General features: G+C 41.7%; 7 protein-coding genes and 3 long non-coding RNA genes across 14 annotated transcripts in view; 9 read left to right on the forward strand and 1 right to left on the reverse strand.

Moving 5' to 3' along the window:
- si:dkey-183c6.8 (protein O-GlcNAcase) overlaps positions 1 to 642 on the forward strand; it is a 16,494-nt gene extending 15,852 nt beyond the window's left edge. The window contains exon 17 of the mRNA XM_030338077.1: positions 1 to 642. This exon is cut by the window's left edge and continues 1,628 nt beyond it. The gene's annotated coding sequence lies outside the window, so the exon portion shown is untranslated.
- On the reverse strand, positions 279 to 14,195 carry si:dkey-183c6.7 (urea transporter 1). Its single transcript, XM_030338177.1, has 8 exons — positions 13,571 to 14,195; positions 13,100 to 13,289; positions 11,041 to 11,169; positions 8,852 to 9,041; positions 6,794 to 6,941; positions 2,117 to 2,251; positions 1,584 to 1,633; positions 279 to 1,300 (listed from the first exon to the last, which is right to left on the reverse strand). The coding sequence occupies exons 1-8, from the start codon at positions 13,743 to 13,745 to the stop codon at positions 1,115 to 1,117; spliced, it is 1,203 nt and encodes a 400-aa protein (XP_030194037.1). The 5' UTR covers positions 13,746 to 14,195; the 3' UTR covers positions 279 to 1,114.
- A 1,803-nt stretch (positions 14,196 to 15,998) lies between these two features.
- LOC115529478 (uncharacterized) lies at positions 15,999 to 36,145 on the forward strand. Of its 3 annotated transcripts, none has more exons than XM_030338241.1 (4): positions 15,999 to 16,326; positions 25,728 to 25,803; positions 26,376 to 26,429; positions 26,747 to 27,410. In XM_030338241.1, the coding sequence occupies exons 1-4, from the start codon at positions 16,160 to 16,162 to the stop codon at positions 27,011 to 27,013; spliced, it is 564 nt and encodes a 187-aa protein (XP_030194101.1). In that variant the 5' UTR covers positions 15,999 to 16,159; the 3' UTR covers positions 27,014 to 27,410. The 3 variants fall into 3 exon arrangements, with proteins under 3 accessions (XP_030194101.1, XP_030194102.1, XP_030194103.1); XM_030338242.1 differs by lacking the exons at positions 25,728 to 25,803; positions 26,376 to 26,429; positions 26,747 to 27,410 and adding exons at positions 33,733 to 33,799; positions 34,341 to 34,394; positions 35,556 to 36,145 and having other exon boundaries at positions 16,166 to 16,326; XM_030338243.1 differs by lacking the exon at positions 15,999 to 16,326 and adding an exon at positions 25,366 to 25,548.
- A 32,267-nt stretch (positions 36,146 to 68,412) lies between these two features.
- Positions 68,413 to 70,305, forward strand: LOC115529540 (uncharacterized). The gene is made up of 4 exons (XR_003973576.1): positions 68,413 to 68,492; positions 68,650 to 68,785; positions 69,304 to 69,357; positions 69,710 to 70,305. It is a non-coding gene; the product is annotated as an uncharacterized LOC115529540 (long non-coding RNA).
- Positions 70,306 to 72,371: 2,066 nt separating this feature from the next.
- Positions 72,372 to 74,437, forward strand: LOC115529532 (uncharacterized). The gene is made up of 4 exons (XR_003973567.1): positions 72,372 to 72,482; positions 72,646 to 72,724; positions 73,434 to 73,487; positions 73,782 to 74,437. It is a non-coding gene; the product is annotated as an uncharacterized LOC115529532 (long non-coding RNA).
- Positions 74,438 to 82,070: 7,633 nt separating this feature from the next.
- Positions 82,071 to 84,647, forward strand: LOC115529529 (uncharacterized). Its single transcript, XR_003973564.1, has 4 exons — positions 82,071 to 82,112; positions 82,746 to 82,812; positions 83,357 to 83,410; positions 84,580 to 84,647. It is a non-coding gene; the product is annotated as an uncharacterized LOC115529529 (long non-coding RNA).
- Positions 84,648 to 86,134: 1,487 nt separating this feature from the next.
- On the forward strand, positions 86,135 to 98,707 carry LOC115529501 (uncharacterized). 2 transcript variants are annotated; one of them, XM_030338275.1, is made up of 6 exons: positions 86,135 to 86,511; positions 91,973 to 92,112; positions 92,542 to 92,654; positions 97,443 to 97,518; positions 98,025 to 98,078; positions 98,418 to 98,707. In XM_030338275.1, exons 2-6 carry the CDS (start codon positions 91,984 to 91,986, stop codon positions 98,694 to 98,696), a joined length of 651 nt encoding a protein of 216 aa, XP_030194135.1. In that variant the 5' UTR covers positions 86,135 to 86,511; positions 91,973 to 91,983; the 3' UTR covers positions 98,697 to 98,707. The 2 variants fall into 2 exon arrangements, 1 of the variants encoding a protein (XP_030194135.1); XR_003973531.1 differs by lacking the exons at positions 91,973 to 92,112; positions 92,542 to 92,654; positions 97,443 to 97,518; positions 98,025 to 98,078; positions 98,418 to 98,707 and adding exons at positions 86,694 to 86,769; positions 87,350 to 87,403; positions 87,779 to 88,367 and having other exon boundaries at positions 86,288 to 86,511.
- Positions 98,708 to 107,476: 8,769 nt separating this feature from the next.
- Positions 107,477 to 111,173, forward strand: LOC115529494 (uncharacterized). Its single transcript, XM_030338264.1, has 5 exons — positions 107,477 to 107,809; positions 107,998 to 108,141; positions 109,249 to 109,302; positions 109,695 to 109,952; positions 110,143 to 111,173. The coding sequence occupies exons 2-5, from the start codon at positions 108,013 to 108,015 to the stop codon at positions 110,419 to 110,421; spliced, it is 720 nt and encodes a 239-aa protein (XP_030194124.1). The 5' UTR covers positions 107,477 to 107,809; positions 107,998 to 108,012; the 3' UTR covers positions 110,422 to 111,173.
- A 6,843-nt stretch (positions 111,174 to 118,016) lies between these two features.
- Positions 118,017 to 121,230, forward strand: LOC115529499 (uncharacterized). Of its 2 annotated transcripts, none has more exons than XM_030338272.1 (5): positions 118,017 to 118,184; positions 118,497 to 118,575; positions 119,670 to 119,723; positions 120,124 to 120,381; positions 120,571 to 121,230. In XM_030338272.1, the coding sequence occupies exons 2-5, from the start codon at positions 118,498 to 118,500 to the stop codon at positions 120,847 to 120,849; spliced, it is 669 nt and encodes a 222-aa protein (XP_030194132.1). In that variant the 5' UTR covers positions 118,017 to 118,184; position 118,497; the 3' UTR covers positions 120,850 to 121,230. The 2 variants fall into 2 exon arrangements, with proteins under 2 accessions (XP_030194132.1, XP_030194133.1); XM_030338273.1 differs by having other exon boundaries at positions 118,024 to 118,184; positions 118,466 to 118,575.
- A 9,470-nt stretch (positions 121,231 to 130,700) lies between these two features.
- On the forward strand, positions 130,701 to 134,601 carry LOC115529500 (uncharacterized). Its single transcript, XM_030338274.1, has 5 exons — positions 130,701 to 130,842; positions 131,150 to 131,228; positions 132,892 to 132,945; positions 133,494 to 133,751; positions 133,942 to 134,601. The coding sequence occupies exons 2-5, from the start codon at positions 131,151 to 131,153 to the stop codon at positions 134,218 to 134,220; spliced, it is 669 nt and encodes a 222-aa protein (XP_030194134.1). The 5' UTR covers positions 130,701 to 130,842; position 131,150; the 3' UTR covers positions 134,221 to 134,601.
- The last annotated feature ends 7,664 nt before the right edge of the window (positions 134,602 to 142,265 follow it).

Raw genomic sequence — 142,265 nt, forward strand, 5'->3', positions numbered from 1 at the left:
TGTTACAAAACCAGGATGTTTGTCCACCCATTGATATGTAGACAGTGATTATGGCAGTAGATTTGTTTTATAATTGAAGTAGTTATTTTAGGAATAGGGGAAATGTGCTAAAAAATGAAAACAAACAAAAATGACAGTAACAAAATGGGAAACAGAAAGCACTGTGAAAGAAGAAGTCACAGCAATATACATTTTATGTGAATATTCATAAGAAGACATGAATATTCATAAGAATATCCGAATATTGTGAAATGAAACAAGAAACGGAACTGAAGATGTCTGTGTTGTGTATCCAAAACGTTTAGAACAAACTAAACACATTGTAATAAATATTAATGACATGACATTACTATAAAATAATCTCACACACCCACGATCCATCCAAACAGACTCCATGACACCAGCTTGACCACTTTAAAGGATTTATGTTCAGAAAGATATCTTGTCAGTTTTCCCCCACACACACACACACTCTGCTTGACGTTATCGTGTGTTTTGAGTTGTGGTCGAGCTCTAGCTATAGAACGTTATGCAGGGTAGGTCAACTGAGGTGAGGCAATCGATGTACTGCTGGATTTAAGCTGTGTTTACATTTAAAATGTTGGGGAAACGTTTGACCATTAAAACATTTTATGGAACTGGTTTTATTTTGGGGTGATTCTTTTTCGCCTTTGTATGACCACATTGCACTGCTTTCATTTACAAATACAAAAACTATCTGGAAAAAGTCATTTGTAAATATGAATTGAATTTTAGTATCATTTTTCCGAACAATTATGGACGCTTAACAGTCAATTTAATATGTGTATGTTTCAGAGGGCATTGAAAATTTGAATCATATGATAATTAGATGGCAATATTATATTAGCATACTGCAAAGGGAATAGCTTAGACCGTGATAACAACTGACCCACAAACCCTTACTAATTTGTAAGTGTTTTCTGTATTTCCTGAGATAACTGCCAAGCTGAGGGCAAATTTTGGATTTTGTAGAAAAAAACCTCACTACTAACACTCAAATTGTCAAAGCAATTATATGATAGGGCTGTGTTGTATTTAGTCCATTCCAATGAGACACACACACACACATATGCAATGAGTGTGTGTCTGGAGTCTACACAACGGTGCTATCCGGGTCCAACGTGTTGCCGGCTTTCCATTGGCTGCGTGAGCTCAGGTTGTGTTCGGGGCTCCTGACCTGGCCAATGGGGATGCGGTAGGTGGCTAAGCCCCGGCCTGTGAGCAACAGCATCAGTGTGACTACCAGAGTCGCTGCCCAACTGCATGCTGGGAGACCAATCTGAGGCAGAACAACACGGGGGGAGGTACATTAACATTTACCAGTCGCTTTTATCCAAAGCGACTTACAAAAGGAAGGGAATTCCTTACAAAAGGAAGGGAACTTCCAAAGCAACAAGTTGATTTGGAAGAATGGGAAAATAAATGAATAATGATAATTTTTTAACATTTCCAATTAATAATAGAAAAAAGGCCTGAAATGTAATTTGAATCCTACTATTAGACAAAACAGCAGTTCGGGAAGGGTGGATATGGAGAGAAAGAGTTTCCCCGAGACTACGTACCGTCCCCAGGAGATTGCTGAAGGCGATGTCAACGTATGAACAGAGGAAGGCTGGGGAAAAGAGGTGGGAGACATGAGGTAAACAAACTCCCCCCCCCCCCACCAGCACTATGGCTGCAGGAGACGATGCAAAACACCCAGTGTGGTGTGAGTCACCAGGAGCAATTAATGAGCCCGTCTGTGTATCTCTGTGTATGGATGCGTGTCCGTGTGTGTGTGTGTGTGAGTGTGTGGGTGTGTTCTGTGTCCGTATCTATGGGTGTGTGTGTGTGTATGTGTCCGTATCCGTGTGCTTGTGTGTGTGTGTTTCTGTGCGTGTGTTTCCGTGTGTGTGTGTGTGTGTGTGTGTTTTTGTGTGTGTGTTCGTATCCTTGTGTGTGTGCATGCGTGTGTGTGTATGTATGTGTGTGTCCATGTGTGTGTGTGTCCGTATCTGTGTGTGTGTGTGTGTGTCCGTTTGTATGTATGTATTAATGTATGTGTATGTATATATGTATGCGTGTGTGTGTGTTTGCGTGCGTGGGTGTCTCTCACCAGTGGCAATGGCGAACAGGTGGCTCCTCCAGCTGAAAGTGAAGAAGAGGCCCCCCACACACATGCAGCCCAGGGCCCCGTTGAACCCAGAGAGACCGGAGTACAGGCTGCCATGACGCACCGCCACCGAGAGGCCTGGGACCACATACACGCACAGCGCTGAAGCAATAACACTGCAGTACTGCACTCGTCCAGTAGGGGGTGCCATAGACATGTTTGGTCACGGTTGGAATAGTCACTTCAATAAGGAGCAGCCATCTGTTAGAATAGTCTCTGAACTGGATTAACCCATAAGGAAATACACGTGATTAATATGCATTCCTACGAATTGCTTTTGGATTCTTCCAATTATTTGAGGTTCAATATAGTCTGTGAAGCAACAATTATACAATTATTCAGGGTTTATTTTGTTTAAAAATGTATAAATATTATTCAGACCAAATGTAAAGGCATAACGTAAATAAGTATTAACACTGCATAAATTATCATTACTTTAAGAATTCTTAAAACAATCAAGATAGTGACACACATGACAATGCATTATAATTGAAATATACGAGTAGAAAATGTACATTTGTTACGTTACATACACACACACAAACACACACACACATAAGCAGACGCACACACACACACACACACACACACACACACACACACACACACACACACACACACACACACACACACACACACACACACACACCCACACACACACACACACACACACACACACACACACACTACATTTCATTCCATTCCCTTAATGCACATTCTTGGGTTACAGCAGGGAACCCGACCCACAGTTTGAGAACCGCAGCAAATCAATAGTGAGGGCGACCGTGATGGGAACCCTGAGGCAGGTCTGGGTCTCGACCTTGACCCAGGGAGGACATGTGATCTCTGGGGAATGAGTGGAGGGTCTGAGATACAGAAACAAAGTCACATAACTTCAGGATTGGTGCCAGGCATTCCAAGTCCCTCCATTCACTGAGTATGGGCCGTGCAGCGGTGAATGGAGTATTTACGGTTCCAGGCACGTTGTCTACTGTTTCAAGTTCCCTCACAAACTTGTAAATGAATCAGTGAATTACAGGAAGGATTGTAATGGATCCTCGGTTTCCATGAGGCCGGTGACCAGGCAGAAAGCCAGAGCAGCCATGACTTCCTGTGTCTGGTACGTCATTATCCTCTAACTGCTCTTCTCTGTTTCACTGGCTCACCCCGTCTGCCTTCTCTCCCTTCTCCTCCACCAGGAGTGCAGAACACCTCCCTCTATTCTGCTCTTGGCCACTCCTATCCTCCTCCCCCTCTCCCCCTTCTCTCCTCTCCTCTTTCCTCTCCTTCCCTTTTCTGTCTGGGGTGTGGCTCATTCCTTGTTTCTTTATGCAAATAGAACCAGGACCGACACGTCTGTGGATCAGAACGGTGCAGCCGACCACTCCCTCTGCGTTCCCCTTCAGTCTGGGATGTGGTTAACATCGACAAAAAACGGATAAAACCACAGACAGTTGTTTACGGCCAACGAGCGTAATAATAATAAATCTGAATGAACAGGCAAAGAGCAGCAGATCACCGGGAGTTCGTCTGATGAGAAACATCCAGAAGGGATACTTTGTTCCCCTCCCCCTCTGGTGGATGTCTCTCCTCCCCTCGTCTCCCCATTCCCTCGCTCCCCTCCTTCCATCCTCCCCCTCTCCACCTCCTCTTCCTCTCCTCTTTCCCCCCATCTCCTGCCGCTCCATCCTCTCCATCTCCCCCACCCCCCCCCCCCCCACGCTGTCCTCTCCTCACCCTCTCTCCCCCCCACGCTGTCCTCTCCTCACCCTCTCTCCCCTCCCTGCGCTGTCCTCTCCTCACCCACTCTCATCTCTTTCCTCTCTCTCTCTCCATCTCCCCTCCTCTCCTCTAACTCCTCTCTCTCTCCTTCACCTCCTCCCTCCCTCTCGTCTCCTTGTCTCCTCCCCTCGTCTCCTCCCCCACCAGAGGAGTGTCATTACAGACTAATGGTATCACATCCCCAAGACTCAAGAGAGCACTAAGGATTTTACCGGACTAACCCTGTTTGTGTGTGTTTGTGTGTGCGTGCCTGTGTTGGTGTGTGTTTGTGTGTGCGTGCCTGTGTCGGTGTGTGTTTGTGTGTGCGTGCCTGTGTTGGTTTGTGTTTGTGTGTGCGTGCCTGTGTCGGTGTGTGTTTGTGTGTGCGTGCCTGTGTTGGTTTGTGTTTGTGTGTGCGTGCCTGTGTCGGTGTGTGTTTGTGTGTGTGCGTGCCTGTGTCGGTGTGTGTTTGTGTGTGTGCGTGCCTGTGTCGGTGTGTGTTTGTGTGTGCGTGCCTGTGTTGGTGTGTGTTTGTGCCTGTGAACATGCCTGAGAGTGTGAGTGTGTCTGAGCTCGTTGAGATAATTGTCACTGCACAGGATTTGGTATCCTAAGCTTTCCTCAACTGCAGAGATAAAGTGTTCCCGTGTGTGTGTGTGTGTGTGTGTGTGTGTGTGTGTGTGTATGTGTGTGTGTGTGCCTATGCATGCTTCATGCTGTGTGTGTGTGTGTGTGTGTGTGTGTGTGTGTGTGTGTGTGTGTGTGTGTGTGTGTGTGCCTATGCATGCTTCATGCTGTGTGTGTGTGTGGTGGGTGGGGTGAGTCAGTGAGTTAGCGGTGGGGGAGTGCATGTGTGTGCCTGTGTGTGTGGGTGTGTGTGTTTGTGCCTGTGTGTGTTTGCATTTCTGTGGGTGAGTGAGTGAGTGCATTTGTGTGCCTGCGTGTGCATGTGTGTGTGTCTCACACAAAGTGTGAGGCTGTCAACGCTAATAGGATTTGTCAGACAGCTCTCCCCATCCAAGCACAAGATGGCCTCTTAAGTTTCCCTCTTTGCCCTTCACTTTCACAAAATGAAAGCTGTTATCAACATTAGTGCTCTCTTGTGTGTCTGCATGTCCGTCCATACGTCTGCATGTCTTGCCATCTGACTGGACATCAAATATGGAGTGAACGGAGCCGAAACGTTTCTTAACATTCCCTACAGCCAAGGCATTAATACAGAGTCATTAAACTGACACACTTTTACCAGTCTGACGACAAATGGATGCACTATTGTTAAGTCACGGTAACAGTACAGTACAAGCTGACTGCTGATGTGAGTATGGCTGCCATCCAGTTCTGAGTCACCCATCGGCCTGGCTTGGCCAGTACAGCCTGTGCAGCATACACCGCACAAATGTACATCGCACTCCCCAATCGCCATGGTCATGAGTCAGGCCAGAGTCACCAGGGGGTCCACACTGGTCGAAGCCCGCTGCTCGAGTTTCGACCCCAGGGACCTGCAACTGAGGAGAGGTCCTTACAGCCCCCCCCCCCCCTCAGTTGCGGGTCGTTGGGTCGAAATTCGAGCTCTACCGGGAGCACCGCGTCCTCGCTAAGGAACGCCCTGCTCATTTAACGCGGAGCTTGAGTATCTTCATCTTAGTGGGTTTTCATCTTCGTCGGAGAGAAGGAAACGTTTTGCGGCGGGAATACGGCCTGCCCTCAGAAGAAGCATGTGACGGAGACGCAATCACCAGGGGGGGGGAGACGGAGCACGCGTTCTGTTGACGTTTCCCCGGCTCACATCTGCCTGCTGCGCTCCCTGCACACAGTCTCCGCCCACTTGCATCTCTTTGATGTCGGCACTTCCTCGCCTCCCTCACAATTCTTTCAAAGAACTCTTTGTGTGTGTGTGTCTGTGTGTGTGTGTGTGTGTGTGTGTGTCCGCGTGTGTGTTTATACAATCCATCATTTGTGCAGGTGTCTATCCATGTTTTGCAAGCATGTGTTTGTCCAGGTGCATGTGTTGGTGCACGTGATTGTGTGTGTGTGTGTGTGTGTGTGTGTGTGTGTGTGTGTGTGTGTGTGTGTGTGTAAGTGTGTGTGTGTGTCAAAGGATGTTTGTGTGTGTGTGAGAGAGTATGCGTGGAGTTTGTTGTCAATTTCTAGGAGCTTTCTAAATTCACTCCTACGCCTCTGCTTTTCCCCATCGTATGAGTCATAACAGCAACACACACACACACACACACACACACACACACACACACACACACACACACACACACACACACACACACACACACACACACACACACACACACACACGTCATCTATTAGCAGAATGCAATAGAGACTTGCTTTCTCTCCTTTCACTCAATCCATATTTAACTCATTGCAATCACCCTCTTCTTTTGTACTTTATAATCCCGCTTCTCACAAAATCCTCCCATACTCAAGTCAATATATTTATAGAGCACAGTTAAAAACAACCAAGTTGCTGGGTACAAAGTGTGCTGTTGCGTACAGAATACTTGGCTGAGCCCTGCAAGTACACCACGCTAAGCTACCACTAGCGAGCTAGTACTAGTGTGATGTTGGATACAGAGTACATGGCTGAGTCCTGCATGTGCGTAAACCACGCTAGGCTACTACTAGCGAGCTAGCACTAGCATGCTGTTGCATACAGAGTATTTGGCTGAGCCCTGCACGTCGACCACGCTAAGCTACCACTAGCGAGCTAGCACTAGCATGCTTTTGCATACAGAGTATTTGGCTGAGCCCTGCACGTCGACCACGCTAAGCTACCACTAGCGAGCTAGTCCTAGCGTGCTGGAGCATACAGAGTACTTGACGTGTGTCCCACTGGCTCAGACTGACCGGCGAGCGTCCCCGCTGCGGAGCCCAGGACGGCATGCAGGGCCTGGAGGGGGGAGTAGAGGAGAGTGGCCCCCAGGATGAGCAGGGAGGGCCCCAGGGAGTCGCAGGCGAAGATCTGCCCCACGCCCAGGAAGATTCCCTGGAGCAACTTAGGGTCAGACACGCACAAACGCAGACACATGCAAACACACACGCAAACGTAGACGCACATGCACACGTGCACACAGACACACACGCATGCGCACACACACAGACACACATACATAGACACACACACAAAAAAAGAGACAAAAAAACACAAACAAGTAAAAAAAAAACACTTTGTAATAGTCACAACCCAGAACAACGTCGTGGCAAAATACAACACAAACAAACATTTGTGACGATGCAGCAGGGAGTGAGGGGAGTCGAGGGAATAAGTGGGCATAGCAAGCACCGGTGCACATTATTCCTTTGTGATAGTACGGTGTCAGGAAAGGACAGCGTCGCGGGTGGCCGAAGTAGAGCGCCTAGAAGTGTCTGCAGCCCCGCTGCGTACCAAAGAAGCAAGAAATACGACACCAACAAACCTGCTAAACTCATATCCTCAGAGAAAGGTCACGATCAGCGTCGATATTCATTATTGATACATAACAACCTGAATAATAATTGATTGAGCCTTCGTGAAAGCATTAACCAGGGAAGGCGAGAGTGCACTATCACTATACCAGTCAGGTGTTTCCATGACGACATGAGGAGCGCAGCGACCTGGCGCAGATATTCACGAGTCACACGGGGCCTATCTTATGAAATATGTGTCTGGGTGTGTGTGAGATAGGTGAAGGCGCCGCGGCGTGAACACGATTAACACATGACGTTACCGTGCCGGGGAAGTGGCAGGGCAGCCCGTGAGCTCTCCGCAACAGAGTGAAGACATGACATATAAATAGGCCACACGTCACCCTTCGTCTCCGGAGGGAGGGAGAGGGGGAGAGAGGAAGAGGGGGAGAGGGGGGGGGAGAGAGAGGGAGAGGGGGGAAGAGATGTGTGTTGGCCTGTTAATGGGCCACTCTGTGTTGCTCGGGAGGGTTAGGCTAGACTAAAGGCTGCCAAGCACTGGCCCAACCGTTGGCCATCTGAAACGTTTGGGGAGAAGAGTTCGGGAACAAATCTGTTCAGTGGGTTCAGCGGTGTCGGAGGCATTTGGAACCGCGCAGACGGTGTCTGGTCCGATTCAACATGCAATGTCTGAGAGTATTGGCGGTCTGAGGATTTGAGCCATCGTGCCAGCACACTGACCATGGACATATTATAGAATGGACACCGGATTCCAAAATGGCGCCCATTCATTCCTATGTAAATGCTCAATGGCGCAGGGCAACATCAAGGAGAGATATGCGTCCGCATCATGGGTGCCTAGTCACGCCCTAGTTCATGACTTACCGGACGCAGACATATTCTTGTTTTTTAGCATTGTTAGCATTGTAGCATCATAAGCGAGAGGTCTGAGCGATCGCATTCACATTGTTTACCGACCATGGAAGTACAAGTTAACTTCAGAAATATGAAAGATTGCTCTATATAACATATAATACCAACAACATAGTAAATGTTTGTAGGCCTAGAAAACAATACATTTCAATGTTATTGCTTAAGAAACAGATTCCATCCAACTATTTACGAAAAATACTATCATTAATTTATATACAAATAAATAGTTACCTATCGATCAGCAACGAGGTTGGAGTTAGCCTGTTCCTACCAGACCATCGTACTTCATTTCATTTTTGCAGAAGTGAAATGAAAATTGAGCGGAAGTAGGTAGGTGGGCGGTGCCAGGCTAGAAGCATCTGTCTGCGTCACACAAATACCCGGCGCATTTACTGACGCACATGACGTTTAGAAATGTTCATCGTAGTGTCCGAATTCTCGTTTGTTCGTTCCCTATATAGTGCACTATATCATGAACACTATATAGGGAATAGTGAGTGAGTGTATAGTGAACGATTTCGAACACAGCTAGTGTTCCCGGGGGCTTGACGCTGATTCGCTCCCACTCAGGAAACCAGTCTTCCTCACCTGCGCTGTGTTGAGCTCTGTGGCGTTGGCCTGCAGCGCCCCCACTGGCAGGGAAGGGTAGTGCGGGAAGTAAGGGTTGTCCGGCCTGGTAACCAGCAGGTAGAGGACGATGACGATGTTGAACGGGAACACGGCCACGGGCAGGTCCCAGCGGTCCAACACCGGGGACAGACCGCTGTACAGGAAGGTGCTACAAGGACAGACGGACCAATAACAGCAGTGGTATCAGAGCTAAAAATGCAAGACCTCCTATTTCCAGTTACCCTCCTCCCTCTCCCTGATCTCTCTGAAGCCCTTCCAAGCATGTTTCCGATTGGCCACGAGGAAGAACTCCTAGAAGGGGATTTCTCTGATTCTAGAATAGGAATTATCTGATTCTAGACTAGGATTGATCTAGATTGACTAGAACAGTACAGAAACAGGGAATTTTACTTTTGTCAATCAAGGGTTTAAACAGAACTACTTGTATAATATAACATTTCCAACCCAAAAAGATCTTGCATATCTCAGCTCTAATTAAGGAGAAAGGAAGAGGGGGGCTAGGAGGGTTACGGTAGGAGAATAAGAAGCAGGGGAGAGTGTGTGTGTGTGTGTGTGTGTGTGTGTGTGTGTGTGCGTGTGTGTGTGTGTGTGCGTGCGTATCTAACACTTTTTCACAATTAAGTGAATGTGAGTGGGAGTAAATACAAATAATCAAACTGCTCCAGGTGCTACACTTTCAGAAAACACAATAGAAGATATAAAATGTTATTCTTGTCTTAATTGTTTATGGTTGAGGCCGCAGTCTCAAGGGATGAGTCTTCAGCCTGCGGTGAGAGATGCGTATACATTCAGCCGTCCTGACGTCAGTGGGGAGCTCGCCCCACCACGGTGGAGCCAGGAGAGACGAAACCTGCTCCTCCATCACTACTACACCCTGGTAGTGAGGGAGCAGCAGGCCGTTTGAGGGTGGAGCGTAGAGGACGGATGGAGTGTCCTGGATGAAGGACGGGTCAGAGCCGTACGCAGCATGAACCAGGGACCTCAGTACAAGCCTCAAGTGATTGGAACTGCCTTCCTCTTGATCTCCAACAAAGCACCAGCTATCTATCATTTAAAACCAAATTTAAGAGATGGATTAAAAACAATCAAAACTGCAAAACTATGTCCTTCTTTGTACTGTACTTCTTATTTTATTTTTCAGGTCTCTCTTCTCTCTCTCCCGTTTTTTTTGCTTCCCATCTTCTTGCATTCTTTCTTATTAATGCAAAGTGATGATGTGTTGGCCTGCCAAGGGACTACAGATTAAAATATAGATTTTTTGTCCCTCCATTGTCCCTTCTAAACAAAAAAAAAAAAAAATCTGATGGGATCAGCCATTTCTAGCCAGTGTGTGTCAGTTAGCGTGTGTTTTGAAACGACCAGCAGCTCCACTGTGATGTCGATGACACACACCCTTATCGCCTTATCGCTCGAGTCAATCATAACCGCAATAATAACCCTTCATTGTGTTTCATCTGTCCAACCTGTTTTGGTGGAGTCGACCATGCTGGGGCACGGGGGTTCAGAACGAACTTTAGCATTGTTTGGATGGTTTGATTGGCAGGCTAAAAATAGTTGATTGTAGGATAAGGTAGACAATGGACAATGGTTCTCCCTTCTGCCCGAGAACAACGTGGGGTAGAAAACGTGTGCGGATTTTGGTGAAGGGTGACGTACAGTCCTTTAAGGAGGTGGTAGGAAGGAGCTCTGTTGATCAAACCCGCGTCAGATAAAGACACAAAAGGTGAAATTAGGTTGAAGATGAATAATAATCCCTATTATAAACACACGTAATTCCACTCAGCAGACACCAGAGTTAGTAATGCCTTTATTCTCAGGCATGGCTTCGACTCCGGGACACTGCTGGGAAAACAAGTGACCAGTCAGAGGAAGACAGCAGGGAGGGAGAGAGAAGTACAAGAGCAACAGAAGGCAAAGAGCTTATGTGTTTGTGTGTATGTGTCTGTGTGTGTGTGTCTGATTCTGTGCGTGCGTTTCTCTATGCGTTTGTGTGTGCGTGCGTGTGTCTCTATGCGTGTGTGTTTGTTTGTGTGTGCATGCGTGCGTACCTGTCTCTGTGCATGTGTGTGTGTGTGTTTCCGTGCGTGTGTGTATCTATGCGTGTGTGTTTATTTGTGTGTGTGTCTGTGTTTGTGTGTGTGTCTCACCATGCTGCTGCTCCCAGGCACGCAGGCAGGAGCAGCCACCAGTACCAGTCCCCGGCCGAACTGAACACGCCCATCAACAGGGACACCAGCATGCCGTTATAACCATGGAGACCAGCGGTCACCTCCGCGCTACACACACACACACACACACACACACACACACACACACACACACACACACACACACACACACACACACACACCAGATAAAGACACACAAAATTAGGAAATTAAGAAATACAATTTTTTTAAAGCCTTGCATTATCCATCCCCTGGAAATGTAAACGCACAGCTGCACCAACCCAACCTCACGGAAATACGTGACACCGTCACGTCACGTCAGTTAATCTATTCATTCGTGATCTGGGACACGTAATTTAATTTTTTTCGTGCCAAAAGCACGAATTTCAAACTCATTCGAAAAAGAAGAGATGAAGCAGATACCTTTTTTTCCGTTACGGTACCGCCTACAGAGCAGCGCACCTGCATAAAATATATCTGTGAATTGTCACAATTTCCCAGAATCAAATGTGAAAGTAGAAACGGGTGGCCAAAAGCTGTCATATTGTTAGAAATTTGTGCTTTCGGCACGAAAAAATTGAAATTACGTGTCCCAGATCACGAATGAATAGATTAAATGACGTGACAGTGTCACGTATTTCCGTGAGACTGGGTTGGCTGCACGCAAGCGTTTTTTAACACAAGCACGCACACTAGTCCAGCCATGCATGGCTGACAAGTTAAACAAACATTAGAGCGTTCGGTGACCCATCACTTTGTCTATGGAATCACATCTGCATATCGTAAATGGTCATTTCGAGATTTTAGATACAAGTCTGATCGAATGATGAGCCTCTGCCGAGAGTGAATCATGTACATCGTGAGCTGGTGTGTGAGGCGCCGTCCACTGGGACAGTTTGTAGGAACCGTGAAAGAAAGCAAAGAGAGCAACTATCGATCTGGAGACCTGTGGGTGTGGTTGATGGCTGGTTTAAGCAGCATCACCTGGCACGAGTCAGACTGATGGTGAGGCAGTACGCCTGTTTTGCAATGCACACAGGTTATATGGCAGCATGGATCCACTGCTCTGTGTGGCATAGTTCTCCAAACTCCGCAAAACCAACGGTTTAAACCCCACTCACCCAGAGTCCTGGGTGTTTGAGGAGACCAGAGCCACCTAGGTGGTGTGTAGCAGGGACACTGCTGAAAGATCTGTCTCTGTGTCATTTTTCTGGGGCAGGAAAAGGTTTGGCTGCCTAAAATATATCAGACTCTCAAATATCAGGCCAAATGCCACCAGGATATTTTTGTTGTTCACTTCACACTGTGAATGTCTTACAAAAACTGGTTTCAAAAATACAAAGTGTAAAGGTAGTTTCATACTGTGGGTCTCTTGCGAGCCGAAGGACCAGCCTGGGTATTGGGGTCGGTTTCTTACACGTTCATTGTAACAGAACTACTGAGAGAGGGCTACCATGACAGAAACAGACACACTTAGATCACAGACACATATAGGCATAAGAAAACAACACGTATATCTGTCACCCCGAACTCAAATCAACCGCTTTCAACCATTCCAATATATGTTTACGACGCAACTGAACTTTGTAGCGTGGAGGCTAGCGTAGGTTCAACCTCTCTGGGAGCGTTAATGATCGTCCGTATGCACAATCATTCCTTCTTTGACCTCGGAGGAGAATTGGTAGTTACGCTTTTACGTGAAGTTAAACAGTCTAAGCCAAGACCAACAAACTGGTCTATCTTCTGCTCAAACGCCAGACTTTGTCACTCTGTCCTCTTGACCTATTGGCGGTGTGGAGGGGGGGGGGTTGCAAGGACACATGGCAGGCCATGTGGTTTCCTATGAATTGGTTCCTAAACTGCTGGTCCAATGCATGGCCGACCCATTTCAACTTTCGGCATGAAAATGAACAAAAACGATTTCCTAGGGTTGCTTGATTCCTCATAATTTGTCGCATGTGATTCAGAGATTCAATGCCTTATTTTAAGCTTTTTATGAAAGAAATGTCATCTGTGTGTGTGTGTTCGGCGTGCTCACCCGTCTTGTCCTATGAGGACAGCTGTGAGCATGGAGGCCAGCACACCCACAGCTCCCAGGAGGCCCTGCCAGGGGGAAGCCCAGAGGAGCGCGGCCAGGATGAGAGCTCCGCTCAGCGGGTTGTTGGCCAGGATGACCCTGGACACCCCCCGCAGGAACCACACCACCAGCTGCAGGGCAAACGGCCACTCTGACCAAAAAATACACAAACTGAGAACCACAGATCTACGTGGTTCACTCAAAAGTAACACAAGATATGCAGGAAAACTGTCGGTAACCAAGTCCCTTTTTCTTATCATACTTTTATTTTGGACTGACAACACACTGCGACTCCTACAGAGCTTTCAATGACAAGGTCAACACACAACCCGCCAAACACCAAAGAAACACAAACAATATCGTTAGACTGTTCAAGAGAGAGAGAACACCTCAGGGAGGGTCAACGCTACGCTACAGCTGGGGGGTCCACACCTCGTACGTACGTGTCCAGGCCCACCATGTCCCCGCTGCAGTCCAGCAGACGCCACAGCGCGTGGGGCCGCAGACCGGCCCGCGGGCCCCCGGCCTGGCCCTTCTCCCCCTGGCCCTCAGTCCACAGCACGGTGCACTGGGTGCCCCCTTCTCCGGCCCCGTGGTCCCCCTTCATTGAGTCCGGTACTAGTCCCCCCCCCTTTCACTGGTTCTCTGGTCCCACTGCGATGGTCTCGTCGTCCCAGTTCACTGCTCCGATAGTCCCCTCCTTCATGGAGCTGCTGCCGTCGGCTTCGACTGACCCCCCCCCCCCCCCCCCCAGAAACAGCCGGGTCCAACGTCTCAGTTCGGTCCCCTCCTCTCATTGATGATGCTACTCCAGGTTCTTTGTTTGTTTTTTGACTTTAACTAACGTCCTTCTCTCTCTCTGTATTTACCTTCTGTCCGTCCCCTTCCCTCTACTCCATTCTGTTTCCGGCCTTCCCGTTACTCTCAGCGTGGAGAGAGAGAGAGGGAATGACTTATGAACCGGAAGACCCGGTAATGTATTCACTCAGCGCCACGGTAACGGAACAAAGTCCAACATTATTTGGTGAGGGGAGAGGAGAGGAGGGGGGAAGAGAGAGGAGAGGAGTTGGGAGGAGAGAGGAGAGGAGAGGAAAAGAGAAGAGAAGAGAAGAGAAGAGAAGAGAGGAGAGGAGAGGAGAGGAGGGGAGGAGAGAAATGAGAGGAGGGTAGATGTGGGGGGGGGGAGAGAGAGGGTAAAGGAGATAAAAGGTAGACGATTAAAGGGCCACTCAGAGGACCTGGTAGGTCCTGCTGTTCACTCCCATCTGTGTTTGATGTTTTTTTACATTGCCTCTCTCGACCTCTGTCTACGTCATGGCTCAAGCATGATCAACAGCTTTGGTTGAACGCTCTCTGCGCCTCCGGCTGGGCGTTAGGGTTCCTTGGGGTTTGTCGATCCGGTCCGTCAGGAGGTACAAAGAAGGAATTTAATGTTTCGTTTTTGAGATGAAGTGTTCACCAGTGAGAATGGGTATGTGCCCAGAACAAAGGGCTGGGCTAGGACAACACCTGCTCTTCTACACACCTGCCAACCTTGTGTCAATCAAAACTCTTTTGCAGTTTCAAGCAGGTTGATTGGAATTCTCCCTCACGGACATCCAAGCATCTTGTCCAACTAACTTGACAAAGCAGTTGTATAACATATGACTTCTCCTCCACCTCTCAGGCTAGCCTCATGAAGGAGATCAAACCTTTGGTATGGGAGGCCAATCCTCTGAAGGTGGGTCAAGTCTCACACGGTGCTGTAAGACCTACGACACAACTCGGGCACGGTCAGACTCAGTTGAACAATAAACAGTGACATTAGTCAGACTTAAAATGAAGAAGCTAAAATTATGATTATTATAATTTCATTTATTCAGGTCACATAAAACAATTGACCCTTTTACTCTACTTCACATCAGTTTATCTCACATTAATGTCTGGCTCGCGGAACATTATCCCTTGCATGGTGCAAAAATAACTGATACCAAAAAACAACACAAACTGTAACACTTTGGAAATCAAAGAATATTTTACAATTTTATAAAAAAAAAATATGACAATGTATTCAATCAGCGCCACGGTAGCGGAACAAAGTCCAACATTATTTGGTGAGGGGAGAGGAGAGGAGAGGAGAGGAGAGGGGAGGGGAGGGGAGAAATGAGAGGAGGGGAGATGGGGGGGGAGAGAGGGTAAAGGATAAAGGTGGACGATTAAAGGGCCACACATGGGGCTTTCACACCAAAGAAACCAAGAGCCAGTTCCGGGCTAGTGCTAGGGCCAGTTCCAAACAGGTTCCAGCCTTGTTCCAGTTATGAACCAGTTGGTTTCACACCGGCCCGAGCCAGACATGGAGCCGGCGAGAGCAACGTCATGACGTCACTGCAAATGTCTCCACTTTCCCAGCAACCCTTGCGCCTTGCCGGAACTGTACAATAAGACGAAAAACCCTCGCGCCAATTTCAAAAACAACAACAATTTCGTCTTCACGTCAATCCGTGTATGGTTGTTTGAATATTCAGATTTAAAACAAAGTCAGAAAAAACAATTAACAGAGTTGTTTTTTGTTTTTCTGTTTCGGGTTTAAAAACCAACACACAAAACTCACAAACGCAAATAAAATGCCGTTTATAACCCCCGCCCCCTGCCCCCGGCGTAAAAGCAGTTCTAGTTCTAGCCCAGCTCAATGCTGGGGCTGGAGTTGAACCGTTTTTTTAGAGGCCGGAGCCGGTTCTCTGGCGGTGTGAAACCAAAACACTGGCCCTAGCTCCGAACTAGCCCGGAACGGGCTCCGATTTTGCGGCGGTGTGAAAGGCCCATCAGAGGCCCTGGTAGGTCCTGCTGTTCTCTCCCATCTGTGTTTGATGCTTTTTACAAACATTGCCTCTCTCGACCTCTCTCTACGTCATGGCTCAAGCATGCTCAACAGCTTTGGTTGAACGCTCTCTGCGCCTCCGGCTGGGCGTTAGGGTTCCTTGGGGTTTGTCGATCCGGTCCGTCAGGAAGTACACAGAAGGAATTTAATGTTATGTTTTTGTGATGAAGTGTTCACCAATGAGAATGGGCCCAGAAAAAAGGGCTCTACTACGACGACACCTACTCCCCTATACAGCTGCCAACCTTCTGGCAATCGAGACTTTATTGCAGTTCGAGCAGGTTGATTGTGTATTCTCTCTCACGGACATCCGAGCATCTCCAGCCAACAGGTGAGGACGGACTGACCCTGTATCTCATGGTTACCACTCGTACCATATTTTTTATATTATTCGTATCGTTGTTATTATTATTTATATTGATCTTTATATTTGAACCCCAACCGGACAGGGAAAACTACAATGTTATTCCTCTCTGTGCTAGGAAGAACTTATCTTTATCCTGGTCTGTTTAGGATGACCCGCTCTGTCTTGTCCATCCTGGTGATGTTTGTGTGTCTTGCACATACGATGGAGGACAGCCCACAGGTAAATATGTCAGGTCTTTTTCTACTCTACAAAGAGCTGCAGATCTTCTGGATGAAAAGCACTATAACGTCTACATTTCTTAACCGATAATATTAATGAGTCATTTTATTCATGTAATTATTATCTATGTGTAGATAAATGCCAAAGGGTATGCATAATGTGAATTCAAAACACCTCTGTGAAAAGGTTAGCAGCCCTTCCCAGTTCCAGAGCAATCAGCCCTATGTGTCCACAAAAGAATTCTGCAACATTGAAATAAAGCATTCCAGCGAAAAACACAAAAAATATATCAAAACATATTCTGACGTAGATGAAGAAAGCATAACGACATTGCAAGACGTGTAGCAAGGGGTCATTTACATATGTGTGCAATGCACATGAAAGGGATCTTGTTGTGGCTCTTTAATTTAATTATGTTTCCCCAAAATTATTTTCTATGCCTAAATACCACCTCTCTGTACCGCTGTTATGCTTCTTAAGGGGTCATAGCCGACTCATACCAGTTGGACCACTGGTTCATTCATTTCAAAAGGAAACAAATTCTTTTAAAACTGTAAATAGACAAAGCAGTTGTCTAACTTCTGACTTCTCCTCCACCTCTCAGGCTAACCTCATGAAGGGATTCGAAGCTTTGGAATTGGATGTAAATTCCCTGAAGGTGGGTCCCGACTCGCATAGGGCTGTACGATCTACGTCAAAGTCTGTGTCGGGAATTACACAGATTGAATTTAATGATGTTTGCCAGTGAGAATAGGGATGTGCCCAAAACGAAGAGCTAGGCTAAAACGACACCTGCTCCCCTATACACCTGCCAAACATCTGGCAATCAAAACTCTATTGCAGTTTCAAGCAGGTTGATTGGAATTCTCTCTCATGGACATCCAAGCATCTTGTCTAACTAATTTAAAAAAGCAGTTGTCTAACATATGACTTCTCCTCCACCTCTCAGGTTGGCCTCAAGAAGGAGATTCAAGATTTGCAATTGAACGCCGTGCATCCCTGGAAGGTTTGTCACTCCTTGCGCGGTGCTCTAAGACCTATGGCACAAATTAGTTAGGGTCAGACTCAGTTGAATAATAAACTGTGACTGGTCCGACTGAAAATGATCATTATTATTATGATTTAATTTATTCAGGTCACATAAAACAATTTACCCTTTTACTCTACTTCCCGTACATTTAACTCACATTAATGTCCCTTACATTGTGCAGAAATAACTGATACCAAAAAACAACAAAAACTGTAAAACTTTGGAAATCAAAAAATGTCTAAACATTAAATCTAAAATATGACATGGCAATACGCAGCACAATAAAGTAACATCATAGCTCATGCTGCTATAGAATACAAACTGTAAATCTAAATCTAACCTGTTGTTCTCTGCACTTACAGGAACGTTACAGGAACACTCTTAATGGACCAGCGGCTGATTGTTTGGGCTGCTTACGAGACGGACAGCATCTTTTACCTGATTCTAACTTTGGACTAAAAAAGGAATTGGGCCTGTTATCTAGAGACATCGAGCTCAGATGGGAGCTCATTGAGAAGAAAATCAAGGGAATCAAAGACTTAGTCCATGAAACCAACGTTATCAAAGATGAATTATAACACATCTAAAATTAGCATTAGTTAATGGAGTAATTTTGCATTATTATTCAGCATTAGCATAGGGGTCAGAGTGAGTGGGTTCATCATTGTTGATGCATCACTGCGTCAAAGTGTGTGACGCACAAAAGTTTTGGTCATGTCTAGGTATTATCTTATTTGATGGACTATTCCCTCTATACGGATCCACCTTTCTGTGTACTTTTTTTCTTGCCTTGTGAAAAAGTAAAGAAGAGAAGCTTTTATTTATTTGGCAACAGCCTTTGAATAACCAAATGCAGGTCTCTGAACACGCCCTAGCCTTAAAAGAACTGCAGATTCTACAAACAAAAACATGGGAACAAACAACAAGTGGAAATCTAGTTGAACGTTCATTGATGTGATTATTGTTACTATATTATGCTATTTACCCTTTTATAGCAAATACCAAGTATATATATATATATATTCATATATATATATATTAAGCTCTCACATTTTGGTGGAACGCATTCGATGTCCAAATTTGGACAAATGTAAACACAGGAACGTCTTTATGGGCCAATTGCTCTGTTAGTTAGCATTGCTGCGCTTTAAAACCGTACTCCTTAAAACTGAGGTTTTGGAGTTTAACACGCAGCTGCGCACGAGGTTGAACGTGATTGCTGTGTAACGACTCATACAGGATCAGCTGATTCCTAGCTGACTCAGTTTAAACTTCTTGGAAAATGGAAGTACTCTGATGTTTAGTATACCCCAGCAGATGCAGTCTTATGCAGATGCAGGTGGATGCATTTTGTGCTATAATTACAAACAAAAACGTAATGGGAATGTAAAGTGAACTTTAATATAATAAAACTATAATAAATAAAAACGCTAATAATGTTGACATATATTATGAAATAGTCTAGAATACTTTTTGTGGAAATCTGAGTCTGGAATCTGCCCTCACCTACGTCAATCAATTACTTGTCATTGTTTTCTCTTGGTGTATGTATGCAAACGTGATTACTTAATTAATTGAAGACGAACTAATAGGCCTATGCGCGTAATTAGGGTAATGTCACGCCTATAAATTCTCGGAGAAGGAGAGTTAGAATCATGTCGTTGAACATGTCGCGGATAGAGAACTACAACGAGGAGCAAAAATGATATTTGCTGCACTGCATTCGAGGTGTTGGGGACACGGTGGAAAATCCCCCAAAAAAATAAATCCTATTTGGGCACTTTAAGCAAATCTGGTGTAATGTGTATTAATAATAATTCATACAACTAATTATGTGTGTGTGTGTGTGTGTTGGTTATGATGGAGCCTTGTTTCATCCTGCAAACTGGTTTAGTCTCCTCTAAAACCACGTCAGTTTTGAGATTAGACTAACACGCCCGAAATACGCCCTCTAGTGTCTGATGTGAATTTCTCTTAAGGCACAGCAATTGAGATCAAGGTAAAACGCAGCTGCAGGTTAAACCACAAATACATATGACACAGCAATGGAGCTTAAGACGTCACGTGACTTCTTGAGTATAAAACCGTGTTAAACTCTAAAAAGTGGCTAAGCTAGCGACAGAGCAATTGCCCCTATAGGTTTAGGTGTGAACGCTCAATGCAAAACCAAAACAAACAAACTCTCTCAATAAAACAGCTAAAAACTGGTCTACCTCTGGAATTACTAGATCCGATGTTCAGAATTGAGTAACAAATAGCATTAAGGTTGCAGAATGCCACCAACTCAATTCCCCTCCCTTTCAAACGACTACGGTGGGCTGCACTGGACTTTATTCTGTAAGGTGCCAGTAGGTATCTCCGTTTTGTGTTTTGGATGATACACTTAGTCCTTGCTGCGACATTTTGTGTCTGGACATCTCTACAACATTCAGAGCTTGTTCTACATTCCGTCAGGCTTTCCCCCCATTTAAATTCACCCTCAGAGTAAATCTGAGGAACACACAGACACTTAGTTAGTCTCTACAGTGTGGTCTGCCTCGCACAATTTTCTCACAATCGTCACAACATATGTTCCAATGTTCAATACCAATAATAACATCAATTCATTACAAAAAATCCTAAGGATCCTATGAACTCTGATGTGAAAGGGTCAGACACGTATAGAAATGTGGGATCTTATATTTGTATTTCTGCAGGACCAGCAGAACCAACCGGCCTGTGTTCTAGTTTGCCACCAATCTTCTGTACTTTCTTATGTGGACAATCAAATCAGACAGTGCGTTTACATGACCCTCAAGAAAATTGAATTATTGGTTTAGTCCAACTATGAGTGGATTATTAAGATGCATGTATACACCTCAGTCACACTATAATCGAATCGAGTTGCTCATAGTCGAATTAAGACACCTACATTATTCGATTGTTAGTCGAATTAAGTGTGCATGTATCGGGTCGGATCACATGGATTCGGATTTTGCGTTCTGCGCATGCTCGAGACTTTTCCCGGGGGCCATGATCCGCAAGTATAAGGAGACGATAGTCATGTTGTTGTCGGCGTCGGAAAACGAGAGACGGCAATTTATTTAAAAAGGTGGCGAAGACGATGGAGGAAGCTGGTGTCGTGCAAATGTAGTTACCCCCTATAAGAAGTGTATCATCATCAACATGCATTCAGTACAAGCTATGCTTCTGTTATGAGAGTAGCGTATGTGTGTGCGCGAGAATGGCAGTGTGTGTGTGTGTGTGTGAGTTACTTCAGCGAGTGAGTGGACGAGCGAGGAGAGCGAGCGGTTGCGTGTGTCACTTTAGTGAATGAACGAGTCCGGTTGTGTCTGTGCAAACGACGTGTACTGTTAAGTTAGTGGAACTACGAATAAAGTACCCAGCCTGTCAATAATCGGTGGCCGCTTCATTCCGACCTATAAGCAGACCCACTGCCGGTCAAAGTGAAGGGTGTTACCCCCGAGAGAACATCGGCCCTGGAGGGAACGTCTCTCCTGTGCTCCTCGACTACGGTCTGGGAGCCGACAGCAGGAAAGGTGTAACACTTCAATTTCACCCAATGCTGAATTAAAAGTACATGCGCTTCTAAATGTTGGTCATCAACGAGGTTGTAAAGTAGTAACTTCGGGCACATCTGTCAAAATAAATGTTTTTTTACGATCTTTATTCAATCATTGCGCCGCGGCCGAACTGACGGGGATATTCTCTGATATTATGAATCGTAAAGACTACGTCAGGTTCTCCGACCCTCTGGTACTTCAGCAACAAGTAAATACTCATAGTGAGGGTTATCTCGGCCATGGTAGAGAAGGAATAGGGCTAAAGAAACTTTGGCTTTGACTCTCTGAAGTCCATATTGAAACGCGACATAGAGGAGAAAGGGATTGTTGCCGTATGCGGGAGAGCTGTCAGTTCACTTTGGGACCATTTCTCTGACGCTCCATTGTTCCGTCCCCTCGGTCGTATGCGGACTCCTCCGGATGGACTCCTCCCACTGGACTCCTCCGGCTGGACTCCTCCTGCTGCTCCGCCGCCGGAGGAGTCTGCACACGACCGTAAGGTCGGAACAATGTAGCGTCGGAGAAATGACATGGACCCGAAGTGAACCGACAGCTGTCTACTGAAAACATCTTTCTCGAATGCTGCGGCCGCCTGAGTTTGTTGTTGCTAGTGACGTAAAGAGGTCAACCGGTGGCTCTATTACCACTAGTTGAAATGGACACAGCGCCACCTATCGTACCGTGGAAAGAAATGCTTCGGTCAATGAATCGTTTTTCTCATCGCCATGTATACTCGAACAATTGCAGATGTCCGATTGAGGAACATAATCGAACTGTGGCCTTAATCTGATTAAGCTCTGCGTGTAAACGTACTGAATGAGGCCTACCTCTTGAGCCACAGCCGAAGATTTCATAGAATATATTCAGGAATGATCCTGGATCCATCCTAACCTTTGCTAAAAAATAGAAAGGAAAACTACCTGGGAGTAACAGCATAAGGGATTCAGTAGCAGTGGCAAAATGAAGATATCAAAGTTAGAGGGAAAGAGAGATGCACACACACACAAGGTTGCAGAATGCCACCAACTGAATTCCCCTCCCTTTCCAACAACTACGGTGACCTTCATTGGACTTTATTGTGTAAGGTGCCAGTAGGTATTTCAGTTTAGCGTGTTTTGGATGACCCACTCAGTCCATACTGAGACGTATTGTGTCTGTACGTCTCTCCAGCATTCAGAGCTTGTTCAGCTGCATTCTGTCTGCCTTTTATTTTGGATCTCCCGACTCCCATTTAATAACACCCTCAGAGTAAATCTGAGGAACACACAGACACTTAGGTAGTCTAGTAGGTCCCGTTTAGTAGAATTTCATAGAATATAATCGGGAAAGATCCAAGATCCATCCTCACATGTGCTAAAAATAGAAAATAGGAGAACTACCTCGGAAGAACAGCATAAGGGATAGGTGGCAAAATGAAGATATCAAAGTTAGAGGGAACAAAAGAAGGATGTGCACACACACACAGTCACACACACACACACACACACGTCCTGTGTGCACAGTGGTAATGTAATGTACTGACGGACTGGTTGGGTGAGGCACACATCTCCCAACGCCATGGTCTCCATGTGTCCCAGAAAGAGGGGTTTTTGGACGACTAAAGTATGCAATGTTGTTGTAGACAATTGGATTCAGTTGCAGGGAAGAGTTTGCTGTGTAGTGTTGATCCATCGATCCATCTATCCATGCATTATCTATACATAGAAACATAAACCTATATACAAACACAAACAGACACAGACTCACACACAGACGCAAACAAGCAATCCATGCAAACTTGCTTGAATGTCATCACCCAGCATGCGTTGATAGAAAAAGCAAAGCGCCAGATTCAAATTATATCGTCAGCGTTCCAAGACGAATGCAAAAATGCTGCCAGCTGGCACGAGATTGCCGACGGAACCAATGCAGGACGTTGCTTCTTGACCTGCTCTGACATGGCATGTTTTGCATCAGATGCCCTGACAATTTCACTGCCATTTGAATATTTTGTAGAGATCTGTAATCTGTCTTGATATCTGATGTCTAGTTCTGTTAATGCCATCTATGGTCCAGTCAGATGAACGTTTTCCTCCCTTAGGTTATGTTATTCCTTTCCCTGTATAAGCAAAGCAGAAAGGGTCAGAAATTGTATAGTAATGTGGAATCATATGTTTGAATGTCTGCAGGACCAGCAGAACCAACCGGCCTGTGTTCTAGTTTGCCACCAGTCTTCTGCACTTTCTTATATGAACAATCAAATCAAACAGTGAAACCTACCTCCTGAGTCACAGCCAAAGATTTCATAGAATATAAGATATCAAAGTTAGCGGGAAAGAGAGATGGACACACACACACACACACACACACACACACACACACACACACACACACACACACACACACACACACACACACACACACACACACACACACACACACACACACACACACACACCATACTTGTTGTGGAAGTACCAGAGACATCAGACGCAGTTTTTATGATTCATAATGTCATCCGAGGCGCACATAGCTTTTGGCCGTGATATGAGATATAATACTATATAAATACCCGTATATAATATTATTATTATTATATTATATAGATAAAGAGCTCCAGGAGTCCGCAAACGGCAACAATCCCTTCTCCTCCATGCTATGGTTCATTCTGACAGCTCATTGGTCAATGGACAGCAGCTCATTTGCATTAAAGCAACAGACACCATAAACAGCGCATTCTGAAGGGACTGAAACAGAGGGGAATAGCGGCAGGCGATTTTTTTTCCCTAAAAGCTATTTCCAGCAAACATGTTTTCTGGAACTCAAATATTATGTTTACTTGTTGGGAAAACACCATACTATGTCGCCTTTAAGTATTTGACTCTTTATTTTCCCATACTTAATCCGCTTTGAGGAAGGTTTTCTGTGGCCCATCATCACAGTTGAAGGTATTTTGTATATCCATGAAACATGAATTTTGATATGGATGCACATAAAAACAAACAAAAGCATAGCTCTCATTTTGTAGCATTAGGCTCAATTCATGCCCATACAGATTTCCCTGTCCAGCACTTTATGAGGGACTTTACAGTGTGGTGTGCCATGAACAATTTTCTCACTAAAGTATTGCGTAGACTTCAATAGAATGAACCCATGCCCTTCTCCAGCTAGAACTACTCATGTTGATATCGCTGCGTTGTCTCTGTCTAGAGAGACAACGCCCCCCCCCCTACCCCCCACCACGGAGCTTCTACTCGCACTTTCATTCAAATGAAACCGCCAATGGGTGTAGGGTCCGAGAGGGTAAATTGGGGTGCTAGCTCAAGCCGGATATTTTACCTCGGGCAGTGTAAACGAGCAGACTATGCGGAAAAAGCCGCGCATAAGACGGGCATATTTGCCAGTGTAAAAACATCTTTTGAGGCAGATCTGTTTTATAATTTAATCGGTGGACGGAATCTTTGTCTTTGCTTATAAAGCAGATGTGTACAATGGTGCTACACTCAATCTTTTACTGCATATGCATCACCAGATAATGCATCAAACCAAGTTAAAGTCAGGCGTGCATCATACGTTATTTAATTTAGTGGGGGGTCTGGATAGTGTCCCCACCAAAGCTCAGACCAAACCTACGCCCTTGGTTCAATACCAATCATTACATCAATTCATCCTAAGGATCCTATGAACTCTGCTGTGAAAGGTGTCAGACATTTATAGAAATTGGGATCTTATATTTCATTGTCTGCAGGACCAGCAGAACCTACCGGCCTTTGTTCTAGTTTGCCACCAATCTTCTGTACTTTCTTAAGTCGACAATCAAATCAGACAATGAAACCTACCTCCTGAGTCAAAGCCGAAGATTTCATAGAACATAAGATAACAAAGTTAGGGGGAAAGATAGGTGGATTCTCACACACACACACACACACACACACACACACACACACACACACACACACACACACACACACACACACACACACACACACACACACACACACACACACACACACACACACACACACACACGTCCTGTGTGCACAGTGGTAATGTATTGTACCGGACAGAGACTGTTGATCCATTGAGCCATCTTACTATCCATATATTAACTATTATCCATACTTAACATAGAAACATAAACCCAAGTACAGACACACACAGACGCAGACTGACACAGAGACGCACACAAATAACGTCGGAAATTAAACAAAAGGAATTGAATGGTGTGCGTTCACCAGTGAGAATGGGGATGTGCCCAAAACAAAGGGCTGGGCTACGACAACACATACTCCTCTACACACCTGCCAACCTTCTGGCCATCGAGACTTTATTGCAGTTCAAGCAGGTTGATTGTGAATTCTCTCTCACGAACATCCGAGCATCTCCAGCCAACAGGTGAGGACGGATACTGACCCTGTTTCTGATGGTTATCCCTTACCATATTTTTAATATTATTTGTATCGTTATTATTATTTATATTCATCTTTAGAATGGAACACCCACTTGACAGGGTCAACTTCATTGGCATTCCTTTCCATGTCAGGAAGAACTTATCTTTCTTCTGGTCTCTTTAGGATGACCCGCGCTGTCTTGTCCATCCTGGTGATCTTTGTGTGTCTTGCACCGATGCTGGAGGTCAACAGCACACAGGTAAATGTGTCTGGTCTTTTTCTACTCTACAAAGAGCTGCAGTTTTTCTGCACTTTAACGTTTACATTTCTCATCCGATAATAATGAGTAATTTTATTCATGTTATTATGATTTACGTGTGGTTAAATGCAGAAGTACATACAATAATAAGATTTAATTTGATTTTAAAATAACTCTGAAAAGGTTATCATCCCTGCCCAGTTCCAGAGCAATCAGCCCGATAAGTCTGCAAAATAATTCTCAACATTGAAATAAAGCATTGCAGCCAGAAAAACAAAAAGTATGCCAAAATATATTCTGACGTAGACGTAGAAGAAAGCATAACGACACTGCAAGACATGTAGCAAGGTGTCCCTTAACAAATGCATGCAATGCTCATGAAAGGGATCTTTTTATGCACCTTTAATTTAATAATTTAATTAGATTTAATTTAATTATTTCCCATGCATCATTTCCACCTCTTAGAGCTGCTGTTATGCTTCTTAAGGGGTCAGACCAGTTGGACGACTGGTCAAGGGAACAAATGTCTTTAAAACTGCTAATAGACTAACTTATGACTTCTCAACTCTCAGGATGACTTCAAGATGTTTATTGAAGATGTCGAATTGTACATCAATTCCTTGAAGGTGGGTCACATCTCGCATGGTGCTGTCAAAACTACGGCACAAATTGGTCACGGTCAGACTCAGTTCACTTAAAATGAAGAAGCTAAAATTATGATCATATGATTTAATTTATTAAGGTCACATGAAAACATTATCTCTTACATGGTGCAGAAATAGCTGATAACAAAAAACAACACAAACTGTAAAACTTGAAGTAAAGAAATATCTAAACAATGCACAAAAAATATGACACTGCAATATGGAGCACAATAAGGTAACAACATAGCTTATGCCGCTATAAAATACAAACTTCCACCTGTTGTTCTCTGCACTTCCAGGAAGAAGATTTGGAGATGATTGCCAACATCCTCATAGACAAGCAAATTCGTATAACGGACAATATATTGAACCACATACAAGACATTGGGCCTGAGCTTGCGGAAGTCAAGAAGCTACTTGAAGCAATGATGGAGATTATCCCTGAACTAGAAGCTAAATGGCTCAAGTCCCCTGAAGACTATAAGCTTTTTAGGGAGTACATCCACAAGGCAATCAAGGGACTCAAAGTCTTCCATGAAACCATGGTGATCAAAGATGAATTATAATCACACCTTCTTAACCTTAGCATTAGTTGATGAATAAAGCAGCGAGGTTTCTCGCTGCTTTATTTTTTGTTTTTGTGGTTGTATCATTAGCATAGGGCTTAGTGCGAGTGTGTTCTTATTCACTGATGCGTCACACAGGATGATGGAGGCTGGAACCTGTTGGCCCGTGTCAGAAAGTGTCAGTCAGGGTCAGATAGTTTAGGTTTCTGACTGCTTTATTTGTTGTTTTTGTGGTTGTATTAAGTTTAAAGTGAGTGCACACTTGTACAAATGACATGATGTTTTTGGTTTGGGTCTTCCTTTTCACAATACCTGTTCCGTCTGTGTTTGTATACAGATCTTGTAAACTCTCCTTAATTACTGGTTAATGTGCTTATAAAAAAATGTTTTTGTCTTATCTTGGTATTGTTATTTGTTTGGACTATTTATTATTTTCTTGCTTGTGAAAAAGTATAGAAGAGAAGCTGATATTTATTTGGCAACAGGCTTTGAATAACCGAATGCAGGTCTCTGTGAACACGCCCTAGCCTTAAAAGAACTACAGATTCCTTTATAAACACAAGAAACAAAAGCATGGGAACAAAACAACAAGATAAAATCTAGTTGAACGTTCATTGATGTGATTATTAGTATATTATGCTATATAACATTTTATAGCAAATAGCAAGTATGTATATATATTAAGCTCTCGCATTTTGGTTGAGCGCATTCGATTTCCCAATTTGGACAAATGTAAACACAAGAATGTCTTCTTAGGTTTAGGTGTGGACGCTCAATGCTCAAAAGCAAAACAAACAAAAGCTCTCAATCATTAAAAGCTGTTCTGTATTGTCACGATATTGAATTACTATGTGCTGAAGGTCTGTTGTGCAGAATTAATGAACAACTAGCGGTAAGGTTGCAGAATGCCACCAACTGAATTCCCCTCCCTTTCCAACAACTACGGTGACCTTCATTGGACTTTATTGTGTAAGGTGCCAGTAGGTATTTCAGTTTAGCGTGTTTTGGATGACCCACTCAGTCCATACTGAGACGTATTGTGTCTGTACGTCTCTACAGCATTCAGAGCTTGTTCAGCTGCATTCTGTCAGGCTTTTATTTTGGATCTCCCGACTCCCATTTAATAACACCCTCAGAGTAAATCTGAGGAACACACAGACACTTAGGTAGTCTAGTAGGTCCCGTTTAGTAGAATTTCATAGAATATAATCGGGAAAGATCCAAGATCCATCCTCACATGTGCTAAAAATAGAAAATAGGAGAACTACCTCGGAAGAACAGCATAAGGGATAGGTGGCAAAATGAAGATATCAAAGTTAGAGGGAACAAAAGAAGGATGTGCACACACACACAGTCACACACACACACACACACACGTCCTGTGTGCACAGTGGTAATGTAATGTACTGACGGACTGGTTGGGTGAGGCACACATCTCCCAACGCCATGGTCTCCATGTGTCCCAGAAAGAGGGGTTTTTGGACGGCTAAAGTATGCAATGTCGTTGAAGACAATTGGATTCAGTTGCAGGGAAGAGTTTGCTGTGTAGTGTTGATCCATCGATCCATCTATCCATGCATTATCTATACATAGAAACATAAACCTATATACAAACACAAACAGACACAGACTCACACACAGACGCAAACAAGCAATCCATGCAAACTTGCTTGAATGTCATCACCCAGCATGCGTTGATAGAAAAAGCAAAGCGCCAGATTCAAATTATATCGTCAGCGTTCCAAGACGAATGCAAAAATGCTGCCAGCTGGCACGAGATTGCCGACGGAATCAATGCAGGACGTTGCTTCTTGACCTGCTCTGACATGGCATGTTTTGCATCAGATGCCCTGACAATTTCACAGCCATTTGAATATTTTGTAGAGATCTGTAATCTGTCTTGAGATATCTGATGTGATTCCTTTCCCTGTACAAGCAAAGCAGAAAGGGTCAGAAATTGTGTAGAAATGTGGAATCATATGTTTGATTGTCTGCAGGACCAGCAGAACCAACCGGCCTGTGTTCTAGTTTGCCACAAGTCTTCAGTACTTTCTTATGTGGACAATCAAATCAGACAATGAAACCTACCTCCTGAGTCACAGCCAAAGCTTTCATAGAATATAAGATATCAAAGTAAGAGGGAAAGAGAGGTGGATTCACACACACACACACACACACACACACACACACACACACACACACACACACACACACACACACACACACACACACACACACACACACACACACACACACACACACACACACACACACGTCCTGTGTGCACAGTGGTAATGTATTGTACCGGACAGAGACTGCTTGGGTGAGGCACACATCTCCCAACGCAATGGTCTCCATGTTTCCCAGAAAGAGGTGTTTTTAGACGACTAGGATGCAAGTATGCAACGTTATTGAAGACAATTGGATTCAGTTGCTGCAAAGAGTTTGCAGTGTAGTGTGGATCCATCTTACTATCCATATATTATCTATTATCTATGCTTAAGATAGAAACATAAACCCAAGTACAGACACACACAGACGCAGACTCACACACAAATAACGTCAGATATCAAACAGAAGGAATTGAACGGTGTGCGTTCACCAGTGAGAATGGGGATGTGCCCAAAACAAAGGGCTGGGCTTAGATGACACCTACTCCTCTACACACCTGCCAACCTTCTGGCCATCGAGACTTTATTGCAGTTCGAGCAGGTTGATTGTGAATTCTCTCTCCCGGACATCCGAGCATCTCCAGCTAACAGGTGAGGACGGGCTGACCCTGTGTCTGTTGGTTACCACTCGTACCATATTTTTTATATTATTCTTATCGTTGTGTTTATTTATATTCATCTTTAGAATTGAACACCCACTTGACAGGGTCAACTACATTGGCCTTCCATTCCATGTCAGGAAGAACTTATCTTTCTTCTGGTCTCTTTAGGATGACCCGCGCTGTCTTGTCCATCCTGGTGATGTTTGTGTGTCTTGCACCGATGCTGGAGGTCAACAGCACACAGGTAAATGTGTCTGGTCTTTTTCTACTCAACAAAGAGCTGCAGTTTTTCTGGATATAAAGCACTATAACGTTAACATATCTCAACCGATAATAATGAGTCATTCATTTTATTCATGTTATACTGATTTACGTGTTGTTAAATGCAGAAGTATATACAATAATACGATTTTATTTGATTTTAAAGCAACTCTGTGAAAAGGGTAATCATCCCTGCCCAGTCCCAGAGCAATCAGCCCGATATGTCTGCAAAATAATTCTCAACATTAAAATCAAAAAATATGCCAAAACATATTCTGACGTAGATGAAGAAAGCATAACGACACTGCAAGACATGTAGCAAGGGGTCGTTTAACAAATGCATGCAATGCGCATTGAGGGATCTTTTTATGTACCTTTAATTTAATTAGATTTAATTTAATTATTTCCCATGCATCAATTCGACTTCTTTGGGCCGCTGTTATGCTTCTTTAGGGGTCACAGCCGACTCATACCAGTTGGACACTCGTCAAGTGAATAAATGTCTTTAAAACTGCAAATAGACTAACTTATGACTTCTCAACTCTCAGGATGACTACAAGAAGGCGATTGAAGCTGTCGAATTGTCCATCAATTCCTTGAAGGTGGGTCACATCTCGCACGCTGCTGTCAGAACTACGGCACAAATTGGTCACGGTCAGACTCAGTTCACTTCAAATGAAGAAGCTAAAATTATGATTATTATGATTTAATTTATTAAGGTCACATAAAACAATTTACCCTTGTACTCTACTTCCCGTCAGTTTATCTCACCTTAACGTCCGGATCGCTTAACATTATCTCTAACATGGTGCAGAAATAACATAACAGAAAACAACATAAACTGTAAAACTTGAAGTAAAAAAATATCTAAACAATAAATACAAAATATGACATGGCAATATGCAGCACAATAAAGTAACAACATACCTTACGCTTTTATAAAATACAAACTGTAACCTGTTCTCTGCACTTCCAGGAACAATTCAAATTTAAGATGGACGCCGAAGCTGACCAATTAACAGAGCATATTCGTATAGTGGACGGTATGTTGGACGTCCTACAAAATACTGGGCCTGAGTATTCGGCAGCCAAGAAGCAATTTGAGACATCGAAGAAGATTCTGGCTAAAGTACAAGCTCAATTGCCCCTGAACAATGAAAACATTGAGCGCCTTTTGGAGTCCATCCGGGAGCTATTCAAAGGCCCCGATGAAACCAAGGTGAACAAAGATGAATTATAATCACACCTTATTAACATTAGCATTAGTTGATGCGTTGGTAAACATTATTATACGGCATTAGCATTGGGGTTAGTGTGAGTGTGTTCTTATTCGCTGATGCGTTACTGCGTCACACACAGGATGATGGAGGCTGGAACCTGTTGGCCCGTGTCAGAAAGTGTCAGTCAGGGTCAGATAGTTTAGGTTTCTGACTGCTTTATTTGTTGTTTTTGTGGTTGTATTAAGTTTAACTGAGTGCACATTTGTACAAGTGACATGATGTTTTTGGTTTGGGTCTTCCTTTTCACAATACCTGTTCCGTCTGTGTTTGTATACAGATCTTGTAAACTCTCCTTAATTACTGGTTAATATACTTATAAATAAATGTTTTTGTCTTATCTTGGTATTGTTAAATTGTTTGGACTATTTATTATTTTATTGCCTTGTGAAAAAGTATAGAAGAGAAGCTGATATTTATTTGGCAACAGGCTTTGAATAACCGAATGCAGGTCTCTATGAACACGCCCTAGCCTTAAAAGAACTGCAGATTCCTTTACAAACACAAGAAACAGAAGCATGGGAACAAAACAACAAGTGGAAATCTAGTTGAACGTTCATTGATGTGATTATTGTTAGTATATTATTCTATTTAAAATTTTATAGCAAATAGCAAGTATATATATATATTAAGCTCCCGCATTTTGGTGGATCGCATTCCATGTCCCAATTTGGACAAATGTAAACACAAGAATGTCTTCTTAGGTTTAGGTGTGGACGCTCAATGCTCAAAAGCAAAACAAACAAAAGCTCTCAATCATTAAAAGCTGGTCTGTATGGTCTGGATATGGCATTACTATGTGCTGAAGGTCTGGTGTGCAGAATTAAGTAACAGCTAGCGGTAAGGTTGGAGAATGCCACCAACTGAACTCCCCTCCCTTTCCAACAACTACGGTGACCTTCATTGGACTGTATTGTGTAAGGTACCAGTAGGTATTTCAGTTTAGCGTGTTTTGGATGACCCACTCAGTCCGTACTGAGACGTATTGTGTCTGTACGTCTCACACACCCTGCGTGCCCAGTGGTAATGTATTGTACCCGACAGAGACTGGTTGGGTGAGACACACCCATCTCCCATCTCCCAACGCCATGGTCTCCATGTGTCTCAGAAAGAGGTGTTTGTAGATGACTAAAGTATGCAACGTTGTTGTAGACAATTGGATTCAGCTGCTGTGAAGAATTTGCAGTGTAGTGTTGATCCATCGATCCATATTTCCATCCATATATTATCTATACTTAACATAGAAACGTAAACCCGTAAAAGTACAGACACACACAGACTCACACAAATAACACATTTCATAGCATTAGGCCCAATTCATGCCCATGCAGATAGTGTGTGTGTGTGTGTGTGTGTGTGTGTGTGTGTGTGTTGCTCAAAGCGTATTTTTATGAATGTTTTCAATGTTTCCATATTTTTACCATGTTTGGCATTCAATTTTAGATATTCCCATGTTCAGAAAGGGACTATAGTATATTAATAAATATAAAGATGACATGTTACTTTTAACAACAGCTTTGGTTAACCGCTCCACCGGCTCCACCTGCACCAGGGAGTGCTGGGAAGCACCCCAGTCCGTCAGTGGACTACAAAGAATGAATGAGATGGTGATGTGCCCTCTGTGTGAACAGAGGGCTGGGCTAAACAAGAGCTACTCCTCTAACCCTAACCCACACTGACAACCTTCTGGCCATCAAGACTTTACTGCCGTTTCAAGCAGGTCGATTGTGAATTCTCTCTCACGGACATCCAAGCATCTCCAGCCAACAGGTGAGGACGGAATCTGACCCTGTGTCTCTAGTGATGGTTACCACGGGTACCGGACATTCCTTTAAACTGAAGTATTTTTTTTGGGGGTCAGAGTTAGGGTCTTATCTTCGTTATTAACATTAAGTATTTGTTATTATTGTTATTATTATTTCAACCTAGTCTCACGGAAATACGTGGCACTGTCACGTCACATCATTTAATCTATTCATTCGTGATCTGGGACACGTAATTTCAATTTTTTCGTGCCAAAAGCACAAATTTCAAACTCATTCGAAAAAGAAAAGATGAAGCAGCTACCTTTTTCCGCCGCGGTTTGCGTACAGAGCAGCGCACCTGCATAAGATGTATCCTTGAAATGTCACAATTTCTCAAGAATCAAAGGTGAAAGTAGAAACAGGTGGCCAAAAGCTGTCATATTGTAAGAAATGTGTGCTTTTTGGCACAAAAAAAATGAAATTACGTATCCCAGATCACGAATGTTTAGATAGATGACGTGACAGTGTCACGTATTTCCGTGAGACTGGGTTGATTATTTGCATACATTTATATATTTTAACACCCATCAGACAGTGAAATAGTACTACTATGACATTCCTGTCTGAGCCACAAATAACTTCTTGTTGTTCTGTGATCTTTAGAATGACCCGCGCTGTCTTATCCATCCTGGTGATGTTTGTGTGTCTTGCACATACGCGGGAGACACTGGTAAATATATATGATCTTTTTCTACACTGCGAGCTGCAGTTCTTCTGGATAAAGAGGATACAAAGCACTACACAGTAACGTTTACATTTCTAAACCAATTTCAATGACTCGTGTTCAATACAAAAGTAAAACCAATACAATGATTTTAATTTGATTTTAAAATGACTTGGTGAAGAGGTTTGCAGCCCCGCCTAGCTGAAGAGCAATCAGACCCATCATTTTATTTTTACTTTTAATCTTTTTCTTTTCAGCTTCCAATGTATGAAGAATAAAAAAATCACAATTTCTTTATTCCAATGTTAATCTTGCTCCCTATTCCTCGCAGAAATACATCATTAAAAAAAAAAATCGGACTCGAAAACACAAAGGATTTGCCAAAAAATTCTGACTAAGATGTGGGGGTCGTTTAACAAATGTTGGCAATGCGCATGACAATAATTTTAAGGGGTCATAGCCGACTTATACCAGTTGGACGACTGGTCAAGGGAACAAATGTCTTTAAAACTGCAAATAGACTAACTTATGACTTCTCAACTCTTAGGATGACTTCAAGATGGTGATTGAAGATGTCGAATTGTACATCAATTCCTTGAAGGTGAGTCACGTCTCGCACAGTGCTGTCAGAACTACGGCACAAATTGGTCACGGTCAGACTCAGTTCACTTAAAGGGACACTGTGTAATATTTTAAGTAATTTATTACCTCAAATCAACGTATTCATTCATAAATAAGTCCTCATTGGTGTAAAATTATCTCTGCCAAAAATCTCACTTATCCTCCTGAGCGAAGGATAATTAATCTGTAGTTACATAAGACGGGTAAGCTTCATGGAGGCTTCCATGTTCTTCCGGTCTATGAACTGCCGAGAGGGACAAAAAGCACTATGTGGTACAGGAAATACATCATTAGCTTACACTAATGATTCAATGCAGTTTGAAATTTGTTTAAAATAACAAACCTCATCATCACTCGATTGACTCGATGAGGTAGTATTGGATGTCATGAAACAGCTTCTTGGCACATACTGCCCACCGTAGTTTTTGAACAAACGAGCACTATTAGTTTGAATGCAATATACAATTGTACCACTAGATGGGAGTGATTTTTACACAGTGTCCCTTTAAAGGTTGGGCATGGGATTTGCGAAACGCCAGGAGATTTTGAAAACACACAACTCAAATGGTCCTACCCCCTCTCCTTCAACGCTAACTCTGACTCCACCCATTCCAAGTACATGGACGCGCAATCATGCACGAGCGAACAAGAGAGCGAGCCATTAGCTAGTTAGCTAACTCCAGTAGCTACCGCAGGATAACAACAAACAGAAGCTTGCTCTGGGTCACGAGCTTTGAGTACGTGCACGAAGGGGTCGCGCGGGGAGTGCAGTACGACCTTTTGATTGACGTACTTACTGTCCAGTGCCACTCGGCGGGTCTGGAAATCATTGGTTGGAGTTTTTCGAGCCCTGCCCGTTCCACAGATGATTGACTTGTTTATTTTTCTTGTCAGTACTTCTAACTCAGTGGCTGTAAGTGGGTTATGATAAGGATTTCAAGTAATTTTGCAAAATTGGCCAAAAAAGAGAATTCCATACCCAACCTTTAAAATGAAGAAGCTAAAATTATGATTATTATGATTTAATTTATTAAGGTCACATAAAACAATTTACCCTTTTACATCAGTTTATCTCACATTAATTTCCGGCTCGCCAAATATTATCTCAACCTGTTCCACCTGTTGTTCTCTGCACTTCCAGGAAGAAGATTTTGAGATGGTTGCTAACAGCTTCATAGACCAGTATATGCGTATAACGGACAATGTATTCAACAACCTACAATTCATTGGGCCTGAGTTTGCGGTAGCCAATAAGATATTTGAGGCATTGAAGGAGATTATCCCTGAACTAAAAGCTAAATGGCTCAAGTCCCCTGAAGACTATAAGCTTTTTTGGGAGTACATCCAGAAGGCAATCGACGGAATCAAAGTCTTGCATGAAATCATGGTGATCAAAGATGAATTATAATCACACCTTCTTAACCTTAGCATTAGTTAATGCAGTACTGAGCATTATTATATAGCATTAGCATAGGGGTTAGAGTGAGTTGGTTCATCATCGTCACTGCGTCACACACAGGATGATGGAGGCTGGAACCTGTTGGCCCGTGTCAGAAAGTGTCAGTCAGGGTTAGATAGTTTAGGTTCCTGGCTGCTTTATTTGTTGTTTTTGTGGTTGTATCAAGGTTTAACTGAGTGAACATCTGTACAAATGCCATGATGTTTTAGGTTTTGGGTCTTTCTTTTCACAATATCTGTACTGTCTGCCTTTGTACAAGATATTGTAAACTCTCCTTAATTACAGGTTGCATTTAAAAGGTTAGTTCAAACATTAGTAAAAATAAATGTTTTTGTTACATCTTGGTATTCATATTTGATTGGACTATTTCCCTCTAAACTCATCTATCTTTCTGTGTTGTTGATTTTTCTTGCCTTGTGAAAAAGTATAGAAGAGAAGCTGTTATTTATTTGGCAACAGACTTTGAATAACCAAATGCAGTGCCCTATACCACGAAGCTCGCTGAACATACCCAGGCTTTCTTGGGAAAACCTGGCTCGACAGAGCCGCAACTCGCAATCAGAGTTAAATGGTACCACGAAGCTCACTTTAGATTCAATTAGTTGAACCAGGTTTTCCGCTTTAGGTTCAGTGCGCGTTCACGTGAAAGGGGCGTTTTTTGCGTCATTTTTCTCACCTTTACGATAGATCAAGCAGTCTATATGCGTAAAAGTGAAAATATTCTGCATATTGTCTGTAAAATAACTATGCCAAATGCAGAATTGTTCGCCATTAATCCAAATAGAATGATGATGATTTAAAAATGCATAAGCAACGTCCATCCTGCCTTATTCTATCATTTAGGGAATTCACTTTAAATACACCCTATTTAAGAAATGTATGGCATGTTTTCGACCGCTGAGAGGTAGCGGCTCTAGCGTAATGGATTGGTATAAGACCCGAACGCCAGCGACCGGGGTTCAATTTCGCCGGTCTATCATCATGCATTTTACCCCCATAGATGTGGTGCCAGCAGGGCCTTGAAAATATGGGTTCAAGTTCAAAATAAGCACAAAAATATAATTCCATAAGCTTTAGTGAATAAGTATTCCATATGCATGAGAAATAGGACTTTTTAAGATTCACATAAATTTGCATCACTTGGGAGTCTAACCCCCCGCGCAGAAATTCAAGACTGACGCGCTACCTCCACTCTAGCACTCTGTCACGGAGACACAATGCGCAACAGTAATCAATGTCTACATAAGGTCCAAAAGGACGAGCAAATAACGAACACCCTCTGATGAGAATCTGTATCTCTCATGAAGAACCCCAATTTCGTTGTTTGCACAATGACAATAAAGTCTGAAATCTGAATATCGTCAGACAATGCCAAGGGATCGGTTCTGTCCCGTAAAACCCTCTGTCTCCGGAGAGACGCCTGTGCGAGAAGTGCGCCGGGGTCCACGGGAACACCCACAAATGGTGACGCCATTGTCAGAGGAGGGGCTAGGAAGCTGCGCACGCCGATTTAAGTAGCCGATCTCCGGCTAGACTAAGCCGAAAAACTGCTCCCGACCAGGTTTGGTTGCGAGCATAAGTCACCATGGTGATATAGCGACGCTAAAAGAGATCGACTTTCGTGGTACAACTAACCCAGGCTTGGAGCTCAACATACCTCGCTAACCCTCTAAGCGAGCTTCGTGGTACAGGGCCCAGGTCTCTGTGAACACTTCCTGGTCTGCAGATTCCTGTACAAACACAACAAACCCTTAAAGCAAAGAACATGGAAACAAAAGTGGAAATCTAGTTGAACGTTCAGTGCTATGATTATTGTTACTATATTATGCTATTTGCCATTATATAAGCATATACTGTAAGCGCCTCGTATTTTGGTGGAGCGCATTCGATGTCCCAATTTGGACAAATGTAGACAAATTAACGTCCTTGAAGGTTTAGATGTGGATGCTCAATGCTTTGCAAAACCAAATCAAACAAACGCTCTCAATAATAAAAAACTGGTCTGTATATGGTCTCGATATGGAAATAATTTGTGCTGAAGGACTGATGTTCAGAATTTTGCACTAAATAGCGAACCGGTTGCAGAATGCCACCAGCTGAACCCCCCTCTCTTTCCAAAAAACGACGGTGGCCTGCACGGGACACACACAGGCACACATCTCATTTCCCAACGCCATGGTCTCCATGTGTCCCAGAAAGAGGTGTTTAGACTACTAAAGTATGCAACGTTATTGTAGACGATTGGATTCAGTTGCTGCGAAGAGTTTGCAGTGTAGTGTTGATCCATCGATCCATCTCTCTATCCATATATTATCTATTATCTATACTTAACATTGAAACATAAACCCAAATACAGACACACACAGACGCAAACTCACACACAGACTAACACAAATAACACATTTCATAGCATTAGGCTCAATTCATGCCCGTGCAGATTTCCCTGTCCAGCACTTTGAGTCGTGAAGGTCAAATCATATGAAGTAGTTTGTCTTTGTGTGTGTGTTAGCGTGTGTGTGTATGCGTGTGTGTGTTGCTGAATGCGTAGTATTATATATGTTTTCAATGTTTCCACATTTTTACCATGTTTGGCATTCAATTTGAGATGTTCCCAGGTTCAGGAAGAGACTATAGTATATTATTAAATATAAAGGTGACATGTTACTCAACAACAGCTTTGGTTAACCGCTCCACCGGCTCCACCTGCACCAGGGAGCGCTGGGAAGCACCCCAGTCCGTCAGTGGACTACACAGAATGAAAGAGATGGTGATGTGCCCTCGGTGTGAACAGAGGGCTGGGCTAAACAACAGCTACTCCTCTAACCCTAACCCACACTGACAACCTTCTGGCCATCAAGACTTTATTTTCTCTTATCCTTTAAACTTAAGTATCACAGAAAGGCTCAATACAATTTCTTTTTTGGGGTTAGGGTTAGGGTCTTTGGGTCTCTTTAATATTTTTCTTATCTTCGTTATTAATATTAAATATTTTTCATCATTGTCATTTTTATTTATATAATTTTTTATATTTTAACACCCTTCAGACAGGGAAATAGTACAATGGTATTCCTGTCCGTGCCAGCAAGAACTTCTTGTTCTCCTGGTCTCTTTAGGATGACCCGCACTGTCTTATCCATCCTGGTGGTGTTTTATTTACACATCCAAATGTAAATAAAAAATGACATGGCAACACGCAGCACAATAAAGTAACAACTTTATTTATTTATTTATTTTTTTCTGCTATAAAATACAAACTGTAACCTGTTGTTCTCGGCGTTTCCAGGACCACTACAATACTGAGAAGCCCTCGCTGAAAGAATCAGAGAGCACGATCATGTAAAGGACGCTACATCGGCCATAGTAGAACAATACAGTGGGCCAGAGTTTGCAGAAATCAAGAAGAAACTTGAGACACTGAAGGAGTCGAACTCTGAACTAAAAGAAACATTACTCCTGTTCACTGAAGTCACTGACAACAAGTCGGAGTTCATCCAGAGGGCAATCGAGGGAAATCAAAGACTAAGATGAAACCGAGGTGATCAAAAATGAATTATAATCACGACTTATTAACATTAGCATTAGTTGATGCATTAGTGAGCATTATTGTGGCATTAGCACAAGAGAGTTCTTCATCGCTGATGCGTCACACACAGGATGATGAGGCTGGAACCTGTTGGCCCATGTCAGAAAGTGTCAGTCAAGGTCAGGTAGTTTAGGTTTCTGGCTGCTTTATTTGTTGTTTTTGTGGTTATATTCAGGATTAACTGAGTGAACATCTGTACAAATGTCATGATGTTTTGGGTTTTGGGTCTTTCTTTTCACAATATCTGTTCTGTCTGCGTTTTTATAATGTAAACTCTCCTTAATTACTGGTAAATATGCAGGTGTGGACGCTCAATGCTTTGCAAAACCATAACAAACAAAAGCTCTCAATCATTAAAAACCGGACTGCCTCTATATGGAATTACTTTCTGCTGAAGGTCTTGTGTGCAGTACTTAGTAACTTAGTAACGACAAGCGGTAAGCAGGCCCATTGTAACACTATAAGTCGACCCCCCCCCCCCCCCCCCCGTATATATAATGTACCTGCAAACATTCTTGCAATCAAGACTTTATTGCAGTTCAAGCAAGTTGATTGTGATTTCTCTCTCACGAACATCCGAGCATCTCCAGCCAACAGGTGAGGACGGACTGACCCTGTGTCTCATGGTTACCTGTTGTACCATATTTTTAATATCATTCTTATCGTTATTATTAAATATTTTTGTTAGAGCTGTCAAGCGATTAAAATATTTAATCGTGATTAATCGCATTAATGTCATAGTTAACTCACGATCAATCGCAAATTATTTTTCTATGCTAAATATCCCTTGATTTTTTTGTCCCAGAATTCTTCTCATTTTAATTATCTTATCAGCATGGTGAAGTGCATCGGCTTGCCTTGTGCAAATGATTTTTTATTGATAACAACATTGGCATATACTGATCAAAACAGGACGATACAAAAAAAGAGCCTATAGTGCAATTAAACGACTGCTTTGAACAAATGTCATTTGAACATAGCAGTCAGGCTACTGCTTCTATAATTTGAGCCAAAGAAAAAAAAAAAAAAGTTTTTTTATTTTGTTTAAATAAAAGAATTGCGTTAATCGCGCGATAATTTTTTTGACGCTGTTAAAATTGGTTTGCGTTAACGTCGTTAATAACGCGTTTAACTGACAGCTCTAATTTTTGTTATTATTATTCATATTAATCTTTATATTTGAACACCCACCGGACAGGGAAAACTACAATGGCATTCCTCTCCGGGCTCGGAAGAACATCTTGTTCTCCTGGTCTCTTTAGGATGACCCGCGCTGCCTTGTCCATCCTGGTGATGTTTGTGTGTCTTGCACCGATGCTGGAGGTCAACAGCACAACGGTAAATATGTCTGGTCTTTTTCTACTCTACGAAGAGCTGCAGTTTTTCTGGATAAAAAGCACCATAACGTTAACATTTCTCAACCGATAATGACTCATTTTATCGATGTTATTATGATTTACGTGTGGTTAAATGCAATGGTATATATAATAATACCATTTAATTTGATTTTAAAACAACTCTGAGAAAAGGTTATCAGCCCTGCCCAGTTCCAGAGCAATCAGCCCGATAACTCCACAAAATAGTTCTGCAACATTGAATGAAGCATTCCAGCCAAAAACACAAAAAAATAAACATTCTGAAGTCGATGAAGAAAGCATAACGACACTGCAAGACATGTAGCAAGGGGCCGTTTAACAAATGCATGCAATGCGCATGAAAGGGATCGTTTTTATGCACCTTTTATTTAATTATATTTAATTTAATTATTTCCCATGCCTGAATTCCACCTCTTTGGGCCGCTTTTATGCTTCTAAAGGGGTCATTGCCGACTCATACCAGTTGGACCACTGGTCAAGGGAACAAATCTCTTTAAAACTGCAAATAGTCTAACTTACTGTACGACTTCTCAACTCTCAGGATGACCACAAGAATGCGATTGAAGCTGTCGAATTGTCCATCAATTCCTTGAAGGTGGGTCACATCTCGCACGGTACTGTCAGAACTACGGCACAAATTGGTCACGTTCAGACTCAGTTCACTTAAAATGAAGAAGCTAAAATTAGGATAATTATGATTTAATTTGTTCAGGTCACATAAAACCATTTATCCTTTTACTCTACTTCACGTCAGTTTATCTCACATTAACGTCTGGATCGCTGAACATTATCTCTTACATGGTGCAGAAATAACGTAACAGAAAACAACATAAACTGTAAAATTTGAAGTAAAAAAATATCTAAACAATAAATAAAAAATATGACATGGCAATATGCAGCACAATAAAGTAACAACATACCTTACGCTTTTATAAAATACAAACTGTAACCTGTTCTCTGCACTTCCAGGAACACTTCAAATTTCAGATTGACGCCGAAGCTGACAAATTAACAGAGCAAATTCGTGTAATGGACGGTATGTTGGACGTCCTACAAAATGCTGGGCCTGAGTATTCGGCAGTCAAGAAGCTATTTAAGGCATCGAAGGAGACAAGCTCTGAACTAAAAGCTAAATGGCTCCTGAACAATGAAAACAGTGAGCTCCTTTGGGAGTCCATCCGGGAGCTATTCAAAGTCCTACATGAAACCGAGGTGAACAAAGATGAATTATAATCACACCTTATCAACATTAGCATTAGTTGATGCGTTGGTAAACATTATAATCCGGCATTAGCATTGGGGTTAGTGTGAGTGTGTTCTTCATCGCTGATGCGTCACTGCGTCACACACAGGATGATGGAGGCTGGAACCTGTTGGCCCGTGGCAGAAAGTGTCAGTCAGGGTCAGATAGTTTTGGTTTCTGACTGCTTTATTTGTGGTTTTTGTGGTGGGATTAAGTTTAACTAAGTGCACATTTGGTCTACCTTTTCACAATACCTATTCTGTCTGCGTTTGTATACAGATCTTGTAAACTCTCCTTAGTTACTGGTTAATATACTTATAAATAAATGTTTTTGTCTTATCTTGGTATTGCTATTTGTTTGGACTATTTATTATTTTCTTGCCTTGTGAAAAAGTATAGAAGAGAATCTGTTATTTATTTGGCAAAAGGCTTTGAATAACCAAATGCCCTAGCCTTAAAAGAACTGCAGATTCCTTTACAAACACAAGAAACAAAAGCATGGGAACAAAACAACGAGTGGAAATCTTGTTGAACGTTCACTGATGTGATTATTGTTAGTATATTATGCTATTTAACATTTTATAGCAAATATATATGTTCCCGGATCCCAGATCCCGGATGTTGACAGTCGCAGTTCAGCAAAAGAGGCGTAGAAGAAGAAGGGGCCGGATGTTGACAGTAATGGTTGTGGAACTGTGCAGTGCCGTATGACGAATGTATTAAATATGCAAATTTGATCGGACCGGACTGGAAAGTATAACCCGACAGAGTGGCAGGTGAAGTGACACAATTCACAATTGTTAATTTCCATCCCTGATACACACACGCACGCACACGCGCGCGCACACGCTCACACACACACACACACACGCAAAGACAAACCACTTCATATGATGTGACCTTCACGACTCATAAAGTGCTGGACAGGAAAATCTGCATGGGCATGAATTGAGCCTATTAATACTATGAAATGTGTTATCTTTGTGAGTCTGTGTGTGCCTGTACTTGGGTTTATGTTTCTATGTTAAATATAGATAATATATGGATAGAAATATGGATCGATTGATGAACACACTGCAAGCTCTTCAGAGCAGCTGATTCCAATTGTCTACAACAACGTTGGATAGCAGTCTTAAAACACCTCTTTCTGGGGCATTTGGAGACCATGGCGTTGGGAGATGGGAGATGGGTGTGCCTCACCCAACCAGTCTCTGTCGGGTACAATACATAACCACTGTGCATACAGGACGTGAGTGTGTGACACACACACACACACGCACACACACACACACACACACACACACACACACACACACACACACACACACACACACACACACACACACACACACACACACACACACACACACACACACACACGCACACACACACACACACACACACACACACACACACACACACACACACACACACACACACACGTCCTGTGTGCACAGTGGAAATGTATTGTACCGGACAGAGACTGGTTGGTTGAGGCATCTCACAACATTCACGCAATGGTCTACATCAGTCATACTCAAGTAGCGGCCCGCGGGCCTTTTGTGGCCCGCGGGGTGTCTATTAATGGCCCTCGAGCTGTTTTGAAAAGTTTTTTTAATTATTAAAAAAAAAAAAAAAAAAAAAAAAAATCGTGCTGGGCGCTCTTATTTTGAAACCGCGCGCCGCGATCTCAATACGAGGCTGGGGGTTGCAACGATAAACAGATAGCACTCTAGCCCACAGACCGCTCCAGCCCTCCCAAACTCGAGGCAGACAGTCCATCTCAGCAGCAGTCAAGGCCGATTTAGGGTCGTTTTAGACGCAGAGACGTAAGCACGTAATTTACACAAGGGACTTGTTTTAGACAAGTTTTGATTTATGGTTCCTTTAAGGTTCCTTAAGGATTGCGCGTGTTGCAAGGGGATTCTCCGCCAGAACAGTAGGGGGAGCAACGAACGAATCTGTGGGCATGGAAGTGGAAATCGCTGGCTTGTTTATATTTATAATTATCATAATTCGTTCTTGTGTTTTCTTCTTCTCCTTCTTCAAAATTCTTCATTTGCTTCTGTCACAGCCTTTTAAAAATGGCACTATTATGCTGTAAAACCGGAAATGTGAGACTCCTGAAAGGATGTGGTTAGCTGGCCAATCACAGTCTTTGCGAGCTGCGTAGGGCCGTAGTGTTTTAGTCGCATAGTCAGGAATTTTGGCCGACGCACTTAAGCACGTAAGGGGGGATATTTTACCGCGCAAGGGGGGGTTATGTATCTTACGTGCTTACGCGTTACGTCTAAAACGGAGCATATATCGGCCTCAGTCACACGTATACAGACCGGCCCCTTGAGTCACTGAAAAAAAAAATTGTGGCCCCTCATCATTTCTACTTGAGTACCCCTGGTCTACATGGTGTCCCAGAAAGAGGTTTTTTTAGACGACTAGTATGCAAGTATGAAGGTGAGTCCAGTCTCACACGGTGCTGTAAGACACAACTCGGGCACGGTCAGACTCAGTTGAACAATAAACAGTGATATTGGTCAGACTTAAAATGAAGAAGCTAAAATTATGATTATTATGATTTAATTTATTCAGGTCACATAAAACTATTTACTCCTTTTACTCTACTTCACATCAGTTTCTCACCTTAATGTCTGGCTCGCTGAACATTATCCCTTGCATGGTGCAAAAATAACTGACACCAAAAAACAACACAAACTGTAACACTTTGGAAATCAAAGAATATTTTACAATTTTATAAAAAATATGACATGGTAATATGCAGCAAAATAAAGTAACTATTGTAATCGCAGCTTACGCCGCGATAAAATACAAACTGTATCCTGATGTTCTCTGCCCTTCCAGGAACCTTTCAGGAACGCTATTATGTCACACTGCGGAGGCCACTGCTGCTGCTGCGCTATTATGTCACACATAATGTCCGCTGCTGCTACTGCGAACTGCAACAATTGTCGGATTATCTCTGAGTCTATCTTTGTACTAAAATTCAAAATTGCCCTGCCACTTATAGAATTTGAGCTCAGATGGGAGCAAAATAAATAAATCAAATATATCAAAGACTTAGTCCATGAAATTGAGGTGACACAAAATTAATTATAAGCCCACCTTATTAACATTAGCATTAGTTAATGCAGCAATGAGCATTATTATATAGCATTAGCATAGGGGTTAGAGTGAGTTGGTTCATCATCGTCACTGCGTCACACAGGATGATGGAGGCTGGAACCTGTTGGCCCGTGTCAGAAAGTGTCAGTTCGGGGTCAGATAGTTCAGGTTTCTGGCTGCTTTATTCGTTTCATTGTGGCTGTATTCAGATTTAACTGAGTGCACATCTGTACAAATGTCATGTTTTTTTTGGTTTAAGTCTTTCTTTTCACAATATCTGTTCTGTCTGCATTTGTAGAGATCTTGTAAACTCTCCTTAATTACATGTTGCATTTAAAAGGTTTGTTAAAACATTTTCATAAATAAATGATTTTGTCATATCTTGGTATTCTTATTTGATTGAACTATTTCCCTCTCAACTCTCAACCATAAAAAAAGAAAAAAAGAAAGGTGATTACCTTTCATAGAAGAGAAACCATTATTTATTTGACAACAGACTTCGACAAACCAAATGTGTAACGGGGAGGTTAGGCAGAACCCAAGTGCACAGACAGAAGGCAGTTGTAGAACAGTTTCAAGGATTTATTCTGGTACAGGATCGGGCAGGCAGAGAGCAGACAGTAAGTCACCGACAGATGGGCAGGGAATCGTCGGTGGGTCAGCAGGCGAGGAGACACCGCGACTCCTCCAGCGCTTTGAATGACAAGGTCAACCCACAACCCGCCAAACACCAAAGAAACACCAACAAATAGACAATAGGGTCAACGCTTTGTTCAACGTAACGGAAACGCTTTGTTCAACGTAACGGAACAAAGTCCAACATTATTTGGTGAGGGGAGAGGAGGAGAGGGGAGAGGAGAGGAGAGGACAGGAGAGGAGACGAGACGAGACGAGAGGAGAGGAGAGGAGAGGAGAGGACAGTACAGGACAGGGGAGGGGAGGGGAGAGGGGAGGGGAGAGGGGAGGGTAAAGGAGAGTAAAGGTAGACGATTAAAGGGCCACTCAGAGGCCCTGGTAGGTCCTGCTGTTCTCTCCCATCTGTGTTTGATGCTTTTTACATTGCCTCTCTCGTCCTCTCTCCATATCATGGCTCAAACATGATCAACAGCTTTGGTTGAACGCTCTCTCCGCCTCCAGCTGGGTGTTAGGGTTCCTTGGGGTTTGACGATCCGGTCCGTCAGGAAGTACACAGAAGGAATTTAATGTTTCGTTTTTGTAATGAAGTGTTCACCAGTGAGTGGGCCCAGAACAAAGGGCTGGGCTACGATGACACCTACTCCCCCCTACACACCTGCCAACCTTCTGGCAATCGAGACTTTATTGCCGTTTCAAGCAGGTCGATTGTGAATTCTCTCTCGCGGACATCCGAGCTGCTCCAGCCAACAGGTGAGGACGGATACTGACCCTGCATCTGAAGGTTCCCACTCGTACCATATTTTTTTACATTATTAGGGGTCCTCCGAAAAAAGTAGTAACCCTTTTTTTTTCATTAGAATGTTTATTAGGGCTTCTGCGAAAAACGTAGGAACCCCATTTTATTCGTTACCTATTATTTATTTTTTTAAACCAACTTTTTTGCTCCAAAAGTTTAAATTGGCTGGCTTATAGAACCCGTAAAATTAGTAAGGGAATCAAAAGATGGGCCAGAATAATATATAGGTGGAGCTATAACAAGGCCTTACAGCATTTCAATAGGCTGCCATTACCACTAGGAAGGTTCAACATGAATGAAACTTGTTATACATGCACCATTTTTCATCATAAAAAAAATTCAAATCACAACCCATGCGGTCATCCCATTTGGATATTGTGCAATGACCACAATTTGACCAAAGGCCAACACTCAAACTGATTTGTTGCCAGGGATGGTAAAAGCTGTAAACTCGGCACACATGTACCAGGCGACTGTGGGACTATATGGTGTAGAATTCATACAAATAAGGCAAAAGAAGGCAGATATATACATTTTAAAGGCAAATACATGCATATGTTAACAGCTTGTTGCAAGTTGTCCTCTCTGAACAACGCAGTCTGGGCCTTTAGGTGGTACACATGTCATTTCGCAACCGTCTGTTTGACAGTGGGTTTTGACACAGTATGCTTTAGAAACATGGTTGGTGATTGTTTTGATATGTTATATTCCAGTAAACCAGTTTTTAAGGCATACCAATGCCATACATACATACCGATCAAGCTCGACATACTTTCAAGTACGGAAGACTTCTACTCCTCAAAATAAAGTCTATCTGCCCTTGGTAGTCCACATGTCCATGTAGTGTAGTGGTATTGCGTCGGACTCATGACCATGGGGTCACTGGTTAAAGTCCAACCTCAACAAACCATTCTGTGAGGCGAGGCATGACATCAAATTATGTTTACCATAATGTATTCATAAGGCCACCACCATACTCGTCAAACAGTAGGTCCCCGTTATGGTTGCTTGCAACCATATTCCTTATTGTTATTATTGATATATATTTTTAATTATTGCTATTATTATTTATATAACGACAACTGCATTGGCATTCCTTTCCATGCCAAGAAGAACTTATCTTTCTCCTGGTCTCTTTAGGATGACGCGAACAATCTTGTCCATCCTGGTGATTTCTGTGTGTCTTGCACATACGCTGGCCTCCAGACCTCAATTACTGGTAAATATGTCTGGTCTTTTTCTACTCTGCAAAGAGCTGCAGTTCTTCTGGATAAAAAGCACTCCAACGTTTACATTTCTCAACCGATAATACTGAGTCATTTTATTGATGTTTTATGATTTACGTGTGGTTAAATGCAAAAGTATATACAATATTATTTTTTCATTTGATTGTAAACCAACTCTGTAAAAATGTTATCAGCCCCGTCCACTTGAAGAGCAATTAGCCCGATAAGTCGACAAAAAAAATCTGGATCATGAAATAATATATATTAAGAATTAATGTAGAACAAGGGGTTGTAGAACAAGGGGTTGTTTAACATATGTGTGCAATGCGCATGAAAGTGATCACATTTTTTCCCCAAAATTATTTTCCCGTCCTCACTTCCACTTCTTTGGGCCGCTGTTGTGCTTCTTAAGGGTCGACTCATACCAGTTGGACCACTTGGTCAAGGGAACAAATGTCTTCAAAAACAAATCAGTAGTTTAACCTATGACTTCTCCACCTCTCAGGCTGACCAGAAGGGGAATCAAGCTTTGGTATTGTACCGTCCCCCTAAGGTTTGTCACGTCTCGCACGGTGCTGTCAGACCTACGGCACAAATTAGTCACGGTCAGACACAGTTGAATAATAAACTGCGACATTGGTCAGACTCAAAACGAAGAAGCTAAAATGATGATTATTATGATTTAATTTATTCAGATCAAATAAAACAATTTACCCTTTTATTCTACTTCACGTCAGTTTATCTCACATTCATTTCCGGCTCGCTGAACATTATCCCTTACATGGTGCAGAAATTACTGATACCAAAAAACAACACAAACTGCAAAACTTTGGGAATCAAAAAATATCTAAACATAAAATAAAAAATATGAAATGGCACAAAGCAGCAAAATAAAGTAACAACATAACTTGTGCTGCTATGAAATACAAACTGTATCCTGTTGTTCTCTGTGCTTCCAGGAACCTGGAGAGACTTGTGGGGACTATGAGGAGTCTACATTTCTACTAAAAATCTATGTGCCCCTGTTATTACATTTTGAGTACAGATGGGGGCACAAAAAAGGGAATCAAAGACTTAGTCCATGAAACCAAGGGGATCAAAAATGCAGTAATGAGCATTATTATATGTCATTAGCGTAGGGGTTAGAGTGAGTGGGTTCATCATCGCTGATGCATCACTGCGTCACAGTGTGTCAGTCGGGGTCAGATGCTTTTGGTTTCCGACCTTTTTTTATTAGTTTCTTTGTGGTTGTATTCAGGTTAGGGTCTTTACAGGTTGCATTATACAGGTTGCATTATAAACAAATGTTTTTGTCATATCTTGGTATTCTTGTTATTTGATTGGACTATTTCCCTCTAAACTCAACCACCCTTCTGTGATGTCTTTTTTTCTTGCCTTGTGAAAAAGTATAGAAGAGAAGCTGATATTAATTTGTCAACAGGCTTTGAATAACCAAATGCAGGTCTCTGTGCACACGCCCTGGCCTCAAAATAAGTGCAGATTCCTGTACGAACACAACAAACAAAACATAGGAACAAAACAACAAGTTGAAATCTAGTTGAACATTCACTGATGATTATTGTTACTATATTATGCTATTTACAATTTTATAGCAAATACCAAGTATATATATATATATTCATATACATATACATTAAGCTCTCGCATTTTGGTGGAGCGCATTCGATGTCCCAATTTGGACAAATGTAAACACAAGAACGTCTTTAAAGGTTTAGGTGTGGACGCTCAATGATTTGCAAAGCCAAAACAAACAGAGGCTCTCAATTATTTGAAATCTGTAAAATTGTTTGTAAATGGTCTCGATATGGAATGTCTTCGTGCTGAAGGGCTGGTGTTCAGAATTGAGCAACAACTAGCAGTAAGGTTGGAGAATGCCACCAACTGAACTCCCCTCCCTTTCCAACAACTACGGTGGCCTGCACTGGACTTTATTGTGTAAGGTGCCAGTAGGTATTTCTGTTTAGTGTGTTTTGGATGACCCACTCAGTCCGTACTGAGACGTATTGTGTCTGTACATCTCTACAGCATTCAGAGCTTGTTCAGTTGCATTCTGTCTGGCCTTTTCCCCCCCATTTAATATCACCCTCAGAATTAATCTAAGGAACACACAGACACTTATGTTGTCTCTACAGTGTGGTCTGCACAGGTTTCAATGTTCAATCAATAATTACATAAAAATAATTATATGGATCCTATCAACTCGGCTGTGAAAGGGTCAGAAATGTTTAGAAATGCGGGATCTTATCTTTGATTGTCTGCAGGACCAGCAGAACCAACCGGCCTGTGTACTAGTTTGCCACCAATCATCTGTACATACTTATGTGGACAATCAAATCAGACAATGAAACCTACACACACGTCCTGTGTGCACAGTGGTAATGTAATGTACTGACAGAGACTGGTTGGGTGAGGCACACATCTCCCAACGCCATGGTCTCCATGTGACCCAGAAAGAGGTGTTGTAGACGACTAAAGTATGCAATGTTGTTGTAGACGATTGGATTCAGTTGATGTTAAGAGTTTGCAGTGTAGTGTTGATCCCATTTATCCATCTTTCTATCCATACATTATCTATTATCTATACTTAACATACAAAACATAAACCCAAGTACAGACACACACAGACGCAGACTCACACAGACGCACACAAACGACCCATGCAAACTTGCTTGAATGTCATCACCCAGCATGCGTTGATTGAAAAAGTAAAGCGCCAGATTCAAATTATACCGTCAGCGTTCCAAAATGAATGCAAAAATGTTGCAAGCAGGCCCGAGAACGCAGACTGAAACAATGCAGGACGTTGTTTCGTGACCTGCCCTGACATGGCATGTTTTGCATCAAATGCCCTGATAATTTACTTACTTGAATTAGTTACTTGAATATATTGTAGAGATCTGTAACGTGTTTTGAGATATCTAATGTCGTTTCCTATAATGCCATCTATAGTCCAGTGAGATTAACGTTTTCCTCCACTGGATTATGTTATTCCATTCCCTGTAAGAGTAAAGCAGTTATATTTACTCTTGCTATTATATTTGTAAGGAAGTGAACATCATCATCATCATTTTTTCCCGCTCGGCACATTTCATGGCCTTGGGGCGCTTCTGCTGGAGAGTTGGAAGCCTCTGTTCCAGCATCAGCAGGATGTCTGGATTCGACATCGCATCGCGACATCAGTCAGGGTTAGTTGCTTTGTCAAAGACACCTCGACACTCTGCTTGGTGAAGCCGGGGATCGAACCAACAACCTTCAGGTTACCAGCCAACCCGCTCTACCACCTGAGCTACTGCCGCCCCAACTCCCCTCACACATTTCTGGATTCCCAGATGAGATTAACACCATTCCTAGCTTTCTTTAAAGGGGACATATTATGAAAACAACACTTTTCCTGGGATTTGGGGTGTTGTTTTGGGTCTCTGGTGCTCCCACACGCATACAAACTATGAAATAAATCTGTACATGATTTTTTGAGTGAGATATGCATTTCTGAAAGTACCCCACCTACAGTTGCCAAACGAGCGAGTCAGTTTTGGCGCCCCCTCCTCCGTAGGAAGGGGGCACAGTTGAGTTACCTCCCACTTCCCCACCCCCCTCCAATCAGAGCATAGCTAAGATTTTGTGGACCAGCGGACGAGCAGCTCCGGCAGGGGGAACTCGGCGGCAGCTCAGCTCTGGGAGTACAATCCCTTTCTCATACTTAATCCGCTTTGAGGAAGGTTTTCTGTGGCCAATCCTCACAGTAGGGCTGCTCGATTATGGGAAAAATCATAATCACGATTATTTTGGTCAATATTGATATCACGATTATTCAAACGATTATTTTTGAGTTTGAAACATGCATTTATTTACACAATCAATTATGACATAGAAACACGTGTAAGTATCCAAAATAAAACCTTTTTCGTGTGTAAGTGTACTCTTTGCCACAACATTCTGAATCTAACATTTGATTTTTATAAAACATTTCATGAATACAATATATTCAGCCAAATGCACTGACGAATGACTCGACTGAAATAATACATTCCCTATTTAATGTCTAGAGAACAACGTTCCCAGCATTTCTCCATAGCAAAGTTAAAAGTCACAAAGCCATAACAAACACATGGCTAATAAAAATCATATTGTTGTTAAACAGAAATACATATACAAGATGTACTTGGCAGTTCTGCCTTAAAGAACTCTAAGTTAAAGTCTGCTATAGGAGCTTGTTATCGTTCATCAAACTGTAACGTTACTGAAACTTTAATATTCCACACGGTAGGTCTACTCCAACATGTCTGTCAACAGTCAATGCTGCTGATCTGGCATGTCCCGCCTCCTGCCAACGGCATACTTCCTGATGCAGCACGCCTGTTAGATTGTACTCCCTCTCGCCGCGTTGAATGCTTTCGCATGCGCGTCTCTTTCATAAACTTTCATAAACTCTCTAGGCCTACTGTAAAACGGAAAATGTCAAATTAATCGTTTCAACTCGATTATACGAGTTTGGAGATCGTTTGACCCCAAAATCGATATCGCGATCGAAATTCAAATTAATTGCACAGCCCTACCTCACAGTTGAGCGTATTTTGTATGAGGGAATCGCATCCATGAAACATGAATTTTGATATGGATGCACATAAAAACAAACAAAAGCATAACTCTCATTTTGTAGCATGAGGCTAAATTCATGCCCATACAGTTTTCCCAGTTTCCCAGCACTTTATGAAGGATCTCTACAGTTTGGTGTGCCTTGAACAATTTCCTCACAATAGTCACTACACATATACCAATTATGATACCAATTCATAACAAAAAAGCCTAAGGATCCTATGAACTCTCTTCAGTAAGGGTCAGAAATATTTTGAAATGTGGGATCTTATATTTGATTGTCTGCAGGACCAGCAGAACCAACCGGCCTGTGATCTATTTTGCCACCAGTCATCTGTGCATACATATGTGGACAATCAAATCAAACAATGAGACCTACCTCCTGAGTCCCAGCCGAAGATTTTATAGAATATATTCGGGAAGGATCCAGAACTTCCTGTTTTATTTTGTAGTTCCCTTTTCCCCCTCGTTTCAGGCACTTGACTTCCTCCACTGTGATTGCCTCCCCGGTTCCTGATTCGTCTCACCTGTGTTCCCCTCCCTCATGTATAAATAGCCCTTGTATCCCTTCGTCTAATGTCAAATACCCCTGGGTATTGTCAAGCCTCAGTATTTGATAGTTTTTTGTACCCAGATACTTGCAGATACTGCTGCATTTAATTGTGTTTTGTATCCTCCTTAGCGAGCACCTTTTGTCATAGTTTTGTATCCTCCATGAGAGCGTTTTTTGTAAAATTTTCTAGTAAAGTGTTTTTAGTTTAAACATACTGCCGTCTTTTGAGTTCCCTGAGTCAAGGCGTGACAGACAACAGACATCAAAGTTAGAGGGAAAGAAAGATGGATACACACAAACACACACACACACACACGTCCTGTGTGCACAGTGGTAATGTAATGTACTGACAGAGACTGGTTGGTTTAGGCAAACATCTCCCAACGCCATCGTCTCCATACGTCCCAGAAAGAGGTGTTTTTAGAACGGCTAAAGTATGCAACGTTGTTGTAGACAATTGGATTCAATTGCTTTAAAGAGTTTGCAGTGTTGTGTTGATCAATTGATCCATCTTTCTATCCACATATTATCTATTTTCTATACTTAACATTGAAACATAAACCCACACACAGACAACCCATGCAAACTTGCTGCTTCCAGCAGGCCCGAGAACGCAGACTGAAACAATTCATGACCTGCCCTGACATGTCATGTTCTGCATCAGATGCCTTGATAATTTTACTGCCATTTGAATATATTGTAGAGTTCTGTATCCAGTTTGGAGATATCTGATATCTTTTTCTGTTAATGCTGTCTATGGTCCAGTCAGATGAACGTTATGTTATTCCATTCCCTGTATAATCAGAGCAGTTCCATTTACTTTTGCTATTTTATTTGTAAGGAAGCGTGCACACATTTCTGGATTCCCAGATGAGATTGGCACCATTCCTATCTTTCTTTAAGTATTTGACTCATTAGTTTCCCATATTTAATCCACTTTGAGGAAGGTTTTCTGTGGCCAAACCTCACAGTTGAAGGTTCAACCGTTTTCCAAGACCAGTTGTTTAACCTCAACATCCATGTGACGCCAACGGCTGTTGCTAAATAAGTGGCTACGATTGTTCTTAATTTTGTATGTTGGAATCGCATCCATGAACCATGAATTGCGATATAGTTGCACATAAAAACAAACAAAAGCATAATTCTCATTTTATAGCATTAGGCTCAATTCATGCCCATACAAATTTCCCTGTCCAGCACTTTATGAGGGATCTCTACAGTGTGGTGTGCCTTGAACAATTTTCTCACTAAAGTATTGCGTAGACTTCAATAGAATGAACCCATGCCCTTCTCCAGCTAGAACTACTCATGTTGATATCGCTGCGTTGTCTCTGTCTAGAGAGACAAGGCCCCCCCCCTACCCCCCACCGCGGAGCGTCTACTCACACTTTCATTCAAATGAAACCGCCAATGTGTGTAGGGTCCGGGAGGGAAAATTGGGGTGCTAGCTCAAGCTGGCAATTTACCTCGGGCAGTGTAAACGCGCAGACTATGCAGAAATAGGCGCGCATAAGACGGGCATATTTGCTAGTGTAAAAACGACTTTTGAGACAGATCTGTTTTACAATTTAATAGGTGAACGGAATCTTTGTCTTTGCTTACAAAGCAGATGTGTACAATGGTGCTACACTCAATCTTTTACTGCATATGCATCACCAGATAATGCATCAAACAAAGTTAAAGTCAGGCGTGCATCATACGTTATTTCATTTAGTGGGGGGGTCTGGGTAGTGTCCCCACCAAAGCTCAGACCAAACCTACGCACTTGGTTCAATACAAATCATTACATCAATTCATAATAAAAAATCCTAAGGATCCTATGAACTCTGCTGTGAAAGGGTCAGAAATGTATAGAAATTGGGATCTTATATTTGATTGATTGCAGGAGCAGCAGAACCACCCGGCCTGTGTTCTAGTTTGCCACCAATCTTCTGTACTTTCTTATGTGGACAATCAAATCAGACAATGAAACCTACCTCCTGAGTCAAAGCCGAAGATTTCATAGAATATAAGATGACAAAGTGAGGGGGAAAGATAGGTGCACACGCACACACACACACACACACACACACACACACACACACACACACACACACACACACACACACACACACACACACACACACACACACGTCCTGTGTGCACAGTGGTAATGTATTGTACCGGACAGAGACTGGTTGGGTGAGGCACACATCTCCCAACGCCATGGTCTCCATGTGTCCCAGAAAGAGGGGTTTTTGGACGGCTAAAGTATGCAATGTCGTTGAAGACAATTGGATTCAGTTGCAGCGAAGAGTTTAACGTGTAGTGTTGATCCATCGATCCATCTTTCTATCCATACATAGAAACATAAACCTATGTACAAACACAAACAGACACAGACTCACACACAGACGCAAACAAGCAATCCATGCAAACTTCCTTGAATGTCATCACCCAGCATGCGTTGATAGAAAAAGCAAAGCGCCGGATTCAAATTATATCGTCAGCGTTCCAAAACGTATGCAAAAATGCTGCCAGCTGGCACGAGATTGCCAATGGAACCAATGCAGGACGTTGTTTCTTGACCTGCTCTGACATGGCATGTTTTGCATCAGATGCCCTGACAATTTCCCTGCCATTTGAATATTTTGTAGAGATCTGTAATCTGTCTTGACATCTAATGTCTAGTTCTGTTAATGCAATCTCTGGTCCAGTCAGATTAACGTTTTCCTCCCTTAGGTTATGTTATTCCTTTCCCTGTATAAGCAAAGCAGAAAGGGTCAGAAATTGTATAGTAATGTGGAATCATGTTTGATTGCCTGCAGGACCAGCAGAACCAACCAGCCTGTGTTCTAGTTTGCCACCAGTCTTCTGCACTTTCTTATGTGAACAATCAAATCAAACAGTGAAACCTACCTCACAGCCAAAGATTTCATAGAATATAAGATATCAAAGTTAGCGGGAAAGAGAGATGGATACACACACACACACACACACACACACACACACACACACACACACACACACACACACACACACACACACACACACACACACACACACACACACACACACACACACACACACACACACACGCGCGTCCTGTGTGCACAGTGGTAATGTATTGTACCGGACAGAGACTGGTTGGGTGAGGCACACATCTCCCAACGCAATTGGATTCAGTTGCTGCGAAGAGATTGCAGTGTAGTGTTGATCCATCGATCCATCTTACTATCCATATATTATCGATTATCTATGCTTAACATAGAAACATAAAGCCAAGTACAGACGCAGACTCACACAAATAACGTCGGAAATTAAACAGAAGGAATTGAATGGTGTGCGTTCACCAGTGAGAATGGGGATGTGCCCAAAACAAAGGGCTGGGCTACGACAACACCTACTCCTCTACACACCTGCCAACCTTCTGGCCATCTTGACTTTATTGCAGTTCAAGCAGGTTGATTGTGAATTCTCTCTCACGAACATCCGAGCATCTCCAGCCAACAGGTGAGGACGGACACTGACCCCATGTCTCATGGTTACCACTCGTACCATATTTTTTTATATTATTCATTATTATTATTATTAGTATTATAATTGTATATTTTTGATTATTGTTATTAGTATTTATATTAATCTTTATATTTGAACACCCACCGGACAGGAAAACTACAATGGCATTCCTCTCCGGGCTCGGAAGAACTTCTTGTTCTCCTGGTCTCTTTAGGATGATCCGCGCTGTCTTGTCCATCCTGGTGATGTTAGTGTGTCTTGCGCATACGCTTCAGGTCAACACACAGGTAAATATGTCTGGTCTTTTTCTACTCAACAAAGAGCTGCAGTTTTTCTGGATATAAAGCACTATAACATTTACATTTCTCAAGCGATAATAATGACTCATTTTATTGATGCTATTATGATTTACGTGTTGTTAAATGCACAAGTATATATAATAGCATTTAATTTGATTTTAAAACAACTGAGAAAAGGTTATCAGTCCTGCCCAGTTCCAGAGCGATCAGCCCGATAACTCCAAAAAATAATTCTGCAACATTGAAATAAAGCATTCCAGCCCAAAACACAAAAAATAAACATATACTAATGCATGCAATGCGCATGAAGGGATCTTTTTTTGTACCTTTAATTTAATTAGATTTAATTTAATTATTTCCCATGCCGGAATTCCACTTCTTTGAGCCGCTGTTATGCTTCTTAAGGGGTCATAGCCGACTCATACTAGTTGGACGACTTGTCAAGGGAAGAAATATCTTTAAAACTGCAAATAGTCTAACTTACTGTATGACTTCTCAACTCTCAGGATGACTACAAGAAGGCGATTGAAGCTTTCGAATTGTCCATGAATTCCTTGAAGGTGGGTCACGTCACGCACGGTGCTGTCAGAACTACGGCACAAATTGGTCACGGTCAGACTAAGTTCACTTAAAATGAAGAATATAAAGTTATGATTATTATGATTTAATCTATTCAGGTCACATAAAACTATTTACCCTTTTATTCTAATTGATGTCAGTTTATCTCACCTTAATGTCCGGCTCACCGAACATTATCTCTTTCATGGTGCAGAAATAACTGATCACAAAAAACAACAAACTGTAAAACTTGAAGTAGAAAAATATGACATGGCAATATGCAGCACAATAAAGTAACAACATACTTTACGCTTTTATAAAATACAAACTGTAACCTGTTCTCTGCATTTCCAGGAACACCACAAATTGAAGAAGGCCGCCCAAGCTGGCGAATTAACAGATCAAAATCGTGCAATGGACGCAATGTTGGACATCCTACAACATACTGGGCCTGAGTTTTCGGCAGCCAAGAAGTATTTTGAGGCATTGAAGGAGCCTGACTCTGAAATAAAAGCTAAATTGCTCTGGATCAATGAAAACAATGAGCTCCTTTGGGAGTCCTTCGAGGAGGAACTCAAGCGAACTAAAGACCTCCTTGAAACCAAGGTGAACAAAGATGAATTATAATCACACCTTATTAACATTAGCATTAGTTGATGCGTTGGTAAACATTATTATACGGCATTAGCATAGGGATAAGTGTGAGTGGGTCCTTCGTGCATCACTGCGTCAAACACAGGATGATGGAGGCTTGAACCTGTTGGCCCGTGTCAGAAAGTGTCAGTCAGGGTCAGATAGTTTAGGTTTCTGACTGCTTTATTTTTTGTTTTTGTGGTTGTATCAAGGTTTAACTGAGTGAACATCTATACAAATGTCATGATGTTTTAGGTTTTGGGTCTTTCTTTTCACAATATCTGTTCTGTCAGCCTTTGTACAAGATATTGTAAACTCTCCTTAATTACAGGTTGCATTTAAAAGGTTAGTAAAAACATTAGTATAAATAAATGTTTTGTCACATCTTGGTATTCTTATTTGATTGGACTATTTCCCTCTAAACTCATCTATCTTTCTGTGTTGTTTTTTCTTGCCTTGTGAAAAAGTATAGAAGAGAAGCTGTTATTTATTTGGCAACAGACTTTGAATAACCAAATGCAGGTCTCTGTGAACACTTCCTGGTCTGCAGATTCCTGTTCAAACACAACAAACCCTCAAAGCAAAGAACATGTAAACAAAAGTGGAAATCTAGTTGAACGTTCAGTGCTGTGATTTTTGTTACTATATTGTGCTATTTGCCATTATATAAGCATATACTGTATATATATTAAGCCCCTCGTATTTTGGTGGAGCGCATTCGATGTCCCAGTAAAGCCTATACAATAATATGATTTAAATTTTTAGCTCTCATGTGTGAAGAATCAAAAAATCACAATTTCTTAATCCAAATCTGAATCTGACTCCAAATTCTTGACCGAAATACATCATTCAAACAAAGAATTTAAGTCGAAAACACAAAGAATTTGCCAAATAAATTCCTGATTTAGATTTCGGGGTAATTTATCAAATGCATGCAATGTGCATGAAAATTATTTTCCCGTCCTCAATTCCGCCTCTTTTGGCCGCTGTTTTGCTTCTTAAGGGGTCATAACTGACTTATACCAGTTTGACCACTTGGTCAAGGGAACAAATCTCTTTAGAAACTGCAAAAAAGAAAAGAAAAGCAGTTCTCTCCTCCATCGCTCAGGAATTCTGGAAGTAGAAGATTGAAGCTTTGGAATTAAAGGTCAATTCCCTGAAGGTGGGTCACATCTCGCACAGCGCTGTAAGACCTACGGCGCAAATTGGGCACGGTCACTCGGTTGAAAAATAAACTGACATTGGGCAGACATAAAATGAAGAAGCTAAAATTAGGATTTATTATGATTTAATTTATTCAAGTAACAAACATTTCTTATCCTTTTATTCTGTGTCAGGGTTCTTCATCACCCTGTCAGAGTTGATCTCACATTAAGGTAAATTAAGCCAAAAAAGTTGCACAGTTCCCCTTTAATGTCTGGCTCACTGAACATTATCCCTTACATTGTGTAGAAATAACTGATGCAAAAAAACACAAACTGTAAAACTTTGGAAATAAAAGAATATCCAAATGTAAATAAAAAATGACATTGCAATGCGCAGCACAATAAAGTAACAACTTAGCTTGTGATGCTATAAAATACAAACTGTAACCTGTTGTTCTCGGCGCTTCCAGGACCACTACAATACTGAGAAGCCCTGCTGAAAGAATCAGAGAACACGATCATGTAAAGGACGCTACATCGGCTATAGTAGAACAATACAGTGGGCCAGAGTTTGCAGAAATCAAGAAGAAACTTGACACTGAAGGAGTCGAACTCTGAACCAGGGGTTGACACTAAGGTTTCAAAAGCATTTGCCCATCGGGCAAGTACAGGTCAGGTTCAACTTGCCCGAATGTAATGTTCACTTGCCCAAATTATAATCAGAATCGTGAACGGGCCTCTTTTTGCCAGGCACCCGGCCTGGTTTTGGGGGGGCTCAGAAAAATCATCCTAGCTCAGACTGAAGCTGAATGTTAGCTTCCACACATGTGTTTAAAAAATAACAAACTTCTCTTTGTTTACTTATTTATCGAGCGGTCACATCGTGCCATGAAGTGATTTCAGTCCACAGTTGCAACCTATTAAAGCTATCGCCAAGTTATATGTAGACCTGCATGATTTGATGCAAATGTACATAACTAAATGTCAGAGGTAGTAGCAAAGATATGTCTTTTTTAACTTTCAAATTTCTTGTAGCTCTAACTGAATAATCACAATCGCGTTTCTAGTAGGGTTGTCAGTCACGATACTGGATTTTCTAACTTCAACACTATTCCTGGAAAAAGATCGATATTCTATACCATTTTCGATATCAGGGGAAAAGTTTTTTTCAGGAAAGAACATACCCAAAGTAAATAGATTATATCTCCACAACTGCAAGGGCGATAATGTCATCTTTGGGCCAAAAGAAAGATTGTTGTGCAAGTGAAATATTCAATGGGGATAATACTTGGTTAAAGTGAATAAAGCCATGGAACACAGCATAAGTGGAAGATAACATATCCACCTGAAATAATTATCAGTATCAGTTGGTCGTTATCAGTTGGGAGCGCTGTCTTACTATGAGACGCAAATAAAGGTAGATATCTTACAATTTTGACACTTGACACCTCTATTTAAAGTTCAGGGCAATCGAATGCACCAAACCAAACACTCGCAAATAAATATATGGCCACTAGATTGCGCTGAAGAATATGTTTTCTGATTGAAGGCAATTTACCTATTTCCTAAGAAACCTTCTCTTATTCATTGATTGAAAACACCATGTTAAGTTACAAAATTTGGCCCAGATACTGGATAATCTGTTTATGGTGGTTTTATTCGATCAGAATCAACTTTGTGCACAAAAATCACAAAGGTAATACTTCATTTTTGGTTGTTAAAAGAAAAGGGGACGTTTCTTCTTAAGTTGTTATTTGCGAGTTTTAGTCACAGAATGATATGGTTTGGACTGTTGGTCGGAATAAGTGGAGGCTCAGCTTTCATGTAATATATACAGTAGTTTGTGAGGGTCCAATTTCGTGAAAAAGATCGCTATTGCTGTGCGCATGTGCACAGTTATGAAACGCAAAACCGTGTTCTTGACTTTCCTTGATAATTTGCCTCAATCCAAAGTACTTCCAAACTGCACTCCTCCATCACTAGTACAATATTATTTTTTCATTTGATTGTAAACCAACTCTGTAAAAATGTTATCAGCCCCGTCCACTTGAAGAGCAATTAGCCCGATAAGTCCACAAAAAAAATCTGGATCATGAAATAATATATATTAAGAATTAATGTAGAACAAGGGGTTGTAGAACAAGGGGTTGTTTAACATATGTGTGCAATGCGCATGAAAGAGATCACATTTTTTCCCCAAAATTATTTTCCCGTCCTCACTTCCACTACTTTGGGCCGCTGTTGTGCTTCTTAAGGGTCGACTCATACCAGTTGGACCACTTGGTCAAGGGAACAAATGTCTTCAAAAACAAATCAGTAGTTTAACCTATGACTTCTCCACCTCTCAGGCTGACCAGAAGGGGAATCAAGCTTTGGAATTGTACCGTCCCCCTAAGGTTTGTCACGTCTCGCACGGTGCTGTCAGACCTACGGCACAAATTAGTCACGGTCAGACTCAGTTGAATAATAAACTGCGACATTGGTCAGACTCAAAACGAAGAAGCTAAAATGATGATTATTATGATTTAATTTATTCAGATCAAATAAAACAATTGACCCTTTTATTCTAATTCACGTCAGTTTATCTCACATTCATTTCCGGCTCGCTGAACATTATCCCTTACATGGTGCAGAAATTACTGATACCAAAAAACAACACAAACTGCAAAACTTTGGGAATCAAAAAATATCTAAACATAAAATAAAAAATATGAAATGGCACAAAGCAGCAAAATAAAGTAACAACAAAACTTGTGCTGCTATGAAATACAAACTGTATCCTGTTGTTCTCTGTGCTTCCAGGAACCTGGAGAGACTTGTGGGGACTATGAGGAGTCTACATTTCTACTAAAAATCTATGTGCCCCTGTTATTAAATTTTGAGTACAGATGGGGGCACAAAAAAGGGAATCAAAGACTTAGTCCATGAAACCAAGGGGATCAAAAATGCAGTAATGAGCATTATTATATGGCATTAGCGTAGGGGTTAGAGTGAGTGGGTTCATCATCGCTGATGCATCACTGCGTCACAGTGTGTCAGTCGGGGTCAGATGCTTTTGGTTTCCGACCTTTTTTTATTAGTTTCTTTGTGGTTGTATTCAGGTTAGGGTCTTTACAGGTTGCATTATACAGGTTGCATTATAAACAAATGTTTTTGTCATATCTTGGTATTCTTGTTATTTGATTGGACTATTTCCCTCTAAACTCAACCACCCTTCTGTGATGTCTTTTTTTCTTGCCTTGTGAAAAAGTATAGAAGAGAAGCTGATATTAATTTGTCAACAGGCTTTGAATAACCAAATGCAGGTCTCTGTGCACACGCCCTGGCCTCAAAATAAGTGCAGATTCCTGTACGAACACAACAAACAAAACATAGGAACAAAACAACAAGTTGAAATCTAGTTGAACGTTCACTGATGATTATTGTTACTATATTATGCTATTTACAATTTTATAGCAAATACCAAGTATATATATATTCATATACATATATATTAAGCTCTCGCATTTTGGTGGAGCGCATTCGATGTCCCAATTTGGACAAATGTAAACACAAGAACGTCTTTAAAGGTTTAGGTGTGGACGCTCAATGATTTGCAAAGCCAAAACAAACATAGGCTCTTAATTATTTGAAATCTGTAAAATTGTTTGTAAATGGTCTCGATATGGAATGTCTTCGTGCTGAAGGGCTGGTGTTCAGAATTGAGCAACAACTAGCAGTAAGGTTGGAGAATGCCACCAACTGAACTCCCCTCCCTTTCCAACAACTACGGTGGCCTGCACTGGACTTTATTGTGTAAGGTGCCAGTAGGTATTTCTGTTTAGTGTGTTTTGGATGACCCACTCAGTCCGTACTGAGACGTATTGTGTCTGTACATCTCTACAGCATTCAGAGCCTGTTCAGTTGCATTCTGTCTGGCCTTTTCCCCCCCATTTAATATCACCCTCAGAGTAAATCTGAGGAACACACAGACACTTAGGTAGTCTCTACAGTGTGGTCTGCACAGGTTTCAATGTTCAATCAATAATTACATGAATTCATAAAAAAAAATTATATGGATCCTATCAACTCGGCTGTGAAAGGGTCAGAAATGTTTAGAAATGCGGGATCTTATCTTTGATTGTCTGCAGGACCAGCAGAACCAACCGGCCTGTGTACTAGTTTGCCACCAATCATCTGTACATACTTATGTGGACAATCAAATCAGACAATGAAACCTACACACACGTCCTGTGTGCACAGTGGTAATGTAATATACTGACAGAGACTGGTTGGGTGAGGCACACATCTCCCAACGCCATGGTCTCCATGTGACCCAGAAAGAGGTGTTGTAGACAACTAAAGTATGCAATGTTGTTGTAGACGATTGGATTCAGTTGATGTTAAGAGATTGCAGTGTAGTGTTGATCACATTTATCCATCTTTCTATCCATACATTATCTATACATAGAAACATAAACCTATGTACAAACACAAACAGACACAGACTCACACACAGACGCAAACAAGCAATCCATGCAAACTTCCTTGAATGTCATCACCCAGCATGCGTTGATAGAAAAAGCAAAGCGCCGGATTCAAATTATATCGTCAGCGTTCCAAAACGTATGCAAAAATGCTGCCAGCTGGCACGAGATTGCCAATGGAACCAATGCAGGACGTTGTTTCTTGACCTGCTCTGACATGAAAACAACACTTTTCCTGGGATTTTGGGTGTTGTTTTGGGTCACTGGTGCTCCCACACGCATACAAACTATGAAATAAGTCTGTACATGATTTTTTGAGTGAGATATGCATTTCTGAAAGTACCCTACCTACAGTTACCAAACGAGCGAGTCAGTTTTGTAGGAAGGGGGCACAGTTGAGTATTACCTCCCACTTCCCCACTCCCCTCCAATCAGAGCATAGCTAAGATTTTGTGGACCAGCGGACAAGCAGCTCCGGCGGGGGGAACTCGGCGGCAGCTCAGCTTCGGGAGTACAATCCATTTCTCATACTTAATCCGCTTTGAGGAAGGTTTTCTGTGGCCCATCCTCACAGTTGAGCGTATTTTGTATGAGGGAATCGCATCCATGAAACATGAATTTTGATATGGATGCACATAAAAACAAACAAAAGCATAACTCTCATTTTGTAGCATTAGGCTAAATTCATGCCCATACAGTTTTCCCAGTTTCCCAGCACTTTATGAAGGATCGCTACTGTTTGGTGTGCCTTGAACAATTTCCTCACAATAGTCACTACACATATACCAATTATGATACCAATTCATAACAAAAAAGCCTAAGGATCCTATGAACTCTCTTCAGTAAGGGTCAGAAATATTTTGAAATGTGCAATCTTATATTTGATTGTCTGCAGGACCAGCAGAACCAACCGGCCTGTGATCTATTTTTGCCACCAGTCATCTGTACATACATATGTGGACAATCAAATCAAATAATGAGACCTACCCCCTGGGTCCCAGCCGAATATTTTATAGAATATATTCGGGAAGGATCCAGAACTTCCTGTTTTATTTTGTAGTTCCCTTTTCCCCCTCGTTTCAGGCACTTGACTTCCTCCACTGTGATTGCCTCCCCGGTTCCTGATTCGTCTCACCTGTGTTCCCCTCCCTCATGTATAAATAGCCCTTGTATCCCTTCGTCTAATGTCAAACACCCCTGGGTATTGTCAAGCCTCAGTATTTGCTAGTTTTTTGTGCCCAGATACTTGCAGATACTGCTGCATTTAATTGTGTTTTGTATCCTCCTTAGCGAGCACCTTTTGTTATAGTTTTGTATCCTCCATGAGAGCGTTTTTGGTGCAATTTTCTAGTAAAGCGTTTTTAGTTTAAACATACTGCCGTCTTTTGAGTTTGGCTTCTGAGTCCCTGTCCCTGAGTCAAGGCGTGACAGACAACAGACATCAAAGTTAGAGGGAAAGAAAGACACACACACACACACACACACACACACACACACACACACACACACACACACACACACACACACACACACACACACACACACACACACACACACACACACACACACACACGTCCTGTGTGCACAGTGGTAATGTAATGTACTGACAGAGACTGGTTGGTTTAGGCAAACATCTCCCAACACCATCGTCTCCATACGTCCCAGAAAGAGGTGTTTTTTGGACGGCTAAAGTATGCAACGTTGTTGTAGACAATTGGTTTAAATTGCTTTAGTGTTGTGTTGATCCATTGATCCATCTTTCTATCCACATATTATCTATTTTCTATACTTAACATTGAAACATAAACCCACATACAGACACAGAATCACACACAGACGCACACAAACAACCCATGCAAATGCTTGAATGTCATCACCCAGCATACGTTGATAGAAAAAGCAAAGCGCAAGATTCAAATTATATCGTCAACGTTCCAAAAAGAATGCAAAAATGCTTCCAGCAGGCCCGAGAACGCAGACTGAAACAATGCAGGACGTTGTTTCATGACCTGCCCTGACATGGCATGTTCTGCATCAGAGGCCTTGATAATTTTACTGCCATTTGATTATATTGTAGAGTTCTGTATCCAGTTTGGAGATATCTGATGTCTTTTTCTGTTAATGCCATCTATGGTCCAGTCAGATGAACGTTATGTTATTCCATTCCCTGTATAATCAGAGCAGTTCTATTTACTTTTGCTATTTAAGTGTGCACACATTTCTGGATTCCCAGATGAGATTGGCACCATTCCTACCTTTCTTTAAGTATTTGACTCTTTATTTTCCCATACTTAATCCACTTTGAGGAAGGTTTTCTGTGGCCAAACCTCACAGTTGAAGGTTCAACCGTTTTCCAAGACCAGTTGTTTAACCTCAACATCCATGTGACCCCAACGGCTATTGCTAAAGAAAAGTGGCTACGATTGTTCTTAATTTTGTATGTTGGAATCGCATCCATGAACCATGAATTGCGATATAGTTGCACATAAAAACAAACAAAAGCATAATTCTCATTTTATAGCATTAGGCTCAATTCATGCCCATACAGATTTCCCTGTCCAGCACTTTATGAGGGATCTCTACAGTGTGGTGTGCCTTGAACAATTTTCTCACTAAAGTATTGCGTAGACTTCAATAGAATGAACCCATGCCCTTCTCCAGCTAGAACTACTCATGTTGATATCGCTGCGTTGTCTCTGTCTAGAGACAACGCCCCCCCCCTACCCCCCACCGCGGAGCGTCTACTCGCACTTTCATTCAAATGAAACCACCAATGTGTGTAGGGTCCGGGAGGGAAAATTGGGGTGCTAGCTCAAGCTGGCAATTTACCTCGGGCAGTGTAAACGCGCAGACTATGCAGAAATAGGCGCGCATAAGACGGGCATATTTGCCAGTGTAAAAACGACTTTTGAGACAGATCTGTTTTACAATTTAATAGGTGAACGGAATCTTTGTCTTTGCTTACAAAGCAGATGTGTACAATGGTGCTACACTCAATCTTTTACTGCATATGCATCACCAGATAATGCATCAAACAAAGTTAAAGTCAGGCGTGCATCATACGTTATTTCATTTAGTGGGGGGGTCTGGGTAGTGTCCCCACCAAAGCTCAGACCAAACCTACGCACTTGGTTCAATACAAATCATTACATCAATTCATAATAAAAAATCCTAAGGATCCTATGAACTCTGCTGTGAAAGGGTCAGAAATGTATAGAAATTGGGATCTTATATTTGATTGTTTGCAGGAGCAGCAGAACCACCCGGCCTGTGTTCTAGTTTGCCACCAATCTTCTGTACTTTCTTATGTGGACAATCAAATCAGACAATGAAACCTACCTCCTGAGTCAAAGCCGAAGATTTCATAGAATATAAGATGACAAAGTGAGGGGGAAAGATAGGTGCACACGCACACACACACACACACACACACACACACACACACACACACACACACACACACACACACACACACACACACACACACACACACACACACACACGTCCTGTGTGCACAGTGGTAATGTATTGTACCGGACAGAGACTGGTTGGGTGAGGCACACATCTCCCAACGCCATGGTCTCCATGTGTCCCAGAAAGAGGGGTTTTTGGACGGCTAAAGTATGCAATGTCGTTGAAGACAATTGGATTCAGTTGCAGCGAAGAGTTTAACGTGTAGTGTTGATCCATCGATCCATCTTTCTATCCATACATTATCTATACATAGAAACATAAACCTATGTACAAACACAAACAGACACAGACTCACACACAGACGCAAACAAGCAATCCATGCAAACTTGCTTGAATGTCATCACCCAGCATGCGTTGATAGAAAAAGCAAAGCGCCGGATTCAAATTATATCGTCAGCGTTCCAAAACGTATGCAAAAATGCTGCCAGCTGGCACGAGATTGCCAATGGAACCAATGCAGGACGTTGTTTCTTGACCTGCTCTGACATGGCATGTTTTGCATCAGATGCCCTGACAATTTCCCTGCCATTTGAATATTTTGTAGAGATCTGTAATCTGTCTTGACATCTAATGTCTAGTTCTGTTAATGCAATCTCTGGTCCAGTCAGATGAACGTTTTCCTCCCTTAGGTTATGTTATTCCTTTCCCTGTATAAGCAAAGCAGAAAGGGTCAGAAATTGTATAGTAATGTGGAATCATGTTTGATTGCCTGCAGGACCAGCAGAACCAACCGGCCTGTGTTCTAGTTTGCCACCAGTCTTCTGCACTTTCTTATGTGAACAATCAAATCAAACAGTGAAACCTACCTCACAGCCAAAGATTTCATAGAATATAAGATATCAAAGTTAGCGGGAAAGAGAGATGGATACACACACACACACACACACACACACACACACACACACACACACACACACACACACACACACACACACACACACACACACACACACACACACACACACACACACACACACACACACGCGTCCTGTGTGCACAGTGGTAATGTATTGTACCGGACAGAGACTGGTTGGGTGAGGCACACATCTCCCAACGCAATTGGATTCAGTTGCTGCGAAGAGATTGCAGTGTAGTGTTGATCCATCGATCCATCTTACTATCCATATATTATCGATTATCTATGCTTAACATAGAAACATAAAGCCAAGTACAGACGCAGACTCACACAAATAACGTCGGAAATTAAACAGAAGGAATTGAATGGTGTGCGTTCACCAGTGAGAATGGGGATGTGCCCAAAACAAAGGGCTGGGCTACGACAACACCTACTCCTCTACACACCTGCCAACCTTCTGGCCATCTTGACTTTATTGCAGTTCAAGCAGGTTGATTGTGAATTCTCTCTCACGAACATCCGAGCATCTCCAGCCAACAGGTGAGGACGGACACTGACCCCATGTCTCATGGTTACCACTCGTACCATATTTTTTTATATTATTCATTATTATTATTATTAGTATTATAATTGTATATTTTTGATTATTGTTATTAGTATTTATATTAATCTTTATATTTGAACACCCACCGGACAGGAAAACTACAATGGCATTCCTCTCCGGGCTCGGAAGAACTTCTTGTTCTCCTGGTCTCTTTAGGATGATCCGCGCTGTCTTGTCCATCCTGGTGATGTTAGTGTGTCTTGCGCATACGCTTCAGGTCAACACACAGGTAAATATGTCTGGTCTTTTTCTACTCAACAAAGAGCTGCAGTTTTTCTGGATATAAAGCACTATAACATTTACATTTCTCAAGCGATAATAATGACTCATTTTATTGATGCTATTATGATTTACGTGTTGTTAAATGCACAAGTATATATAATAGCATTTAATTTGATTTTAAAACAACTGAGAAAAGGTTATCAGTCCTGCCCAGTTCCAGAGCGATCAGCCCGATAACTCCAAAAAATAATTCTGCAACATTGAAATAAAGCATTCCAGCCCAAAACACAAAAAATAAACATATACTAATGCATGCAATGCGCATGAAGGGATCTTTTTTTGTACCTTTAATTTAATTAGATTTAATTTAATTATTTCCCATGCCGGAATTCCACTTCTTTGAGCCGCTGTTATGCTTCTTAAGGGGTCATAGCCGACTCATACTAGTTGGACGACTTGTCAAGGGAAGAAATATCTTTAAAACTGCAAATAGTCTAACTTACTGTATGACTTCTCAACTCTCAGGATGACTACAAGAAGGCGATTGAAGCTTTCGAATTGTCCATGAATTCCTTGAAGGTGGGTCACGTCACGCACGGTGCTGTCAGAACTACGGCACAAATTGGTCACGGTCAGACTAAGTTCACTTAAAATGAAGAATATAAAGTTATGATTATTATGATTTAATCTATTCAGGTCACATAAAACTATTTACCCTTTTATTCTAATTGATGTCAGTTTATCTCACCTTAATGTCCGGCTCACCGAACATTATCTCTTTCATGGTGCAGAAATAACTGATCACAAAAAACAACAAACTGTAAAACTTGAAGTAGAAAAATATGACATGGCAATATGCAGCACAATAAAGTAACAACATACTTTACGCTTTTATAAAATACAAACTGTAACCTGTTCTCTGCATTTCCAGGAACACCACAAATTGAAGAAGGCCGCCCAAGCTGGCGAATTAACAGATCTAAATCGTGCAATGGACGCAATGTTGGACGTCCTACAACATGCTGGGCCTGAGTTTTCGGCAGCCAAGAAGGGTTTTGAGGCATTGAAGGAGCATGCTAAAGCTAAATTGCTCCTGAACAATGAAAACAATGAGCTCCTTTGGGAGTCCTTCCAGGAGAAACTCGAGCGAACTAAAGACCTCCTTGAAACCAAGGTGAACAAAGATGAATTATAATCACACCTTATTAACATTAGCATTAGTTGATGCGTTGGTAAACATTATTATACGGCATTAGCATAGGGATAAGTGTGAGTGGGTCCTTCGTGCATCACTGCGTCAAACACAGGATGATGGAGGCTTGAACCTGTTGGCCCGTGTCAGAAAGTGTCAGTCAGGGTCAGATAGTTTAGGTTTCTGACTGCTTTATTTTTTGTTTTTGTGGTTGTATCAAGGTTTAACTGAGTGAACATCTATACAAATGTCATGATGTTTTAGGTTTTGGGTCTTTCTTTTCACAATATCTGTTCTGTCAGCCTTTGTACAAGATATTGTAAACTCTCCTTAATTACAGGTTGCATTTAAAAGGTTAGTAAAAACATTAGTATAAATAAATGTTTTGTCACATCTTGGTATTCTTATTTGATTGGACTATTTCCCTCTAAACTCATCTATCTTTCTGTGTTGTTTTTTCTTGCCTTGTGAAAAAGTATAGAAGAGAAGCTGTTATTTATTTGGCAACAGACTTTGAATAACCAAATGCAGGTCTCTGTGAACACTTCCTGGTCTGCAGATTCCTGTTCAAACACAACAAACCCTTAAAGCAAAGAACATGTAAACAAAAGTGGAAATCTAGTTGAACGTTCAGTGCTGTGATTTTTGTTACTATATTGTGCTATTTGCCATTATATAAGCATATACTGTATCCCCTCGTATTTTGGTGGAGCGCATTCGATGTCCCAGTAAAGCCTATACAATAATATGATTTAAAATTTTAGCTCTCATGTGTGAAGAATCAAAAAATCACAATTTCTTGATCCAAATCTGAATCTGACTCCAAATTCTTGACCGAAATACATCATTCAAACAAAGAATTTAAGTCGAAAACACAAAGAATTTGCCAAATAAATTCCTGATTTAGATTTCGGGGTAATTTGTCAAATGCATGCAATGTGCATGAAAATTATTTTCCCGTCCTCAATTCCGCCTCTTTTGGCCGCTGTTTTGCTTCTTAAGGGGTCATAACTGACTTATACCAGTTTGACCACTTGGTCAAGGGAACAAATCTCTTTAGAAACTGCAAAAAAGAAAAGAAAAGCAGTTCTCTCCTCCATCGCTCAGGATTTCTGGAAGTAGAAGATTGAAGCTTTGGAATTAAAGGTCAATTCCCTGAAGGTGGGTCACATCTCGCACAGCGCTGTAAGACCTACGGCGCAAATTGGGCACGGTCACTCGGTTGAAAAATAAACTGACATTGGGCAGACATAAAATGAAGAAGCTAAAATTATGATTTATTATGATTTAATTTATTCAGGTAACAAACATTTCTTATCCTTTTATTCTGTGTCAGGGTTCTTCATCACCCTGTCAGAGTTGATCTCACATTAAGGTAAATTAAGCCAAAAAAGTTGCACAGTTCCCCTTTAATGTCTGGCTCACTGAACATTATCCCTTACATTGTGTAGAAATAACTGATGCAAAAAAACACAAACTGTAAAACTTTGGAAATAAAAGAATATCCAAATGTAAATAAAAAATGACATTGCAATGCGCAGCACAATAAAGTAACAACTTAGCTTGTGATGCTATAAAATACAAACTGTAACCCGTTGTTCTCGTCGCTTCCAGGACCACTACAATACTGAGAAGCCCTGCTGAAAGAATCAGAGAACACGATCATGTAAAGGATGCTACATCGGCCATAGTAGAACAATACAGTGGGCCAGAGTTTGCAGAAATCAAGAAGAAACTTGACACTGAAGGAGTCGAACTCTGAACTAAAAGATACATTACTCCTGTTCACTGAAGTCACTGACAACAAGTTGGAGCTCATCCAGAGGGCAATCGAGGGGAATCAAAGACTAAGATGAAACTGAGGTGATCAAAAATGTATTATAATCAGGACTTATTAACATTAGCATTAGTTGATGCATTAGTGAGCATTATTGTGGCATTAGCATAGGGGTTAGAGTAAGAGGATTCTTCATCGCTGTTGCGTCACTGCGTCACACAGAGTGCGAGTGTGTCCGAGTGGGTCCGATCACCGGACAGAGACTGGTTGGGTGAGGCACACATCTCCCAACGCCATGGTCTCCATGTGTCCCAGAAATAGGGGTTTTTAGACAACTAGTATGCAAGTATGCAACGTTATTGAAGACAATTGGATTCAGTTGCTGCGAAGAGTTTGCAGTGTAGTGTTGATCCAACGATCCATCTTACTATCCACATATTAACTATTAACTATTATCTATACTTAACATAGAAACATAAACCCAAGTACAGACACACACAGACGCAGACAGACACAGAGACGCACACAAATAACGTCGGAAATTAAACAGAAGGAATTGAATGGTGTGCGTTCACCAGTGAGAATGGAGATGTGCCCAAAACAAAGGGCTGGGCTACGACAACACCTACTCCTCTACACACCTGCCAACCTTCTGGCCATCGAGTCTTTATTGCAGTTCAAGCAGGTTGATTGTGAATTCTCTCTCAAGGACATCCGAGCATCTCCAGCCAACAGGTGAGGACAGGTGGTTACCACTGGTACCATCTTTTTTATATTATTCTTATCTTTGTTATTATTTGTATTCATCTTCAGAATTGAACACCCGCTTGACAGGGTCAACTTCATTGGCATTCCTTTCCATGTCAGGAAGAACTTATCTTTCTCCTGGTCTCTTTAGGATGACCCGCGCAGTCTTGTCCATCCTGGTGATTTTTGTGTGTCTTGCACATACGCTGGCCATCAGACCTAAATTACTGGTAAATATGTCTGGTCTTTTTCTACTCTGCAAAGAGCTGCAGTTCTTCTGGATACAAAGCACTATGACGTTTACATATCTCAACCGATAATGAGTCATATTATTGATGTTATTGTGATTTACGTGTGGTTAAATGCAAAAGTATATGCTATAATAAGATTTAATTTGATATTAAAACAACTCCTTGAAAAGGTTATCATCCCTGCCCAGTTCCGGAGCAATCAGCCCGATAAGTCCACAAAAAATAGACGGGTTTCAGATCGTCTGCATTTGCGTGCATGTATGCACGAGACTTGGGAGCATCAAGTCGGACACAGGTGCACTTCTCGTGGTCTGAACAAGCATAGTTTGGGAGAGGGCATGCCTCTTTGAAAGGAGATAGGTAATTTCATTTCATTTTTGGCATTCAAGCCAAAAACACAAAAAATAGGTCAAAACATATTCTGACTTAGATGAAGAAAGCATAAAGACACTGCAAGACATGTAGCAAGGGGTCGTTTAACAAATGCATGCAATGCGCATGAAAGGGATCTTTTTATGCACCTTCTTTTAATCAGATTTAATGTAATTATTTCCCATGCCTCAATTCCAACCCTTTGAGCCGCTGTTATGCTTTTTAAGGGGTCATAGCCTACTCATATCACTTGGACCACTGGTCAAGGGAACAAATGTGTTTAAAACTGCAAATTGACTAACTTATGACTTTACAGGATGACTTCAAGATGATGATTGAAGCTTTGGATTTGTACTTCAATTCCTTCAAGGTTGGTCACGTCTCGCACGCTGCTGTCAGAACTACGGCACAAATTGGTCACGGTCAGACTCGGTTAATTTAAAATGAAGAAGTTAAAATTATGATTATTATGATTTAATGTATTAAGGTCATGTAAAACTATTTACCCTTTTACTCTACTTCACGTCAGTTTATCTCACAAAAAAATTATATTGAAACAATAAATAAAAAATATGACATGGCAATATTCAGCACAATAAAGTAATAACATAGCTTATGCCGCTATAAAACACAAACTTTAACTTGCTGTTCTCTGCACTTCCAGGAAGACTTCGATGTTGAGATGGCTGCTGACAGCTTAATAAACGAGCAAATTCATATATGGGACAATATGTTGAAAGTCCTACCAAACAGTGAGCCTGAGTATGTGGCAGCCAAGAAGCTATTTGATGAATTTAAGGAGTATATCCCTGAACTAAAAGCTAAATGGCTCCCGTCCGCTAAAGACGTTAAGCTCATTTGGGAGACCTGCAGGAAGGCAATCAAGGGACTCAAATTCTTTCATGAAAACATGATGATCAAAAATGAATTATAATCACAACTTATTAACATTAGCATTAGTTAATGCAGTCATGAGCTTTATTATATAGCATTAGTATAGGGGTTTTAGTGAGAGGTTTCTTCATCGCTGATGCGTCACACACAGGATGATGGAGGCTGGAACCTGTTGGCCCGTGGCAGAAAGTGTCAGTCAGGGTCAGATAGTTCAGGTTTCTGGCTGCTTTATTTGTTGTTTTTGTGGTTGTATCAAGGTTTAACTGAGTGTACATCTGTACAAATGTCATGATATTTTGGTTTGTTTTGGTTTTTTGGTCTTTCTTTCCACAATATCTGCTGTCTGCCTTTGTATACAGATCTTGTAAACCTTCCTTATTACATGTTGCATGGTTACATTTTTTTTATAAACAAATGTTTTTGTCATATCTTGGTATTCTTATTTGATTGGACTATTTCCCTCTAAACTCAACCAACTTTCTGTGGTGTTTATTTAATTTTCTTTGCCTTGTGAAGAAGTATAGAAGAGAAGCCGTTATTTATTTGGCAACAGACTTTGAATAACCAAATGCAGGTCTCTGTGAACACGTTCTTGTCTGCAGATTCTTGTACTAACTCAAACACTCAGACAAAGAACATGAGTACAAAACAAGTGGAAATCTAGTTTAATGTTTACTGATTTGATAATTGTTACTTTATTATGCTATTTACCATTTTAGAAGCATATATATTAAGCGCCTCGCATTTTGGTGGAGCGCATTCAATGTCCCAATTTGGACAAATGTAAACACAAGGACGTCTTTAAAGGTTAGAAGAACCAACCGGCCTGTGTTCTAGTTTGCCACCAATCTTCTGTACATACTTATGTGGACTTATGTTTATGCCTGGGAGGAACAGCATAAGGGATTCAGCAGAAGTGGCAAAATTAAGATATCGAAGTTAGAGGGAAAGAAAGTTGGATTCACAGACAGACAGACAGACAGACAGACATCAGATATCTATACTTAAAATACATAAACCCAAGAAGAGACACACACAGACACTGATTCACACACAGACGCACACAAATAACGTCGGAAAAATGCGTTCACCAGTGAGAATTGGGATGTGCCCAAAACAGAGGGCTGGGCTACGACAACACCTACTCCTCTACAAACCTGCCAACCTTCCGGCAATCAAGACTTTATTTTAGTTCAAGCAGGTTGATTGTGTATTCTCTCTCCCGGACATCCGAGCATCTCCAGCCAACAGGTGAGGACGGATACTGACCCTGTGTCTGTTGGTTACCACTCGTACCATATTTTTTATATTATTCGTATCGTTGTTATTATTATTTACATTCATCTTTAGAATTGAAAACCCGCTTGACAGGGTCAACTACATTGGCATTCCTTTCAATGTCCGGAAGAACTGATCTTTCTTCTGGTCTCTTTAGGATGACCCGCGCTGTCTTATCCATCCTGGTGATGTTTGTGTGTCTTGCACATACGATGGAGGACAGCCCACAGGTAAATATGTCTGGTCTTTTTCTACTCTTCAAAGAGCTGCAGTTCCTCTGGATGAAAAACACTATAACGTCAGGGGTTTTTCTAGAAAAAAAAAGTAGCAGGGAGCAGACCCCTGCGCAAAGCCGAGGGAGCAACGCGACTGAGGCGGAGGATGGTGTGGAAGGGGGGTCTCCCCCTTCCACGGCGCGAAGCCTTTGAAAAAATAATGATTAAATGGTACATTCTGAGGCTATCTTAGAGAGAAATTCTAGCTCTTGTGGTCATCCTGAAAAACTAAAATACTATCAACTTTTGGTAGACTTGTACAACTTTACCCTGTAAATAAACACGTCAAATTTCAAAAATATTGGCTAAACTTTTAAGTAGGACAAATCACAACAGCAGCCGTCTGTTCCTGAGACTGCCCCAACGGCTCACTGCCTTGTCAAAATCAAATTGATCAATTGCAGGCCCCTCAATTCTAATCCTGAGGAGGTGGTTCAGGGTAGCGTTAGTCATGGTAGACCTCCTGTGCCATGCCTCTATGGAACAAGTTTTGGGGCTCTAGAGTCAATAATGGCGACGCTATAGAAATGTTACTATTGTTGTCGTTTTCAGTTTTGCACTTTGCAGACGGTCCCTAAGCTCGCGGCTGAAAGCCGACTGCTCGTAGAAGCCAATGCAATTCACCGTTCGCTAAAGACGGCTCGTTTGGATGAAAACTATGTTGTAGCTGGTTCTCTGGGTTACTACACTTTTATTGGGCTAATTCGGCCGTGCAGCTGCCATTTAGTTCCCTGCTACGGGTTCCGTGGTAACAGGGAACCCTGTTCGACTGTTCGTTTTGTTCGTTTATTTCTGTCGTTCATTGAAACCGCTTTGTGCAGAGAGAACTGGAATGGTCTTGTATACTTGCTTAGCATCTTAGCGCCTAGACCAAAAACCCATTCAAATACATAGTAGCTAGCTAGCTTGCTGCTAATAACTTTAACGTTTGATCATAAATAGCCTATGTACAATGTATCCTTTAAATACGTCCATGGAACAGATGTCCTTGTCACCCACTGGACAAGGACAACTACATTAGCATTTCTCTCCGTGCCACGAAGAACTGATCTTTCTTCTGGTCTCTTTAGGATGACCCGCGCTGTCTTGTCCATCCTGATGATGTTTGTGTGTCTTGCACCGATGCTGGAGGTCAACAGCACAACGGTAAATATGTCTGGTCTTTTTCTACTCTACAAAGAGCTGCAGTTTTTCTGGATATAAAGCACTATAACGTTTACATTTCTCATCCGATAATAATGAGTAATTTTATTCATGTTATTATGATTTACGTGTGGTTAAATGCAGAAGTAAATACAACAATAAGATTTAATTTGATTTTAAAATAACTCTGAAAAGGTTATCATCCCTGCCCAGTTCCAGAGCAATCAGCCCGATAAGTCTGCAAAATAATTCTCAACATTGAAATAAAGCATTGCAGCCAGAAAAACAAAAAGTATGCCAACATATATTCTGACGTAGATGAAGAAAGCATAACGACACTGCAAGACATGTAGCAAGGTGTCGCTTAACAAATGCATGCAATGCTCATGAAAGGGATCTTCTTATGCACCTTTAATTTAATAATTTAATTAGATTTAATTTAATTATTTCCCATGCATCATTTCCACCTCTTTGAGCTGCTGTTATGCTTCTTAAGGGGTCAGACCAGTTGGACGACTGGTCAAGGGAACAAATGTCTTTAAAACTGCTAATGACTAACTTATGACTTCTCAACTCTCAGGATGACTTCAAGATGTTTATTGAAGATGTCGAATTGTACATCAATTCCTTGAAGGTGGGTCACATCTCGCACGGTGCTGTCAAAACTACGGCACAAATTGGTCACGGTCAGACTCAGTTCACTTAAAATGAAGAAGCTAAAATTATGATTATATGATTTAATTTATTAAGGTCACATAAAACAATTTACCCTTTTACGTCAGCTTATCTCACATTAATGTCCGGCTCGCCGAACATTATCTCTTACATGGTGCAGAAATAGCTGATAACAAAAAACAACACAAACTGTAAAACTTGAAGTAAAGAAATATCTAAACAATGCATAAAAAATATGACACTGCAATATGGAGCACAATAAGGTAACAACATAGCTTATGCCGCTATAAAATACAAACTTACACCTGTTGTTCTCTGCACTTCCAGGAAGAAGATTTGGAGATGATTGCCAACAGCCTCATAGACGAGCAATTTCGTATAACGGACAATATATTGAACCACATACAAGACATTGGGCCTGAGTTTGCGGAAGTCAAGAAGCTATTGGAAGCAGTGATGGAGATTATCCCTGAACTAAAAGCTAAATGGCTCAAGTCCCCTGAAGACTATAAGCTTTTTTGGGAGTACATCCACAAGGCAATCGAGGGACTCAAAGTCTTGCATGAAACCATGGTGATCAAAGATGAATTATAATCACACCTTCTTAACCTTAGCATTAGTTAATGCAGTAATGAGCATTATTATACGGCATTAGCATAGGGGTTAGAGTGAGTGGGTTCATCATCGTTGATGCGTCACTGCGTCACACACAGGATGATGGAGGCTAGAACCTGTTGGCCCGTGTCAGAAAGTGTCAGTCAGGGTCAGATAGTTTAGGTTTCTGGCTGCTTTATTTGTTGTTTTTGTGGTTGTATCAAGGTTTAACTGAGTGAACATCTGTACAAATTAGGGATGCACCGAATTTTCGGCCGAAAATGGCCCAAAAGCGCATTTTCGGTTTTCGGACGCAATACTTTTATCACCGAAACAACACGGCCGAAACAGAAATATGTGATGACGCAAACAAAAAAAACACGGCCAGCACACGCTTGTCTGGATAAGCGCCAATATGTCTGCGGTGTGGACGTTTTTCAATGTTGCTGAGAAAGACCCACGTATAGCGATTTGCAAAAATTGCATTGCCTTGATTTTAATGAAGTTAGTACACAGTCATAGGCATAAATGCAATGGTACTAGGGTTGCCGCGGTGTGGACATTTTCACACCGAGTAATACACTCATGTCAACAACGGTATTATACCGAGTATAAACGGTATAAACTTTGAAACTAGGTCAACCGCCATCTTCTCCGTCAACTCTCCTCTCACACTTGGTGACAGCGTCTGGCAGCGTGCCAATTCTCAGTGACAGCGTCTTATAACATTCTATATATAATAGTATAATATCATTTTATACATAATATGACGGCCAAAAGCTCTGTGCGCCTCCGGATGTCCATTGCGCAGGGAGCTCTCGTAGGGATTGGGCTACGCGGGGTTTGTTTACCGGCGTTTCTATGGTTACCGGTCTTGTGCGTTCCAACGCTTTATTAGGTAGCCTATCTATTAGAAAAAACACATCAAAAATAAAACAGTGCAAAGACAAACTGGCAAACTTTTTATTTTAAACAAATAGGCCTAAATATGACGACGATGTTTTTTTATTGCTGGAAAAGAATAATACAAAATAACTCGGTGTTGGCCTCAACACCGGAAACACCGGTAATACCGCATACCGCGGCAACCCTAATTGGTACTAATAATTGGCAGAATAATTTCTTTCGGTGTTTTGGTTTTCGGCCTTGGTTTCCTCATTTTGGGTTTTCGGTTTCGGCCAAGAATTTTCGGTGCATCCCTAGTACAAATGTCATGATGTTTTAGGTTTTGGGTCTTTCTTTTCACAATATCTGTTCTGTCTGCCTTTGTACAAGATATTGTAAACTCTCCTTAATTACAGGTTGCATTTAAAAGGTTCGTTCAAGCATTTGTAAAAATAAATGTTTTTGTCACATCTTGGTATCCTTATTTGATTGGACTATTTCCCTCTAAACTCATCCATCTTTCTGTGTTGTTATTTATTGCCTTGTGAAAAAGTATAGAAGAGAAGCTGTTATTTATTTGGGAACAGGCTTTGAATAACCAAATAGTAGGTATTTCTGTTTAGTGTGTTTTGGATGACCCACTCAGTCCGTACTGAGACGTATTGTGTCTGTACGCCTCTACAGCATTCAGAGCTTGTTCAGCTGCATTCTGTCTGCCTTTTATTTTGGATCTCCCGACTCCAATTTAATAACACCCTCAGAGTAAATCTTAGGAACACACAGACACTTAGGTATTCGAGCAGGTCCAGTTTAGTAGGATTTCATAGAATATATTCGGGAAAGACCCAAGATCCATCCTAACCTCTGCTGAAAATAGAAAATAGGAAAACTACCTCGGAAGAACAGCATAAGGTATAGGTGGCAAAATGAAGATATCAAAGTTAGAGGGAACAAAAGAAGGATACACACACACACACACACACGTCCTGTGTGCACAGTGGTTATGTATCTCCCAACGCCATAGTCTCCATGTGACCCAGAGAGGGGTGTTTTAAGACTGCTAAAGTATCGTATTAAGATTCCAATTGCCTACAACGTTGTTGTAGACAATTGGAATCAGCTGCTCTGAAGAGCTTGCAGTGTGTTCATCAATCGATCCATATTTCTATCCATATATTATCTATTATCTATTAGGGCTGTAATGATACGCGTATCGAAACCGAAATCGCGACACTCAAAGCAACGAATCTGTCTCGCGGTGTGAGAAAGCAGAAGGGCGATACGCCCTTTCTAACTCTCCGGTCAAATTGTCCGATTGAACTTTACTAATAATTTGTCTAAATAATAGTCTGCTGACACCGCCCCCTCTTATCAATGCCGTAAGTATGCGAAGAGATGCCCTCTCTGTGATGAAAGCTCTCCGTGGCTACGGAGGATTTCATTTCTCCACAGCTGTCGAAGTCCTCATATGCGATATGAACGACGTTTTTCCAGAGTGGGCCAAGCACAAAAAATGTGCCTGTGTGATCCCTGTCTCTATTGTTTTGTGTGATTTGACCAGCAGTTTGTCTGCTTATAGGTCGGAATGAAGCGGCCACCGATTATTGACAGGATGGGTACTTTATTCTACCGGACTCGTTCGCTTCTTCACTAGACACACGCGCTACCGCTCGCTCTCCTCGCTCGTCCACTCACTCGCTGACGTCACTCACACAAAAACACATACACACACTGCCATTCTCGCGCACACACATAGGCCTACGCTACTCGTCACACTATGCCTCGTAATTGCGACGTTCATGTTAGACGTTCATGTTTTTTCCCATCTACTGAAAGTTAGGCTATTAAACATGTTGCGTTCTATACGGCCTGATTATGTCATTATTTAAGCTACATAGCCTAATAAGAAGTGCTAATAGGATATTTGACTAAACCAACCAAACTAGTTGAGGGTTTTTGCCTACCTGCAAGCATCCTCCAACTGCAATCTTTGGTTATTTATTTATTAATTTAGCTATACTTTAATGGTATTCTTTCTGTTCAAATCTGTTCAGTGTTCCAAATGATTTGTTATTAAATGTTACATTAATTTAATTGTTTTATTAGTGTTGTTTAAATAAATTGCTTTTTAAATTGAAAAAAATCGTGGGATGTATCGAACCGTGGGTCAAAAATCGTGATACAAACCGAATCGTGAGTTGGTGTATCGTTACAGCCCTATTATCTGTACTTAACATAAAACATAAACCCAAGTACAGGCACACACAGACTCACAAAGATAACACATTTCATAGCATTAGGCTCAATTCAGGCCCATGCAGATTTCCCTGTCCAGCACTTTATGAGTCGTGAAGGTCACATCATAACAAGTTGTTTGTCTTTGTGTGTGTGTGTGTGTGTGTGTGTGTGTGTGTGTGTGTGTGTGTGTGTGTGTGTGTGTGTGTGTGTGTGTGTGTGTGTGTTGCTCAAAGCGTATTATTATGAATGTTTTCAATGTTTCCACATTATTACCATGTTCGGCATTCAATTTGAGATGTTCCCAGGTTCAGGAAGAGACTATAGTATATTGTCACGCCCAGCTTTACCGTGCTGGGTGGGTCTGTCGATCTGGCTACCTGGCGTGCCAGTGGTACCTGTTGTTCCTTTGTTGTCACTAGGGGAGCTGTCTCTAAGCTGATTGGACGGGAGATAAAAGGCGTCTTTTCCCGACGGCTCGCGCTCTCACTGCTGCCCGGCCTGACGCGGGAGGGCTGACTGCAGCTGCGCGCCTCAACTGCACCTCATTTTGCTGTGTCCGTCATCTACTGATCTGCACTACACTTTTGGTTCTCATTACTGATAACATCTTGTATTTCGTTCGTCCTTTAATAAATGTTTGTTATCCCTTTTTGATCAGCGTGGTCTCCCTGGTTATGTCAGTTCTACTCGAGCCAAGTGGTCCTGACAATATCATATCAAATATAAAGATGACATGTTACTTTCAACAACAGCTTTGGTTAACCGCTCCACCGGCTCCACCTGCACCAGGGAGCGCTGGGAAGCAACCCAGTCCGTCAGTGGATTACAAAGAATGAAAGAGATGGTGATGTGCCCTCTGTGTGAACAGAGGGCTGGGCTAAACAACAGCTACTCCTCTAACCCTAACCCTAACCCACACTGACAACCTTCTGGCCATCGAGACTTTATTGCCGTTTGAAGCAGGTCGATTGTGAATTCTCTCTCGCGTACATCCAAGCATCTCCAGCCAACAGGTGAGGACGGAAACTGACCCTGTGTCTCTAGTGATGGTTACCACGGGTACCGGACATTCCTTTAAACTGAAGTATTTTTTTTGGGGGTCAGAGTTAGGGTCTTATCTTCGTTATTAACATTAAGTATTTGTTATTATTGTTATTATTATTTCAACCTAGTCTCACGGAAATACGTGACACTGTCACGTCACATCATTTAATCTATTCATTCGTGATCTGGGACACGTAATTTCAATTTTTTCGTGCCAAAAGCACAAATTTCAAACTCGAAAAAGAACAGATGAAGCAGCTACCTTTTTCCGCCGCGGTTTGCGTACAGAGCAGCACACCTGCATAAGATGTATCCTTGAAATGTCACAATTTCTCAGAATCAAAGGTGAAAGTAGAAACAGGTGGCCAAAAGCTGTCATATTGTAAGAAATGTGTGCTTTTTGGCACAAAAAAAATGAAATTACGTATCCCAGATCACGAATGATTAGATAGATGACGTGACAGTGTCACGTATTTCCGTGAGACTAGGTTGATTATTTACATACATTTATATATTTTAACACCCATCAGACAGTGAAATAGTACTACTATGACATTCCTGTCTGAGCCACAAATAACTTCTTGTTGTTCTGTGATCTTTAGAATGACCCGCGCTGTCTTATCCATCCTGGTGATGTTTGTGTGTCTTGCACATACGCGGGAGACACTGGTAAATATATATGATCTTTTTCTACACTGCGAGCTGCAGTTCTTCTGGATAAAGAGGATACAAAGCACTACACAGTAACGTTTACATTTCTAAACCAATTTCAATGACTCGTGTTCAATACAAAAGTAAAACCAATACAATGATTTTAATTTGATTTTAAAATGACTTGGTGAAGAGGTTTGCAGCCCCGCCTAGCTGAAGAGCAATCAGACCCATCATTTTATTTTTAATTTTTAATCTTTTTCTTTTCAGCTTCCAATGTATGAAGAATAAAAAAATCACAATTTCTTTATTCCAATGTTAATCTTACTCCCTATTCTTGGCAGAAATACATCATTAAAAAAAAAAAAATCGGACTCGAAAACACAAAGGATTTGCCAAAAAATCCTGACTAAGATGTGGGGGTCGTTTAACAAATGTTGGCAATGCGCATGACAATAATTTTAAGGGGTCATAGCCGACTTATACCAGTTGGACGACTGGTCAAGGGAACAAATGTCTTTAAAACTGCAAATAGACTAACTTATGACTTCTCAACTCTTAGGATGACTTCAAGATGGTGATTGAAGATGTCGAATTGTACATCAATTCCTTGAAGGTGAGTCACGTCTCGCACAGTGCTGTCAGAACTACGGCACAAATTTGTCACGGTCAGACTCAGTTCACTTAAAGGGACACTGTGTAATATTTTAAGTAATTTATTACCTCAAATCAACGTATTCATTCATAAATAAGTCCTCATTGGTGTAAAATTATCTCTGCCAAAAATCTCACTTATCCTCCTGAGCGAAGGATAATTAATATGTAGTTACATAAGACGGGTAAGCTTCATGGAGGCTTCCATGTTCTTCAGGTCTATGACCTGCCGAGAGGGACAAAAAGCACTATGTGGTACAGGAAATACATCATTAGCTTACACTAATGATTCAATGCAGTTTGAAATTTGTTTGAAATAACAAACCTCATCATCACTCGATTGACTCGATGAGGTAGTATTGGATGTCATGAAACAGCTTCTTGGCACATACTGCCCACCGTAGTTTTTGAACAAACGAGCACTATTAGTTTGAATGCAATATACAATTGTACCACTAGATGGGAGTGATTTTTACACAGTGTCCCTTTAAAGGTTGGGCATGGGATTTGCGAAACGCCAGGAGATTTTGAAAATACACAACTCAAATGGTCCTACCCCCTCTCCTTCAACGCTAACTCTGACTCCACCCATTCCAAGTACATGGACGCGCAATCATGCACAAGCGAACAAGAGAGCGAGCCATTAGCTAGTTAGCTAACTCCAGTAGCTACCGCAGGATAACAACAAACAGAAGCTTGCTCTGGGTCACGAGCTTTGAGTACGTGCACGAAGGGGTCACGCGGGGAGCGGGGGAGTGCAGTACGACCTTTTGATTGACGTACTTACTGTCCAGTGCCACTCGGTGGGTCTGGAAATCATTGGTTGGAGTTTTTCGAGCCCTGCCCGTTCCACAGATGATTGACTTGTTTATTTTTCTTGTCAGTACTTCTAACTCAGTGGCTGTAAGTGGGTTATGATAAGGATTTCAAGTAATTTTGCAAAATTGGCCAAAAAAGAGAATTCCATACCCAACCTTTAAAATGAAGAAGCTAAAATTATGATTATTATGATTTAATTTATTAAGGTCACATAAAACAATTTACCCTTTTACATCAGTTTATCTCACATTAATTTCCGGCTTGCCGAATATTATCTCAACCTGTTCCACCTGTTGTTCTCTGCACTTCCAGGAAGAAGATTTTGAGATGGTTGCTAACAGCTTCATAGACCAGTATATGCGTATAACGGACAATGTATTCAACAACCTACAATTCATTGGGCCTGAGTTTGCGGTAGCCAATAAGATATTTGAGGCATTGATTGAGATTATCCCTGAACTAAAAGCTAAATGGCTCAAGTCCCCTGAAGACTATAAGCTTTTTTGGGAGTACATCCAGAAGGCAATCGACGGAATCAAAGTCTTGCATGAAATCATGGTGATCAAAGATGAATTATAATCACACCTTCTTAACCTTAGCATTAGTTAATGCAGTAATGAGCATTATTATATAGCATTAGCATAGGGGTTAGAGTGAGTTGGTTCATCATCGTCACTGAGTCACACAGGATGATGGAGGCTGGAACCTGTTGGCCCGTGGCAGAAAGTGTCAGTCAGGGTCAGATAGTTTAGGTTTCTGGCTGCTTTATTTGTTGTTTTTGTGGTTGTATCAAGGTTTAACTGAGTGAACATCTGTAAAAATGTCATGATGTTTTAGGTTTTGGGTCTTTCTTTTCACAACATCTGTTCTGTCTGCCTTTGTACAAGATATTGTAAACTCTCCTTAATTACAGGTTGCATTTAAAAGGTTAGTTCAAACATTTGAAGAAATAAATGTTTTTGTCACTTCTTGGTATTCTTATTTGATTGGACTATTTCCCTCTAAACTCATCCATCTTTCTGTGTTGTTGTTTTTTCTTGCCTTGTGAAAAAGTATAGAAGAGAAGCTGTAATTTATTTGGGAACATTAATAACAACCATTTAATAACACCCTCAGAGTAAATCTGAGGAACACACAGACACTTAGGTAGTCTAGTAGGTCCAGTTTAGTAGAATTTCATAGAATATAATCGGGAAAGATCCAAGATCCATCCTCACATGTGCTAAAAATAGAAAATAGGAGAACTACCTCGGAAGAACAGCATAAGGGATAGGTGGCAAAATGAAGATATCAAAGTTAGAGGGAACAAAAGAAGGACACACACACACACACACACACACACACACACACACACACACACACACACACACACACACACACACACTCTGTGCACAGTGGTTATGCATCTCCCAACACCATGGTCTCCATGTGACCCAGAAAGAGGTGTTTTAAGACTGCTGAAGTATCGTATAAAGATTCCAATTGTCTACAACGTTGTTGTAAACAATTGGAATCAGCTGCTCTGAAGAGCTTGCAGTGTGTTCATCAATCGATCCATATCTCTATCCATATATTATCTATTATCTATACTTAACATAGAAACATAAACCCAAGTACAGGCACACACAGACTCACAAAGTTAACACATTTCATAGCATTAGGCTCAATTCATGCCCATGCAGATTTCCCTGTCCAGCACTTTATGAGTCGTGAAGGTCACATCATATGAAGTGGTTTGTCTTTGCGTGTGTGTAAGCGTGTGTGTGTGTGTGTGTGTGTGTGTGTGTGTGTGTGTGTGTGTGTGTGTGTGTGTGTGTGTGTGTGTGTGTGTGTGTGTGTGTGTTGCTCAAAGCGTATTATTATGAATGTTTTCAATGTTTCCACATTTTTACCATGTTTGGTATTCAATTTGAGATGTTCCCAGGTTCAGGAAGAGACTAAAGTATATTATTAAATATAAAGATGACATGTTACTCAACAACAGCTTTGGTTAACCGCCCCACCGGCTCCACCTGCACCAGGGAGCGTTGGGAAGCACCCCAGTCCGTCAATGGACTACAAAGAATGAAAGAGATGGTGATGTGCCCTCGGTGTGAACAGAGGGCTGGGCTAAACAACAGCTACTCCTCTAACCCTAACCCTAACCCACACTGACAACCTTCTGGCCATCAAGACTTTATTGCAGTTCAAGCAGGTCTATTGTGAATTCTCTCTCACGGACATCCAAGCATCTCCAGCCAACAGGTGAGGACGGACTGACCCTGTGTCTCATGGTTACCACTCGTACCATATTTTTTTGATTATTCTTATCGTTGTTATTATTATTTATATTCATCTTTAGAATTGAACACCCACTTGACAGGGTCAACTACATTGGCCTTCCATTCCATGTCAGGAAGAACTGATCTTTCTTCTGGTCTCTTTAGGATGACCCGCGCTGTCTTGTCCATCCTGGTGATCTGTGTGTGTCTTGCACCGATGCTGGAGGTCAACAGCACACAGGTAAATGTGTCTGGTCTTTTTCTACTCTACAAAGAGCTGCAGTTTTTCTGGATATAAAGCACTTTAACGTTTACATTTCTCATCCGATAATAATGAGTCATTTTATTAAAGTAATCATGATTTACGTGTGGTTAAATGCAGAAGTATATATAATAAGATTTAATTTGATTTTAAGACAACTCTGAGAAAAGGTCATCAGGCCCGCCCAGTTCCAGAGCAATAAGCCTGATAACTCCACAAAATAATTCTCGACATTGAAATAAAGCATTGCAGGCAAATAACTAAAAATATGCTAAAACATATTCTGACATAGATGAAGAAAGCATAACGACACTGCAAGACATGTAGCAAGGGGTCGTTGAACAAATGCATGCAATGCGCATGAAAGTGATCTTTTTATGCACCTTTTATTTAATTATATTTAATTTAATTATTTCCCATGCCTCAATTCTACCTCTTTGAGCGGCTGTTATGCTTCTTAAGGGGTCATAGCTGACTCATACCAGTTGGACCACTTGGTCAAGGGAACAAATGTCTTCAAAACTGCAAATAGTCTAACTTATGACTCATTCACTCTCAGGATGACCACAAGAAGAATGATGAAGTTATGGAATTCCACATCAATTCCTTGAAGGTGGGTCACATCTCACACGGTGCTGTCAGAACTACGGCACAAATTGGTCACGCCAGACTCAGCTCACTTAAAATGAAGAAGCAAAAATTATGATTATTATGATTTCATTTATTCTGGTCACGTAAAACAATTTACCCTTGTACACTACTTCACGTCAGTTTATCTCACATTAACGTCCGGCTCACTAAACATTATCTCTTACATGGTGCAGAAATAACTGATAACAGAAAACAACATAAACTGTAAAACTTGAAGTAAAAAAATATCTAAACAATAAATAAAAAATATGACATTGCATTATGCAGCACAAGACAGTAACAACATACCTTACGCTTTTATAAAATACAAACTGTAACCTGTTTTCTGCACTTCCAGGAACTACTCAAATTTAAGACGGACGCCCAAGCTGACAAATTAACAGAGACAGATCGTAAACTGGACGGTACGTCGGACATCCTACAAAATACTGGGGATAAGTTTCCGGGAGCCAAGAAGCAATTGGAGACATTGAAGGAATATAGCTCTGAACTAAAAGCTGAATTGCTCCTGATCAATGAAAAAGGTGAGCTCCTTTGGGAGTCCATACGGAAGCTATTCAAAGAAGTCCATGAAACCGAGGTGAACAAAGATGAATTATAATCACACCTTATTAACATTAGCATTAGTTGATGCATTGGTAAACATTATTATACGGCATTAGCATAGGGGTTAGTGTGAGTGGGTTCTTCATCGCTGATGCGTCACTGCGTCACACAGGATGGAAGCTGGAACCTGTTGGCCCTTGTCAGAAAGTGTCAGTCAGGGTCAGATAGTTTAGGTTTGTGACTGCTTTATTTGTTGTTTTTGTGGTTGTATTAAGTTTAACTGAGTGCACACTTGTACAAATGACATGATGTTTTTGGTTTGGGTCTTCCTTTTCACAATACCTGTTCCGTCTGTTTGTATACAGATCTTGTAAACTCTCCTTAATTACTGGTTAATATACTTATAAATAAATGTTTTTGCCTTATCTTGGTATTGTTATTTGTTTGGACTATTTATTATTTTCTTGCCTTGTGAAAAAGTATAGAAGAGAAGCTGTTATTTATTTGGCAACAGGCTTTGAATAACCGAATGCAGGTCTCTGTGAACACGCCCTAGCCTTAAAAGAACTGCAGATTCCTTTACAAACACAAGAAACAAAAGCATGGGAACAAAACAACAAGATAAAATCTAGTTGAACGTTCATTGATGTGATTATTAGTATATTATGCTATATAACATTTTATAGCAAATAGCAAGTAGGTATATATATTAAGCTCTCGCATTTTGGTTGAGCGCATTCGATTTCCCAATTTGGACAAATGTAAACACAAGAATGTCTACTTAGGTTTAGGTGTGGACGCTCATTGCTCAAAAACAAAACAAACAAAAGCTCTCAATCATTAAAAGCTGGTCTGTATGGTCTCGATATGGAATTTCTTTGTGCTGAAGGTCCGGTGTGCAGAATTAATGAACAACTAGCGGTAAGGTTGCAGAATGCCACCAACTGAATTCCCCTCCCTTTCCAACAACTACGGTGACCTTCACTGGACTTTATTGTGTAAGGTACCAGTAGGTATTTCAGTTTGGCGTGTTTTGGATGACCCACTCAGTCCGTACTGAGACGTATTGTGTCTGTACATCTCCACAGCATTCAGAGCCTGTTCAGCTGCATTCTGTCAGGCTTTTATTTTGGATCTCCCGACTCCCATTTAATAAAACCCTCCGAGTAAATCTGAGGAACACACAGACACTTAGGTAGTCTAGTAGGTCGAGTTTAGTAGGATTTCATAGAATATATTCGGGAAAGACCCAAGATCCACCCTAACCTGTGCTGAAAATAGAAAATAGGAAAACTACCACGGAAGAACAGCAGAAGGGATAGGTGGCAAAATGAAGATATCAAAGTTAGAGGGAACGAAAGAAGGATGCACACACACACACACACACACACACACACACACACACACACACACACACACACACACACACACACACACACACACACACACACACACACACACACACACACACACACACACACACACACACACACTCTTCCTGAACATGGGAATATCTAAAATTGAATGCCAAAAATGGTAAAAAGGAGGAAACATTGAAAACATATATAATGCTACACATTGAGCAACACACACACACACGCACTCACACACACGCTTACACACACACAAAGACAAACCACTTAATATGATGTGACCTTCACGACTCATAGGACAGGAAAATCTGCATGGGCATGAATTTGGCCTAATGCTATGAAAAGTGTTATTTGTGTGGGTTTGTGTGTGTCTGTACTTGGGTTTACGTTTCTATGTTAATAGATAATGGATAATGTATGGATAGAAATATGGATCGATGGATCAACACTACACTGCAAATTCTTCACAGCAGCTGATTCCAATTGTCTACAACAACATTGCATTCTTTATTCATCTTAAAACACCTCTTTCTGGGACACATGGAGACCATGGCGATGGGAGATGGGGGGTGAGATAGTTTAGGTTCCTGGCTGCTTTATTCGATTTTTTGTGGTTGTATTCAGGTTTAACTGAGTGAACATCGGTGCAAATGTCTTGATGTTTTTGCTCTATCTTTTCACAATATCTGTTCCGTCTGCCTTTGTATACAGATCTTGTAAACTCTCTTTAATTAAAGGTTGCATTTAAAAGACCTTTTTATGGACAAATGTTTTTGTCATTGCTTGGTATTCTTATTTGATTGGACTATATCCCTCTAAACTCAACCACCTTTCCGTGGTGTGTTTTTTTCTTGCCTTGTGATAAACTATAGAAGAGAAGCCGTATGTCATTTATTTGGCAACAGCAGGCTTTGAATACCCAAATGCAGGTCTCAGTGAACACGCCCTAGCCTTTAAAGAACTACAGATTCCTGTACAAACACAGCAAACAAAAACATGCGAACAAAACAACAAGTGGAAATCTAGTTGAACATTAATTTATGTGATCATTGTTACTATATTATGCTATTTACCATTTCATAGAAAATACCAATGATATATTAAGCTCTCACATTTTGGTGGAGCGCATTCAATGTCCCAATTTGGACAAATGTAAACACAAGGACGTCTTTATGGGGCAATTGCTCTGTCGCTAGCTTAGCCACTTTTTAGAGTTGAACACAATTTTAAACTCAAGAAGTCACGTGACGTGACGTCTTAAGCTCCATTGCTATGTCATATGTACTTGTGGTTAAACCTGCAGCTGCGTTTTACCCTGATCTCAGACACTAGAGGGCGTATTTTGTGCGTGTTAGTCTAATCTCGAAACTGACGTGGTTTTAGAGGAGACTAAACCAGTTTGCAGGATGAAACAAGGCTCCATCATAACCAACACACACACAGAATTAGTTTTATGAATTAAAAAAAATAAAAATAAACACCAGATAGTACAGTACTTCAGTACAATACAGGCTACAATATAGGAGTTGCTTAAAGTGCCCGACTAAAGCTCTACAAAGAACAGATTATTTGCATGTAAAAATATAAATGAACGCACAGAGGATCGTACCATTCAACGAAACATAAAAAGGTCAATACTTAACTAAAATGGTTAGCAATGACAAGTAGGCCTAATTGATTGACGTAGGCGAGGGCAGATTCCAGACTCAGATTTCCACAAAAAGTAGCCTAGACTATTTCATAATGTGTCAACATTATTAGCGTTTTTATTTATTATAGTTTTATTATATTAAAGTTCACTTTACGAGTCCATCACACATCTAGGTGGACACGCCCACATTTGAGGTTAAAACATTTTATAAACAAATGTTTTTGTCATATCTTGGTATTCTTATTTGGCCGATTATTTCCCTCTAAACTCAATCACCTTTCTGGGTAATTTTTTCTTGCCTTGTAAAAAAGTATAAGGAGAGGAGCTGATATTTATTTGGCAACAGGCTTTGAATAACCAAATGCAGGTCTCTGTAAAAACTTCCTGTACAAGCCAGACATGCAAACTCCTCAGAGGAAAAAAGGTGACAGTGTCACAGGGGGATTTTATTTTTATTGTAATATGCAAATGACACTAGTCTGAGCGTGACTTAACAAAACTCAGCATACTTGATCAATAATCAATGTCAAAACATCCTTAAGGCTTATAAAAAATATTTTATTTACAACTGTCACAAAAATATTTTTTGTTTCTTAGCCTGGTGTTCAGAATTTAGTAGCAATAGCGGTAAGGTTGCAGAATGCCACCAACAGAACTCCTCTCCCTTTCCAACAGCTACGGCATGCTCAACAGCTTTGGTTGAACACTTCCTCCTCCACTGGCTGGGTGTGAGGGTTCGTCAATCTGGTCCGTCGGGAAGTACACAGAAAGAATTTAATGTTTCGTTTTTGTGATGAAGTGTTTACCAGTGAGAATGGGAATGTGCCCAGAACAAATCGCTGGGCTACACCTGCCAACCTTCTGGCCATCGAGACTTTACTTTCATCGTTAATATTATATATTTTTGATTATTGTTATGAGTATTCATATTAGTCTTTATATTTGAACACCCATCGGACAGGGAAAACTACAATGGCATTCCTCTCCGGGCTCGGAAGAACTTATTTTTCTCCTGGTCTCTTTAGGATGACCCGCGCTGTCTTGTTCATCCTGGTGATCTTTGTGTGTCTTGCACCGATACTGGAGTTCAACAGCACACAGGTAAATATGTCTGGTCTTTTTCTACTCTGCAATGAGCTGCAGTTCTTCGGGATAAAAAGCACTATAACGTTTACATTTCTGAACCGATAATAATGAGTCAGTTTATTCATGTTATTATGATATGCCTGTAGTTAAATACAAAAGTGTATATGCAATGATATGATTTCATTTGATTTTAAAACCACTCGGTGAAAAGGTTATCAGCCCCGCCAAGTTCCAGAGCAATCAGCCCGATAAGTCCCCAAAAAAGTTTGTTGAGCTCACATTAACGTCCGGCTCGCTGTACATTATCACCTACATGGTGTGGAAATAACTGATACCAAAATATGTAAAACTTGGTAATAATAATAGAATAGCACAATAAAGTAACAACATAGCTCATGCTGGTGTATTATATAACTTGTAACCTGTTGTTCTCTGTGCTTCCAGGCACTCTACAACAAGGATCGTTCACTGAAGGATGAGCTCTACCAGACACTGAAGGAGTTTACAACTGAAATACGCCTCCATTATGTTGTTTTCGAGGAGGTGTTCACGATTTGGTAAGAAGGAAATGTATGTGTCAAAACTGAATTGTAATCAAATCAGAATGTTCAATTAATTATCCATTTATTAACATTAATTAATGCAGCAATAATCATCATTATATGGCGTTTGTTTAGCGGTTAGAGTTGGTGGGTTCATCATCGCTGATGCGTCACACAGGATTTTTTATCATCCTGCTAATATAGTAGCAGGCCTCTCACACAATTTACTCAGTTACTCATGTGCGCATGTGCCAAGCAGTCTGCAGTTCACACAACACACAGCACGCGCGAACGTATACATACACTGCAAGCACGCACATACACACATCGCACACACACGGACATGCGCACAAACATACATGGAAACGCACACACACCATCGCGCACACACATACACACTAGGGCTTTGACTTTTGCCCAAAAATCATATTCGAAGTTTGTTTGTTTATTAATATTAATATTCAAATATATTCGAATATTTATTAATAATATTTTGACAATTAAATGCCTTCAGTAAGACCTGTGCTGAATCCGAATACTTAGTACTAGGGATCGACCGATATATCGGTCGGCCGATATTATCGGCCGATATTCGCGTTCTTTACGTGTATCGGTATCGGCCGATACGCGGCAGATTTTCGCCGTTTTTTTTTTCTACCTCACCTGTTTTTAATATTTGTTAAATATTGTTCATCTACTTGTTCTTACTTGTTCTACCTCACCTGTTTTTACTATTTGTTAAATATTGTTCATCTACTTGTTCTTACTTGTTCTACTTCACCTGTTTTTACTATTTGTTAAATATTGTTTTTTAGATTGAAGTTCAATAAAAGTTTCTTTAAAAAAAAAAAAAAAAAAAATTGGCTCAAGAAAATCGGTATCGGCGTATCTGCGTATCGGCTAAGGCTGATGAAAAAATATCGGTATCGGCCCTAAAAAATCGGTATCGGTCGATCCCTAGTACATACTATTTCTGTTAAGTGTCTACTACTTGACGGTACTACACTTGACAGTGTAGTACGGTCTACAGCTATGCGTAGAACGCCTCTGAACGCTTCCGAACACCGCCGAAACTCCACCGGATGTTTGGAGATGACGTATCTCCCCTCAAATTACCTTGATAAGTTACCTGTTTCCGTCTTGTCATCGTTGCTATTAAAAATGTCTCTTTGTACTTATTTACTTACTTTACTTTTTTACTCTTTTTAATGTCTCTTTTTTTCGCCGCTTTCTACAACGTTTCTAAGCCGCTGTTGGTGGTGTCGGGTCAGCCATCTCTTCTTCGTTCGTTACCAGACTCCGGTTGCATTGTGGGATAGCGTAGTGACCTACCGTTTATACTGTGGCGGTAGCACGCATTCGGAAACGTTTTCCGTACTACACAATGCGAACTGAGCATTCGGACGCGCTATATTTGTGGCGTACTACAAAATGCATACTATAAGTATGAGTATTCGGATTCAGCCCTGGATTGGGCTTTGCGATGTTTGTTTACCGGCGTTGCTATGGTTACCGGTCATGCGTGTTCCAACGGTTTATTAGGTTTCTAATAAATCGCTGTCTAATCAATACTTAATTCACTGCCTCTTCCGCGGTCATTACAATATTATGAATAGACTGCGTCGGGTTCTCCGACGTCTCTCCCTCTTGGCCTGCCCATAACAGGTTCGAATATTAAGGGCTGCCTAATATTCGTTCGAATTTTGATTTATTTTTTGATATTCTAATTATATTCGAATCACGAAGTTCGGAGTCAAAGCCCTAATACACACGCACGCACACACCGCACGTCAAGACAAAGGCAGCGACACATACATGGCAGCACACACACACGCACGCACGCGCACACACCGCACGTCAAGACAAAAGGCAGCGAAACACTCGCCATGGTAAGACTAGAGTTCCCGTTGTCCGGTAATTACCGGTCAAAAAAATGAGGAGGACCGAAAATTCTAAATGTCTCCGGTCAGAATGACCGATTGGAAATAAGGCCCCGTCCACACGGAGCCGAAACGGGCGAAAACGATCCGGTTTCGTTTTATGCTTAATGTTCAAGGCGCTGTTTCTCCACAGAAAAAAGTGGAGCGCATCAACCCTGCGCTCATACAGCATGCGCGCTGTATGCAAACATTCAGTCACGAGGAGATTCAACCATTGATCAGAACAAAATTGAGCAGGTCCTATGTTCCCGGTTTTCCCCAAAAGGGTCCTATGTTCCCCTGTAGCCATACATAGCGGGGAGCATAGGACCCTTTTTGGGAAAAGCGGGGAACATAGGACCCTTTTCTGGGAAAAGGGTCCTATGTTCCCCGCAATCTATCAATCTTTAAAAATATTTAACCTTTGACGCGGCATTCGCGTAATGACAGCCAATCGGCGTTCAACAGAGTGACATGTCGAACGTAACAGCCAATCAGCGTTCAACCGGCCAACTCAGTGCAGTGCAGTCTGGGGTGAACTGCAGCATGGAGGAGAAAGTGATTGTTGCCGTTTGCGACTCCCGGAGCTCTTTATATAATAGCATATAATATAATTGTATAATAGTATCACGGCCAAAAGCTCTGTGCGCCTCCGGATGGCCGTAGCGCGGGGAGCTCTCGTAGGGATTGGGCTTCTCGGGGTTTGTTTACCGGCGTATGAATATACTGCGTCAGGTTCTCCGACGTCTCTCCCTCTTCCACAAAAGGTAAAGACATGCAATGGTAGTTATCTCGGCCAGAATTTGGCAGTAATGGGGGAAAAAGTAACAGACCGGGGAACATAGAACCCTTTTTAAAAAAAGGGTCCTATGTTCCCCGGTCACATACATATCGGGGAACATAGGACCCTTTTTTGGGAAAAGCAGGGAACATAGGACCCTTTTTAAAAAAAAGGGTCCTATGTTCCCCAGTCTCATACAAAGAGGGGAACATAGGACTCGAGGAACATAGACACGCTCCCCTATAGACTACTGTAGGTTTATGAACTAAACGGCGGCAAGCTAGCGAAAGCCGGCAGCAAGCTTTGCGGAGCACCGATATTTAACAACCATGGCGAATCAAAATATGATCACACACTTCTTCTTTATATAGCCTGCCTATCAATTTTTCTAAGTGCAATAAACACAGACAATATCCGACCGTTTTTTTTCCAATTTGACCGTTAAAATGAAACCTTCCCGGTCACATGACCGGCACCAATTTCTTCTAGCGGAAACACTGGGTAAGACGTTATTTTTTTAAACATAACGGCTCCGCCATCGACACACGCGCAGGTAAGATCATACACGCATACACACCGCATACACGCACGCACATCGAACGAATCATACACAGAAACGCGCACACACACACACGCACGTCAAGACAAAGGCAGCGACACATACAAGGAAGCGCACCCACAGGCGGGTACACACACGCACGCGCACACACCGCACATCAAGACAACGGCAGCGACAAACTCTCCCAGGTAACACGTTCTGTCTATAGACTAAAAATTGCGATAAAAGGGAAGAGACAATTCCTCACCTGCCAAGCAGGTCGATCATTTTGTCATAAAATCCGTTAAATTCAATCGCGCCGACCGGCATATCAACACACAAGTGACGTGATCTTAAAGAGACAGTGTCCCTATAACGCAACGATAACATGTCAATAACACAGTATGATGAATTGCATATCAACACACAAGTGACGTGATCTTAAACAGACAGTGTCCCTATAACGCAACGAAAACATGTCAACAACACAGTATGGTGAATTATGTCTATAGAGTCCACCACAAGACTACACTTTGTTGCTGAAATGTAATATTACTCTTCTCCTTGAGCCTCCCGAAATGTCTTTACACTTTGTTGCTCAAACTAAATATCCCCCCCCCCTCCTTGAGCCTCCCGAAATGTCTTGCGATATTGATATACCCCTTCCCCCCTGCGGCCAGTTTTAGTTTTTTTCTTATGTTTTGTGTGTATGCTATGTGTGACTGTAGGCTACTGCTGCCTGTCTTGGCCAGAACACTGGAAGAGATGTTTAATCTCAATGATGATTATTTTTTTCAACCAAGCAATAGTAGTTGCCTTGCATTTTAAAATGACAATGCACTTTTCAGCCCTGAATAACAGTAAAAGCTATTTAATAATTGATTTGCATGCATTGTATACTACACTTTCAATTGAGCAATTACCCCTGTTACCATAAATTGACTAATTTTATAATGTAATCAAATGCTCACACACTAGCTGCTTTCAGACACACGTGTAAGTCCCGATGTTCTCCTGATGAGCAGTATATGTGAACAACATATCCTGACATTTGTACCCTGAAAATCTCCTGAATAATGCTACCCCTGAGGTAGTATTTTCTCCGTACGAAATGAACCTTATATGTGAATGAGGAGTAGAAGTGGGTATTTCTCACACCACTTTAGTGGGCGTGTTGACGCTTCGGCATGTCATTGATTGGCCCCCTAAATGATAATCAGCCTGTTGCCTTTTGTTCGCTGAATGGTTAAAAAATATTTAAATGTTGGCACTGCTTTTAAGAGTTATTTGTGGTGAACGAATGTTATACGTTGTAACATTATAGGCAAAATATTATTATATTATGCGCTCAGAAATTTGTTACATTATCGACTGGGGTTTCCACATTATTGCAATGGGTTTAAATACAACTAGAGGTTAAGCGCGGTAAACACGCGCGCGAAAACTCTAGTTGTTATTATTGTTGATATACATTTTTATATTTTAACTCCCAACAGACAGGGAAAAATTACTATGGTATTTCTGTCTGTGAAAGGAAGAACTTCTTGTTCTCCTGGTCTCTTTAGGATGACCCGCACTGTCTTGTCCATCCTGGTGGTGTTTGTGTGTCTTGCACCAATGCAGGAGGTATACAGCACACAGGTAAATATGTCCGGTCTTTTCCTACTCTGCAAAGAGCTGCAGTTCTTCTGAATAAAAAGCACTATACATTAACGTTTACATTTCTCAACCGATTTTAATGACTCGATTTTATACATGTGTTTGAATACAAAAGTAAAGTCAATACAATAATATTTTTGTTTGATTTGAAAGGTTGGCAGCTTTTCATGTGTAAAGAATAGAAAAAACACAATTTCTTTATCCCAATCTTAATCTTACTCCCAATTCTTGTTTGAAATGTATCATTAAAATAAATAATTTAAGTCAAAAACACAATGAATTTGACAAATGTTGTTTGTTACACAAATGCATGCAATGCGCATGAAAAATATTTTTCCTGTCCTGAATTCCACCTCTTTTGGCCGCTGTTATGCTTCTTAAGGGGTCATAGCCAACTTATACCTGTTGAACCACTTGGTCAAGGGAACAAATCTCTTTAGAAACTGCAAAAAGGCTGTTGCCTAACTTTTGACTTCTCCACCTCTCAGGATGACATAAAGAAGAAGATTCAAGCTTTGGGATTGAAGGCCAATTCCCTGAAGGTGGGTCACGTCCTTCACAGCGCTGGAAGGCGAATTGGGAATTATCAGACTCAGATGAAGAATAGACTGTGACATTGGCCAGAAATGAAGAAGCTAAAATTATGAATTATTATGATTAAATTTATTGAGGTACCAAACATTTTTACACTTTTATTCTGTCGGGGTCCTGCATCAGAGTTGATCTCATATTAATGTCCGGTTCGCTGAACATTATCCCTTACATGGTGCAGAAATAACTGATACCAAAAAAACAACATGGCAATAAGCAGCACAATAAAGTAACAACATAGCTTATGCTGCTATATAACATAATTCTTAACCTGTTCTCTGCGCTTCCAGGATTACTGCAATACTAAGAAGGAGGCCATCTTTAAAATGTTGGAAAAGGACGATCAGTCCCTTGACGCTGCATTGGCCAAAGCAGAAAAACGCAAGGGGCCCGTGTTTGCAGCAATAAAGGACAAACTTGAGATGGCGAAGGAGTCGAACTCTGAACGAAAAGCTCAATTGCAGCACTTCACTCATGTCTGTGACCTCAGTTGTGAGCACATCCAGAAGGAAATCATGAGACTCAAAGACTTAGTCAATGAACCCGAGGTGATAAAAAATGTATTATAATTATTACTTATTAACATTAGCATTAGTTGATGCATTAGTGAGCATTATTATATAGCATTAGCATAGGGGTTAGCGTCGGTGTGTTCTTCATCGCTGATACGTCACACACAGGATGATGGAGGGTGGAACCTGTTGGCCCGTGGCAGAAAGTGTCAGTCAGGGTCAGGTAGTTCAGGTTTCTGACTGCTTTATTGGTTAGTTTGTGTGGTTGTATCAAGGTTTAACTGAGGGAACATCTGTACAAATGTCATGATATTTTTTTTGTTTTGTTTTTTGGTCTTTCTTTACACAATATCTGTTCTGTCTGCCTTTGTATACAGATCTTGCAAACCTTCCTTTATTACTGGTTGCATTTAAAACACTGGTTAAAACATTTCTGTCATATCTTGATATTCTTATTTGATTGGACTATTTCCCTCTAATCTCAACCACCTTTCTGTGGTGCTTTTTCTTTCTTGCTTTGTGAGAAAGTATAAGAAGAGAAGCTGTTATTTATTTGGCAACTTTGAATAACCAAATGCAGGTCTCTGTGAACATGCCCTGGCCTCAAAATAACTGCAGATTCCTGTACAAACTAGGGCTGTCACTTTTTATTCGAAGTTCGAATATTCGTTCGAAGGTGGGGGGAAAAGTTCGAATTCGAAGTGTAATTCTCCATTCGAACTGTGTGTGCTGCCGTCTCATAAGAACTTCAGACCATTTTAAGTAGTCTGCTTTCGATCCAGCAGAGGGCGCACTAAAATTTTATATCAGTTTGACCTGTTGCCGACCCTCTTGGCCTGGCTATCTGTATCGAATGTTGAATCAACATTCGATACAGATAGGCCAAGAGGGCTTTGAAACAAAACGTAACTGAAGAGAACGCGAACCGAGATACGGCTATTAAAAAACGGCTATTAAAAATGGAGAATTGCGAGGAGTACAATGCTGAGCGGACCATAACGACACCATCACATTTAAAAAGCATCGTATGGAAGCATTTTGGCTTTTACACCGTGGGTGGAAAAGTCACAAACAAAGACGAGGCCGTTTGTCTTCTTTGTGAAAGAGAGCTGTCGTACTTATCGACAACATCAAATTTGCGCACTCATCTGCTAGCTTACCACCGAAATGTAGCAGCAGAGGAACAACTGCTGAGCGGAGCTGCACAGAGTGTACAGCCGCGCGTGACAGCATTCTATTCAGCTCACTCAGCAGGCCCCTTACCTGACCCCCGTAACAAGGCCATCACCGGTAAAATCGTTTATATAGGCTGTGTGTGCCATGGACGACATGCGCTCCGCATATCGCGCTCCGAGCAGTTATTGTTAATGTGTAAAAGACAGCCGCACTTGGCCGTCGGAGCTTCCTCTTGTTGTGTTTACAAATGTGTTATCAAAGATGTGTTTTTATCCTGTGCTGTTATGAATTCAGTAGGTATACGTGATTTCCACAAGAAATAAAAAGAGCAACATAAAAAATCAAGACTGTTGTCGTGTTCTATGGGGGGGGGGGGGGGGGGTCGAATGTATTCGAATGTATTCGAATTAATTATGGGCATTCGAAATTCGTTCGAATTTCATTTTTGGAAAAAGTGACAGCCCTAGTACAAACACAACAAAAGCTCAGGGAAAAAACATGGGAACAAAACAAGCAGAAATCTAGTTGAAGTATATATAGTATATATATATACAGGTGCTGGTCATATTATTAGAATATCATGAAAAAGTTGATTTATTTCATTAATTCCATTTAGAAAGTCAAACCTGTAGAATGTATACATTCATTCCAAACAGACTGATATATAATAAGTGTTTTTTGCCAAAAAGAAGATGATTATAGCTGACAACCAATGAAAACCCTAAATTCAACATCTCAGAAAATTAGAATATGGTGAAAAGGTCAGATATTGAAGACACCTGGTGCCACACTCTAATTAGCTAACTAACTCAAAACACCTGGAAAAGCCTTTAAATGGTCTCTCGTTTTGATTCTGTATGACACACAATCATGGGGAAGACTGCTGACTTGACAACTGTCCAAAAGATGACCATTGATACTTTAAAGAAGGAGGGCAAGACACAAAAGGTCATTGCCAAAGAGGTTGGATGTTCCCAGAGCTCTGTGTCCAAGCACATTCATAGAGAGGCGAAGGGAAGAAAAAGATGTGGTAGAAAAGAGTGTACAAGCAAGAGGGATAAACGCGCCCTGGAGAGGATTGTCAAACAAAACCGATTCAAAAATGTGGGGGAGATCCACAAAGAGTGGACTGTAGCTGGAGTCAGTGCTTCAAGAAGCACCACACACCGACGTATGCAAGATATGGGCTTCAGCTGTCGCATTCCTCGTGTAAAGCCACTCTTGAATAAGAGACAACGTCAAAAGCGTCTCGCCTGGGCTCAAGACAAAAAGGACTGGACTGCTGCTGAGTGGTCCAAAGTTATGTTTTCAGATGAAAGTAAATTTTGTATCTCCTTTGGAAATCAAGGTCCCAGAGTCTGGAGGAAGACAGGAGAGGCACAGAATCCACGTTGCCTGAAGTCCAGTGTAAAATTTCCACAGTCAGTAATGGTCTGGGGTGCCATGTCATCTGCTGCTGTTGGTCCACTGTGTTTCCTGAGGTCCAGGGTCAATGCAGCAGTCTACCAGGAAGTTTTAGAACACTTTATGCTGCCTGCCGCGGACCAACTTTATGGAGGTGACGATTTCATTTTCCAACATGACTTGGCACCTGCACACAGTGCCAAATCTACCAGTACCTGGTTTAAGGACCATGGTATCCCTCTTCTTGATTGGCCTGCAAACTCACCTGACCTTAACCCCATAGAAAACCTATGGGGTATTGTGAAGCGGAAGATGCGAGATGCCAGACCCAACAATGCTGAAGAGCTGAAGGCCACTATTAAAGCAACCTGGGCTCTCATAACACCTGAGGAGTGCAACAGACTGGTCGACTCCATGCCACGCCGTATTGCTGCAGCAATTCAGGCAAAAGGAGCTGCAACTAAGTATTGATTGCCATACATGCTGAAACTTTCCATGTTCATACTTTTCAGTTGGCCCACATTTCTAAAAAATCATTTTTTGTACTAGTCGTAACTAATATTCTAATTTTCTGAGATACTGAATTTGGGATTTTCAGTAATTGTCAGTACTATTCATCCAAATTAAAAGAAATAAACATTTCAAATATATCACTCTGTGTGTAATGAATTGATATAATATGTAAGTTTCACGTTCTGAATATAATTACTGAAATAAATCAACTTTTTCATGATATTCTAATAATTTGACCAGCACCTGTATATATTAAGCTCCCGCATTCAATGTCCCAAATTGGACAAATGTTAACACAAGAACGTCTTTAAAGGTTAAGGTGTTGATGCTCAATGCTTTGCAAAACCAAACCAAACAAACTCTCAATAATTAAAACTGGTATACCTCGATATGGAACTACTTTGTGCTGAAGGTCTGGTGCACAGTATTTAGTAACAACTAGCGGTAAGGCTGCAGAATGCCACCAACTGAATTCCCCTCGCTTTCATTATAGGGAAAGACACACACACACACACACACACACACACACACACACACACACACACACACACACACACACACACACACACACACACACACACACACACACACACACACACACACACGGTAATGTACCTACAGAGACTGGTTGGGTGAGGCACACATCTCCCAACGCCATGTGACCCAGAAAGAGGTGTTTTTAGATGACTAAAGTATGCAACGTTGTTGCAGACGATTGGATTCAGTTGCTGAATCTTGACAAGCGGTCCGGGTGCTCCTAATCAGCTCCACTGATGCAACACACCTGAGCATGGGCTGAGACATGCCAACAGAACAGGGACAAACACAGAAAGCAAGCCCCCCTTCTGAGGCTGAAGTGTGCACGTTTAACTTGATTGTGCCCCTGCCACACCCAGAGACCAGTGCACTGCCACTGCAAGGCCAGTGGGGTGTAGAGGGGCGTAACAATGCCCACAGAGATTTGCATTGTACTGCCAGAATGTCTTATGATGGACAATTAGCGGAGGTTGTTTACGCCAAGAGGCAAATGCCTCTTGGCAGTTTACGCCAAGAGGCGATCAATGGTATTACACCTGTTTTCAACCCATTGTTGGAAGCCGGGGTCATAATTCCGTGTCTGTATTCACCATGCAGTACCCCAATATTCCAAGTGAAAAAGGCACCTGTTGAAGGGCAACCTACAGCGTAGCGGTAGGTTTGAAAAAGGTAAAAGATGCAGTGCATCCTAGATCACCCATTGTTCCTGATCCTCACACTCAGGTACCTGGAAATAGTAAATGGCTTTCAATGGTTGACTTGGCAAACGCGTTTTATAACATACCGGTGGATCCAGCAAGCCAATTCTGGGTTGTTTTTTTTGGTTTAATGGTAAACCATATGTGAATCAAGAACGTGAAATAAATAAATACGATACTCGATTATTACAATTTAGCACAGCCAATATGAGACAGTACACACAGCCATGGCATGACCCCGACCTGCCCCAACTGACCCCCGACAACTTGACGTGGATAACAGCAGCAGACGCTGCTTTTATATACCTTAAAATGGCCATAACTACTTTAGGTTATTCCGGACCGAAAAACGCTCCTTCACAGACTGTGTGGCAGAAAAATGGATACTATTATAGCTCTTCCACCTGGGAATGATGTACTGTATTTTGCTGGTTCTAGGCTAAAGAATCTGATTACAGGTATAAGTGAAGTGGGCTATGCCTTTGCAACGCAGGACTACGTGGTTGAATCTGCAAGATAACCATCTAACCTCGCCTCAGTCAGAGAGTCCAACAGGTGAAGCTGGGCTCTTCTCTTTCTGATCAAATTATGACCAATATCGGCTCCCCCAAAGGGTGTGTGCTATCCCCCCTACTGTTTATACCATACACCAATAACTGCTCCAGCCCTCACCCTGGTAGGCATTTAATTAAGTTTGCTGATGATACAGCATTGGTCAGCCTCTTCCAAGGAGATGAGCAGGACCATGGCCCAGTCCTGCATGAGTTCCTTAACTGGTGTGAACAATCCCATCTCCTCCTAAACACCTCAAAGACTAAAGAGATGGCTATTGACTTGAGGAGAGACAAAGCATTTCATTCAACGATTATCCAAGGGCAGCCCATACAGTCTAGGGCTTTGACTTTTGGCCAAAAATCATATTCGAAGTTCGTTTGTTTATTAATATTAGTATTCGAATATATTCGAATATTTATTAATAATATTTTGACCATTAAATGCCTTCAGTAATACCTGGGCTGAATCCGAGTACTTAGTACATACTATTTATGTTCAGTGTCTACTACTTGACCGTACTACACTTGTAGTACGGTCTACAGCTATGCGTAGAACGCCTAGAACGGTCTACAGCTATGCGTAGAACGCCTCTGAACTCTTCCGAACACCGCCGTAACTCCACCGGATGTTTGGAGATGACGTGTCTCCCCTCAGATGCCGGCAAAATTACCTTGATAAGTTACCTGTTTTCCATCTTGTCATCGTTGCTATTAAATTAAAAATGTCTTTTTACTTAATTACTTACTTTACTTTTTTACTCTTTTTAATGTCTCTTTTTTTCGCCGCTTTCTATGACGTCTTTCTAAGCCGCTGTTGGTAGTGTCGGGTCAGCCATCTCTTCTTCGTTCGTTACCACACCCGTAGTCTGGTAACGTAGTGACCTACCGTTGTATACTGTGGCGGTAGTACGCATTCGGAAACGTTTTCCGTGCTACACAATGCACACTGAGCATTCGGACGCGCTATATTTGTGGCGTACTACAAAATGCATACTATAAGTATGAGTATTCGGATTCAGCCCTTGATTGGGCTTTGCGATGTTTGTTTACCGGCGTTGCTATGGTTACCGGTCTTGCGTGTTCCAACTGTTTATTATGTTTCTAATAAATCGCTGTCTAATCAATACTTCATTCACTGCCTCTTCCGTGGTCATTACAATATTATGAATAGACTGCATGGGTTCTCCGACGTCTCTCCCTCTTGGCCTGCCCATAACAGGTTCGAATATTAAGGGCTGCCTAATATTCGTTCGAATTATTTTTATTTTTTTTGATATTCGAATTATATTCGAATCACGAAGTTCGAAGTCAAAGCCCTAATACAGTCTGTCCATGAATATAAGTATCTGGGGGTGGTTTTAGACCACAAGTTGAATCGGGAGCCGTACACGGAACTCATTCAGAAAAAAGGACAGCAAAGGCTTTACTTTTTAAAAAAGCTCATTTCATTTGATGTAGACTGTAAAATGGCTAAGATGTTCTACACTGCTTATGTGGAGAGTGTCTTGACCTTGTGCATAATCTGCTGGTTCGGCAGCGCAGCAGAAGCACAGAAGACTAGGCTTAGGAAAATAGTGACCACTGCCAGCAAGCTGTTGGGTACTAATTTAAATAGTCTGGAAAACACCTACAGAGCGAGCGTTCAGAGTAAAGCAGAAATTATTTTAGCAAATTCTAAACACCCACTTTTCTCCACCTTTGAACTATTACCCTCAGGTAGCAGGTTTCGATACCCAGCCCTCTCCAAAAATAGAACAAAACAGTCATTCATTCCACAATCCATCAGCCTTTTAAACAAACATTTAAAAAGAAGGTTTTAATTGTTGGTTTAAAATGCCAACATCTTTAGATGTGTCCCTGAACTATGTGGAAAATATGATGATTTGGGGGTTTTGTCTTGTCAGTGGTTGTTTATCTTTATTTACTTTTTGTTTTTTATGTTGTTGTTGTCAACGGTCATGTGTATATGTCTTTTCACTGAGAACAATTTCCCCAAGGGGACAATACATTTCTAACTAACTAACCTTCCAGCCTGGGCGGCTGAGCTGTTCGTCCTTTCTTACCTAAATGTTTGTTCCCCATCTATGCTAATTTGACACATGGTAGAGACCACGTATCAAAGGGGGGAATGGTAGATAGCGTTGACCATTGGTATACCTTGGTATACACAAGGACTCGCAAACTATGCACAATTTTTGTGCCTAGTTTTTTTGTGCATCCCAAGGTGGGGAATGTTACGTATTTTAAGCACATAAGCTGCCCCCACATAGCCACTAGGAAGCAGGATCGAACACATAAGCTGCAATAACTACTCCAGCCACAGATGGCAGCACCTTTAGACGGCTGAGGAGGGCGGAGCCATTACGTCACACCGACCACGCCCACTTCACATAGGCCACGCCCACTTGATAGAAACCAGCGCAGAGTTCAGATTGAGGCCAGAGCTGACCCGGCCTAAACCCGGGGCTCGAAGTAGCTCACGGTATTTCTCTCACACGCCTTAGATACAATTCCCTCCCTTTTGCTTCATAGTTACCATACCGAAATAGGCCTACTTTAACAAATAAAGTGAGTTAAAGCGACCAGGGATTGGACTACTTTCTTCAAAAAATCGCGACAGGAATCCTAAAGAAATTATCCACTGACACTGGTTCACATTTGGTGACCCAAGCAACCTAGCAAGTATGTAGGAATTGATCTACTCACCCATTGCACATACCACCCTCAGAGTGTTGGGACAGTAGAGGGGGGGAAACTGGCCAATAGAGAACAAACTGCCCAATGCAACTGCAGATAGTCGCTGATTAGTGCCGAACCGAACCTGATTTGCTTATCAAGAAGACATCAGACCCCAGTCCTGCACGTCAGGTAGACAGTGTAGAGATACAGTACACATAAAGACCCGGAACTGGTGGAACATTCAAGCACACCCCATTTCATTGGACTACAGTTTTTGCCATTTGCTTGAACACGTTTTACAAAACTTGGCTCAACACACAAGCAAATAAGACACAACACTGAGAAATATACCATTCACATCTATGTAAAATTGAAACTCTTCTATCGAAACCTAACAATCCTTTGTCAAACTGTCACTCTGATGACAAAATGATACTTGTATCATATGAATACACTTTCAGATCAGCGACAACACACTAGTCTGCTTTATATAAAAGACTGCAGTCTTCCATATTCACTGTTTTTATTCAGTTCCACAGAAGGTATGTTTTCATAACAACAAAAAAATCGAATACTCAATACTGTACATTGCAGTACGGTACTTAACAGTGCAGTAAATTCAGTTTAAGCAAAAATAAAACAAAAATACACAACTGTAGTGTAAACACAGAAAAACACGGTAATTGTACTTGGGCGGGCTTATGGATCCTCGCCTTGTGTGCTGAATCCATCCATGGATTGTGCTTACCTCAATGTCTCCACAGGCCTGTTCCATTGCCTGCAGAACCATACCTTTACAAAGGTATGGTTACATGTGTTTAATGTATAGCGACAAAAACGTCAAGTTGTGTTACTTTGGTCTAAAAATGTGTCTATAGTGTTCAAGCAATGGGCAAAAACTGCAAATGGACTACATCCTGGAACTTTGCATTACACACACTGAAATGACTGAGTTTTTCTACAAGAAGCAGACAATTTCCAAACAACCTACTCTTCTTTTTTTATTTTTCATTGCTTTATATTGTGGTTGTTACATGACAGCATGTGAAGCAATAGACTGGTCATTTGTTCAAGTTGTTCTTTTTTCTTAGGCTACCTCTCCTTCGAAACTAGGTAGATATTTAGTGCTTTTCCTAGTACTGGCCCCAGACAAGCGCTACACTTGGGTAAACATTAGCTGTTTTGATTATTGACACCTACAATGTGCGGAGGATCTGAAACTGTATAAATAACTCTGTCAAACTGTATTCTGGACTCATTCTGATAGAGGAGTTAAGTATGCATGCATTAAACCTAGGTTATATATGTTCTACAAGTGTTGTGTGCTTTTTGTATTAAGAAATCTCATCTTTCCTAGATGCCAATATCTGTTAAAGGAAATTGCCACGACTATATTAAATATAAATATGACACGTTACTTAAAAAATATATCTTTGGTTAAACGCTTCACCGGCCCCACCTGCAACACGAAGCACCCCAGGGTGTCAGGGGATTACGCAGAATGAAAGATGGTGATGTGCCCTCGGTGTGAACAGAGGGCTGGGCTAAAACAAGAGCTATTCCTCTAACCGTAAACCACACCTTCCAACCGAGCAACTACAGCCAACAGGTGAGGACGGATACTGACCCTGTGTCTCTAGTGATGGTTACCACTCGTACCAAACATTACATTTGCTGTTTTATTTCCTCTTGTCCTTTATCTTAAGCATGACATTTACATTTTAAATGTTCTTAACGGTATTGATATTAAATATTTATTATTATTAATATACATTTTAATATTTGAACTCCCACCAGACAGGAAATAATACTATGGAATTCCTGTCTATGCCAGGAAGAACTCCTTGTTCTTCTGTGCTCTTTAGGATGTCCAGCACTGTCTTATCCATCCTGGTGACCTTTGTGTGTCTTGCACCGATACTGGAGGTCAACAGCACACTGGTAAATATGTCCGGTCTTTTTCTACTCTGCGAAGAGCTGCAGTTCTTCTGGATAAAAAGCACTATACAGCAACGTTTACATTTCTCAACCGATTTCAATGACTCGTGTTAAATAGAAAAGTAAAGCCAATACAATAATATGATTTTAATTTGATTTTAAAGCTGCTTGGTGAAAAGGTTTGCAGCCCTGCCCAGCTGAAGAGCAATCAAGGCGTGTTCATGGTCCTGGTGATAACGAGACGCCTCGTCATTGATGACGCTCACGCTTACGCGTTTTCCCGACAGCGACCGTTCATGTGCACTGCGTTCAGAATCTAAAAGTTGTTCACGGCAGGGGTTTTTTTATCCGATGAAAACCAGTCAGAACTAAACAGAACTTAGTAGGATTAGTTTCACGTTTGAAAGCCTTTATTTCCTTGTAGCCTATCACTTACTATCCTTTTGCTTTTATTTATGAGAATTACATTGTATTGCCACTGGTTACACTTGCCCTTAAAGTGGACATATTATACCACTAGGTGTGTGAGTAGCCATTACAAGCCGCTTCTTTTTGTGCCGCTTCTGACATCACAGCTGGGCGTGTCCACCTAGATGTATGACGGATAGATGAGCAACGTTTGCTACAGTCCACTGGGTAGGCTGGTAGACTGATCTATCCAGCACACATCTAGGTGGACACGCCCACCTGTGATGTCAGAAGCGGCACATTTTCAAAATGGCTTGTAAAAATGGCTCATCACAATAGCACCTGGTAGTACCATGTGTCCCCTTTTATCTGAATCCCAATATGGGGCCAAATACGTCATTCAAATAAAGAATTTCAGGCTATACCACAAAGGATTTGCCACACATCTCCTGATGTAGATGAAGGTAGCATAAGGACACGGGAAGACATGTAGAGCAAGGGGTCATTTAACAATTGCATGCAATGCACATGAAAATTATTTTCCATGCCTCAATTCCGCCTCTTTGGGCCGCTGTTATGCTTCTTAAGAGGTCATAGCTGATTTATACCAGTTTGACCACTTGGTCAAGGAAACAAATCTCATTAGAAACTGCAAAAAGACAAAGCAGTTATCTTACTTTTGACTTCTGCTCCACCACTCAGGATGACCGAAAGAAGAAGATTCAAGCTGTGGAATTGGAGTTCAATTCCCTGAAGGTGAGTCACATCTCGTAAGGCGCTGTAAGACCTACGGCACAAATTGGGCACGGTCGCTCCGTTGCAAAATAAACTGTGACATTGGCCAGACATAAAATGAAGAAGCTAAACTTATAATTAAATTTATTCAGGTCACAAAAATCTTTTACCCCTTTATTCTGTGTCGGGGTCCTGTCAGAGTTGATTGCACATTAATGTCCGGCTCACTGAACATGATTTCTTACATGGTGTAGAAATAACTGATACCAAAAAACAACACAAACTGTAAAACTTTGGAGATAAAAGGACATCCAAATATAAATAGAAAATATGACATGACAATACGCAGCACAATAAAGTAACAACTTAGCTTAAGCCGCTATAAAATAACCTGTTGTTCTCGGCGCTTCCAGGACTACTACAATACCCGGAAGGAAGCCGTCGCTGAAGAGTTCAAAGAGATTGAAAGTGAAATGGACGCTTCATCGGCCATTTTACAACAAAGCAGTGGGCCAAATTTTGCGGCCAGCAAGAAGAACTCTGAGACACTAAAGGAGTGGTACACTGAAACTAAAGATACATTTCTCCTGTTCACTGAAGTCTTTGACAACGCGTATGTGTTCTTCCAGAAGGGAATCGAGGAAGTCAAAGACCTTGTCCATGTAAACGAGGTGAAAAAAGATGAATTATAATCACACCTTATTAACGTTAGCATAAGCTGACGCATTAGTCAGCATAATTATATTGCATTAGCATAGGGGTTCGAGTGAGTGGGTTCATCAATGCTGATGCGATGATGAACTATAAAATACAAACTGACATAAAGTACAAAGTGTAACCTGTTGTTCTCTGTGCTTCCAGGACTACTACAATACTCGGATGGACGCCCTCGCTGAAGAGTTCAAAGAGTTTGAACGTGAAATGGACGCTAAATTGGCCATATTAAAACAAGACAGTGGGCCCAAGTTTGCGGCAAGCAAGAATTATCTTGAGACACTGAGGGAGTGGTACTCTGAAACTAAAGATACATTTCTCCTGTTCACTGAAGTCTTTGACAACGCGTCTGAGTTCATCCATAAGGGAATCGAGGAAGTCAAAGACCTTGTCCATGAAACCGAGGTGGACAAAGATGAATTATAATCACACCTTATCAACATTGGCATTAGTTAATGCAGCAATGAGCTTTATTATATAGCATTAGCATAGGGGTTAGAGTGAGTGGGTTCTTCATAGCTGATGCGTCACTGCGTCACACAGGATGATGGAGGGTGGAACCTGTTGGCCCGTGTCAGAAAGTGTCAGTCAGGGTCAGATAGTTATGTTTCTGACTGCTTTATTTGTTGTTTTTGTGGTCGTATTCAGGATTAACTGAGTGAACATCTGTACAAATGTCATGATGTTTTGGGTTTTGGGTCTTTCTTTTCACAATATCTGTTCTGTCTGCGTTTGTATACAGATCTTGTAAACTCTCCCTAATTACTGGTAAATATACTTATAAATAAATGTTTTGTCATATCTTGTTATTCTTATTTGTTTGGACTATTTTTTTTTCTTGCCTTATGAAAAACTATAGCAGAGAAGCTGATATTTATTTGGCAACAGACTTTGACAAACCGAATGAAGGTCTCTGTGAACACGCCCTAGCCTTAACGCCTCGTTTCCACATACGTATGTTTTTCGTATCCGTACTTCCGTAAATTTACGGAAGGGGTCGCTAGTACTTTACGTACGGACATGAATTTATTTACGGACAGCCAAAAAGATGGGGGAACGCATGATAATGGCCGTTTTTCGGAGACCGGTACTGTGGAATATGAGGATCGACATCTACCGAGATAAAAACGAAACCAACCAGGCTTGGAAAGAGATCGGTGAGGAGTTTGGCCTGCCAGGTAATTACATGTTTTGTGAAATATATTTAATTAAAAAGAGCGGGTGACCGTTGATAGCATGGTTGACCAATTCATGTTAGCTAACAAGTTTTAAGCTAATTATGCCTAATCAATACAGCCGTATTGTTCATAAATTGGTTATTAAGACAGGTAGGCTATTTTACCCCTTGCATAGTGTTATAAATATCCCAATTTACTCAAGCATGACACAATAGGGTAGGCCAGATTACTTTGAAATGTTTAATGTGGAAAAGTAAACTTTTTTTATTGTCTTCCCAATAATATGGAATATGTTGCTATACCCAAACCTGATACTGTAGTATACTGTACTGTAGTACAGAGGTTTTCTTTTAGACCAAGCATAAATTGAATGAAGTAATATAAAATCATAGGATCATTAATGTTTATTGTAATGTAGAGTTATCTGAAAATTGCAGTTATTATTTGAAATGGCAACAACTTAATATCTATTTCCCTTGTGCTCTCACAGAAAAAGACAAGTAAAAAAAGGTGGCACGACCTGAGGGATCGATATGTGAGGGAGAGGAGGGAGGCATCAGAAACCACAGCCAGTGGCAGCGCTGCCAGCAACAGGAGGCCCTGGTGCCATGCTGGACTGATGGCCTTTATAGACCCCTTCGTGGCATCCAGGATGACGATAAGCAACATGCCAGAGAGTTGTGGGAATGGTGTGGATGAGAGTGTGAATGAGAGTGAGATTGAGAGAGTGCATGAGAGTGAACGGGAGGCCTTCTTGGCAGCTACCAACTCCAGCATGGAAGATTTTGTGAATGTGAGTGTGACTGAGAATGTGATGAATGAGACTGTGGCGAATGAGAGTGTGGCGAATGAGAGTGTGGCGAATGAGAGTGTGGTGAATGAGAGTGTGGTGAATGAGAGAGTGAATGTGCAAGTGAATGCAGGTCGGGCTGCAGGTGCTGGGCAAGAAGAGGAGGGCTGGAAGGGCAGAGGCACCCATGCCAGCCTTTGAGCGTAACCTGATGCTCGCCCTGGAGAGAACAGCTGGCCCCAGTCTCCCTACTATTCCAGTTGTGGATGAGGACCACCATTTCTTGCTAAGCCTCCTGCCATCACTGCGGCGGCTGGAGCTTAGCAAGAAGGCACTCTTGAAGCTCCAGATACATCGCCTGATGTATGAGGCAGAGTTTCAATGTAAGTGGGGAATGGTTACAATATACCTGTTAATTGTTATTGCAAATATTTCCCTGACTTGATCGACCTGTCGCTATAACCTGGCTGTTCTGTCTTTTTGTCATTTGGCTTTTTCAGAACAAACTCCTGTGACCTGGTGACTCCTGTTCTTTTAATTTAAAATGTTACAGTTCTATTTTTTTAAATTAAATAAAATCACTTGATTGTTTATAAAAATGATTGTTTATGATTTGGTTCTTTTCACTTGAAAGCAAATAAGACAATGTTACAAGTACTCATAGAGCAAATTATCTGACAAGATTATATGACAAACAACAAATAATTTACTTTATCAGCCTGAAAAAAATATCCTATCATAACCTATGCAAATATTTATTCATAACACAGTGAAGATGCGTGTTCAGAAAAGTATACTGTACAAATTCATATGGGTTTAAGGGACGGGAAGTTTGCTCTTTATTGATGTGAGTGGCACTGAAAAGGGCCTTTTTTTATGAAGATGATGGTATCAAACTACATTATTCTGCCATGAAACCTCGCCAGCAGCGCTGTTGAAATAGGTCATGAACCTCTCCCTCTCCTGCATCACTTCCTTGGTGGAGTTGTTGGTTCCAAGACGCCTGCCTCCTTCCAAGGGGACTGCTTCGTCACTTGATGGAGGTGTGGCCTCTGTTGACCTCAGCAGGTTGTGGAGGATGCAGGTTGCCTTTACACAGGCTTCCACATGCTCAGGATTTTGCCCCATCACTCGGTAGTACATGCGGAACCTGGATGCAAGGATCCCAAAGGCACACTCGACCACCAGACGAGCCCGAGACAGACGGTAGTTAAACAACCGCTTCTGCCTTGTCAGGTTGTTTCCAGGGTAGGGCCTCATGATGTGCTTCTGCAGAGGGAAGGCCTCGTCCCCCACAAACACGTGTGGCATCTCACCAAGCTCGGGAGCACCAGGAAGGCTTCTGTCAGCTGGGATGTGGAGTGTGCCTGCTTGAAGGGCTTTTCCGAAGGCAGATGCTCTCAGGGTACCGCCATCACTCCCTTTCCCATAGGCACCGACGTCGTCCATCCTGAAACAGTAGTTTGCATCCACTACTGCCTGCAAAACAATCGAGCAGGGTGGAGCCCGGATCGTGACGTGTTTCCCATCTATCGCACCAATGCAGTTGGGAAAGTCCCACTCCTTCTCGAACTCCTCTGCGATGGCTCTCCATTCCTCCTCTTTTGGCATCTGCATGCGAGTGCTCACAAAGCCATCCCAGATGGCATTTGCTGTACCCCAAGGACTTGTAGGAGTCCCCTGTTGCCAGGTATCTAAAATCAGAAAGACAAAAATAATGTTACATTACAGGTAATTTACTATTAAAGGCTGCAGCGATTTTGATTACAATGTAATCAATGCTTAGACATGCCACACACATCTTGCTCTTACAAAGCTGTAAGTTGTGCTGTTTTCTGTATATATCACCAAATACTAATGTCAACATCTGATGGCATTACTGTTGTGTGTGTGTGTGTGTGTGTGTGTGTGTGTGTGTGTGTGTGTGTGTGTGTGTGTGTGTGTGTGTGTGTGTGTGTGTGTGTGTGTGTGTGTGTGTGTGTGTGTGTGTGTGTGTGTGTATGTGTAGGCTATATTAGTGTGTGCGTGTAGCCTATATCTCTTTAATAAAATAATATAAAGTATTTCGAACATAAAACATGCAAGCAGGATTATAGTTATTATAATTATAGTCCTATCAATAAGCTTACCTCAAACAGATTGCCAGGCGCTCCGCAGGGGAGATCGCCTGGCGTTAGGTGGTATCCTGCCGAGCGATTTTTGGACCCACGACGGACAGAACAGAATCGAACATCAGCTTGGGCAGTCGGAAGAAGTTTTTAAAAGGATCTCCATCCCCGAGTCGCAGCTCCTGGACCAGCCGGTGATAAGCGCCAAACTCCAAGCGCTTGGCCAAAAACTGCCTTGTCCAGCATGATGCCCTGCGTCTCTGCCATCTCTGGCGATTGCGCCAATATAGATGGCGAGCACTCTCACTCGTGTTGGTGTCATCGCAAAGTCTATTCAACAAAAATAAAAATGAGCGCTAAAATTATTGAGGGAAATCACAGCAGTAGACTATAATTATATAATTAGGGGTATCCTTAGCCATAAATTAGGCCTATACAAATAATACAATCAACATACAATCAAATCCGACTGTATTTTATATTAAACTCATACAAACGAATGATCAAACAGATATCTGACCGTTATTTATGTAAAACATATGATATATTAAACTGATCTATAACCATTATAACCATTTCATATCAAAATGATGAAGTATAGAGGATCCGAAAATAGAAATACTCACAATTTGTCTTTCAAACTCAAAAGCAAGCGACCTACCAAAACTTTGATCCGGTATCTCCGTAAAAAGACGGCGAAAGTTAAATATTTTTAACGTATATCACGGAAATACCGGACAGAAATTTTACGGAGGGGAGGAGTCTCGGAGGAAAAACGGACATTACGGAGAATCACATTGGAATGAATGGACTTTCGGTCGGAGACGGTTGGATCGCATACGAGAGTACGTATGTGGAAACGAGGCGTAAGAGAACTGCAGATTCCCGTACAAACGCAACAAACTAAAACATGGGAACAAAACAACAAGAGGAAATCTAGTTGAACGTTCATCGATGTGATTATTGTTGATATATTATGCTATTTACCATTTCATAGCAAATATCAAATATGTATGGTAGGGATGTCCCGATCCGATATTTGGATCGGATCGGCCGCCATTATTAGCAAAAAAATGCATATCAATATCGGATCGGCCCGCCCGGGAAAATCCCGATCCGGACTCCCGATCCAGTTTGTTTTCAAAACTCCGGTCCGTGTTTTCGAGCACACCAATGTAGGTAATCCATTCCAGTTTTTTTCAGTTTTTCCCCCCAAATCCGGTCCGCGTTGTTCAGCACACCTAGCGCACACTGTGTGTGTGGTAATTTGACTATTTTCTACTCAGGTTTTGTGTGTGTTGCTTTTATATATAATGTTATATTGTTTACAATATTGTTTACACTCTTGTTGTTCAAGAACAGAGCACTGATGCCAATTCAGTGTGTGTGTGGTAATTTGACTATTTATTATTTTGTCTATTTTGTGTTTATTTAACCCTGAATAAACAGGTCAGCTTCTCATTACCAACTATTGTGGATTATTCAAACTAACCTAATTAAGTTGGCTAGTTGTTCTTAAGAGTAAAACCCTTTTCAACATGAGTAGTACAACAAAATAAGTAAATATCTTTAATCTTTAATACATGCTTGGATCGGCCGGTATCGGCCGATGCTAAAAGCTACAATATCGGTATCGGATCGGAAGTGCAAAAAGCTGGATCGGGACATCCCTAATGTATAGTATATTAAACTCTCGCATGTTGGTGGAGCGCATTCAATGTCCCAATTTAGACAAAATGTAACCACAAGCACATCTTTATAGGTTTAGGTTTGGACGTGTAACCCATATTAACCGCTAAACACACACAATATCCACACTAGACGTATTTAGTAAGCCAACCAACAAAAAGGTAAGTAGTTAAAACGTTTACTTATTTGAGAACAATATAAGTGCATGTCACAGATCCCATATCGCACATCTTACCATCCTTACCATACAGGCTACAACAAGTAATTAACATTACTAACTAAGCCCGCACATAAAACAAACAAAATAAAACAATCCTTTAAAAAGGAAAACCCCGTTTCAGGCCTGTTGATGAATAGTCCTTCTCGCTCCTCTGAGCCAAGAGAACTCGGTCGGCTACTCACACGTCCAGGTGAAACGCGATGGGCGTCTTTGAAGGTCCGTGGAAGTCCGTGAGAGTACTGGGAAAGTCCGTGGAAGTCCGTGAAAGTCCTGAGGAAGGCAGTGGAAAGGACACAGGCGCTCCTCACTTCTTGTCGCGTGATTTCCTTCGCCCGAGCCCGGTCAGCCAACCCGCGTGGTCACACCCGCTATCTTGTGCGGCGGTCCCTCGGAAACCCGGGGCAGTAGCGTCGCTAGCTGCGCTAGTTAGCAGGCCACTGTTCAGCTACTTCTGTCAATTAAGTGACCGGGTCGTATGTGACCCGGTTCGGTGGAGCTTTCAAGTTTGTGTTGAACTTTGTCCTCTTGTTATGCGGATATGTCATCCAACAATACTTCACTCCCCGAGTAAAACATGTGCTCTCTCCAACAAACTTCATTTTTTCCTCTCTTCCTTTGTCCAGCACGTCTCTCCCGCCAAAAAAACTCATCGCGCCCCCTCCTGGCTCGATGGCCATATCACAGTTAAATTAAGCAAAGGATACATGCTCCCTCCTCCAGCACTTCTGGAAGAGCCTGGTCGCAGACTCACACACAGACACACACAAATAACCCATTTTATAGCATTAGGCCCAATTCATGCCCATATCCGGCTTTTTATGGGTCCTGAAGGTCACATCATATGAAGTGGTTTGTCTTTGTGTGTGTGACAATGTTTCACATTAAATTTTAGATATTCCCAGGTTCAGGAAGAGACTATTGCAGTGGCGTCACCAGGCTGCTTTATTCGGGGCTAAAGCCCCGGATATTATTTAATTAGCCCCGAATAAAATGTTGCAGTAATTTTTTTAATTTTTTACATTTATCAGTTGCCTAGTCCTTCTAGATAGTCCTTTTGGCAAGAGAATAAACAGTTTAAAACATAACCAGACTGTTTACAACCTCAAGTGATTAACCCATCCCATCCCCAGTCAAATCCATATATATTAGCGCTGTCAAATTACAGCGTTAATTTCGATTAATTAATCACAGAAAAAATAACTCGTTAAAAAAATTAACGGCAGAATAATCGGGCTTCTATAGTGCCATTTTACCCGGTGCGTCATTTGCGTTGAAACAAAATGGAGGCAGACGAGAAGACGCTGCTCGGCCCCGTGAACAGAAAATTCATGTTTAAACAACTCCCAGACGGAACTGTAGGTAGGAACACCGTTATCTGCAATCTCTGTAGTAAGGAATTTTCCTATCACCGGAGTTCATCAACCCTTAAATATCCCCTCAATGGAAAACATTTGGTAGCAAGCTCGCGGGTACGAGCTGCCACAATAAACTGGTCATTTGTTCAAGTTGTTCTTTTTTCTAAGGCTACCTCTCCTTCGAATCTAGGTAGATATTTAGTTATTTTCCTAGTAATGGCCCCAGACAAGCGCAACACTTGGGTAAACATAAGCTGATTTGATTATTGACACCTGCAATGTGGGGAGGATCTGAAACTGTATAAATAATCTGTCAAATTGTATTCTGGACTCATTCTGATAGAGGAGTCTAAAGTATGCATGCATTAAACCTAGGTTATATATGTTCTACAAGTGTTGTGTGCTTTTCGCATTAAGAAATCTCATCTTTCCTAGACGCCAATACCTGCTAAAGGAAATTGCCACGACTATATTAAATATATATATATATATATATATATATATATATATATATATATATATATATATATATAAATATATATATATATATATATATATATAAATATATATTTAAATATGACAAAAAATAACCAAATATCTTTGGTTAAACGCTCCACCGGCCCCACCTGCAACACGAAGCACCCCAGGGCGTCAGGGGATTACACAGAATAAAAGAGATGGTGATGTGCCCTCGGTGTGAACAGAGGGCTGGGCTAAACAACAGCTACTCCTCTAAACCTAACCCTAACCCACACTGACAACCTTCTGGCCATCGAGACTTTATTGCAGTTTCAAGCAGGTCGATTGTGAATTCTCTCTCAAGGACATCCGAGCATCTCCAGCCAACAGGTGAGGACGGATACTGTCCCTGTGTCTCTAGTGATGGTTACCATTCGTACCAAACATTACATTTGTTGTTTTATTTCCTCTTGTCCTTTAAACTGAAGCATGACAGAAAGGCTCAATTAATCTTCTTTTTTTTTTTTGGGTTAGGGTTAGGGTCTTTTGATCTTTTTAAAAATCTTCTTATCGTTATTAATATTCAATATCTTTTATTGTTTAAATACATTTTTATATTTGAACTCCCACCAGACAGGGAATAAGTACTATGGTATTCCTGTCCGTGCCAGGAAGGACTCATTGTTCTTCTGTGCTCTTCAGGATGACCCGCACTGTCTTATCCATCCTGGTGATCTTTGTGTGTCTTGCACCGATACTGGAAACACTGAGCAGCATACTGGTAAATATGTCCGGTCTTTTTCTACTCTGCGAAGAGCTGCAGTTCTTCTGGATAAAAAGCCCTATACAGCAACGTTTACATTTCTCAACCGATTTCAATGACTCGTGTTAAATACAAAAATAAAGCCAACACAATAATATGATTTTAATTTGATTTTAAAGCTGCTTGGTGAAAAGGTTAGAAGCCACGCCCAGCTGAAGAGCGATCAGGCTAGGGTAGGAGTTAGCTATATTTGTAATGTACATGTGATGTACTCAGCAGGTTATTTTGCCCAACAAAACCAGTCAGAACTAATCAGAACTTAGTAGGATCAGATTCAAGTTCGATCGCCTTTATTTCCTTGTAGCCTATTACTTACTATCCTTTTGCTTTTATTTATGAGAATTACATTGTATTGCCACTGGCTACACTTGCCCTTATCTAGAGCTGGTTTACCAGTGCACACCGTTTAAAACTGAGCAAAGTCGATGCCAACAGACGGTAACAACTTCATTCAAAAGTAAAGTATGTGTGATTAGCCATTACAAGCCGTTTTGAAAATGTGCCGCTTCTGACATCACAGGTGGGCATGTCCACCTAGATGTGTGCTGGATAGATCAGTCTACCTGCCTAACCAGTGGACTGTAGCAAACGTTGCTCATCTATCCGTCATACATCTAGGTGGACACGCCCAGCTGTGATGTCAGAAGCGGCATATTTTCAAAACGGCTTGTAATGGCTCATCACACTAGCAACTGGTGGTATAATAGGTCCCCTTTAATCTGAATCCCAATTTGGGGCCAAATACATCATTCAAATAAAGAATTTCAGTCGAAAACACAAAGGATTTGCCAAACATCTCCTGACGTAGATGAAGAAGGCTTAAGGACACTGGAAGGCATGTAGAGCAAGGGGTCATTTAACAAATGCATGCAATGCGCATGGAAATTATTTTCCATGTCTCAATTCCACCTCTTTGGGCCGCTGTTATGCCTCTTAAGGGGTTATAGCTGGCCTATACCAGTTGGACCACTTGGTCAAGGGAACAAATTTCATCAGAAACTGCAGAAAGACAAAGCAGTTACCTAACTTATGACTTCTGCTCCACCTCTCAGGAAGACCGAATGAAGATGATTCAAGTTATTGAATTGGAGTTCCATTCCCTGAAGGTGAGTCACATCTCCTAAGGCGCTGTTAGCCCTATGGCACGGTCACTCAGTTGCAAAGTAAACTGTGACATTGGCCAGACATAAAATGAAGAAGCTAAACTTATGATTACATTTATTCAGGTCACAAACATCTTTTACCCCTTTATTCTGTGTCGGGGTCCTGCATCACCCTTTCAGAGTTGATAGCACATTAATGTCCGGCTCACTGAACATTATCCCTTACATGGTGTAGAAATAACTGATACCAAAAAAACACACAAACTGTAAAACTTTGGAAATAAAAGAACATCCAAATATAAATTAATAATATGACATGACAATACGCAGGACAATAAATTAACAACTTAGCTCAAGCCGCTATAAAATACAAAGTGTAACCTGTTGTTCTCGGCACTTCCAGGACTCCCACAATACCCGGAAGGACGCCCTCGCTGCAGAGTTCAAAGAGATTGACAGTGAACTGGACGCCACATCGGCCATATTGAGACAATGCTATGGGCCCGGGGCTGAAAAACTTAAGAAGAACTCTGAGACACTGAAGGAGTGGCACACTGAAACTAAAGATAAATTTCTCCTGATCTTTGAAGTCCTTGACAACGCATACGTGTTCCTCCAGAAGGAAATCGAGGAAGTCAAAGACCTTGTCCATGGAAACGAGGTGAACAAAGATGATTATAATCACACCTTATTAACGTTAGCATTAGTTAATGTATTAGCAAGCATTATTATATGGCATTGGCATAGGGGTTAGAGTGAGTGGTTTCATCAATGCTGATGCGATGATGAACTATAAAATACAAACTTCCATAAAGTACAAAGTGTAACCTGTTGTTCTCTGTGCTTCCAGGACCACTACAATGCTCGGATGGACGCGCTCGCAGAAGAGTTCAAAGAGATTGAAAGAGAACTGGAAGCTTCATTGGCCATGTTAAGTCAAGGCAGAAGGCCCAAGTTTGTGGCAAGCAAGAATTACTTTGAGACACTGAGGGAGTGGTACTCTGAAACTCAAGATAAATTTCACCTGTTCACTGAAGTCTTTGACAACGCGTATGAGTTCATCCATAAGGGAATCGAGGGAGTCAAAGACTTTTTCCGTGAAACCGAGGGGAACAAAGATGAATTATAATCACACCTTATTAACATTAGCATTAGTTATGCAGTAATAAGCAATATTATATGGCATTAGCATAGGGGTGAGTGGGTTCTTCATCGCTGATGCGTCACTGCGTCACACACAGGATGATGGAGGGTGGAACCTGTTGGCCCGTGTCAGAAAGTGTCAGTCAGGGTCAGGTAGTTTAGGTTTCTGACTGCTTTATTGGTTAGTTTTTGTGGTCGTATTTAGGATTAACTGAGTGAACATCTGTTCAAATGTCATGATTTTTGGGGTTTTGGGTCTTTCTTTTCACAATATCTCTTCAGTCTGAGTTTGTATACGGAACTTGTAAACTCTCCCTAATTACTGGTAAATATACGAATGGATAAATGTTTTTGTCATATCTTGGTATTCTCATTTGTTTGGAGTATTTTTTTTTTCTTGCCTTGTGAAAAAGTATAGAAGAGAAGCTGTTAATTATTTGGCAACAGACTTTTACAAACCGAATGCAGGTCTCTGAACACGCCCTAGCCACTCCCGTACAAACACAACAAACTAAAACATGGGAACAAAATAACAAGTGGAAATCTAGTTGAACGTTCACTGATGTGATTATTGTTACTATATTATGCTATTTACCATTTTATAGCAAATGCCAAATATATATATGTTAATCTCTCGCATTTTGGTGGAGCGCATTCGATGTCCCAATTTTGACGAATGTAAACACAATAACAACAGAAGAATCTTTATAGGTTTAGGTGTGGTCGCTCAGTGCTTATCAAAACCAAAACAAACAAAAGCTCTCAATCATTCAAAGCCGGTCTGCCTCGATATGGAACTACTTTGTGCTGAAGGTCTTGTGCGCAGTTCTTAACTTAGTAACAACAAGCGGTAAGCAGGCCCATATTAACACGATACATCCCCCCCCCCCCCCCCCAATACACACCACAATATCAGACATAAGCAAGGGGATTTCTTCAATGTAATTGACTAACTTGTCCAACTACATACATGTAGGCATATGATCAATGAGCAATGTATTCCAACGTCTCAATTCAAAATGTCTATCAATTCAAAAAGCACAGCACTCAAATCAAAATAGCAAAATCTATTTAATGTTTTTGACCTACTCCTCATATAGGAGTGTAACTCCTTCAATATCTCAAGTGGCATTTTCGTATTTCTCACACTGATCTCTCAGCGATGCAAGAACGCAGTGACTCCAAAAGACGTTCTGCATTGTCTAAAGTTACGTCTTGCTTTATGAGTCATGAAGGTCGAATCATATAAAGTGGTTTGTCTTTGAGTTTGTGTCAGTGTGTACGTGTGCGTGTGAGTGTGTGTCTGTGTAGGTGAGCGTGTGTTTTGTTGATGTGTTGCTCATGGGTAGTATTACGTATGCATGTTTTCCATGTTTCCATTGTATGATCATGTTTGGAATTTCATTTACCCATTATAAGATATAGAAAATAGACAATTAGATATAGATAATATATCATTACTGCCAACAAATAGCTTTGTTTAAACAATCTAATGCTACGTGCAATGCCAAATGTTAAATGCTAATGCCATATGCTACGTGCTGTGTGTGAAATGAAACGTGATAAAAAAATATATAATAATGCTATCTGCCAAATGCTAAATGCATTGTGTTACATGTTACAGGCTTTGTGCGGTATACTACATTCTGTCCATAATGTTCACACGACGAAGAAAATTTTCTAAATGTGGTCTGATAAATGATATATGCTAAAGGCTATGGGCTGAATACTAAATGCTTTGTGCTTTATGCTAAATACTTTTTGATAGATGACATGCTATGGGCTTTGTGCTGCTTGCTAAATGATCTTTCAAAAATGCCATCTGATTCTGTCTGATAAATTAAACATGTTTTGCTGATTGCTCAGTTCCAGAGCAATCAGCCCGATAAGTCCGCAAAATAATTCTCAACATTGAAATAAAGCATTGCAGCCAAAAAAACAAAAAATATACCAACATATATTCTGACGTAGATGAAGAAAGCATAACGACACTGCAAGACATGTAGCAAGGGGTCGCTTATCAAATGCATGCAATGCTCATGAAAGGGATCTTTTTATGCACCTTTAATTTAATTAGATTTAATTTAATTATTTCCCATGCATCATTTCCACCTCTTTGAGCCGCTGTTATGCTACTTAAGGGGTCAGACCAGTTGGACGACTGGTCAAGGGAACAAATGTCTTTAAAACTGCTAATAGACTAACTTATGACTTCTCAACTCTCAGGATGACTTCAAGATGGTGATTGAAGATGTCGAATTGTACATCAATTCCTTGAAGGTGGGTCAAGTCTCGCACGGTGCTGTCAGTACTAAGGCACAAATTGGTCATGGTCAGACTCAGTTCACTTAAAATGAAGAAGCTAAAATTATGATTATATGATTTAATTTATTAAGGTCACATAAAACAATTTACCCTTTTACGTCAGTTTATCTCACATTAATGTCCGGCTCGCCGAACATTATCTCTTACATGGTGCAGAAATAGCTGATAACAAAAAACAACACAAACTGTAAAACTTGAAGTAAAGAAATATCTAAACAATGAATAAAAGATATGACACTGCAATATGCAGCACAATAAGGTAACAATATAGCTTATGCCGCTATAAAATACTAACTTCGACCTGTTGTTCTCTGCACTTCCAGGAAGAAGATTTTGAGATGGTTACTAACAGCCTCATAGACGAGCAAATTCGTGTAACAAACAATATATTGAACGTCATACAAATCATTGGCCCTGAGTTTGCGGCAGTCAAGAAGCTATTTGAGGCAGTGATGGAGATTATCCCTCGTTATTTAACTAAAAGCTAAATGGCTCAAGTCCCCTGAGACTATAAGCTTATTTGGGATTACATCCACAAGGCAATCGAGGGACTCAAAGTCTTGCATGAAACCATGGTGATCAAAGATGAATTATAATCACACCTTCTTAACCTTAGCATTAGTTAATGCAGTAATGAGCATTATTATATAGCATTAGCATAGGGGTTAGAGTGAGTGGGTTCTTCATCGTCACTGCGTCACACACAGGATGATGGAGGCTGGAACCTGTTGGCCCGTGGCAGAAAGTGTCAGTCAGGGTTAGATAGTTCAGGTTTCTCGCTGCTTTATTTGTTGTTTAACTGAGTGAACATCTGTAAAAATGACATGATGTTTTAGGTTTTGGGTCTTTCTTTTCACAATATCTGTTCTGTCTGCCTTTGTACAAGATATTGTAAACTCTCCTTAATTACAGGTTGCATTTAAAAGGTTAGTTCAAACATTTGTAGAAATAAATGTTTTTTTCACATCTTGGTATTCTTATTTGATTGGACTATTTCCCTCTAAACTCATCCATCTTTCTGTGTTGTTGTTTTTTCTTGCCTTGTGAAAAAGTATAGAAGAGAAGCTGTAATTTATTTGGGAACAGGCTTTGAATAACCAAATAGTAGGTATTTCTGTTTAGTGTGTTTTTGATGACCCACTCAGTCCGTACTGAGACGTATTGTGTCTGTACGTCTCTATAGCATTCAGAGCTTGTTCGGCTGCATTCTGTCTGCCTTTTATTTTGGATCGCCCGATTCCCATTTAATAACACCCTCAGAGTAAATCTGAGGAACACACAGACACTTAGGTAGTCTAGTAGGTCCCGTTTAGTAGGATTTCATAGAATAAAATCGGGAAAGATCCAAGATCCATCCTCACATGTGCTAAAAATAGGAGAACTTCCACGGAAGAACAGCATAAGGGATAGGTGGCAAAATGAAGATATCAAAGTTAGAGGGAACGAAAGAAGGACACACACACACACACACACACACACACACACACACACACACACACACACACACACACACACACACACACACACACACACACACACACACACACACACACACACACACACACACACACGAGTGCAACCCGTTATTTCTGTATCGCTGCATTGATAATGGTACTGTTGATCTTCTTTGGGACGGTTGTTTACAGGTTCCCTGTTGCTGACACGACGACGATTGAACGCCTGAAGGAGGCTCCCATGATGTGAAAGTAACCTCTCTGTGAGCTGAGCCCTTGACAAGGAGGGACGAGTCTTGGGTTCATGAATTACAGGCCCCGACGGCGACAGAAGAAACAATGGCTGCGATAATAACAACGTCCAAAACCACCCACATGCAACAGCGCACCAATGCACGAAGATCACCTGAACCACCCAAATCCATGCTAGCCTATCAATAATCTTGAATTTTTTAAATTTTTATTATGACTACAAATTCTCACTTTACTTTTGCACATGTTGAAAATTTTATGACCTTGTTGCACATAACCAAAAAGTATTGGCTTAGCATTTCTATGGATACTTTTGTTTGTGTGCTGTTTGACCATGTGATTGTATGATAACCAGGATATATGTTCATTGTTGTATTGTTAATATGACTTGTATTACCTATGAGACCCATCAGGGCGAATGCCGTTTCAGTGTTATGGTAATCCGTGATGGTTTTACCTCTATTATGGAGTTTTCCCACTCGGTTGATGGTGTTGATGATTTATCCTACTTTGACTATGTTTTCGGTGTTTAAATGGAGTTTATGATTTAAAATATTATTGTATGGTCATCCGAGATGACCAAGGAGGGATTGTAACGTATTTTAAGAACCTGACCAACCCACACATAGACTCTAGGAAGCAGATTCAAACACACAAGCTGTATTACCCTCACTTAACCACTAGGAAGCAGGACCAAACATATAAGCCGTAAATATTATACATAGCCACAAGGGGAGCAAGGCCTTATTGAAGGCTGCTCCATCCACAGAAGGCATCACCTTTAGTTAGGTGAAGAAGCCGAAGCCATTACGTCACCCCGGCCACGCCCACTACATAGAACACGCCCACTTGACGTCCTCTAGCGGGGGATTCGAAGGAAACAGGCCAGAGATCAATAGGCAGACGGCGGAGAGCCACCGGGCCTAATGGTGCGTTCGAGTATTCTCTGCGAACCGACTCGGATCTCGGATCTGATGCCACGCCCACACTTTTATTATTTCGCTCGGTCGTTGGAGGAAAATATGGACGCCACCCGGAAAGCTGTTGTCGCGGTAGCATTGGCAGAGGACCAGGCAATCCAATATAAGTAGGCTATAGGCCATAGTCAAGTCAAGTCAAGTTTATTTATATAGCACATTTAAAACAACAGTAGTTGATCAAAGTGCCGTACACAAATACAATATATTTGTGTACATTGGCAGAGATACGGACGCAGTAAGGTATTGCAGTAATACGAGTGATTGAAATGACCATTTAAACCACCAAAGTGGTCCAAGCACAATGAAAACAGTTCATACTTCAAGTCACAATGGGCGCAGCCATCTTGAATTCTGTCTCGGAATTTCGCTCGGTCACCACTAGGCCTGCAGCGGATTCGAATTGTATCCGAATCCGTTCAGACTTTTCCCGCCCCTCCCTTCAGCCTGTCAGCGTTCAAAACAAACAGGGCTTTAAACTTTAAGCGGTCCATGACAATTTATGAATGGAAAAGATGAATGGAAATGACAATAAGAGGAAATTTGAGGAAGCACCAGCCTCATTAAAGTCAGCCGTGTGGGATCATTTCGGTTTTAGTGTGGAGTGCGATGATCAGGGGAAAAAGACAGTTGACAAGCAAAGGACAGTATGCAAACAGTTTCTCGTCCTTCGTTTACTCCTCGGGTAGCACTTCGAATATGGCAGGACACCTTCGCCGCAGCCACCCAACTATTAATGTGAGTGGAACAGCTAGAAAAGATCTGGGCTCATCTTCAAAGACCATTCAAACATCAATCTCGTCGGCCTTTCAACAAAAATACCCTGTGGATTCGGACCGTCATAAACGTATCACCCAAGGGATCGGCATGTTCATCGCCAAAGATATGCAGCCATATTCTGTTGTGACATTTATTGCACAAAAAAGCCTTGCAAGTTGTCTGATTGCAGTCAATTAACACATTGCAAATAGCCTGTGGGTCTCATTCATTTTTGTGTTTCTCCCCCAAACCCTCCGTCAAAAAAAAGTCTGCCTTTTTACTATCACGGACATGATGTATCCGAAACCGAGGCCCAAAACGGCTATCTGAACCGAACCGTGGACACACTGATCCGTTTCACCACTAGTCACCACTGAGTTCAACCGAGATGGCGAGATCGCCGTCCGAGGAAAAGGGGCGTGTTTGTGCGTGTCGCTAGGCAACGTCCTCGGACCTCCGAGACGGATGGATATTAAAACGCACCATAAACCCGGGGGCTTGAAGTAGATCACGGTATTTTCCTCTCCACGCGTTAGATACAATTCCCTCCCTTAAGCTTCATAGTTACCATACCGAAACATGCCTACTTTAACAAATTAAGTGAGTTAAAAGCAACCCAGGATTGGACTATTTTCTTCGAAGAATGCTGCAATAGCAGCTTTAATTTCACTAATTAACTGGTACTGGTTATCTTGAAACCCAAACTAATCCCAGCGGGGCCTCCATTTTATGTAGCCGGCAGGGCCGAACCTAGGGCAGGGCCTAAGGTTCTTCTATCAATCTTAAATTATTAGTTTTGATTTCCTATATTATGCTAACCATATAACACCAGCACCCTTATTAAATATTAACCACTAACACACACAATATCCACACTAGACGTATTTAGTAAGCCAACCAACAAAAAGGTAAGTAGTTAAAACGTTTACTTATTTGAGAACAATATAAGTGCATGTCACAGATCCCATATCGCACATCTTACCATCCTTACCATACAGGCTACAACAAGTAATTAACATTACTAACTAAGCCCGCACATAAAAGAAACAAAAAAAAACAATCCTTTAAAAAAGAAAACCCCGTTTCAGGCCTGTTGATGAATAGTCCTTCTCGCTCCTCCGAGCCAAGAGAACTCGGTCGGCTACTCACACGTCCAGGTGAAACGCGATGGGCGTCTTTGAAGGTCCGTGGAAGTCCGTGAGAGTACTGGGAAAGTCCGTGGAAGTCCGTGAAAGTCCTGAGGAAGGCAGTGGAAAGGACACAGGCGCTCCTCACTTCTTGTCGCGTGATTTCCTTCGCCCGAGCCCGGTCAGCCAACCCGCGTGGTCACACCCGCTATCTTGTGCGGCGGTCCCTCGGAAACCCGGGGCAGTAGCGTCGCTAGCTGCGCTAGTTAGCAGGCCACTGTTCAGCTACTTCTGTCAATTAAGTGACCGGGTCGTATGTGACCCGGTTCGGTGGAGCTTTCAAGTTTGTGTTGAACTTTGTCCTCTTGTTATGCGGATATGTCATCCAACAATACTTCACTCCCCGAGTAAAACATGTGCTCTCTCCAACGAACTTCATTTTTTCCTCTCTTCCTTTGTCCAGCACGTCTCTCCCGCCAAAAAAACTCATCGCGCCCCCTCCTGGCTCGATGGCCATATTACAGTTAAATTAAGCAAAGGATACATGCTCCCTCCTCCAGCACTTCTGGAAGAGCCTTGTCGCAGACTCACACACAGACACACACAAATAACACATTTTATAGCATTAGGCCCAATTCATGCCCATGTCTGGCTTTTTATGGGTCCTGAAGGTCACATCATATGAAGTGGTTTGTCTTTGTGTGTGTGACAATGTTTCACATTCAATTTTAGATATTCCCAGGTTCAGGAAGAGACTATTGCAGTGGCGTCACTAGGCTGCTTTATTCGGGGCTAAAGCCCTGGATATTATTTAATTATCCCTGAATAAAATGTTGCAGTAATTTTTTTAATTTTTTACATTTATCAGTTGCCTAGTCCTTCTAGATAGTCCTTTTGGCAAGAGAATAAACAGTTTAAAACATAACCAGACTGTTTACCACCTCAAGTGATTAACCCATCCCATCCCCAGTCAAATCCATATATATTAGCGCTGTCAAATTACAGCGTTAATTTCGATTAATTAATCACAGAAAAAATAACTCGTTAAAAAAATTAACGGCAGAATAATCGCGCTTCTATAGTGCCATTTTACCCGGTGCGTCATTTGCGTTGAAACAAAATGGAGGCAGACGAGAAGACGCTGCTCGGCCCGTGAACAGAAAATTCATGAAAAAACAACTCCCAGACGGAACTGTAAGGAACACCGTTATCTGCAATCTCTGTAGTAAGGAATTTTCCTATCACCGGAGTTCATCAACCCTTAAATATCCCCTCAATGGAAAACATTTGGTAGCAAGCTCGCGGGTACGAGCTGCCACAATAAACTGGTCATTTGTTCAACTTGTTCTTTTTTCTTAGGCTACCTCTCCTTCGAATCTAGGTAGATATTTAGTTATTTTCCTAGGTTATTTTCAGAGGAGTCTAAAGTATGCATGCATTAAACCTAGGTTATATATGTTCTACAAGTGTTGTGTGCTTTTTGTATTAGGAAATCTCATCTTTCCTAGACGCCAATATCTGTTAAAGGAAATTGCCACGACTATATTAAATATAAATATGACATGTTACTTAAAAAATAACCAAATATCTTTGGTTAAACGCTCCACCGGCCCAACCTCCAACACGAAGCACCCCAGGGCGTCAGGGGATTACACAGAATGAATGAGATGGTGATGTGCCCTCGGTGTGAAAAGAGGGCTGAGCTAAACAACAGCTACTCCTCTAACCCTAACCCTAACCCACACCTGCCAACCTCTGGCCATCAAGACTTTATTGCAGTTTCAAGCAGGTCGATTGTGAATTCTCTCTCAAGTGTTGGGCAAAATAACCTGCCGAGTACATCACATGTACATTACAAATATAGCTAACTCCCACCCTAGCCTGATGAGCACATCACATGGCAGGCACATTACAATATAGTCAACTCTTTCTCTAACCCAACGAACACATAACACAAACATGATAATATAGTCAGCTCAAGGCCGGAGCCGAAGGCCCCATTTCCCAACCAGGCAAATGGTGGACACTCAGACAATGCACCAGTCATCCTCAAGAACGGGAGAGCCACATTTGTTTATCACACAGGAGACACTTCGAGGAGCTCTCCCCCGTTAGGAGGAACACAAGAGATACACATGCATATACCAGGGCCTCTGGGCCTGAGAGCCAAGGTCAAGCAAAAAACACACAGAACCACACACACCTCAAACGCACACAGCTCATCGAGAGGAGGATACAGCATAAGACTGTATCACACAGGGACTCTTCATCTTCTTCTGAAGCAGACCTTCCACGGAGGCGAAGCTCTGGACGAACCATCAGCGCTGATTAGGGACTTAGACATATTCGATCTCTCACGCTTTATGACTCTGTATAACCGTTGCCACTTTACTTAATAAATCCAAGGTCCTCGTGCCGACAGACTTTATTACCTCTCCGTCTCATTTCATCTGGTCCAGTAACTAGACAGACCGTTTTTCCCCTCAGCTACCTCTCCTTCGAATCTAGGTAGATATTTAGTTATTTTCCTAGTATTGGCCCCAGACAAGCGCTACACTTGGGTAAACATTAGCTGATTTGATTATTGACACCTGCAATGTGGCGAGGATCTGAAACTGTATAAATAACTCTGTCAAACTGTATTCTGGACTCATTCTGCTAGAGGAGTCTAAAGTATGCATGCATTAAACCTAAGTTATAAATGTTCTACAAGTGTTGTGTGCTTTTTGTATTCAGAAATCTCATCTTTCCTAGACGCCTATATCTGTTAAAGGAAATTGCCACGACTATATTAAATATAAATATGACATGTTACTTAAAAAATAACCAAATATCTTTGGCTAAACGCTCCACCGGCCCCATCTGCAACACAAAGCACCCCAGGGCGTCAGGGGACTACACAGAATGAATGAGATGGTGATGTGCCCTCAGTTTGAAAAGAGGGCTGGGCTAAACAACAGCTACTCCTCTAACCCTAACCCTAACCCACACTGACAACCTTCTGGCCATCAAGACTTTATTGCAGTTTCAAGCAGGTCGATTGTGAATTCTCTCTCACGGACATCCAAGCATCTCCAGCCAACAGGTGAGGACGGGCTGACCCTGTGTCTCTAGTGATGGTTACCACTCGTACCAAACATTGCATTTGTTGTTTTATTTCCACTTGTCCTTTAAACTTAAGCATGACAGAAAGGCTCAATTAATCTATTTTTTTTTGGGGTTAGGGTTAGGGTCTTTGGATCTTTTTTAAAATGTTCTTATCGTTATTAATATTGAATATCTTTTATTGTTTAAATACATTTTTATATTCGAACTCCCACCAGACAGGGAATTAGTACTATGGTATTCGTGTCTGTGCCAGGAAGGACTCATGTTTGTTCTGTGCTCTTCAGGATGCCCTGCGCTGTCTTATCCATCCTGGTGATCTTTGTGTGTCTCGCACCGATACTGGAAACACTGAGCAGCACACTGGTAAATATGTCCGGTCTTTTTCTACTCTGCGAAGAGCTGCAGTTCTTCTGGATAAAAAGCACGATACAGCAACGCTTACATTTCTCCACCGATTTCAATGACTCGTGTTAAATACAAAAGTAAAGCCAATACAATAATATGATTTTAATTTGATTTTAAAGCTGCTTGGTGAAAAGGTTTGCGGCCACGCCCAACTGAAGAGCGATCAAGGCGTGTTCATGGGCCTGGTGATAACGAGACGCCTCGTCGGTTATGACGCTTACGCGTGTTCCCGACAGCGACCGTTCATGTGCACTGCGTTCGGAATCTAAAAGTTCTTCACAGCAGGGGTTTTTTATCCGATGAAAACCAGTCAGAACTAATCAGAACTTAGTAGGATCAGATTCAAGTTCGAACGCCTTTGTTTCCTTGTAGCCTATCACTTACTATCCCTTTGCTTTTATTTATGAGAATTACATTGTATTGCCACTGGCTACACTTGCCCTTATCTAGAGCTGGTTTACCAGTGCACACCGTTTAAAACTAAGCAAAGTCGATGCCAACAGCCGGTTACAACTTCATTCAAAAGTAAAGTATGTGATATGATGGTTGATTCTTCCATATTCTTAGCTTCCACGTGTGAAGAAAACAAAAATCACAATTTCTTGATCCAAATCTTAAAGGGGACATATTATAATAATAATAATAATAATAATAATAATACATTTAATTTAGAGGCGCCTTTCAAGACACCCAAGGTCACCTTACAGAGCATATAGTCATCATAATTTTTTTAAAAAGCAAGACATTGTGGAAAAAAATAAATAAATAAATAAAAATAAAAAAAAATAAAATAAACATAAGCAATAAGAAATAAATAATAAAAAAAAAAGACAAAAAAAAAGACAAAAAAAAAATAAATAATAATAATAATAATAATAATAATAATAAACAATCAGAACAGTGATCAGTTAGACGTTGTGTGCGAGTTTGAACAAGTGAGTTTTGAGTTGTGACTTGAAGGTTGAAATGGTGTCTGACTGTTTTATGTGTGTACCACCAGGTACACCACCAGGTACACCACCATTATACCACCAGGTGTGTGATTAGCCATTACAAGCCGTTTTGAAAATGTGCCGCTTCTGACATCACAGGTGGGCATGTCCACCTAGATGTGTGCTGGATAGATCAATCTACCTGCCTAACCAGTGGACTGTAGCAAACGTTGCTCATCTATCCGTCATACATCTAGACACGCCCAGCTGTGATGTCAGTTAAGCAGAATATTTTCAAAACGGCTTGTAATGGCTCATCACACTAGCAACTGGTGGTATAATAGGTCCCCTTTAATCTGAATCCCAATTTGGGGCCAAATACATCATTCAAATAAAGAATTTCAGTCGAAAACACAAAGGATTTGCCAAACATCTCCTGACGTAGATGAAGAAAGCTTAAGGACACTGGAAGACATGTAGAGCAAGGGGTCATTTAACAAATGCATGCAATGCGCATGGAAATTATTTTCCATGCCTCAATTCCACCTCTTTGGGCCGCTGTTATGCCTCTTAAGGAGTTATAGCTGGCCTATACCAGTTGGACCACTTGGTCAAGGGAACAAATTTCATCAGAAACTGCAGAAAGACAAAGCCGTTACCTAACTTATGACTTCTGCTCCACCTCTCAGGATGACCGAATGAAGATGATTCAAGTTATTGAATTGGAGTTCAATTCCCTGAAGGTGAGTCACATCTCCTAAGGCGCTGTAAGACCTACGGCCAGGGGCGCCGCTAGGGATTTTGGGCCCCATGAAAAGAATCTTTACTTAGTGTCATTATTTTTTCTGTATTATAATTTCATCATCATTAGGGGCCTCTCTGGGCCCCCCTCCATCATGGGCCCCTAGAATCCGTCTCCTTTACCCCCCCTTTTTGGCGCCCCTGCCTACGGCACAAATTGGGCACGGTCACTCCATTGCAAAATAAACTGACATTGGCCAGACATAAAAGGAAGAAGCTAAACTTATGATTTAATTTATTCAGGTCACAAAAATCTTTTACCCCTTTATTCTGTGTCGGGGTCCTGTCAGAGTTGATCGCACATTAATGTCCGGCTCACTGGACATTATCCCTTACATGGTGTAGAAATAACAACACAAACTGTAAAACTTTGGAAATAAAAGAACATCCAAATATAAATAAAACATATGACATGACAATACGCAGCACAATAAAGTAACAACTTAGCTTAAGCCGCTATAAAATAACCTGTTGTTCTCGGCGCTTCCAGGACTACTACAATACCCGGAAGGAAGCCGTCGCTGAAGAGTTCAAAGAGATTGAAAGAGAACTGGACGCTACATCGGCCATATTACAACAAAGCAGTGGGCCACATTTTGAGGCCAGCAAGAAGAACTCTGAGACACTGAAGGAGTGGTACACTGAAACTAAAGATACATTTCTCCTGTTCACTGAAGTCTTTGACAACGCGTATGAGTTCTTCCAGAAGGGAATCGAGGAAGTCAAAGACCTTGTCCATGAAAACGAGGTGAACAAAGATGAATTATAATCACACCTTATTAACGTTAGCATAAGTTGACGCATTAGTAAGCATTATTATATGGCATTGGCATAGGGGTTAGAGTGAGTGGTTTCATCAATGCTGATGCGATGATGAACTATAAAATACAAACTTCCATAAAATACAAAGTGTAACCTGTTGTTCTCTGTGCTTCCAGGACCACTTCAATACTCGGATGGACGCGCTCGCAGAAGAGTTCAAAGAGATTGAAAGAGAACTGGAAGCTTCATTGGCCATGTTACATCAAGGCAGAAGGCCCAAGTTTGTGGCAAGCAAGAATTACCTTGAGAACCTGAGGGAGTGGTACTCTGAAACTAAAGATAAATTTCTCCTGTTCACTGAAGTCTTTGACAACGCGTATGAGTTCATCCATAAGGGAATCGAGGGAGTCAAAGACTTTTTCCGTGAAACCGAGGGGAACAAAGATGAATTATAATCACACCTTATTAACATTAGCATTAGTTATACAGTAATAAGCATTATTATATGGCATTAGAATAGGGGTGAGTGGGTTCTTCATCGCTGATGCGTCACTGCGTCACACACAGGATGATGGAGGGTGGAACCTGTTGGCCCGTGTCAGAAAGTGTCAGTCAGGGTCAGAGAGTTTAGGTTTCTGACTGCTTTATTGGTTAGTTTTTGTGGTCATATTTAGGATTAACTGAGTGAACATCTGTTCAAATGTCATGATTTTTGGGGTTTTGGGTCTTTCTTTTCACAATATCTCTTCTGTCTGAGTTTGTATACAGATCTTGTAAACTCTCCCTAATTACTGGTAAATATACGAATAGATAAATGTTTTTGTCATATCTTGGTATTCTCATTTGTTTGGAGTATTATTTTTTTTTGCCTTGTGAAAAAGTATAGAAGAGAAGCTGATATTTATTTGGCAACAGACTTTGACAAACCGAATGCAGGTCTCTGAACACGCCCTAGCCTTAAGAGAAATGCAGACTCCCGTACAAACACAACAAACTAAAACATGGGAACAAAATAACAAGTGGAAATCTAGTTGAACGTTCACTGATGTGATTATTGTTACTATATTATGCTATTTACCATTTTATCGCAAATACCAAATATATATATGTTAATCTCTCGCATTTTGGTGGAGTGCATTCGATGTCCCAATTTGGACAAATGTAAACGCAAGAACAACAGAAGAATCTTTATAGGTTTAGGTTTAGGTGTGGTCGCTCAGTGCTTTGCAAAACCAAAACAAACAAAAGCTCTCAATCATTCAAAGCCGGTCTGCCTCGATATGGAACTACTCTGTGCTGAAGGTCTTGTGCGCAGTTCTTAGTAACTTAGTAACAACAAGCGGTAAGCAGGCCCATATTAACACGATACACCCCCCCCCCCCCCCCCCCCCAATACACACCAAAAATATCAGACCTAAGCAAGGGGATTTCTTCAATGTAATTGACTAACTTGTCCAACCACATACATGTAGGCATATGATCAATGAGCAATGTATTCCAATGTCTCAATTCAAAATGTCTATCAATTCAAAAAGCACAGCGCTCAAATCAAAACAGAAAAATCAATTTAATGTTTTTGACCCTTTTGATCTACTCCTCATATAGGCGTGTAACTCCTTCAATATCTCAAGTGGCATTTTCGTATTTCTCACACTGATCTCTCTGCGATACAAGAACGCAGTGACTCCAAAAGACGTTCTGCATTGTCTAAAGTTATGTCGTGATTTATGAGTCGTGAAGGTCGAATCATATAAAGTGGTTTGTCTTTGAGTTTGTGTCAGTGTGTACGTGTGCGTGTGCGTCTGTGTAGGTGAGCGTGTGTTTTGTTGATGTGTTGCTCAATGGGTAGTATTACGTATGCATGTTTTCCATGTTTCCATTGTTTGATCATGTTTGGCATTTCATTTACCCATTATAATATATAGAAAATAGACAATTAGATATAGATAATATATCATTACTGCCAACAAATAGCTTTGGTTAATCAATCTAATGCTACGTTCAATGCCAAATGTTAAATGCTAATGCCATATGCTACGTGCTGTGTGTGAAATGAAAAGTGATAAAAAAATATAGTGTTAATGCTAAATGCATTGTGTTACATGTTACAGGCTTTGTGCGGTATACTACATTCTCTGTCCATAATGCTCACGATAAACAAAATTTTCTAAATGTGGTCTGATAAATGATATATGCTAAAGGCTATGGGTTGAATGCCAAATGCTTTGTGCTTTATGCTAAATACTTTTGATAGATGACATGCTATGGGCTTTGTGCTGTTTGCTAAATGATCTTTCCAAAATGCAATCTGATTCCGTCTGATAAATTATACATGCTAAAGGGTATTTGTTGAATGCTAAATGCTTTGTGCTGTATGCTAAATACTTTGTGATAGATTATATGTTCTAAATGTTAGCAGCTAAATGCTATGTGCTAAATGCTTACGGGGCTAAATGCTGTTGCTGTTACAGTTGAAAGACTGAGTCAGATGAGAGATGGAAACAGGTCAAAGATCGTAAGCCAAAGATCAATGGCGTGTGTGTGTGTGTGAATAATGGCTGTCCATTTCAGGTCACCACTTACCACAGGGGATTACATCAGGAGTGTGTGTGTGTGTGTGTGTGTGTGTGTGTGTGTGTGTGTGTGTGTGTGTGTGTGTGTGTGTGTGTGGACTTACACACAGCGACAGCGAGAGAGAGAGGATGTAGCAAATACCCAAATAAATGTTTTGAACTCGCACTTTTTTCTGGGTATGATTCATCTGTCAGCCAAACATAAAACTTCACACAATCACCCAACCACCATCTCCAACAACCCCCTTAATTTCCTCACCCATCTCACACACACACACACACACACACACACACACACACACACACACACACACACACACACACACACACACACACACACACACACACACACACACACACACACACACACACACATACACACACACACACACACACACACACACACACACACACACACACACACACACAGAAGTGATTATGACGGTGGTCAAAGGATTTTTCCAATCTATTTTCAATGTATTCACTTCCTCCTGGCCTCAACCATTGACGTCACGGCCACAGATCAATGCACCGGCTCCAAATCAGATTTTGACTTCTTGCATGTTGCATTGATTGAATCAATGCTTCCTACTTCCAACAGCGGACGCAAGGTAACATCTTTGGACCCCCTGCGGTGGCCGCAAGGACGTAACGGGCCCGTCCACACGGAACCGACTTTTTGGCGAAAACGCATGTCTTGTGCGTTTGGGCCAGCTGTCTGGAAGGATCCGGCGTTTTCGGATCCCGAAAACGCGTTTTCGTGTTAGGATTCGTGTGGACGTCTGAAACGCAAACAATGCCTTCATCGCCCCCCCCCCCCACCAGCTGGCTGACGTTAGTTGGGTTGAATTTTATTTTTGGGGGGGGATTTGCATCATTTTTGTAGCTTTAGATACAGCCCCTTGGTACATTAAATTACTAACTTGTAGTGCCGGAGGAAAAGGAGGACGTAGGCAACTTAATTATAACTATTTATTGGAATAAATAGTTATCCCGGTTCTACGGGGGTGCGTAAGCATGCATTGCACCCCCCAAAAAAATGTTTGCACCCTCAATTAAAAAAAAAAAAAAAAAAAAAAGATTTTTTTTAATATAAATATGATAAAAATAATAAAATACTTGCTCACAAAACAAATTGTAATGAAACTTTTGACAATTTCCATTAAATACCGTTGAGATATGAGCATCCAACATCACTCTGACCGCTCAGTGGTGATCTATTTTTGTTGCCGGAAGCAATTTCATTCGTTTATATGATTAAAAAGACAAACAAATCACAATCTATTGGCAATTATTATTATTAACAGTACATTTTACTAGTATAACCGTTGTATAAAGCAATATCACACTCGAGGTCGCAATGTTGTCGGTTTGTCGCTCTATATCAGCGCTGCTGTGATTGGCCGCCGGCTGGCATCGTGTGTCATGCCGGCGTCGTGTGCAAAATGCACGCACCCATATAGTATATCTATGGTGCGCACGGTAGTGACGTTGAACCTCTTCGGCAGCAACAGTTATATATCTGTTGGATATCCAATACATGTATTAAATGTATTATGTTCATAAGAACCCATATTTATTTTTATTGTATTTATTTACAATCGTTTTAACTTTAAAAGTATTATACTGATTACTTTTGTTCAAAGTTCAAAGTCTGAAAGTGTTCTTTCCTTGTTCAGCTAAAATCTGTTTTATTTTTAAGTGGCAATGTACAATTATTTGTTATGTCAAATAGCCTGCCACAATTTATAAAAAATAAACGTTATTTTTGAATTGCAGTCACATGTTTTTTTTTTAGTGTAGAATTCTGTTCTTTTTTACACCTCACACATCACACATATCAAAAACCTATCTCATATTCAAAGCTATCTAAGATATCAATAAGCTAATGTTGCAGCTGAAATGTTCCAACATGTCAGTAGAACTACGCAGAAGTGCTTGTCTATGGTAGGAAAGGCCTGTGTGTAAAAAAGCGAAGTCTGAACTGAAGCTGGGTAGCTGGTTTTAGTAGGCCTATAGTACTGGTGCACCCCCTGTAATCTCAGATGCACCCCAAGGCATTCTGTTCTGGAACCGGGCCTTTAAGTTGCCTATGTCCTCCTCTTCCTCCGGCACTACACTGGTGACCCCGACGTTCGTTTTTGTTATTTATTTGTTTACGAAAACAAAGAACACTGCGATTCTCAACATGTCCGCCCGAGGGAGACGTTCACGGCGGCAGACATCACGTCGGGGTCACAAGTGTAGTGCCGGAGGAAAAGGAGGACGTAGGCAACTTAATAACTATTTATTCCAATAAAGCAGAACAGAACAATCGGTCACAGCGCATGGTTCGTACTCTAGTGCAACACCCTCAAGCGTCCCCCTAGCCCCCGTGACTCCTAACCAGTTCCCTCCCACTCGATCCGTAAGAGGGGAACACAAACCTATAATGTAGTCACTACAAACTGTACATTAAAAAGTATTTCTGCTCAATTTAAAAGATTAAGACTAACAACTGCTATCTCCTCCTCGACTGAATGTTTGTAGCTACAAAGCGCGCAAGCTGGATGCTCGCAGGCTGGAAGCGCTCTGGCTGGATGCGCTCCACTTTTTTTGTGGAGAACCAGCGCCTTGAATATTGTTGGGCAAAATAACCTGCTGAGTACATCACATGTACATTATAAGTATAGCTAACTCCTACCCTAGCTTAATGAGCACATCACATGGCAGTCAACTTACAATATAGTCAACTTTTAACACATAACACATACATGAGAATATAGTCAGGTCAAGGCCGGAGCCGAAGGCCCCATTTCCCAGGCTGGCAGCATCCTCAAGAACGGGAGAGCCGCATTAATTTATCACACAGGAGACACTTTGAAGCTCTCCCCCGTTATCTGCCCATACCAAGGGCCTGAGAGACACGAGGAGCTCTCCCCCGTTAGGAGGCATACACAGCAGGGCCTGGGAGCCAAGGCCAAGCAAAAACACACAGAACCACACACACCTCAAACGCACACACCTCATCAGGAGGAAGATACAGTATAAGACTGTATCACACAGAGACTCTTCACCTTCTTCTGAAGCAGACCTTCCACGGAGGCGAAGCTCCGGACGAACCATCAGCGCTGATTAGGGACTTAGACATATTCGATTTCTCACGCTTATGACTCTGTATAACCGTTGCCACTTTACTTAATAAATCCAAGGTCCTCGTGCCGACAGACTTTATTACCTCTCCGTCTCATTTCATCTGGTCCAGTAACTAGACAGACCGTTTTTCCCTTCAATATTTACTACAGCGGTTCCACAGCTTGATGCGTTATCGCATTGAGTTCGTCTTTGCGGAAATATTCCCGAAACGGAGGTGAAAAGATAGTTTTTGCCCGTGTGGACGGGGCCTTATCCTTAAGATGTGGAACACAGCCCCAGTGTGCTGCGTGAGAAGCACAGTACAATGGTATCGACACGTGTTAGCTGCGGCTTCCCGATTAGAGGGGAGGGGCATATAATGAATACTGCGCGTCTTTAGTCATTGTTCCCCTTCGTATGCCTGCTTTGGCCGTACGCCCTAGGCTACAGCTGAGCAGACATAGGATGCCGTGATTTAACGTTGACATTGTGTTGTGCCCTTGTTTTTGCGCACGCACAAAAATCTATTACATCATTGTTGAAAGCTGTCTCTCCCGTCTCGTCCTGCCAACCACGACGAGCTGGGGACGGGGCCACGGCGCCATGACAACAAAAGTCTCTAGGTAACAGGGGAGAGGACCGGTTGAACCGCTTGTTTGTGCGTTTGTGTGCGATAAACAACACTCGTGCGCGTACACACACACACACACACACACGCATGCGCGTACACATGCGTATAAGCACACACACACACACACACACGCGCGCGCGCGTATGAGCACGCATGCGCACAAACACACACACAGAGGCGCGCAGGCATGGTGGATTTACAGCCGGTTTGGCCTCATAAACCCTTGAGTGTGTCCCTCTCCATCCTCAGTCGTGCTCTGTGCTTCAATGCTTCTCTGAAAGTATGGCCACCTGTGGACTGCGTGTGGTTGCCATGGTGACCCGCCATCCCTCTCGCATTATGCTGATCTCTCATTGGTTGCATCTCCCCGGTCCGTTCTTTCGATTGGTTAGGGCGCACTATGAACCACAGGGGTGTGTTTAGAGTTTGCAGACCACCTTAATTAACCTTTTATTGCCTTCTACTCAGCATGGAAAACTGTGTTGTTTGTCGACTTTCTAGGCCCACACGTCACCCTTCTTTCATCTTGACCATACACAGAACTGGGAAAATATGAAAAATATGTGAAAAAGAGACACCGGTCGAGAGACAAAGACAGACAATCGCTCCACGTCTCCTAGACGGTGAAGATGATTAATGTGCGTTCACTTTGTCAAAATCCTGGCCTCATCGTCGAGATGCAAACTGTGGTTTCAGAGCAGGTCCCGGAAGGAGAGAAGGATGCTCTTTTGCGAGCCTCGGTGTCGCGGTGGCAGCCTGGCAGGTGTTGTGATGTATAGGCCACACTGGATGCGTCATTGTGTTTTATGGCAGGCTCTCAAGTGGGAGCTGGCTATTGGAGGAAATTGGGGGCAGGATGGTTTAGTGGTTATGGTGTTTGACGCGCTGCTGAAATGGTTCTCTGTTCAATCCTGGATTGTCCTCAGCCTACCTGCAGGCTGGGACGGCCTCGCCACTCTCGCCTCCTTAGTAGCATGTACGTATCTGAATTCACTGCAAGTTGTTTCCCATAGAAACGTCAGCTAAAATGACTAGATGACAGAGTCAGTTGTCCGATAACATGAAAACGTTCTAAACTGAATCTTGGAGCCTGTTTCCATCCCATGTGGTTGAGATCGCTCCGTGTTGGGTGAAGACCCAATTGTGATGCAGAGTTACGTCCCGTTGTATTGATTGGTGGGGATTGTATCTTATTGATTGTATTGATCAGATGACAGAATGGTAGAGGTGGACACCCACATACTAATCACCCACATAGAACATCCTCTTTCCCCTGTTAATTAGGAAACATGTAATTAAAAAGCAGGTAGGTGTTTCTCTGTGTCAGCTCTCTGTGGAAGCTGTGACACACACACACACACACACACACACACACACACACACACACACACACACACACACACACACACACACACACAGTATTACCCAATGCACTGGCTCTGTTTATTGACTTTGGCTATGTCCTCACCTCGCCCCCCCCCCCCCCCACCTCTCCCCCAACACACCCACTCTCTGCTGCTCAGACATTTTTCATTTGGTGTCAGTGCAATCTTCCTTCTACCTCAGGATCACAGTAACTCATCCCCAAATCCCTCAAACCCCCCGAAGTGCGCACACACACACACACACACACACACAGTTGCTGTGTCTTCTTCAAGGCTGTTCATCTCCCTCTCTCCGCTACCAATCATTATTTTCTGGAGCAGGTTCCAGGAGCCCAAATAAAACATGACAGACGACAGCTGTGGACCTGTGAGTCATCCTTCATCAACGACCCCTCCACCAAAGTTGTACAACTTTGTGTCCTATTTCCTAGTTACGTTTGGCCAAAGTGTGACAAAATGGCTGCGCCAGAGAGCAGCTAGTCAGTTTGTGTCTCAAGGAAAGATGATACGTTTGTACTCCTATTGGAATGAGTGGAGCCATTGTGCGTCCGAAAAGTGTTAATGTGCGTGTTAAATAATAAATGACCCGGTAATGTGAGCTTCAGAGGACGATGAGAAGGAGGGTTGTTTCTATGCCAAACTTGTTTGTTAGCACGTCACTGTATATGGTGTACAAATACACCAGTTGACTGTCATGTACAGTTGAGCCGGTGTGGGAGGTTAATCCACTGTTGTGTAAGATTGAAAGTTTGCATAAGAGAGGTCTGAAACCTTTGAGAAAGGGAAATGGGTTCAGT

The sequence above is a fragment of the Gadus morhua genome, chromosome 17 (assembly GCF_902167405.1).
Source record: "Gadus morhua chromosome 17, gadMor3.0, whole genome shotgun sequence".
NCBI lineage: Eukaryota > Metazoa > Chordata > Actinopteri > Gadiformes > Gadidae > Gadus > Gadus morhua.

Bases quoted from the DNA above. Each gene is read 5' to 3' on its own strand.
- si:dkey-183c6.7 (XM_030338177.1), bottom strand. From the start codon at position 13,745: ATGAAGGGGGACCACGGGGCCGGAGAAGGGGGCACCCAGTGCACCGTG. The intron at 13,290-13,570 runs GTGTGGACCCCC...TTTTTTGGTCAG, and splicing joins CCTGGACACGTACGTACGAG to AGTGGCCGTTTGCCCTGCAG. The intron at 2,252-6,793 runs GTCAGTCTGAGC...ATGTGGTCCCAG, and splicing joins CGCAGCGGGGACGCTCGCCG to GCCTCTCGGTGGCGGTGCGT.
- LOC115529500 (XM_030338274.1), top strand. From the start codon at position 131,151: ATGCCCTGCGCTGTCTTATCCATCCTGGTGATCTTTGTGTGTCTCGCA. The intron at 132,946-133,493 runs GTGAGTCACATC...CGGCGCTTCCAG, and splicing joins TGGAGTTCAATTCCCTGAAG to GACTACTACAATACCCGGAA. The intron at 133,752-133,941 runs GTGAACAAAGAT...CTGTGCTTCCAG, and splicing joins ACCTTGTCCATGAAAACGAG to GACCACTTCAATACTCGGAT.
- LOC115529499 (XM_030338272.1), top strand. From the start codon at position 118,498: ATGACCCGCACTGTCTTATCCATCCTGGTGATCTTTGTGTGTCTTGCA. The intron at 118,576-119,669 runs GTAAATATGTCC...TCCACCTCTCAG, and splicing joins AAACACTGAGCAGCATACTG to GAAGACCGAATGAAGATGAT. The intron at 120,382-120,570 runs GTGAACAAAGAT...CTGTGCTTCCAG, and splicing joins ACCTTGTCCATGGAAACGAG to GACCACTACAATGCTCGGAT.
- LOC115529494 (XM_030338264.1), top strand. From the start codon at position 108,013: ATGGAATTCCTGTCTATGCCAGGAAGAACTCCTTGTTCTTCTGTGCTC. The intron at 108,142-109,248 runs GTAAATATGTCC...TCCACCACTCAG, and splicing joins TGGAGGTCAACAGCACACTG to GATGACCGAAAGAAGAAGAT. The intron at 109,953-110,142 runs GTGAAAAAAGAT...CTGTGCTTCCAG, and splicing joins ACCTTGTCCATGTAAACGAG to GACTACTACAATACTCGGAT.
- LOC115529478 (XM_030338241.1), top strand. From the start codon at position 16,160: ATGAAGTGTTCACCAATGAGAATGGGCCCAGAAAAAAGGGCTCTACTA. The intron at 16,327-25,727 runs GTGAGGACGGAC...TGGTCTCTTTAG, and splicing joins CGAGCATCTCCAGCCAACAG to GATGACCCGCGCTGTCTTGT. The intron at 25,804-26,375 runs GTAAATGTGTCT...CTCAACTCTCAG, and splicing joins TGGAGGTCAACAGCACACAG to GATGACTTCAAGATGTTTAT.
- LOC115529501 (XM_030338275.1), top strand. From the start codon at position 91,984: ATGGCATTCCTCTCCGGGCTCGGAAGAACTTATTTTTCTCCTGGTCTC. The intron at 92,113-92,541 runs GTAAATATGTCT...CTGTGCTTCCAG, and splicing joins TGGAGTTCAACAGCACACAG to GCACTCTACAACAAGGATCG. The intron at 92,655-97,442 runs GTAAGAAGGAAA...TGGTCTCTTTAG, and splicing joins GAGGAGGTGTTCACGATTTG to GATGACCCGCACTGTCTTGT.